General features: G+C 38.8%; 3 protein-coding genes across 7 annotated transcripts; 1 reads left to right on the top strand and 2 right to left on the bottom strand.

Moving 5' to 3' along the window:
• Positions 1-18,178: 18,178 nt before the first annotated feature.
• Positions 18,179-53,261, bottom strand: LOC111151816 (GA binding protein transcription factor alpha subunit). Of its 2 annotated transcripts, none has more exons than XM_022510034.1 (10): positions 53,105-53,261; positions 46,524-46,626; positions 43,931-44,075; positions 40,262-40,346; positions 38,006-38,251; positions 30,962-31,156; positions 27,948-28,001; positions 26,881-27,021; positions 26,448-26,640; positions 18,179-21,760 (listed from the first exon to the last, which is right to left on the bottom strand). In XM_022510034.1, exons 2-10 carry the CDS (start codon positions 46,598-46,600, stop codon positions 21,532-21,534), a joined length of 1,365 nt encoding a protein of 454 aa, XP_022365742.1. In that variant the 5' UTR covers positions 46,601-46,626; positions 53,105-53,261; the 3' UTR covers positions 18,179-21,531. The 2 variants fall into 2 exon arrangements, with proteins under 2 accessions (XP_022365742.1, XP_022365751.1); XM_022510043.1 differs by having other exon boundaries at positions 46,524-46,641; positions 53,105-53,151.
• A 373-nt stretch (positions 53,262-53,634) lies between these two features.
• On the top strand, positions 53,635-61,868 carry LOC111151840 (ATP synthase, H+ transporting, mitochondrial Fo complex subunit F6). 4 transcript variants are annotated; one of them, XM_022510076.1, is made up of 4 exons: positions 53,635-53,695; positions 56,555-56,725; positions 61,019-61,143; positions 61,692-61,868. In XM_022510076.1, the coding sequence occupies exons 2-4, from the start codon at positions 56,562-56,564 to the stop codon at positions 61,727-61,729; spliced, it is 327 nt and encodes a 108-aa protein (XP_022365784.1). In that variant the 5' UTR covers positions 53,635-53,695; positions 56,555-56,561; the 3' UTR covers positions 61,730-61,868. The 4 variants fall into 4 exon arrangements, with proteins under 4 accessions (XP_022365784.1, XP_022365767.1, XP_022365774.1 ...); XM_022510059.1 differs by lacking the exon at positions 53,635-53,695 and adding an exon at positions 53,729-53,745; XM_022510066.1 differs by lacking the exon at positions 53,635-53,695 and adding an exon at positions 53,756-53,840.
• A 7,465-nt stretch (positions 61,869-69,333) lies between these two features.
• Positions 69,334-134,579, bottom strand: LOC111151830 (junctional adhesion molecule 2). Its single transcript, XM_022510055.1, has 10 exons — positions 134,376-134,579; positions 95,990-96,055; positions 89,214-89,321; positions 85,247-85,399; positions 83,344-83,546; positions 81,219-81,318; positions 77,034-77,141; positions 74,991-75,006; positions 71,918-71,960; positions 69,334-70,021 (listed from the first exon to the last, which is right to left on the bottom strand). The coding sequence occupies exons 1-10, from the start codon at positions 134,440-134,442 to the stop codon at positions 69,989-69,991; spliced, it is 897 nt and encodes a 298-aa protein (XP_022365763.1). The 5' UTR covers positions 134,443-134,579; the 3' UTR covers positions 69,334-69,988.
• Positions 134,580-144,179: the final 9,600 nt, after the last annotated feature.

Below are 144,179 nucleotides of genomic sequence, written 5' to 3'. Positions count from 1 at the left end.
AATTATTTAATCTATTTTCTGTTAATAAATTATTTCCTTCATTAAATTATGAGGAGAAACAGAATATGCCACCCCAAAATATGTCACTTTGACATATTGGTTATTTCAAATTAAAGTTACTTGAGAAATAGCCAATTCACAAAGGACATTCTGACCCTTCTTTGTCCTCCCTGAGAGCAGGAAGTAAGTCTCCCATCTGAAAAGTACCCTCCTCATCATACTCAGAGGTATAGACTTTAGGACCAAGAGGTCTGTGTAAGCAAATTTTGTTATTTCTTCATTAATTTACTACTCTAAGCCCAAACCACTTTGTGTTGACAACTCTTCATAAATTTCTTGTTGTTGTTGTTGTTTTGTCTTAAAGGACATCAACTTCTTGCTTTGGTGACTTTTTCAGCCTCATATTTATATGGGGCTCTCATGTATGAAAATTACATTTGTTTTTTTCCTGTTAAGCTCTCTTATGTCAATTTAATGATTAGGCCATCCAAAGAAGTTAGATATGAAGAGAGAAAATAAAATGTTTCCTTCCCTACAATACCATGTATTGGCGTTTTTAAACTCCTGAATTGGCAAAATAAAAAGTCTAAAACCATGTGTCATCCACCTGGGATTATTGGTTTGTGGATTTGTTTTCATTGTTTGCTCTGGACTGAATTGTATCCCCATCCCCAAATTCATATGTTGAAATCTTCATCCCTAGTTCCTCAAAATAACCATATTTGGAAATGAAGCCTTTAAGTATATTATTGAGTTAAAGTAAGGTCATTAAAATGAACCTTAACCCAATATGGCTGGTGTCCTTTTGAAGAGAAGATTAGGGCACAAACATGCATACACATGGAAGAAAGACCATGCAAAGACCCAGACAAGATAGCCATCCATAAGCCAAGGAGAGAGTGTCCTCACAAGAAACCAACCCTGGTGACCTCCTGATCTTAGACTTCCAGCCTCCAGAGCTATAAATTTCTGCTGTTTACACTACCCAATCTATGGTATGTTATTAAGGCAGCCCCAGCAAAATAAGATGTTATTGCTGGTATTGTTTTAGTAATTTTATCCTTCCATGAAATCTCAAATTCTCAGGAATCTTGTTTCAGTTTATTATGGGGCAGTTTTGTCTTGCAAGAGGGTCATAATTGCTTCTTTTATACCTCTCAGCACAATGCAGACATTTAATCAATATTTGTTGAAACCTAGAGATATAGAAGAAATCGTCATAAAGATCACTGGGAAACTCTAGATGAAGAAAATACTTCAACACAGTCTCAACAAATTGGCAACTGTCTGTAAATACTAAAGCCAAACTTAAAAAACAAGATTCATTTTGACAGAATTTGCGTTACGAGGATCATTTTTCTTTGTAGTTTTTACTCTGTGAACAGGGATTGTCATTTCCTTTCTTTTTCCCATTCACCATTTCACCTTGTCATTATTACTGCTCCTCTCCAGGGGATTTTTTCTCTCCACCTCCTCCACACCATGAAGTTACTTCAGGAATACTTTCTAGGAAACAATGGTGTTTTCCTTGGAATCCTACTCAAGTTTCACTTGTTAGAGGAGGCGGTTAGTTAGGTTATAATAGGACATCTAGGGGCCAGCAAAGGGGAGTCAGAGGCCTGTCCTGACAGCACTCCTCCAGAAGCTGATCAAACCAAATGGGCCCAAGATGGCGGTGCCATGACAGTAAACCTCTGAACAAATAAGGAAGAAAAGGCAGGAAACCCTGCTTCCAAGAAATCCCCACCCCAAGTAATAAATATTTCATCGCCTAGTTAACAACTGTTAATAGGAGACAGAAACCCAAACCCCAGGGCGCATAGCTCGCTCATGTTGTTTTAATACCTGTTTTTTAAGTACCTATGAGAGCTTTAAAAGACTGATTTCCTCCCTTTTCTCCATCCTGGGCCTGAGTGCCTTCCACAGAAATCCCTGCCTCTGGCCTCTCCCTGAGTGCCATGACTTGACCAACATAGAATCTCAGCATCCAAAGCTGCAGATGACAAGGAAGAGCCACAGGATCCTGATTTTCTTCAGTAGAATTCCAAATCCATGTTATTCTCCATGATCTTCATGATTACTGATTCATAGATTTAAAACAGGAAAAGCAATTCTTAGTTGATGTGTTTAGTTCTGGCTTCAGCCCCAATGACATCTCACAGTCTTGCCTTGAATTTCCTTCAACTTTGCAAAACACTTTTTCTTAACTGGGGGTGGGCAACCAGTATCTTGACATGGAAAATTGAGTCTTAAACAAGTTAGGTTTCTCAGTTTTCTGTGGAAAGAAAACAAAGCAACCAAAAAATTGAAAAACACCACACACACACAAGAATTCTTTAAAATTCTTTAAAAAAAGGTAAGAGCGACAACGTGGATGGAACTAGAGGGTACCATGCTTAGCGAAATAAGTCAATCGGAGAAAGACAACTATCATATGATCTCACTGATATGAGGAAGTGGAGATGCAACATGGGGAGCTTGTGGGGTAGGAAAAGAATAAATGAAACAAGATGGGACGGGAGGGAGACAAACCACAAGAGACAATCTCACAAAACAAACTGAGGGTTGCTGGGGGGGAGGGGGATAGGGAGAGGGTGGTTGGGTTATGGACATTGGGGAGGGTATGTGCTCTGGTGAGTGCTGTGAAGTGTGTAAACCTGGCGATTCACAGACCTGTACCCCTGGGGCTAATAATATATTATATGTTTATAAAAAAATTTTAAAAATATATTAAAAAAAGAGAGAGCGGTGGAGGACAAAATAAAATAAAATAAAACAAGGTAAGAATGCAACTTGTTATTGTCCTCATTGGAAAAATCACCTTCCACATTAAGTGTGACAACAGGAAATGGTCTAAAATGAGAACCTCCTTGAAAATCACGTCCCCATCAAGGCAAGTTTTTAGAACAGAAGACATTTGTGTAACCTCAGCTCGAGCACCTTCTGCTTGTGAATATCACAGCATGCTCTGTGGGGAGTGTTAATGAATACATCTGTTTGCCTCCCTGCACAGCTGAATGATATCTCAAAACAGATCTGTTTTTTCCATTTCAGAAAAAGACCCAGTGAATGCTCGCTGATGAACAGTGTTGAGTTATATAAGTTCCTTCACCTTGCCTCTTAAACTAACACCGAAAGATTCAGGAGTCACTGAACACCTGCTGGAACTCAAGGACATATTGTTTACTTTGGAGCTATAAAGTGTCCAGGCGGACATTTTTTATCCCAACTTCTGTTCATCTTCAGACACTCAGAATCATTACCACTCCTTTTGATAAACAAGGCTGTCCTTGCTTTGGACTTCCTCAGTTATCTGTCCTGCCTTCCTACGGGGGAGGGAAACACTACTTCCAGCCTCTTGCCAGAAATGTAGCCTTAAGGGGTCCATTTACTTCTTTCTAAAGAGAGTAGAGACGGCAGTAAAGGCTGTAATCTGCTACCTCCATGCCTCACGGCCGTCCCAAGCCAGGGATGATTTACCTGCTATGTCATCGCAAACAGAAGCAGTTTCAGCAGTTTCCAAACTCATTACGGATTTGTTTGTTGCTTGCTGACTCAGATAAGATCAGAAAAATGCATTAACTCAGCCGCTTGGATTCCAAGAACTGAATTCTGATGTTTTGCCCTGTTCCCCATTCTCATTTTAGCAGCACCCCCAAGATAGATGCTTCCTTTTGATTCCCCCGCATTATTAGATTTGTATTCTCTCCTCTCTACTGCTTTTATGCCAGATGTTTGAGATACCTTTGCCATAGTGACATCAACTGGAAATAGTTGGAACTGGAACCTTGAAGCATCACAGAAACACCCAATTTCGTATTTTATTTTGTATTTTTCTACATTACTTAGAGCCACTACTCAAACAATCCCCATATAAGTACCACAAAAATAATCCCAGCTGGATTTGAAAAAAGGACCTTTCAAATGCCAATATAAATAATAAAAATATTTTTATTATTATAAAAACGAGTTAGTCCATATTTTTTGGCCCAACTTTTGGAAAACACACTAGCAGCAGTGAGATGAGAGATTCTTAAGCTGGCCCTCACATTTTGAAAAAACAGAGTTCTGAATAAATGAATCACGAATTAGTAGGCAATTCATACTTCTGGGTAACTTTATTGGAATATGAGGCAAATACATATTTTGAAATAGGTTTATATATAAGGTTATCGACAATGCAAGAGAGATACAAATATGCATGAATCTTGGGTGTTCTCTGTCTTCTGGAAATTTACAACACAAATAGAGAAAGCCATTTACAAAGCAACCGGAGAAAACTCATAAAATATAGGGTGTGTTTGGTGCCATAAAAGAATGTTAAAAGAATTTAAAAGAAGATAATCAGTTAGCATTTTAGTGAAAATTTGAAAACTAACTTTTTTAAAAAATCATACAACCAAGCAATGCTTAACTATGTTTAATTCCTGTAAGTAACCTTAACTGCATCCTGAAATGAGGCTTGATTTGAAGCTTTGTTATCTGGGACCAAGGCAGCCTTGAGTTGCTGGTCTCTGAGAACTCCACTCCATATCTTGTGAGTTACACGAATTCCACCTCTATGGCTGGTGGAGGCACAACCCTCACTGGCCATACCGAGGTCTTTAGATTGTTCTTTGTGCTCCTGGCAGGTGGCTCTGTCCTCAGCCCTGGGGAGTCCCCCACACAGGAGACCAGTGCTCAGCTGAAGAGCCCTGGGGCCCCCTGCAGGTCTCCCATGCTCTGTCTTAGTGCTGCCCTGTTCTCTCTGGGATGGTGCTCTGTCTCAGCTGCCTAGTTGTGTCCCTCGGGTTCCCATCTCCCACCCTGTGTTTCGCGCTGGACTCTCAGCCCAAGCAGGAAACTGGGCACTTCTTCAGGTTACCTCCTTGGTTTCCTCCTCTTAGGATCCTGGTCCTGTGGAGTGCCTGGGTGGCTCAGTTTGGCTCAGGTCATGATCCCAGAGTCCAGAGATCAAGCTCCACGTCGGACTCCAGGAGCCTGCTTCTCCCTCTTGTTCTGCCTCTCCTCTAGCTTGTGCTCTCTCTCTTTCTCTCTCTGTGTCAAATAAATAAATAAATAAATAAAATCTTAAAAAAAAAAATTATCCTGGTCCTGTGCTGCCTCATGTCCAATGTCTGAAAAATGTCTCATATTTTTCCTCCCTGCCTTTTCATTTGTTTAAGGAGGGATGATAAATCCAGTCCCTGTGTCTTAGTCCATTCAGGCTGCTATAAGAACAGACCACAGACTGGGTGGTTTATAAACAACAGAAATTTATTCTTGAAGTTCTGGAGACTGGAAGTCTGAAACCAGAGTGCCAGCATGGTCGGGAGAGGACCCTCTTCCATGTGTCTTCTTCTGGTGGAAGGGGCCCTCAAGCTCTCTCAATCCCAATATGGGCATTAATCTCATTCATGGGGGCTCCTCCCTCATGACCTATTCAACCTTTTAATCTACCATCTCCTACCTTTTAATCTACCAACACATGAATCTGGGGAGGACACAAACATTCAAACCAGAGTACCTCTGACTCCATCTTGACCATGTTTGGAAGTGTGACTAAAGTTATACATTTTTATTGTAGAAAATTTGTGTAGGGGGCGCCTGGGTGCTCAGTGGGTTAAAGCCTCTGCCTTCGGCTCAGGTCATGATCCTGGGTCCTGGGATCAAGCCCAGCATTGGGCTCTCTGCTCTGCAGGGGCCTGCTTCCTCCTCTCTCTTTCTCTCTGTCTCTGCCTGCCTCTCTGCCTACTTGTGATCTCTGTCTGTCAAATAAATAAATAAAATCTTAAAAAAAAAAAAGAAAATTTGTGTAGAAGAATGAAACTCAACCATTCTTTTACACCATACACAAAGATAAACTCGAAATGGATAAAAGACCTCAAAATCCTAGAGGAGAACATAGTAGTAACCTCTTCGAACATAAGCCACAGCAACTTCTTTCAAGATATGTCTCCAAAGGCAAAGGAAACAAAAGCAAAAATGAACTTTTTGGGACTTCATCAAGATCAAAGGCTTCTGCACAGCAAAGGAAACAGTCAACAAAACAAAGAGGCAACCCAAGGAATGGGAGAAGATATTCGCAAATGACACTGCAAACAAAGGGCTGATACCCAAGATCTATAAAGGACTCCTCAAACTCAACACACACAAAACAGATAATCACATCAAAAAATGGGCAGAAGACATGAACAGACACTTCTTCAAAGAAGACATACAAATGGCTAACAGGGGCATAAAAAAATGTTCATCATCATTAGCCATCAAGGAAATTCAAATCAAAGCCACATTGAGATACCACCTTATACCAGTTAGAATGTCCAAAATCAACAAGACAGGAAACAACAAGTGTTGGAGAGGATGTGGAGAAAGGGGAACCCTCTTACATTGTTGGTGGGAAAGCAAGTTGGTACAGCCACTTTGGAAAACAGTGTGGAGATACCTCAAAAAAATAAAAATAGAGCTATCCTATGACCCTGCACGACTGGGTATTTACCCCAAAGATACAGATGTAGTGAAAAGAAGGTCCTTCTGTACCCCAATGTTCATAGCAGCAATGGCCACAATCGCCAAACTGTGGAAAGAGCCAAGATGCCCTTCAACAGACGAATGGATAAAGAAGATGTGGTCTGTATATACAATGGAATATTATGTCTCCATCAGAAAGGATGAATACCCAACTTTTGTATCAACATGGATGGGACTGGAGGAGATGATGCTGAGTGAAATAAGTCAAGTGGAGAAAGTCAATTATCATATGGTTTCACTTACTTGTGGAACATAAGGAATAACATGGAGGACATTAGGAGAAGGAAAGGAAAAGTGAATTGGGGTAAATCGGAGGGGGAGATGAAACATGAGAGACTGTGGACTCTGAGAAACTAACTGAGGGTTTTGGAGGGGAAGGGGATGGTGGGATAGGTTAGCCTGGTGGTGGGTATTAAGGAGGGCACGTATTGCATGGAACACTGGGTGTGGTGCATAAACAATGAATCTTGGAACACTGAAAAAATAAAATTAAATTAAAAAAAGAAAATTTGGAATATACACATTTTTAAAACTCATAATTCTATCACATTGAGATAACAAATGTTTGTATTTTAGTGAATTACTTTCCAGTTCTTCAAAAGTCATCCACAGATACACTTGTATGTATACACACGCAAACCCAATGTTGGGGGGAGGCTTTCCACTCCTGAAGATTCAGGTATGTTTCTCGGTTGGTTGCCTCCAAATACACCTATTCAGTCAGTGCATTTGTCCTTAAAGCAGAGTGTGCAGGTGCACGCAGGGGATAGAGAGGGCTGGATGCTAGAGCAAAGCCAGCATCTTAGAATTGCACATTTGATATTCATCTTGCTAAGAGATTCTGCAACTCACCCTTCACAGACACCATGCTCAGCTTTCCTTTCTTATTTTCTAGGTCAACAACAACAGAATTTTAACTGCTTATACAGAACACTTCCGCTGTCCTCCAAATCCACCTCTAGGCTCTGTTCTAGACTTTCTTTCAAGTGCCCAAAGTCATGAAGATCCGGAAAAGAGTTAAAAGCTCTGATGAGGAATAGCATCCATGTTTCTTAAAAGTTAGCTGTGGTGGGGTTGCCTGGGTGGCTCGGTTGGTGAAGCCCCCACCTCTTGATTTTGGCTTGGGTCATAATCTCAGGATTGCGGGATTGAGCCCCTTGGGCTCCACATTAGCTGTGGTGAAAGATCACACATACAGAAATACACGTGGCTTACCCATATGGCTAACCCTTGAACAACATGGGTTTGAACCTCATGGGTTCACTTATATGTGGACTTATTTTTTTTAGAAATATGATACAGTATTGTAAATATGTTTTCTCTTCCTTATGATTTTCTTAGTAACATCTTTTCCTTAGTTTACTTTATTGTAAGAATACAGTCTATGATACAAATACAAACTATGAGCTAATTGGCTGCTTATTTTATCAATAACACTTCCGGCCGGTAGTAAGCTATTAGTAAATATTTGAGGAGTCAAAAGTTAGACAGGGATTTTCAAATGTGCAGGGGGTTGGCACCCCTAAGCTCTGCATTTTTTAGGGGTCAACTGTATAGATATAGATGTACATATGCCTCAAAGTGAAATATTTGAGTTGTAGGCCATAACCTTTTTTCCCCCCTCAATAAAATGTTCTTTATATGTTCTGTCATTTAATATGCAGTATCACTTATTTAAAAAAAAAATATTTTACTTATTGATGAGAGAGAGAGCGAGTGCATGAGTAAAAGAGTGAGAAAGAGCATAGCAGTGGGGAGGAGCAAAGGGAGAAGCAGGAGGAAGCCCTTCGTGGGGCTTGATCCCAGGGCCATGAGATCAGGATCTGAACTGAAGGCAGACACTTAACAGACTGAGCCACCCAGGCCCCATGTAGCATCATTTAAAAAAAAAAATTTAGGGGCATTTGGGTGGCTCAGTAGATTAAGTGTCCAATGCTTGGTTTCATTATCTTAGAGTCATGAGATCCAGCCCAGCGTCTGGGCTCCATACTCAGTGGGGTGTCTGTTTGGGATTCTGCACCTCCATCGTCCCCACCCCCCGCCTCTCAAATAAACAAAGCTTTAAAAAAATGTTTTAATGAGGTGTAACATTATATTAGTTTCAGGTATACAAGATGATTCAATATTTGCTCAATGATCACAGTAAGTCTAGCCAGCATCTGTCAGCACACATAGTCACCAATTTTTTTACTCTCTTGTGATAAGAACTTTCAAGATCTACTCTGTTAACAACTGTCAGTTATGCAACACAGGATTAACTATAGTTGCTACGCTGTACATTAAATCCCTATGACTTATTTGTTCTATAACTCAAATTTGTACCTTTTGACCCCCTTCACCAATTTGACCACCCCTCACCCTCTCTCTGCCTCTGGCAACCACCAATCTGTATCTATGAGCTTGGATTTTTAGGGGTTTTGTTTTTGTTTTGTTGTTTTTAAAATCTTAAATTTTTTTTATTTTTTCAGATTGCACATAAAAATGAAATCATAGGGTATTTGTCTTCATCGTTTTTAGTATATTGAATTTCTATTGTTTCCATAATAAATGTAAACATCCTTCTGAGAAATGTGGGTTATTTATAACTACCCATAACTATAAATGTACTGTAATAAATATTTGAAATTAAACAACATATTTTAAAACTGCTGAGGGTGTAAAGAAGAAGTCATAAGAGAAGTTAGAATATATTTAAACTGAATTACAATGAAAATATAATGTTCTAAAATTTATGTGATGCAGAGAAAGCTTCTTTAGGAAAACTGAATAGCTTTAAGTATTTAAAGTAAAAAATAATTAGTGTGTAAAAGCAACAGACATAAGCTTCCACTTTAAGAAGCCAAAACATATGATCATATTAAATCCAGACAAGAAGAAAGTAATAAAGAGCATACACCAATATGATAGAAAATAAATAGTACAGAAAATTAATCAAGCTAAAACTTAATTCTTTGACAAGATTAATAAAATTGACAAATCTCTAACAAGACCAATCAAGAAAAAAGAGACAAACCCAGATTATCAATATCAGGAAAGGAAGCACTATAGATTCTATAGACATTCGAAGAAAAATAGCAACTTTATGCCAACAAATTTAACAACTTAAATGAAATGGACAAACTTCTTAAAAAACAAACAAACATAAAAAACAGCTTATCCTAACTGATTCAAGATGAACTTTTAAAAATCTCAATTTTCCTGTGTCTATTTAAGAAAACTGAATTTGCTATCAAAAATGTCTTTTGGGGGGATGCCTGGGTGGCTTAGTCGGTTAAGTCGCTGCTTTCGGCTCAGGTTATGATCCCGGAGTCTTGGGATCGAGTCCCTCATCCGGATCCTTGCTCGGCAGGGAGCCTGCTTCTCTCTCCGCCTCTGCCTACTTGTACTCTTTCTTTCTCTCTCTCTGTCTCTGATAAATAAAATCTTTTTTAAAAAAATGTCTTTTGGGGGCGCCTAGGTGGCTCAGTGGTTTAAAGCCTCTGCCTTGGGCTCAGGTCATGATCCCAGGGTCCTGGGATCGAGCCCCGCATCAGGCTCTCTGCTCAGCGAGGAGCCTGCTTCTGAATCCTCTCTCTCTCTGCCTGCCCCTCTGCCTACTTGTGATCTCTGTCTGTTAAATAAATAAATTAAAAAATCTTTTTAAAAAATATCTTTTTGCTTCACAGAGAGAGTCAATTATCATATGGTTTCACTTGTGGAGTATAAGGAATAACACAGAGGACATTGGGTGAAGGAGAGGAGAAGTGAGTTGGGGGGAATCGGAGGGGGAGAGGAACCATGAAAGACTGTGGACTCTGAGAAACAAACTGAGGGTTCTGGAAGGGAAGGAGCCTGATGGTGGGTAACACGTATTGCATGGAGCACTGGGTGTGGTGCATAAACAATGAATCTTGGAACACTGAAACAATAAAATAAAATTTTTTTTAAAATGTCTTTTTGCTTCAACCATAAAAAAGAATGAAATCTTGCCAGTTACAACAAGAAGGACGGAGCTAGAAAGTAAGTTAAGTGAAATAATTCAGTCAGAGAAAGACAAATACCATATGATTTCACTCATATGTGAAATTTAAGAAACAACAAAGGAAAAGAGAGAGAGAGAGACAAACCAAGGAACCACCTCTTAACTGTAGAGAACAAACTGCCAGGTTGCGTCTGGGGAGGAAGGTGGGGGATGGGTGAAATAGGTGATGGGGCTTAAAGAGCGCACTTCTCGTGACAAACAATGAGTAATGTATAGTATTGTTGAATCACTCCAGCATACACCTAAAACTAACATAACACTGTATGTTAACTCTGCTGGAATTAAAATAAACATAATAAAAAAGTTTTTGAAATGTCTTTTCATAAAGAACGCTGCAAGGCTGGAAGGTTTCACAGGTGAATTCTATCAAATATTTAAGGAAGAAATAACATCAATATTATCCAGAACTTAGGGAAGAAGAAAACACTTCCAACTTCTTTTATGGGGTCACTATAAAACTGATACCAAAGTCTGACAAGAAAATATCCTTGTAATTATAGGCCAAAAAAAAAAAAATCCTCAACAATGTAATAGTAAATTAAATATAGCAATGTATCAAAATAATGAAATACCAGGACCAAGTGGGACTAATTCCGGGAAAGTCAGGTTGGTTTAATATTTAAAAATTACTCAGTATAATTTACCATATTAGAAGAGGCTCTTCCAGAAATCCACATTGAGTGTTATGGGCTTGGACAATGGGGTTGGTAGTAGTGGAGATGCAGGAGAGAGGATGGATTTGTGATAGATATTAGTGATCGACTATTTACTGATAGACTGGATGTAAGGATGAGAAAAATAGAGGAATCAAGGAAAATTTTAAGGCCTTTCTTTTGAGCAATTGGGTGGCTGAGGGGAGCCAGGTACTGGGAAAAGAAAACTGACAAGAGCAGAATTGAGTTGGAATATTAAAGCTATCTTTTTTTTTTTTTTACATATTTAGATTATTTAGATTGAAACGTTCTATTGTACATTCTTATAAGCAGTTGTAGATATTAATTCTTGGATTCTGGGAGAGGTCATGGTGGATATTAAGATGTACTATCACATACATGGCTTGTCAAGTTTTAGTCACCCAGTGCAAGGTTGGAAGAAGGACAAGGATCCAGAACTGAGTCCAGAAAGTAAGCACCAGTCAGGTGGGTGTAATTCCCATGAAAGTGTGTTTGATGAGGAAAAGAATGGTCAGTTTGGGGCAATGAAGAACGATTAAGATTTTTGACAGGCAGATAAGTGGAAGGAAAGGGAAGGAAGGATAAAAAGAAAAAGCGTGGGGGAGGGAAGAAATACAGCCCCTGCCCATGCACCATCCCAAAAGAGTCACTTTTACAGCTTTTGGGGAAAGGAGAAAATATGGGAAGATTTACTCCAGGAAACCAGTATTGTATGTCTGGGGTAAAGCTTTCCAAAGCACAACATTAACTCCTTCAGATTCTAAGATGCTGTTTAATGAGCTGAGATAGATAATCATGGGCTTTCAGGAGTACACCCAGCTTCGACCGTGATTTTCTCTGAATATGTCCCACAGGGTGATGCAAGTTTAGCTACTTCTCATCTAAGAGAGAACACTCAGATCATTCTGTTTCAAAGATATTGCCAATGACTTGAAAGCCAAATAGCCCAAGAACATTCTGATTTCACAGACCACGTGAACATGTAGAAAACAAGCTTACTTTGATTTATCTTTGCAAAGATATGTGGCATTATTTATTTCTCAACAGAGATGAGATGAGCTATTTTTTACACAAGAAGTAAACAGGAGAGAATTTTTTTCCCCAGCAGTATGAAAGTTTCTAAAATACGTATCACGGAATACTTCAGCCCTGAATCTGCGCGGCTGAAAGGTTTCACCTCTGAAAGCTTTCTGACTTCCTGTTTGCTGAATTCTTCTGCAGCTTACGGCTCTTAGAGTTCATTGCTTTGCCTCAGTAGTGAGAATCTGACAAGAACTTGTCATTAGAATTCTGCTTGACAGCTGCTTTTTTCCCCTCAGCTTGTGGAACAAGAAAGTTTAAGATGAATTTTGAGTCCCCGAAATAATATCTTAGCAGGAGGGCAATCTTGCCATTTCTGGAACTCTGCACCAGAAGTCTTGACTTAAAAAAAATACAGTACCACAGATTGTCTAATCTCCTTCAAACCTAAACCGGTAATATCAGTCAGGAGGTTTTCATAAGGAGATACCGGGTCAATGATTGCAACGACCTAAAATTTCTATTTAGGAGAAAATACTTGAGTGAGGAATAGTTTCTTCAAAGTTACTTCTAAGGTTGATTTTTAAAAGCATATAAAAGTCAAATATATTAAAGAAAAAGGATGAATCATTAAAGTGGTGAAATACTGTTTTCCTATGTTTGTTGTTATCCAAATATGAATCCCTTCCCTGAGCATGGTCTACACCTTAGCATGTTTCTAAAAAAAAAAAAAGAAAGAGAGAGAGAAAGAAAGAGAGAAGAAAAGAAAAGAAGGAAGGAAGAAAAAAAGAAAGAAGGAAAGAAAGAAAAATTTCCTCACAAATTTTGTGTCTTATGTCAGAAAGATAAAATATCTTAAATGGATTTTTTTTTCTAGGGTTTTATTTATTTATTCTAGAGAGAGAAGGAGCAGAGGGAGGAGGAGAGGGAGAGGGACAAGAAGACACCTCAATGAGCACAGAGCCCAACACAGGGCTGGGTGACAACCCTGATCAGGATCTGAGCCAAAATCGAGAGTTGGCTGCTGGACTCACTGACTGAGCCAACCAAGGACCCCCCTCTTAAATGGATTTTTAAAATCAACAAGTAGAAATAATTTCCCTATCAAATAGATAAACATGTGATCAGTAAGATTATTTCTGATATTTTTAATTTCTTTTTTTATCTATTTCTTGATGCTGTATTGATGCTATCAAGAGTGAATTTCAGCAGATCCAAGTTTCAAAGGAATATAACCTAAACAACCACAGGAAAAAAAGCAGTTGTCTAGTATAATAATTTTATTTGATCTATAAGTAAAGTAAGTGATATAAGAAGCCATTCACCATGTATTTTGAGGACCAGGGCCTTAAGCAAAGCATTTCTTATACATTGAGGTCTATTTCATACTCTTCTTCTCTCATTTTTACCTGTCCCTATGCCCCCATTTTCCCTTCAGTGAAAGATGAACCTCCCACACATTATTGGCTGTAACTCTCAGTCCCCTTGCTCTCCACCAGCACCAACCCTTTCCCCAACACACAAATACCAGAAGAAGGGAAACCAGAACTTTCTATATCAAATGAAATTTTCCTAGATTAGGAGTCACGAGACCGGGTTCTCACCCTTGCTCTGCCCCCTTGTGTTCAATGTAGCCCTCGTCAAATCACTTAACCTTTCCTGACATTGCTTTCTCCATTTTAAATAAATAGAAATCAAAATAATAAAATATAATTTGTGACCTATTACATTGTAAGGATCTAAGTATCTATTTGTGGTGTGGGACAATGTGTGTAGAAACAGACATTCTCATTCCTTGTTCATGGCGGTATAAATTAATTCAACCCTTTGGTGGGCAATTTTGCAGTAGGTAGGTAGTCAGGGAGGGAAGAAGAAGGGGGCCAAAATCAAGCGTCGGTCACCCACCAAAATGTTTTTAAGTAAATACTAGATAACACATTATTTGATCTCTAAATACTTCAGTATACATTTTTTTTTTAAGATTTTATTTATTTATTTGACAGAGAAAGATCACAAGTAGGCAGAGGGGCAGGCAGAGAGAGGGAGGAGGAAGGCCCCTCGCCAAGCTGAGAGCCCGATGCGGGACTCGATCCCAGGACCCTGAGATCATGACCTGAGCCGAAGGCAGAGGCTCTTAACCCACTGAGCCACCCAGGCGCCCTTCAGTATACATTAAAAAAAAAAAATCCATTCTTCCTTTCTTCCTTCCTTCCTTCCTTCCTTCCTTCCTTCCTTCCTTCCTTTCTTCCTTTTCTCCCTCCCTATAACCACAAAACTATTACCACACCTTAAAGAATTAAAAGCAATTCCATAATATTAAAAATATCCAGTGTTCAAATTTCCCGATTGCCTCAATTTCTTTTACAGTTTATTTGTTGAAATTAGAATCCAAACGAAACCACACGTTTCATTTGGTTGATTTAAAAAAAACTCTTAATATATCTCAGTTATATGTCAATAAAAGAAACTCTTAAATCTCTTTTAATCTATACATTCTCCTTCCCTTTTGTCAAGAACAGTCTTATCAGGGGGTTACATTTTCATGATTCTCTGAATCAGTGTGGTCTGCCCGTGAGTGTCAGCACGTGAACTCTTTGTTCTGTCCACAGGTGGATAAGGACAGACACTGAAACAATTATAACAAGTTGACACAGTAATCTCATGTCTCTGAAGCCCAGTAATTTCCAAAAAGTGGATATGTACTTTAATATTTTTCATTTTATTTTTCTGGTAACTGTTTTTTGTTGCGGTATAATTTACATACCCTCATGCCCCTCCCCATTTTAAGTGTATATTGAAATGAGTTTTGGTAAATTTGTCCACCGAGGTAATCATCGACAAAGCACCCCTCAAAATTTCATTGTTTCCAATACAGAAAATTACCCCCATCCCTAACCCCCGGTGGTCGGCCACTAATCTGCCTTCTGTCCTTACCGCTTAGACACACCTTTTCTGGAGTTGTTGGTGAAGCAGTTGCTCACTTCTTTTCTGTTGCTGAATGGTATTTCCATTGTATGGATATTCCACACTTTATTTATTCAGTCACAAGTTGATGGACATTTGGATTGTTCAGTTTGGGGCCATTTTGAATAAAGCTGCTGTAAACATTAGTGTGTGAGTCCTTCATGGGATGTTCTATGTCTTTTTTTTTTAAATTATCTGTCCAAGAGAGGGGGGGGGCGGGGGGAGAGGAGGGACAAAGGGAGAGGAAGAGAGAGTATCTCAGGCAGACTCTCTGAAGAGCATGAAGCCCCACTCAGGGCTCAATCCCAGGACCCCGGGATCATGACATGAGCCAAAGGCAGCCACTTAACAGATTGAGACACCCAGGCGCCTTCTTACTGTAGCTTTAAATAGCAAATCTTTACATAGTGCAAGTTCCTTAATTTCTTCTTGAAATTGTTTGATTATTCTAGGTCATTTGTATTTACAAGTAGATTTTATTATCATCTTGTTTATAAAAAAGACTCCCAGAATTTTGAGTTGAAATGCACTATTTATAGATCAATTTAGGGACAATTAACACGTACAAATTTAAGACTTCCAATTCACAATCACGGTATACTTCTCCACTCAGATTTTCATTTCTTAGCAATTTCTATGGTTCGTTGGACAAGTCTTTTTTTTTTTTTAAGATTTTATTTATTTATTTGAAAGAGAGAGAATGAGAGAGAGAGCATGAGAAGGGGGAGGGTCAGAGGGAGAAGCAGACTCCTGACAGAGCAGGGAGCCTGATGCAGGACTCAATCCTGGGACTCCAGGATCATCAACTGAGCTGAAGGCAGTGTCTTAACAAACTGAGCCACCCAGGAGCCCCTTGGGTGGACAAGTCTTGCACAAATTTTGATGTATTGGTCCCTAATTATTTCATGTTTTTCAATACTATTGTAAATGGTTACTTCTGAATTTCAATTTTCAATTATTTTTTGGTAGCATGTAGAAATATGAGTTACGTGTATTGACCTTGTACCTTACTTTATTAAACTCATCAATTCTAGTTTTTCTTTTTTTTTTTAAAGGATTTTTATTTATTTGACAGAGAGAGCACGTGCACAAGCAGGGCAAGAGGCAGGCAGAGGGAGAAGCAGACTCCCCACTGAGCAGGGAACCCGATGAGGGGGCTCAGTCCCAGGACCCTGGGATCTTGAACGACCTTGGGATCTTGGCCTGAGCCAAAGGCAGCCAGTTAACTGACTGAGCCACCCAGGGGCTCAATTCTAGTTTAAAAAACAAACAAAAAAACCTATTCTTTCAGATTGAGGTCTTCTGCAGTTTTCTTACAATATGTATGCTAATTTTCTTATTTCACAGGTTAGGATCTTCAATATAGTATTGAATAGAAATGGTGACAGCAGATATCTTTGTCTTTTCCCAAATCCTAGAAGGAAGACAAGACGATTATGTATGATGTTAGCTGCAGGTTTTTCAGATACTCTATCATGTTAAGGAAGTTCCCTTCTAATTCTAGTTTGCCCAACTTTTATCATGAATGGATGTTAAATTTTACTGTATCCTTTTCCTACAGCTATTCAGATGATCAGGTTTGTCTCCCTGTATTGTATAATTTGGCGACTTACATTGTTTTTAAATTCTCCTAGTGACTCATTTTTTTAAGAACATCTAAACTGTGGTAAAGTATGTATAAAATTTACTGTCTTACCCTTGTTTAATCGTGTACAGTTCAATATATTCATTGTTTTGTAATCAATAACCAGAAATTTTTCATCTTGCAAAACTGAAACCCTATGCCTATTAACTCCCCATTTTCCGCCACTGCCCTATTCATTCAGCTGTTTTAGTTTCAGTCTGTGACAAACTGGTAGGAAGAAAGTGGTCCTTCAACATGGGTTTTAAAATCAGTCTAAGTGTTTTAAATCAGTTTACTGGTAGTAAAAGCCTTTTAAACATGTGCTTAGCTTGCAAATTAAGCTTTAAAGTCATATACACAAAAAAATCAGTGTTTTGGGATTATGAATATACCTAATTTTCTGATTATTTTCATTACTCCAAACTACTCAAAAATTGTTTTTAAAATTATAATTATTAAATTATAATTTAAAATTATGTTTTTAAAACCATTTGTTTCATTCAAATCATAATTTTATAAGCATGTCAATCAGAGTTGGATCATTGCTTGACCATAAATAACACAAAGTACCCCAACCACCCCCCCGCCCCAACCCCTTTGATTCCAGAGACTTTGGTCCTGGATGAAGCACCCTGTTGTTATGCAGGAAACATAAACAGGTAATTTTTTTTTTAGGTTGAAAAAGGTTTACTAAGTATTTCTATTTTAACAGCCATTGGCTTGCCTTTTTTTTTTCCGTTAAAGATTTTATTTATTTATTTGACAGACAGAGATCACAGATAGGCAGAGAGAGAGGAGGAAGCAGGCTCCCTGCGGAGCATAGAGCCCGATGTAGGGCTCAATCCCAGGACCCTGGGATCAGGGCCTGAGCCAAAGGCAGAGGCTTTAACCCACTGAGCCACCCAGGCGCCCTGGCTTGCCTTTTGAGAAGTACTCAGTGTTACCATTTCTTCTGATTCTATTCTGAAGGAGTTTAGCTCTGTGGATGGGATTTTATTTTTTTTTAAGAGATGAGAGAGAGAGAGAGAGAGAGAGCCTCAAGTGGACTTCCTGCTGAGTGCAGAGTCCCTGGAGGGAATCAATCCCAAGACTCTTGGGAGATCATGACCAGAGCCAAAATCCAAAGTCTGCTCAACTGAGCCACCCAGAAGCCCCTCATTTATTTTCTTAAAGACTAAATTCTAACATCTAATTTTAGTTGAGCGAAATCTATTCTTCCCAAATTGGTAAGTTTTTAAGTAAAGTATATGGGACAATACAGCAGATGTAGAAATATTTTCATCCAACCCAATATCCCAGGAATTTGAGCCTATTTTTTTATACAGGAAAAAAAACTTCCAAAAACACAGAAATATACTGTATAATAGTTTTATTTTTCTCATTTTACTATTTTTACATTTTATGCACAAATATTTTTTATCTGAGTAAAAATAGAAAATAACTGTTTCATGTAAAATTACAAAAAAAATAAAAACCACAAAGCAATACATAATTGTTATTATGACCGTATAAGTGTCTTTATTTAAAGAGTAAAAATGTATGCAAAAATCCTCCTTCCTTTTACAAAAGACTGAGAATATTTTTTTCTGGCAGAAAGTGAAATATCACTGAAATATCAATATTTTTACACCTTCTAGATGTGAAGACATTAAGTTAGTCACAGGTTGTTTTATAATTATGAGTTTTAAAACATTTTTGTGCTATTTCAAAGATACACTAGTTCTTTTTAAAAGGCAGTAGCATAAAATGATGAACATGGAAAACAGCTGACCTCAGCAGAAATATTTGGAGGCACAACCCTTTAAAGAATTATCACACTTGAGTTTTGCCATTAAACGGGAGAGAAAAACTGAACCATTTCCCTAATTAACTGACATGGATTGATAAAAAAATTAATGTAATGTGATGAGTCGATCCATGCGAAGATCAACCACACACTGCAATTCTGCTTAATACGTCTGATTTTCTGATATCAACACAATTTCCAAGCTTCAAGCTAGATACATATGAAAGCTAGCTCAGTAAGAACCTCATGCAGAAAACAAATTTTAAAACAAAAATGGACATTCCTTATTTTTGTACTTAGAGGCTAAAAGATGACCAACCATTTTATCTTTCTTCTTTTAAATACACTGTAAATTCCCCTATGGAAAATTTATTCATAAAAACAGCAAAGAATGAATAGCATGAATCATATTTTCTTTTACAACACAAGTTCTTTTTCAATAAAAGAAAAGATTGCCTGGCTTTCTAATGATTGTAACCTCAATAAGGACAATGGAAATAGTTTAATATTTAAGTTGAAAAAAAGTAACTGAAGTTTCTTGAACCAATTAGGGAAATCAGTCTCATGATTTCACCTGTGTTCTGGTGCATAAAATGATGGTGATAGATGAAGAAGAAAAAGAAAAATGAAACAGCACCTGGTCCTGTATGAGAATGATCTTTGTTCAAGTTCTAATGGGAAATAAAATAAAAACTGCCGAAGGAAGAAAAATGGAGAGAATATGTTCTTGGAAAAAGGAATCTAAAGAATGCTTAAAGGAGAAGCAGCAATAGTTTGACTCTGGAGATCTAAAAGAAATGTGGGTGTTCCTTGCCTTAAAATATATACATATAGTTGCAACATAGTCTGTCATCTTCGCTAAAACTTTAAAATAATGTCTCCCCAAAAGCATTTTAAATACTAAAGTCAAAAGTTGTAAGCTCTTGGTAACATACCAGAGATGTTTATTATATTTTTTAAAACTATAAGTGACTTGTCAACTCCCCAGACTGACAGATGGTACAAAACCTTCTTTTTTGGTGATATATTTGTTCTGAACTTAAGAGTTTCTATGTATTATTTCATATGCTTATTCTATTCAGATATCCTTGTAGCCAGTGCCCAAATTAAACTAATAGTTTGTCAGTCTATTCCATATGTGTTTATAAAAAAGTAAAAATAGAAGTTACAAGTTTTATTCCTTTTAGGCATCCCCTGCAGGTCTTGAATGACGTAAGCATAAAAATGAACTAACGTTACACATCGCAGTCCTGTAAGCACAGCACTTCAAGCTGCAATTTGAGGTTACCAGAGAAGAAAATCAGAGATCCTTTCTCTCCTGCTTGTTCCTAGGATCTCTGCCTTATGTTCATTCCAGACCACGATCTGGGACCAGTAGAGTGACTGCCAGCAAGGCCTCTTTGACTTAACAACCAAGCTCTTTCCTCCTGGTTAGTCAGAAGCATCAGCTGAGCTCTTATAAAGCTGTTTGGGGGATAGATTTAGAGGAAATGGTGAAGGAGAAGGTGCATAGAGTAATGTATGTCAATCAATCTTCTGCTATAAGAGGATTAAAAGCTGCTGCCAGTATCTCATGATTCATGTGTAATACCTTAAAACAAAACAAACAAACCAACAAAAAAGCAAGCAAAAAAGAAACATTTCTAGCCATTTCTGCTTAGTGTTAGCTGGTGATAAGTAAGGAGTTTCACATATGAGAATCATATAATTAAAACATTTTAAAAATGAGTTATTATGTTTTAATATCTCTTTCCTTTTGAATATCATTATATATAGATATATATATTAAAATGGTCAAGTGAACATGTATACAGATATTTATACTCACACATATATAATATTCAAAAGGAAGAAATTCAGTAAATGGGAAATTTTGTTTGGAGAGAAGACTGTCTAAACTGGAGGTCAGAATTTCTTCTTAGAACTACGGACTAGTAATTTGCTTTTTGTCTTGAAAGGGAAAGTACTGCTGATTGATTAATGTTTTCATTTCATCAGAAACACAATGACTACATAAGCTGCTTTTGCATAACACTCTGGCAGTATAGGGCAATTTTGAAAAAGAAAGCAAGCAAGCCATGCCAAACCAAACTAAATCAAACTTTTATTTTCTGGCTGAGGTATACCTTTTCAGTTTTTTAAATCTCTGACAGGAAAAACAGAGATCATTTCAGAATTTATAGTTGGTTTATTAGAATTAAATGCCTCTCTTAAAATAATTTAAATTCTTGGCCTGACATTGTGAATAATCTATACAGAAAATCCTTAAAATTAGCTTGAGTTAAGCTAGATTTCAACCTGGATCTCCTTCTTCAGCAATGCTCTTCTGCCAGTCGACTTCTTATTGTCCTTTGCTTGCAAATATATAAATTATTTTAATAACTTGATACTCTCAGTTTAGTAATTTATTAATATTATAATTTTATTTGATATGAATATTTTAGCTCTGCTTGATTAGATGAAACAGGCACACATGCTTTAGCTGTGAAAAATTCCATTTTCTGGTTCTATGTAAAGCAACATCTAAAGCAGCAGAGAGGGGAAACAGTTATACTTTCAAAAATAGTTAAGCCAGACTGTTTCCTGGAGATACTTCATTTATTTTTCATCCTCAGATGCTACTGACTATTTTTGGTAGGGCTAGACATTAATACTGACCAGTTTAGCCTTCCTGACTGTTAACAAACTATCCCACAATGAACCTGACTTGGTGCTGAAGACATTGTGGTGACCTTTAACATACACATATTCTAAAATATATGCTCAAAGTAAAAAGATCCAAATTCACAAGAGTATGAAATATTTATAAAAAAATCATGCATCAGATTGTACAGTCTAGAAATAAAAGAAGATTCAAATTCAGTAATAAAGGTGAGAGCAATACTTGCTCTAATATTTAAGAAAGACCTCGGGCTCCCAGAAGGTCCTGGGCTCAATTATCCTTTTCCGTCTGCAGAGAAGCAGTGGCCAGGGCTACTGCTGTGACCGGCTGGGCAATCCCGTGAAGCTGCATCTTTGCAAGTTTCTTCTGTTCACATTCTGTGACCAAACGGTTCAACTCTGCTGCACTGTATCCAATAAGAGTCTTCAAGTCACAGACAAACTTGTACACAAATCTCTTGCCTTGAACTTTACAAATCATGTCCCCATCATAATAATACCTTCAAAAAGAAATACACATTAGGACTACAGGAAAAAAAACAGAATTCAGGCTTGTTACAATAGTTCAGATCCCTCCTTAAGCAGGAGCCTAGTCCTGTATCTACCCGGACAACAACTAACATTGAAGTTACAGAGAAATATTTAATGTTACTATCCAAGGAAACTTCAAAACATTGCTTACTAAAATTCCAATGTTCCGTATTCTAAAACTCTATGTACTAAATCTTCAAACTGTATTTCAACAATTATGATAAAATACTGATTTAAAAATGATCACTATTAAAACAAAACAAAAAACCTTAGGAGTAGTAATAGAACCTAAGAACAAGGGCTTGGAGTCAGAATGTCAAGATTCAAAATACAGTGTCTTGACTTTGTGTGATTTTGTCACCACACAAAAGTCACATTTTCTCTAAGTTTTTATTCCTCGTCTATACAATGAGGTTAAAAACAGCACTTGCCCTCATAGAATTGCTGGGAGTTAAAAGGATTATCTTTGCAAAGTGCTCACTTAAGCACACAATGACTGGCACATAGCCCTCTATAAAACGTAAGCTATGTTAATAATTAAGAACCCACATTAAAGGAGAAATTTGTAATACGCATATTCTATGGACTGTGGGAATGTCCACTTTTCTGTACGGTACAAAATCCCTTAAGTTGCAGCCATGCCTTTGCTGTTACCATTCTAATATGTAAAGGCTCTCCTTTCAGTGAAATTCTCCAAATCCAATAAGGAGCCTCAGAAGTCTAAGTAAAGGGTTAAAAGACAGATAGGATACAGAAAACCAAGGAAGAGGACATCATAAGGAAACACCGGTCCTATACCTACAAAGACAAATCTGGAGGAGTCCCTCTAGAGGCCTAGTTTTCTGCTGCTATGTATGGAAACAGAGCTGGACTTAGATTTACTTTGGAAAAAGTTTATTTACTGTTAATCGCTGTCAATTCCAGTAAAGGGAAAAAGGTAAGTTAAGACTTATATAGGCAGGGAGACTGTTAAGCCTTATATTTTGTTTTATTTTATTATTTTTTCCCCACCTCCGTGAAGCTTTGATTTTAAAATTGTACTGCCCATCTGGACCAGTTTGACAATAAACAGTTATGAAAGGAACGACTATTTGCCAAAGTACCAACATGGTGTAAACTACCATATTTAGCAGGACTTTATTATAAAGTCATTCAACTTAATCAAGAGTCCATTAATGAAAAGATTGATCTATGTGCAGGAAATTAAGTCACTTTTCCTCAATTTCAGAATGGAGAAAGCCTAACAGGCAGTTATGTTCATTTTCTCAGTGAGATACAATACACTGGGCAGAGTTCTTGTGTTTCCTTTTGTATCAATTACATTCAGACATAATTTAGATCTTAGCCCACAAACCATCGTCTGTCATCTAATTTAAAATGAGACTGGTATTTTAATTTCTTAAGAAGATTTCTTCACAATATGTAAGGTTATAGCAAACAGACACTTGAGAAAAAAGTAAGATGAAGGAAGAAAGTGGTTTTATATTTCAAGGAGGAAAATGGAGTTGGTATAACCTTATGTCTCTTGGTAAAAGGTGATAAAAGAGTACAAACACTAAGTTCTAATTTTACATAGTATGTCCTTCCATCTACTAGATGCTGTCATACAACCACTATATATAATAGCATTCACCACATTTGTACCCTCCATAAAATGAAGAAAGTAGAAAGGTACATGATACCTGTGTTTTCATGGATTTGATTTTGCCCTCTTTTTTTTTTTTAACTTGTATTTTTTTTAGCCTTTATATTGTGAAATAGATTTCCCTAGAATCCCTCCAAGGTCCCTCCCAATCACTACCCCTGCCTTGCTCTAAAAGGTAAAAACAATCTTGTTCCACGATGGTAATTCACCGCTTGTCACCCAAACATGTATCCCTAAACTTCTCCTGTTTCTTGAACTTTATACTATAAATACACTCATACAACATGTACTCTTTCGGGTCTGATTCCTTTGCTGAACATTACGTTTGTGAGGTTCATCTGGATCAGTGCTTGCAGCCCCGGTTCATTTCCATGGACACACAGTCCACTCTTGTTTACCACAATTCATTTACTCACTCCCCTGCTAACAGGTATTTGGTTTCTGGCTCTGGGATATTATAAACAGTGCTGCTGTGAGCATGTGTGCAGACACACGCGTGCAGTTCTGGTTGGCAGGTATTTAGGAGAGAAACTGCCGGGATACAGGCTACATTCCTATCAGAAGTGTAGAGGCATTCCCGCCGCTCCACATCCTCAACTCCTGGTACTGGCAAGCATTTAAATGTAGGTCACCCTGAGACATGCTCTGTGCCATTTTATCATCGTTTCCAACCGCGTTTCCCTGATTACGAGAGGCTGTGCCCTGCGGCATACGGTCATCGGCCGCGCGGATAATCACCAGTCCAGTGTCTATTCGTGTCTCTTGCCTATTTTTCCTATTTCTCCTACTGATTTGTAAGAGTTCTTAAGTTACTTCAGACATGACTTTTACGTCAGATTTGTGGCTTGCCTTTCACTCTCCCGACGATGGCTTCTGTGGACCAAAATGTAATTATAATCTAATTTAAATGTAGTCCCAATTTCTTTTCTCCATCAGGGTCAGTGCTGTCAATTCTGTTTGACGTCTTTTCTCACCTACCGACATCATGGAGGTATTTCTAGATGCTTTCCTATTTTACTTTCCATATTTAGAGCTACAAGCTACATGGAACAAATTTCTGGTATGGTATGAGGAAGAAGTTGAGTTTCACTTTTTTCCCATATGGATAGTCAACCGTCCCAGCTCTATCAATTGAAAAGCAGGTCTTTCCTCATGTCTTTTCTCCATACCGTCTTTAAGTCAAATACTCTTATATTCTTGGCTCTGCTTGGGCTCTCCGCTGTAATCTGTTGTCTATTTGTCTCTCCTAAGCAAACAACACATTGTCTCATTGTTCCAGCTACAGCCAGTTTCCATGTCCTGGAGAGCAAGTCTTCCCACTCCATGTTAATCTTCTTCAGGTATCCTAACTACTGCGGCACTTTATATTCCCACATAAATTTTACAATCACCATGTTAAGGTCTACAAAGAAACTTTCTGCATTGAAACTTTTATCAGAGGAGACCTGACATCTTAAAGATTAATTCTAATAATTTATCTGTCATTTTGAAGGGACTTGTATATATACAATTATATCAACTGCCAAAAATGACGGCCTTAATTCTCATATGGAAAGGATCTTTAGATAGTTGGCAAAGTACGTGAGACTAAGTAAGTGATAAACACATCGAAAATAAGGCATTTTAAGGGTGCCTGCGTGGCTCAGTCGGTTTAAGTCTGCCTTCAGCTCAGGTCATGACCTTAGGGCTCTGGGACTGAGCCCCACATCAGGCTCTGCCTCTCCCTCTCCCTCTGCTCCCACCCTGCCTCCCATTTGTGCGCTCTCTCTCACCTGCTCCCTCTCTCAAATAAATAAATAAAATAAAAAAGGAAGAAAAGACAGCATTTTAGTTACTTTGAATGCTAAGGAAAACAGTTATTTTGGAAAAGAAAAATGATCATGCTAAAATATGTAGCAGTATTTACATGATCATGACCCTAACAATGAATGCTGATATAACCGCAATTTCCATATAATTATGTAATTACATTAAGATGAAGGGAGAAAGAGTATGTAAATATGTGTAGTGGAGAGGTGAATCATAATCTCGCAGTGTGAAATTCACAATGTCCAAACGAAACATGAAGTAGCAGTAAAAGCATATTATTTAGAAATAAAGATAAATTGCAGAGCTATTTTACACTATATTCACTCTTTCAAAAAAAGACATTAGTTCCATATTTCCATATATCCTGCTTTTTTACTTAAATGCACATACTAATTTCCATTCCTGTGGAAAGCATAATTTCTGAGAGTAACTGTCTCAAAAAAATTCATGCTACTTATAGGAAGTTACAAATAATTTTATTTTATTCCAATTCAATCCATGTAAAGGTTGGATATTCAGATTTAGGGCGAAGGTGAAGAGAGAACAGAGAAATGGGTCGACATTATGCACCTCATTATAAAAAGAGAAAATATCTGCATTTTTGCTAAAATTTATACTCAATTCACCTATGCAAATGATAGCATCTTAATCTTTTATGTAAATGACAGAAAGCTCAGAGATTAAAATATAAGTTTTAAACAGAGTAATATATGCTTTTCAACCAGATAAGAACAAATAATCTTGGAATCATCTAAAAAAAAAATACATGCCTCAAAATCATTACTAAATATCTTTGTAAAAAGTCATTTTTGGGGTGCCCGAGTGGCACAGTTGATTAAGTGTCTGACTCTTGGTTTCATCTCAGGTTGTGACCTCAGGATCAGGGGATGGAGCCCCCCACTGGGCTCTGCACTGAGCACAGCATCTGGTCAAGTCTCTCTCTCCCTTTACCTCTGCCCCCTTCCTCCCCACCCCCCCACCCCCACATGCTCAAGCACACACAAACTCTCTCTAAAATAAATAAATCTTTTTTAAAAAGTCACTTTTAACAACAGTATGAAACTATTAGCTTTTTAATTAAATAAACATAAACAAGTCTTTTAATGTTACATAACAATGTTAAACCTAGAATAAGAAATAATTTTTTAGAAAGGCTCGATAATAAAAAGAAATAATAAACAATAATAATGATAAATACTTACCTTAATGCACGACTGAGTTTCTCATAGTTCATTGTAGGCTTATTTTTACGTTGTCCCCACTTTTGTGCAACTAGTTCAGGCTGATTTAGCTTAAACTCGCCTTCATCACCAACCCAAGAAATGCAGTCTCGAGCATCCTTGTCAGTAAGAAGTTCTAGCAAAAACTGCCATAGTTGGATTTGACCATTGTTTCCTAAATTGAGAAGGACAAGCATTGACCACAGTGCTATGGATCAGTAGCAGGCAAAAGGCACCACACAGGTTCTTCTCTGGGTCATCCCCCAGCCATGCTAAACACAATTTTTTTTTTAAACAAATGCTGTTTAAATACTGCCAGAGAAATAATCTATATTCATATTTTCATACAGTGAAAAAAAACCAAAATACATGATTTGACAAATTTTATAAATACCATAAGATAATGCAAAAATACCTGTTCTGTTCCCAGGTGAACTTCTATCTTCTCCTGAAATCCTTGGAGCTCTTTGTACTTTAGCTGCCTTTGCGCTACTATTTATAACTTTAATAGTAGTTGGTGTAGCAGACTGTACTGATGCTGGAATAATCTGCACAGCTGCAAAGAAAAATGGAAAAAAAATTTTTTCCTTCTAATACAAGCTGTAAAAAATCTACTAAGATATAAAATGCTATTAGTTTTACTGATGCGCCTCTAATCAGCTCAAAAAAAAAAGGGGGCCTCATTTTTAAAAAGCCTTAATCCACAGAAGTTTTGAACAAAATTACCAAAGAAGTCCTGAGGATAAGGTATGATGTTTGCATTATGGGTTGTGAATCTTAACTTGGGGAATAAGAGCAGGTCTTATTTTCAATTAACTTAGTGGTATATACACATTAAACAAGAAATTATAAAAACATATGTTTTAAGAATATTTCTTCATTAAAAGTAGTTTATCAAATGTTGGGAAAAAAATATGGACAAATGAGAACTCACACGCACTGGTGAGAACACCCACATCTACCCGCACTTGGTGAAAAGCTATGGTAATCCCTAGTCAGGGTGGAAGGAACCCCTGTGATAAACCAGAGAATCTCCCCCACATTCTTACAAACACTCATTCCATCATACTCACAGACTTTTAAAATGAACAGACAGCAGTGAAAATGAATGAAATCACACTGCAAGTATCATCAAAAGTCTCATAACTGTTACACAAAAAGCAAGTTATAAAAGGATATATACAGTTTATTATCATTTTACCCAGAAAGTTTAAACACAGGTAAAACAATGCTATAAAGTGTGGTTGCCTAGTTGGTAAAAATATAAAATATGCACAGAATAATAAACATCAATTCAAGATAGTCATTTAAAATGAGATCTACAACAGGCAAAGTTGATACATAAAGTTTTAATTCTTATGGTGTACATAGATGTTAGTTACTATACTTTATTTCTTGGTGTATCTAAAATATTTCATAAAAAGTTAAAAATTAATTTTATTACCTTGCAGTGCTAAATTAAAAGAAAGCATGAATACTCACGCTGATCAATTGTAACTATCTCATTCATCTGTTGTTCTTGGCTTGCCAACACATCTGAAGAACACACATAAAAATTTTTGTTTACATTTACCCCAGAAATATAAACTCAAGTCAGTAAAACTCAATTCAACTGACCAACCAGATAAACTAAAAAGCAAAACATTCAACAAAACTTAATGGCACAATAACCTAAAGAAATACTTGATATTCACTTTGCAAGAAAAAGATATTTTTAAGAGAAGTAACAGATGGAGAGCTCTAATTCTTTTAACATTAAGAAATGTTAGAAAAATGGAGTTACTTTTCACAATTCATAGTATAAAACAGCAGTTCAGATTCTGAGCTGGATAGTCCCATAACACAAATATCTATATCTAAATCTATTTATCTGTATAAAACCATTTAAAACATGGAAACCTTTAAAATCAAATCAAAGATGAGAATGTACACCACACTGAAATTACTTAGCATTTGTTAGATATACATTCTCAGTCAAGGTGAGATCTTCAGAACTTACTAATCTGTTCTAACAGATTGAATAAAACTGCTTTAACTTTTTTTTATAAGATTTTATTTATTTGAGAGAGGGGGGGAGGAGCAGCAGAGGGAGAGAGAATCTCAAGCAGACTCTGTGCGGAGCAGGGATCCCCACAATCTCATGACCCTGAATCATCACCCGAGCTGAAATCAAGAGTCGGATGCTGAACTGACTGAGCCACCAGGCGTTCCAAAAGGGCTTTAACTTTATAATGCTCCTTAAAGATAGTTAAATTTTCAACTAAACTGTAGTGGTCCTACAAGTCACAAGTGAATGAAATAATATAAGGATGGCGACAAAGACAGCTCTCAACATGAGTTACACTGTAAAAGGTCCTAATACAACCACTAAGAGAGCCACTCTTAACTCGTCTGTTGCTATCCCCTACCCAAATTCTAGTCTTTATTTCTTTAACGAAAGTTCCTATTTCCCAGTCTCTAATATTTCAGCCGATTTATTTAGTGCCCATCATAGATTAGATGCCTTTCTCCTGAAGCTGTACCCACCAGCAATCATCTGCGTACTGGGTGAGTACCAGCCTGGGCACCGAACACAATTCTACTTAGGGTGCCATGCCAAGATCCAGTTCTAGGCACACAGAGCTGGAAAGGACTGAGAAACTAAAAAGAGATCTAAAGCCTACCTGTCAGATAAGGGGTTTCTTTTGGGGTTTATATAATTATACGGGACTAGCCTCAGATCTTGGTTCTGATCTTAGCACTCACTTATTGGCTGTGTGCCTTTGATAAATTGTTCAACCAACTTAAGCATTAATTTCCTCATGTTTAAATGAGCTATCCCACCTACCACCTCATGAGGCTGTCACAGGATTAAAGGAAAAATTTATTTTTTAAAATAGATTCTCATTTATTTGACAGAGAGATCGAGTGCACACACAAGCAGGGGAGCAGCAAGCAGAGGGAGAGGGAGAAGCAGCTCCCCGCAGAGTAGGGAGCCCGACATGGGGCTCGATCCCAGAACCCTGGGATCATGAGCCAAGCCAAAGGCAGACGCTCAACTGACTAAGCCACCCAGGCACCCCAAGGAAAATGTTTTCTAAAAGCACAATACTTGAAACATAGCTTAACTTTTCAGTAAACTGGAGATGTTATTGCTTCATCCAGATTCCTAGTTCTGAGCATTCTCCCCGCTTCAAAGAAATGAACAGATACACAAGATTCCTGTGAAGTCTCTGAATGAGCTTTAAAGACTGAGAAGCACTAGGAGAACCAGAGACAAGCACAACAGAGTGCCGCCATGGGGGAGACAGCAAAACCCACCAATTTCAAACTGTAGTCTAAACACCGTCTTCGTCCTAACCTTGACAATTCCTATAAGGATACATTTCAGTAAACATGACTCACATGTTAAAAACCTGAAACAATTCAAGAGTTTTCCTTATTTACCTGAAAAGCTGCGTAGAGGGGGAAAAAAAAACCCCAAACCACTGTGAAATCAAGAACAAAACTTCAACCAGAACATTTAACTTACTTATCTAATAAGAAAAACTGGAAATAAACCCTATAAATGTAATGAATGCAGTAAGACTTTCGGTGTCAATAGATACTTCCCCCTCTAGTATTAAGAAATTCCATGAAAGAGAGAAACTCTAACCAATGAAGGAAAGCCTCTCTCTAGAGCTCATTTTTTATTTAGCAGCAGACAAAGCACCCCAGATGAAAACCCTAAGCCTTCGAATACCTGTGGAAAATCCCTCCAACCAGAGCTGTTCCTTTACTGGGCGGTAACAGAACAAACCCTACCAGTTACCTTTTTATCCATAACCATTACACAAACAAAGTCAGAGTTTGTCTTATTCACACATTCTGAAAAGTATGTGGGTCTGGCTAGCATTTCTGGCCTGCTGTAGAATGATGTTAGGGAACAGGGTACTGCTAATATTTTCACAGACAGTCACTGAAATATAAGATGGATTAAAATTCAAACAAAATAATTTACATTTATTTGAGCTTTTTGTTGGTCAGCCAAGTAGTTTCTAATTTCTGTATAGAGTCACTTAATCATAATAATAATATCTGTGGAGCCAACATGGAAACACTTATAAATAGCAGACTTCAAAATGAAAGAAATGACTGATGAAACAGAAGTCAACGGATGGAATTTATGAAGAGAGCTAAGTGTAGGGCACAGAATCTTAAGAGCTTGGATTCTGGCATTCTTTAGTGTGGTTTTGGATCTTGGCTCTGCCATTCCCTAGCCCTGTACCCTTGTGGGGCTGGTTCTTTAAGCCATGGTATCCTATCTTAAAAATAAGGAAAGTAATGATTTGTGGCATCAGTTAGAGGGATTAAATTAGATAATACATATAAAGCTCCCAGCACAGCTTATACAATTAGTAGGTGTTAATTATTATTGCTATTATCAAAGATCACAACAAACAATGAAGACAAAGTTATACAGAAATAAAGTTAAACTCAAGTTACAGTGCAAACAGGTAATAATTCAAATTTTATACATTTTCGAAGAAGTTCCAGATGACTCCACAGAATTTCTCCCCGAGGCACTCGCTGAAAAAAATCTTCTTGGTTGAGACTGCATAATTCTCTTCCAGAAATGTTGAGTGTGGTCAGGTCTATATCAGTCATGCTGAACTCCTTCATTACCCAAACCACCCAGTGCAGGACTTGGTCTGTAGACCACTGTATAGGATCTAAAGAGAAAAATATTACCATTAGCTTAGTCCTATCTTAGATATTATATAAATTCACAGTTAATTTGTCAATACACACACACACACATATATGTGTGTATATATATATATATATATAGAGAGAGAGAGAGAGAGAGAGAGAGAGAGAGAAATCTGGAAAGGATCTTTCCCCAAGTTAAGAGAAGTAAATAAACTCAAATAAATAAAAAGGTTTTTAACACTACATTTTCTCCTCAGCTCCTTTTCAATTTCTCAATCTAAACTTTTAATGAATTCACCTGATTTACATCAGTTAGTCTGAAATTTTATCAAGAAAAAATAACATAAAATTGCTCTTCAATGGGTCAACCGAAAGAATAAAAAGTGGGATTTCTCTAGAGAGAATGGCATAAATCATCCAAGTTTTAAACATTACTTTGCAGCATTATATAATTTGGTGCACTGGGGGGAAAAAAAAAAAGAAAACTATTAAGGGGTTTCTGAAGAGCTAGACTCACTCTCCAAAATGTGCAAAACATAATCTTTCCTCCCTTTCGCTTCTTGTAAAAAGCTGGTGTTCCTATATTCACCCTTTAGTGGCATTTATAATACAACATGCAAATTGCATGTTTTCTCAGCTGTCTTTCCCTGTAATACATTAAGGTCTGAAATATAAGGACTGTGTTTTATAAACCACTGTTTATCTTCGGAGTTTACCGCAATGCCTTATGCATGGCCTAATTTGTTAAATCTATGGAAAGTAAATCTAAATAGTCATTTTCCTCATCATTTTTTTACTATCTAATTGAGTTCACAAATGAAAAAGATGGCCAACATGTATAAATATTTCATCGCTGTATCCCTGGCACCCAAAAGAGTATTCTACCCATGTAAGTTCAATAAAAACTGGCTGAATTAATTTCGGTTTAGGTATTTTTGCATGGAGAAGATGATCTATCTAAACAGTATTGGTTACATGCCCCTAAGATGGAGTAAGTGGGGAAAAACACATTTAGGTACTTATCAAGAGCCAATTTATAATAAAAGATGAATCAAACATAATACAGGATTGACAGCCACAGAACTGATTTTTTATTTGATCTTTTCATAAAGACAAAAGGGAGAAGGATTTTGAGAAGATGGCAGAAAGTTTTTTAATGTCTTTGAATGCACACATTAAAAAAACACCACTAAAAGCAAAAGACAGCAAAACCAAAAATCCATGTATATTTACAATAAAACCAGGTGAACAAGGTATCTATACGGAAGCCCAAAATACACAGATGAAGACAAAGCAATAACATTCAGAGACCTTCATGGTATCAGTATCTGTTTAGGAGACTAAGGGGGAAACAAAGGAAAATCTGACCCATTTTCATTCTGAGCACAGGAGAACTTCAACACAGCCAAGAAGTTTTCACTGAGCGCAACAGGCCAAGCTCAAAGGAGTAGCTCAAACAGTTTTGCCCGATCGAGTGCAAAGGTCCATGGTAAGATTTAAGGGGCTGGAATAGTGTAGCACCTTTGGGTTTTTCAAACTGAGCCATGGATCACGTCCAGGAGAGTGGAACACAATGAGAAACTACAGGGAATGGAATCTAAACCAAGCGGCACAGAAACACCAAAGAAAAAGAGGAGGTCCATATAAGAGTGGATTAAGGGTACAGACAGCAACTGAGAAAGCCAGTGGCAATGTTTTTGTTTTTGTTTTTAAACAAACACCCAACATGGGGCTTAAACCACAACCTGGAGATCACAGTCATGTGCTCTTCTGACTGAGCTAGCCAAGTGCCTCTACTGGATCTATTTTTTAATACTACTTGAAAATAAAAGAGGAAAGAATTATAGAAAGCTAGAAAAGCTATCCTGAACTACACTTCCCATTATAAGTTCAAGTAACCTCATTTTACATAAACATGAGCCAAAAAAAAGTATCATGATCGAAAAAGTTGGGGCAAATGTAATCAGTCTGATTTGTTTTCTTAAATAATATCAGGACTTCTGGTGTAACATAACTAATTGTGCATATTCTCCCTGTTTATTCTCTAAGACCCTAGTAAAATGACAGTAAAGGAATTTTTAAAAGAAGCAAACTCATAGGAACATAAGTGAAAATGCAAACAGATGGGAGACTTTCAACTAATTTTTGAAGACAGTCAGCAGAGTGAAAATCAAGTGAAGTAGAAGCTATGACCTAAAATATCTATCCAGGAGGGTACAGTAACAAGTAAGTGTTTCCTGACTACAGAATCCCTCTACTGGCTCAGGTTGTGGTGGTTTCAGGTAGCAGAAGTGTAAGTGGAAAATGAGGGGACTGATTTAAAGTGTATGGTGTTGTTAGAACCTCTAGGGCCTCTCCTTCATTCTCAAGAGCCAACTGAAAACCATCCCCAAGACATGTCCATATCCCGACCCCCGCCACTACCCCATCCCCGGAACTTCTGGGACAGACATGAAATGTACATTGATCCCAGTAATAAAAGTCTACAAACTGAAGAGTGGGACCCTCTGCACTTCCCTTTCCATTTCTAGAATGCAGCATTCACATATACATCAACCCTAAATCCTCACCTGAACTTTCTACTCCTATCAGGTATTTGGCCAATTCTCCAGAGAAGTTAAAGATACCCAGGAAAAACATCTATATACATATTGACACCTGGGAATCTTTATGAAATGACCAATATCCCATTTTACCAGAGTATGGTCAAGAACTCCCTTCCAGAGCTTCAAACTAATTAGCTTTAAAGTAACTCACTTTTAACTATGAACAGATGAGTAGGAACAGATATTTGAGAGACTCAAAGCATTAAACAAAAATAAACAGAAAACTAGAATCCAGAAGCAGAAATAATGCAATAACAAAATGAAAAAAAAACAAAAAACAAAAAACAACAAAAAAAAAACACGTGATCAGAATGCTAAAAGGAAAAACAAAAATGAAAAGCCCTTGTAAAGTGAAAATAACTATCAGGATAGTTTGTTATATAAAGACAAGAAATTTGGCAGAAAGTTGTTCATATAGATACAAAAATGACAAACGAAAGAAAAAAAGATACAGAGGATCAGCCCAAGAGATTCAGCAAGAGTCTCAGGAAAAAAGAAAAACACTGAAAGTCATTACAAAATAATAATGCAGGAAAATTTCCCAGAACTGAAGGCTACAATTGTCTAGATCAGCAGCTGTCCAAGAGAAATATATTGCAGGCCACCAGGTAATTTTAAAAAGTTTTCTCACAGCTATATTAAAAAAAAAAATAGGTGAAATTTATTGTAATAATAATTTCATGTAATGTTTCCAAATGTTATTTCAACATGTAATCAACCACAAAAATTTTAAAAGATTTTACATTCTTCTCTGTTTGTACCAAGTATATGACACTCACAGCACAGCTCAGGTCAGACCAGGCACATGTGAAGTGCTCACGTGGGACTAGTGGCTACTGCACTAGGCAGTGCCGGGCTGTGCAATACTTCCCCATAATCCATAAATTTACAGCACATGAAATAGATGCACAATGCCACTAAACCAGGTTAAAGACCAGAGATAAAAAGGAAATCAAAACAGCTTCCAGAGAGAAAAATAAAAAGGATATAAAAAGGAACCAGAATCAGAATGCCCCCTGAACATCCCACACTATAATGAAACAGAACAGGGCCATATAAATTTTGAGGAAAAATAGTATTTCAACTTAATATTCTATACCCAAGCTTTCAATCAGAGAGAGCAGAATAAAGAATAAAGACATTTTCGGATATGTAAAGTCTCCCCCACCAATAAAACAAACAAACAAAAAAACACCCTGCCAAACCAAAAACAAAAGCAACTTTTTTTTTTTAAGATTTTATTTATTCATTTGATAGAGATCACGAGTAGGCTGAGAGGCAGGCAGAGAGAGAGGGGAAGCAGGCTCCCCGCTGAGCAGAGAGCCCAATGCAGGGTTCGATCCCAGGATCAGAGATCATGACCTGAGCCAAAGGCAGAAGTTTAATCCACTGAGCCACCCAGGCACCCCCAAAAGCAACTTTTATTTCCTAGGTGTCCTTTCTAAGGAAACCTATACCGAGGAATGAGAGAATAATGAGTAAATGGTAGAATAAAACGAAGAAAAAGGAAAATATAAGATCCTGAAAAATGGATCCAGCAATGCAGGCCAAGTCAAGGATGTCCAAGGATGACAGCACTATGGCAGATCTACAAAAGAACCAATCTAAAGATAATTCAGAATTTGGGAAAAATTCTGGCACAAAACAGAGTGATGGAAATGGGAGAAAGTCAGTCTTGGTATATACAGAAATCTACAAACTAAAAATTAAGTCAACTTAGGGGCGCCTGGGTGGCTCAGTGGGTTAAGTCTCTGTCTTCGGCTCAGATCATGATCCCAGTGTCCTGGGACTGAGCCCCACATTGGGACTGAGCCCCACATCGGGCTCTCTGCTCAGCAGGGAGCCTGCTTTTTCCTTTCTCTCTGCCTGTCTCTCTGCCTACTTGTGATCTCTCTCTCTGACAAATACATAAATTTTTTAAAAATCTTAAAAAAAAAAAAGAGCTTTATTCTAAAGTAAATGATACCCCTAGGTAGGTACTCCTGAGTCAGAGTTTATAATCTTGCTCTCTCTATAATTCATTATTATATACTACTCTCCATAAAAGATCCTACTACTGAAGGGTTCTTGTTGGAAGTCTAGTAAACTACGTAAAATATTATTTTAAGTGTTTTTATGCTCTCTTCCTTCCTTTTCAGCATTTCCTCTCTCAGAGGTGACTGCAAACTCACTAACAACAAGGTCAAGCATGATGTCTATGCTAGCTTTTACAAGTCAAAAATAAATAACAATATTGTCAACCACGTATCTGAAGAACGGCTCTAACTGGGCTTACCTTCTCAGGTTCCAATTAAAAGCCCCTCTCCTCATCTATCCTTCTCCTGCTCGTGCCTCACTATTTTATCTACAAATACTAAGGTTACTAACAACTCATGAACCTTCAATAATATTTATTTATCCCTCCAACACTCTTCCCATTTGCCCACCAAAGGTTAATGCTGTCTTCTCCACTTCTATGTCTATTTTTTCCTGTAATTCAGCTTTTTCTAACTCTAGTTACTTTTTTTCTAAATCTACCAATGAACCTCTGATTACCAAATTTAATAGATACTACTCAGTTGGCGTTTTTTTTTTTTTAAAGATTTAATTTATTTGACACACAGAGAGAGAGAGAGACAGAGAACAACCAGAGGGAGCAGCAGGCAGAGGGAGAGGGAGAAGTAGGCTCTCTACTGAGTAAGGAGCCCAATGTGGGGCTCGATCACAGGACTCTGGGATCATGACCTGAGCCCAAGGCAGATGCTTAATCAACTGAGCCACCTAGGTGCCCCTCACTTGGCATTTTTTTTTTTCATTTTGTCAGCAATGTGGCCACTCCTGACCATCTAAAACTCTTTTTCAATTTCAGAGACACTATATACAGCTCTTATTTTCCTTCTATCTCCTCAGCTATTCCATGTCTCCATTCCTTTTCCGCAACCTGAAATGCCAACAAGGCCCAGCCTTTAACGTTGTGTTCCTTTCCATTTTCTCTCTCTCCATCAGAGACTGTATATACTTGTATAGCTTCTAGACAAACTCAACAGAGCTAAGTCCCAGGAAACATTTTCATCTCCAGTCCAAATCTTGTGTACCTGAAAATACTTTCTGGCCACCTTCAGCTGTAATATGTGCAACACTTTCCCTAGACAAATCTTTCCAATACCAGACTTCCCCATGTCCCCCACTTAAGCTCTGGAGGGCTTGGCCTATCTGTCTCATGTGCCATTCAAAGTCCAGCATTTAACATGATGGCTGGCATATGTTGTTCACTAAATTCGTAATAAAGATGTAACCAGGTCGCATCAGTATGATCGCTGCCCTAGTCACCCAAGCTTGAGAAGCTGTATCAGTACTTGAATCTCTCATCTCTACCCTCACACAATCCACCAGTCAGTTGCTCAGCCCTATCACTAGTTTCATTCATCTCTTCCCACATAAATTATCGAGTCTAGGCTAACCTAGACATTATCACCTAGTGACAGGTCAACTACAACATGTTCCTGTTTTCCCTTCATTCAGTTTCTACTGCTCCAACGTATGTCATGCACTGCTGCCACATTCATCTACCATGGTCACATCCATCAATCAAAAGCAGTTCTATAATGCAAAAGAGTAACTCCATCAAATCTTCTCGCTACTCACTGCTGTGTCTAACTTTTGCACACACATTTTCTGTCTGGACTGTCTTCTCCCAATAGTTTTTCTAAAACAAATCTTTCCCCCAAAGTTCCCCAGACCACTGTGATCCCTTTGAGATTCTTTCTCTCTCTCTCTCTTTTTAAAGATTTATTTATTTTAGTGGGGGAGGGGCAGAGAGGGAGAGGGAGAGAAGCAGACTCCATGCCTAAGGCTAAGCATGGAGTCTGACTTGGGCCTTGATCCCAGGTACCTTAGACCATGACCTGAGACAAGGTCAAAAGTCAGACACTCAACTGACTGAGCAACCCAGGTGCCCCGATCTCTTTAAGATCCTAATAGCATATTCCCTTTATACAAGTTACTGACAGCTTAAAAACATGCTACTTTTTATGGTAACTTCTTTTCATTTATCTTCTCTCTCTTCAACTCCACAGTGATACCCTAAAGAGAGAATTTTTTTTTTAAATTTCTTTGTATTCTTAGCACCCAGGACAATATTTGTCCAAAGGGGATAAAAAGAGAGATCCAGAAAATCAATTTAAAATTTTACATTTAAAATAGACCAACTTACTCACCCTAGCGTCCTCTACGTCAAGGTTAATTCTTATTGTTCTACTAATATGTAATTAAGTATTTTATTACCATAAGGTATCCCAAGGCGTTCTTGCTCTTTCCTATAACCTTCCAGAGCGGCAGCCCATCTTGTCACTTGTTCTGAGGTTTCATCTGAAATAGTTGTAATGTGTTTTGTGCCATCAAGAGTTATAACTTGAGCTTCCTCAACAAGATGTGCTTCTGCTTCAGCATGGTGGGCATCTGGATCAATAACTACTTCAACTGTTTCCGCAGGTTTAACAATTTCAAGGATGTTTAGCTTAGGTTCAATTCCTAAGGAGTAAAAAAAAAAAAAAAGGTAATCTAAATGAAAACACGAAAGTCACTAAAAAAATAAAATTCTGCTTAGATTCTATGTTCTCAAATGGTAGAGCAAATGCTCTCTTTTAGACACAAATAAAATTATTCACTAGAACTTTGGTAGATCAGATAACAGTAATGTGTTAATATTAATTTCCTGATTTTGATAATTGTAATGTAGTCATATAAAAGAAAACCTTGTTTTTAGAAAACACATATACTGATGCATTTAGGGATAGAAGGAAATCATGTCTGCAACTTATTCTTAAACTGGGCAAAAAAGGTAATGTGGGACAGGTGGATGGAGAATAAAGCAAATGTAATAAAAGTTAACATTTAGAGAATCTGGGTAAAGGACATCCCAGAATTCTTTCACTACTCTTGCAACTATTCTGCAAGTGTAAAAGGACATAAAAACACCACCACCAACATCACACACACAGCTACATAGAAACATTTATTAGGAAAAAAGTACCAATACGGATTAGAAAATAAAAACCAGACTAGGGAAAAGTATAAGTGAGTAGTAGTTACCCACCTGTAGAATTTTTAAGAGTCCTTCTAAGCAAATTAAAGTTATTTACTGACTGCTTTTCTTTTCAAAAGTCAAAGTTCATATTTAAAAATGAAAAGGCACTGAGTTTGTTAAATTAAATTCACATTATTACCTTCTGATTTCCATTTTCAATTGAATGAAAAAAAAACCCTCCAAATTCTTAAAATATTCAAAACAAAATAAATTAGCCCTTTATAAAATCATCTCAGATACTTCAGTTACAAGACAGATCTAAAAAACTATCATTATTGCTTAACAACTACTGTCTGGTCATTGATTCTGTTACATTCTACATCAAATTTAATCAAAGTGTATTTGAAAGATTAAAATTCAATTTCAATCCTCCCTGAAAACAAACTCTATAATAAAATATGTTGGTATCACTCATGATATGGTATAAAGGTAAGTCACTTTTTTCAAATATACATAAGAAAAATAACTGTAACTTAAAAAAAATATTTTTCTAAGATTTATTCCCTAATCTGTCACTCAAATTTCATCAAGTCAGCTCTTCCCAAATCCACTTACATTGAGAGGTGACTAGGCTTTTAAAGAGAAAACAAAGAATTTCCTTCTTATTGTCAATGACAGTACTGGGGAAATTGTAGACCGGAAGGGATAACTACCATTTTTATAGTCTGAGAACACTATGATTTGTGGAATGCCAGTGTAAGCAATCCAGTATGTTCCAATATTAAAATTAGTCTAAAACTCCGGTCAGAACTTCTAACAAGCCACGTTTTTAAAAATTTTAGTTTTTAAACTAAAATGGTTTCCTAATTTTCTAACTTCTGTACTTACACAAGATTAGTAAAATACTGTGGTGGATATGAGTAACTGAGTTACTCAACATCTTTTGCCAATTCCTCTCTCTATGCTAAACTGTAGGGAAAAGATTTCCTGGTGGCGAGGGGTCCAGTCGTGATTCTGGCTCTAGAAACACTGGCATAAGCCTTCTATCTGGAAACAAGAAGGGACAAGTAGGTACATGGAACCCATTTTTTGGCTAGTGTGGATCCATGTGATGGCAGAGTGCTTCTAGGTTGACAGTTATAATGGTGGCTTTCAGATCTGGCATTTTCCAGATCACGGCAGGGCAACAGCTTCTTTGGCAATCCAGTTCTGCAGTTCTAAGAAAGTCAACCAGGACCTGTTCTTCCAGCTTTCTCTACCTTACGATGTAACTTTCCCTGAAAAAACTAGTTAGAATTTGTTATATTAAAAAAAAAAGAAAAAAGAATACATTATACTATCTGCTTCACCCTGACAGATCTAATAATGAAACCAAAAGCATGAGTGTCTGGCTATAATATTACATTAAGTAATTTAGACAACCACCTAAAACACCCCAAACTTATAAAAACTGAGCTCCTCCATATTTTAAAAAACATGAGCTAAACTTTTAAAAAACCATAAAAGTAGCTTACCTTGGTAAGAAATTACCTGTACACTAAGTTGTACAGTTCCATCTGTTTTTACTCCTTGGTCAAATAAACTTCGTTCCGGATCCAGCTAAACATGAGAAAATGATTAAGATTACTTTGATTTAGTCATCAGGTTTAATACAAATGTATGTATCAAATAGGACTTAATTACTGAGGCATACGAATGAAATTATAAGAACACATCTAATTATCCAAGTTGTCATACCTTGTAATTCTTTGCCAAATTTAAACATATTTTAACCATTGTGGTAGTAATTAAGGACAACATAAATTAACCAAATTTATTTGACATGGTGGTTTTCTCTAGCTCTGGAGTCTAATTTAGGATTTTAAATAATGTCAAAAGGTGACTGTTTATTCTGTAAATATATTTTAAGCAGAAGATAATGCAATTTATCTGTCATGAATAAGCAAGGGTGCTTAATTAGTGGGGTGACTTATATAAATCTATTAACATATTTTTTGCCATGTCCCCCTTATAATGAATGCCACACATTTAAGATCAAGGTTAACTCTAAATCTCTTGCAATGAAGTTAATAAAGTTAAGGGATTTATGACCTTATTACTTAACCTAGCTTTGATATCTTCAATCAAAATTCTGTATCTTTTCAGTACTAGTGTTTTTATCCTCCATGTCTCCCTCCATGTGTGAATGCATTTCACACAACAGCAACCTGATGACAAAAAGTAATTCTGACTTTCAGATGTTGTCTGTCACCATTTTAAAGGCAGACCTGCATTGCAATGATCTTGAATAATGTATATTCCTGTGCCTGCATTTCATGCAGCTAGAGGTACAAAGCTCCTATGACTCCCATTCCGAAGAATTCAGTCGATACTATAGTCATGGTACAAACATGTTTTCTAATATTAAAAATGTCATATAAAACCTAAAATCTTAAGTGACTTTAGGTCTAACAACAGGGATAACACAAACTATGTAACCATGCAGAAAGATAGGTCAAATACGGTAGTTTCACTCCTTAGAAGTGTGCCTGATGCTTTGTTACAAACTCCCCTAATCTCAAGATTTCTCCTCTCTGGAGACACAGGTATGATTTACTAGAAGCTACAGCATATGGAACTATGGAAGTAAACTCCCAGGTAGTACTGAATATACCACAACTAGTACACATACTCCTCAAATTAGCACAACCCCACTACTTTCCACTGGCTTTCAAGTCAGCACTCATCTGAAAATAAAAAAGCATCACCACAAGCAGCAAGCATTCTGATTCCAAGTGGATGTGGTTAACTGATGTGAAGAAGAGAAGTTGTTAATCTCACATTTTTTTTTTTGAGGAGAGGAAGGGAGACAGGGAGGACTGCAAAATGATTTAGCTCCTAGGCTAGCTTGGAATTCTGTGATACAATCAGTTATGCGTATTTCCATTTATTCAACTAATATTTTCTGAGAACTTGTGATGTGCTGGGTATTTCACAAGTGATATTTTCATTTTGGGTAGTTCAGGTATGCTAAGAAAGCATGTTAGAACAACAAATGTTATAGCTGAAAGGCAAGTAAGAGGTCAAGTCCAGATTTCACTTCACTTTACGTATGAGAAAATCAGGTTAAGTCCAGTGATGCTGAGATGACTCTCTTAAAAGTCTGCCTCAAATAACTAAAGAAAGAGTTTTGGAGTCACACAGGCCTGGGTTCAAATTCTACTGTACCTCTTTGTAACTATGCATTGGCAAATTGTTGATCTTTAAATCTCAGTTTCTACATCTGCAGAATGTAATTAAGAATATGCTGATTTCGGGGCGCCTGGGTGGCTCAGTGGGTTAAGCCGCTGCCTTCGGCTCAGGTCATGATCTCAGAGTCCTGGGATCGAGCCCCGCATCGGGCTCTCTGCTCAGCAGGGAGCCTGCTTCCTCCTCTCTCTCTGCCTGCCTCTCTGCCTACTTGTGATCTCTCTGTCAAATAAATAAATAAAATCTTTAAAAAAAAAAAAAAAGAATATGCTGATTTCAAAGACTAATGTGAATTTAAAATGAGATAATGCAGCAGTGTTCTGCAAATATTTTTTCATTCAAGGTACACTGCCCATATAGCTCTAGTTCACCAATCTGTCATGGCTGCCTTGTACACCAATCTACAGAAGTTATTTCTCTCCTTCTGTGTTTTTGGAACATTTGAGTTATTTTCACTTTCTGCACAACCAAACAATGAACAGCTCATATGTACAACTTTGCTCACTTAGGTGAGGATTTCTCTAAGAACAATTTATTGAGGTGAACTACTAGATATTTCACATTTAACATTAATAGACATTAAATACCAGATTACCTTCCAAAAAGATTGTGCTAGTTTATTCTCTCCGAGAGAAGAAAAACTTTAAATCCTAAAATTATTAATATCAGACCCACATACATTCTCTAATTCTAGAAGAACAATATCCTTCCTTTCCCACCCCTCCGCAACATTTACTAGACTTACTGAAAGGAAAAGATAAAAGTATGGTTGAGTGGAAACTGAAAGGCATGAATTTCATTAAAACATTTCAAGTTATTCTACACCAAAATCTTATTTTAAAATAATACATATATGATGATTTGAATTTTTAAAAAACTAAGGCAAAATTCCTGTAACATGGAATAGCTATAACACAAGGCAGATAAAGGAGAGAAGGAAAGAGCAAGACAAACCAAACAATCCAAAAGAAGACACAATATGTATTTGTATAAATTACGATGAAAACCAATATAAACTCTAGTACTTACTCATATGTTCAAGGAAGGTCTAGAGAAACTCTTCTGAGCAATTCTATCTAAGCTACTTTTTGTACATGAATATATTACCTTTCTTGAGCGAATACTATAAAACATGACTATGAATATGCTGTAAACGTATTATTAAAATATGACTGCAGGTAAAATCCTATTGCAATAAACTCCAAAAATACATACACTGGTGTTTAAATTCTTATCCAAAATTCACTGGAATAAAATTTGCTGGAACAAATAAAAATGGAAGGGAAGGTAAAAATCACTTACTCCAGTTTTCTCTTTTTAAAGATGAGGAAACTAATGCGCAAAGAAGCTAAAACCTAGTTACAAAGTGTTAGGACACACTTCAAGTTCCAAGGTCAATGTGTTTCTCACTACTTTACGTTTAGGCTCTGATTCACATTTATTTAAGTTCATTTCATATTTGTGAAAGTAAAAACCAAGTATTTGATTCAGTACTCAAGATTTTTATTTCCTAAGTAAGCTACACACACAGCGTGGAGCCTGATGCAGGGCATGAACTCGTGACCCTGAAATCAAGACCTAAGCTGAGATTAAGAGTCGGACACTTAACCCACCGAGCTACCCAGTTACTGCTAGTACTCAATCTTTTAGATACAATTTTAAATGGAGGGAATTTTGCTGGAAGAACTTTTATTTTAAATGTGTAAATTTTGCAATATTGGCCAAATTTTGTTATAAAGACTATAGCTATAGAGATAAAAGGCTAACAAAAAAAATATTTCTGGGTGCCTGGCTGGCTCAGTAGGTAGAGCATGTGACTCTTAGGCCCTGGGGGTCAAAGTTCAAGTCCCACGTTAGGTGTAAAGATTACTTAAAAATAAAATCTTTAAAAAAAAAAAATTTCTAATGCAGACTTAAATGCTAAAATATAAATCTCAAAAGAAAAAAAAAATTACCTGGATATCTTGCAGGCAAATTTCATGAGCATCCAAAGAACACTGCAGTCTTGGTTCTAGCAATTTCTTTAAATTGCCTATTGGCTCATTGATGTCTATAGCCTGGCTTACACATTCAGCTGGCGTGTAGGTTTGTTCCACAATACTAAATATTAAAGGATATAATGGTTAACAATTATTTCTAAAGTCTGGTTTTTGAAACTCATTTCTGCATAGACACTATTCGTAGTGGTAGGCTTTTCACCAACTAGCACTGCCAAACTGGATACTAAATTGCAGAGAAATGCTAACACAAAATTTAAAGCAACCGTGCAAATGTATCTCCTTAGGAGTATGTGTATGTGTTTGTGTGTGTGTGTGTGTGTGTATAAATAAATATAAATACTGCATATACCATATTCATAGGGAAATATAAATACTACATTTTCAACTTATTTTGGATAATTTTAGGCCCAAAATGGAAAATAAAGAGTCCCGTCAAAATCTGTATGCCATTTCTACTACTCAATTTCCTTTCCCAACATAAATGTACATAATAAGGTATGAAAATATAAATTATATAAAATACTTTCCATTTAATTTAATCTGAGAACTACTGGTTATAATCAGTGCAATTCCACATTTAAAAAAAATATACTCCTGCTTTAAAACTCTGAAGCTCTTCTATACTGTTATTTCATACTTTGAATTCTACGAAATCTTAAGTGCCCTGGGGTAAAATCTTTGGCAAATAATTTTACATACTTTTTTCAAAATCCTTATATGGACTCAAAGAGAAAGCAGACATCAAATAATATCTACTAGATTGGTGAGCTGGAAGTCAATGAAGTTTCACAGCATGTTTACTTTTAATATGATTTAATTCTCACTGTAGTTGTCAAAGACAGCACCATGTATTTAAAAATTTGTCCGTGTGCTATGGATTAGTGCTGTGAAATGTGTAAGCCTGATGATTCACAGACCTATACCCCTGAGGCAAATATAAAAATTAAAAGAAATAAAAAATTTGTCAAGTTCCATTTTCACATAAATTCCAAGTGTAATGCGATATATGTATCATATTCAATAAAAGTACACAGCCTAAATTTTTCTAATACTTCAAAAGTTATAGTAGACCGCTCATGATTAAAAATGAAAATTATTTTTAAATGGTAGTAAACTATTATAACTATTATTTTTGTTAAGGTAAATTAATTGGGTCTTTTGGCTAAGTATTTCTACCAAATTCTTTAGTGATAGCACAATAGGCTATAATTTTCTTTTTAACAACCATTCTTTAGAAGAAATGCCACTTTAAGATAGATTTAGAGAAAAAAAAGATAGATTTACAACCTATTTTATTTGAGCTCAACATTTAAAAAATGTTTAAATATTTTGTTGCCACCATTTAAACCTTGGGAAACTTCATGCAAAAATCTGAATTTCTCCTGAAAAACTGGATGATCTCACATCACTGGACCTAAATTCTTGCACAACTACTGTATACTACAGCTTCACAGCAGCAATTCCTTAATGGCTACTTCCCAGGTTAACACAGTAATTATCAATTTCTTACATGAGACATCTGCAAAGATTTTCTGTAAAGGGCCAAATAGTAAACACTTTGGGATATGTGTGCCATTTGTGTGTATACATAAAAATAAATATATCCACCTATGTATGTATAAACACATACACACACATGCATATATGTATCTGATGACTGAGAGATTTAGCACACTCAAACACACTGAAAATCTCTATTAAAAATTTAAGGTTTTAAATCTCAGCTCAACTCTCAACACTCAGCATCCCTATCAACCTTGGTGATTTGGTCCATTCAACACAGAGTTATTCTAAACCTTCATTTATTCCGCAGAAGTCCTCTATTATCTATTACTCTTTAGTTACTTTTACTTTCAACATACTATCTCATCTTCTGCTTTATAGAGAAACATAGGGACCATTAGCCATCATCTTCCTCAAACTTCTTGATTCTCAAATCTCTATTTTTACCCAGACTGAGTCCCTGGATTCTGAACTCGTTACCACTGCTCTCCCTCTTTAATGGAGTAATCTTCCATTACTATCCCCAAAACTGACACCTTTCACTGCACTATATACTTGGTACTGGGCACATAACTACCCCTATACCTGTATGCCTCCTCAAACACAATGCGGCCTCTCTAAGAGCAGGTTACTGTCTCACTTATTCACATATTCCTCAGGGTTACCAGTTTATAGCAGTTACTTACAGATATTTGTTAAATTATTTCAGGTTGTGAATTAACCTCTTTCTGAAATAAAAGTAACCAGCACGGAGGAAAGGAAAAGAATCAAACAGTGCCCTAGGGGCAGAACTACTGCAATCAACTGCTTCATCATTATCAGCTATATTTATTACTACCTTTAGTTTAAAACTGTCTTTCCCTCCCAGATACAAAGCAATTAAGTCAAAGGTAAAAAAGCCAATACGTTATCCTGCAAAATGCTGAGGTCAGTTTAAAAAAAAAAAAAAAAACAAAAACAACTCCCCCAAACTATGGCTTGATTCTTAATTTTAAGTAGCTATGCTGATAATTATAAAAAGTGGTAAATGCAGAAAAAAACCAACCTTTCTTCTGTGCACTCTGGTTTCTCTGTCCCATCAATCTCAATTTCTATCAGCTCCTCTGCTTCTCTTTTAGTCATGGTTGGAGTATTTCAAAAGCTCAGTCCTGCAAGAGTTAAAACTTAGGACATTTTGAAGTTATCTGCATAAACAGAAATGCTACCAAAAAGCAGAAATCCAATTTAAAAAAAAGGAGAGGGTAAGCAGAAGAGGAAGTAATCTTCATATATGAAAGAAAATCCACAAACAATATTTTTATTAACCTAACATGACTTTTTCATCATTTCATTGTATTTACTGGGACATTTTTGCCCAAACTGAGTCAATATATTAATTCAAGTTACTTCAAAATCAAGCGAAAGGTATGTCAATTCTATTACAGCATTACAATCTTAAAAATGGATTCAAATTAAATATTAACATGGTGATGAATTATAGTTGTTCAGCTAAAAGCTGTACTTTAGTAGCAAAATTTACCACAAAGCATTGTAATGATAGAGTGACATACAGTTAATCAGGGCTAGTATTTGTGTTACAAATTACATCTTATAAAGGCCATTACAATATTCTAAAACAGCAAAATAAAGTAACAAATCATTACAGACATACCTATTATTGCCCTGATTACACATCAGAATTTTTTATTTTTTAGATGTGGTTTTATATCTTTTAAACCATTAATTTCAGTTTTTGATTCTCTCATGTAAAATTACCTGCTGCTTTAAACTACCACTGATACAAAATCATAATTTAAGAAATGCTAAGTAATGCAAAAAATAGCTATGTATATTGGTATTTCTTTGCGACCCTTTCTGAGGTATTAATGCTGTTGAGTTCTAGGTTGCTCTTTCTCACTGTTGGTCAATTTGTCTTTGGACTCCATACATAGTCTCAGTCCAGAGTAGAGTTTTCTAAGTACCTCTGACTCTTTGACTTATACTTGGTATTCTATTATTTGCAAAGGAGTCTCCCACTTACAGGTATGACAAAATGAAGACTTCCAATATTCATACCTGATAATAATAATAAAACTATTTACCTAGCACCAGGCACAAGCATTTAAATGCTTTATAATCTTTAAAACAGAACAACCTTATTCTGAGTCCACCCTCACGTGACAACTGTCCAGAGGCTAGTGAGGCTCAGCTGCATGTGGTTCCAGGTCACACCTCAGGTGCAACAACCAAACTACACATCATTCTAGGTGAGGCCGAACCATGGTTTCTTCAAAGACAGGCTCTATTTTGCGAACGTACACTAGTGCAAGAACCACCACCATCTCTAACCTGGAATACTGCCACAGCCTCCGCTAACAGGTTTTCCTATTTCTATGCCCTCATCTCCACTACAGTCCATTCTCAGTCAACACAACAGCCAGTGCAATCGATCCTTTTTAAAACTGAAGTTATAGCATAGTGCTCCTTTGATTTATATCAGTCACGGTGAAATCTAAAGACTTTACAGTGGCCATTAAGGCCCTGTAAGATCTACCCCTACCGCATTACTGCTCTGACTCCCACTCCTACGCCAGCCTCCTTGCTAGTCCTTGCACCTTCCTACCCTGCAGGCCTTGCTCCTCCTGATCATCTGCCTGGCACCTACTTTCCTCAGCTGTCCTCTTGGCTAGATCCCTCACCTCTTTGATGTCTGCTCAAATCTCCTTTTCCCAGTGAGGTATACCCTGACCACCCCCATTTAATTCTGTAACTGGCCTCCTCTTTACCCCTTTATTGTTGTCCACAGCACCTGTCCCTCTAACATACTTAATCATTAATATCTGCATTCATTATCTTTCTTCCTCCAGTCTACCATCATCAAAGCACAAGACCCAAATTGTCCAAGAGTGACTTTAGGAACTTAAATCGGCTTGTCAAATTAGGGACTTTGCCAGTTTCCTGACATAAGAGGAGTTCTGCAGGTCTCAATTTCTCAAAGGACCAAAGTCTCTGGGAGGCACAATAACCCCAAACTTGTGAATATAATAAGTTACATGGCAGAGGGGAATTAGGGTTACTAATCAGCTGATCTTAAAATAGAGATTATCCAGGATTATCTAGTTGCACCCACCAAAATCACAAAACTCCTTAAAAATGGAAGAGGGAATCTGAAGAGATCCAGAGTGATTCAAAGCTAGAAAGACTCAACTGGCTGTGACTGGCTTTGAAGATGGAGAGAAGGAGCCACAAGCCAAGAACACAGGCAGCCTCTAGAAGGTGAAAAAAAGAAACAAATTCTCTCCTAGAATCTTGAGAAGAAACACAGTTCTGTTAATATCTGATTTTGGCCCAGAAAGACCCATTTCAGACTTAATTTCCAGAATTGTATATAATTAATTGATGGTATATTTAAGCCACTAAATGTATAGTAATTTGTTATACAGTAGTACTGGAAAACTATCTTCTTTCCCATGTTAGAAGGGCTGTAACTCTCCTTAGGTCCCACCATCTCCAGCAGCTGAGGAGTGGGTTTTCTTACAAGTTAGTCTCTAAATAGCTGGCACTTAAATCTAGACTGTCTGGTATAAAGTGGTCTGATTTTCCCCCACATTATCAAGGCTGCTCTCACAGCTGCTGTATAAAAAGAAAAAACAATAAGGCGATGGGGTTCTCCGTGTGGATACACAACATGCACACCCAGCAGACTGCCTAGGCCCCTAGACTTTTGTTTTGGATGATGAAAGGATTAAGGACTTTTCTTGTTGACTCTGGACTAATTGAATCTTCCCTTTCCCCAGTAAAGCCCATCCCTTAACTGATGCCCTGTATAAAACTGTGGAATTCACACTGAGCACCATAGCAAAACAACTGATGACCCAGTAGGGACCTACATTACAGGACAACTTAAGGATATTTGTTTATAGATGTATACAAAGTACCTGGAATGGTACCTTACCCTTAGTCGGAATTCCTTTAATATGTAATGAAAAAATAAAAGCTGTAAGTGCTAGTACACATCAGATAAAATTGGCTCCAGATGCCTTTAAGGCTTAAGCATGAAAGGTAAAACTATAAAGCTAATAGAAGAAAATGGTGGGGATTTTTTTGCAGCTTAAGGATAGAAAAGGATTTTTTTAAATTAATTAATTAATTAATTTGTCAAAGAGAGAGAGAGAGCATGCACAAGCAGGCAGAGGCAGAGAGAGAAGGCTCCCTGCCAAGCAAGGAGCCCGATTCGGGATTTGATCTCAGGACCCTGGGATTGTGACCTGAGCAGAAGACAGTGGCTTAACCGAATGAGCCACCCAGGCGTCCCTAGAAAAGGATTTCTTGAATAAAATTCCAAATATATAAACTCTAAGGACAAAAACTGGCGGATTTCATTACATAAAAATTAAGATTTATGTTTAATAGGCCACAGAGTGAAAAAACATATTTCCAATATTCAAAAGTGACAAGGGACTAATAATTTGAATATTAGAGAACAAATTTCTACAAGTTGATAACAACCTCAAAAAAGTCAGGACAAATTAGAAAAGTTAAGGCATAGGAAAAGAAAATTCACATGAAAGAAAAACAAAACAGCCACAGATATGAAGAAATGCACGAATTCAAATCATCCCCTAAAACGCAATTTAAAACAAAGAACTCTATACTGTGTGTATTGGTGTGTATGTGGCAAAAATTAGAAATTTGAACACAGAAGAATTAGTAGGGAAGTGAGGATGTAAGGTGAGTTTGTAAAAATCCTCTGCCGCTAGTGATGGGGTACAGACAAGTGTACAATTTTGGAAAAAAAATCTAGCAGCACTTGCTCAACTCGAGTATGCCTGTATTTATTACCCAGCAAAACTGCCCTTAGATAAGCATTACAGACATTCTCACACTGATTGATAACAGGATGTTCAGGACAGCTTTGTTGGTGATAGCTGGAAGCTGAAGCCAGTATCAGTATCCATAGTTTTTAAGAAAGGAGCACACGCTAGGAAACTTTATTAAGTAGAAACAAGAAAGTAATTTATACACACGCATCATAAAAATTGTTCCCTGTAGGAAAAGGGAGAAACAGAATAAGGTTTATAGCAGAAAAACACTTAAAAAGATTACTTATGGGGAATCTGGATGGCTCAGTTGGTTGGGTGGCCAACTACTGGTTTCCACTCAGATCATGATCTCAGGGTCCTGGGATGGAGCCCCACAGTAGGCTCTAGCTCAGTAAAAAGTCTATTTGTGGATTCTCTCCCTCTCTGTGCCTGATCACTCCCCCTCCACCATCTCTCTCTCAAATGAACAAATAAATCTTAAGGAAAAAAAAAAAACCACTTATGTTTTATTTTCAGGGCTTACACTCATCATCCACTCTTACCTCTATTACTTATTTATTTATTTTTTATTATTTAATTAAGTAGGCTCCATGCCCAACCTGGGGGCTTGAACTCATGACCCTCAGGTCAAGAGTCACACTCTCTACCTATTGAGCCAGCCAGGTGCCCCTCCATAGCCAATTTTAAAAAAGAAAAATTAGAAAACAAGTGAAATTTCTGGGAACTATGGAAAAATAGAAAGAGGAAGTAACCAGAAGCTGAGAAATGGCCTCACAGACTTCTCAGCAGGGATAACTGTAGTTGGACTTAATACAAGCACTAAAACAGGGAGCTGTTTAAAAGAAATTTATCCTGCAATCTTCCAAAAAACCCAAAGATTATTTGCCCACAAGGTGCCAAATGAAGCAAAAAATGAGCTTTACACAGTTTTGGGGGAAAAAAATCACCCTACTCGTGATCTCTGAATTGATCTCTTTCTCATTCTAAGTCTAGTGGGGAGAAGCAGTGGAAGAGGTTTGGGAAGTTATCCAAATCTTTGGTATCAGTGCTTGAGTGGGTCTTAGCTATTTTTCTGGAACCAATTTTCCAGAATTCTATGTCAATACTTATGAAAATAGAGACAAGAACATTATGTGGAACCTCTTCACCTAAGAGCTGCCTCTTGATGCCCTGGTTTTTCTTAGATTAAATCTAACCTGGGGTTCAGAACACTTCACAAAAACCATACGAATTAAGTAAAAATTCCTAGAAAGGCTAGTTTTCTTAAAATACAGTTATGTTTATAACATTCTCTTTTGGAGCCACAAATTTAAAGATTGTATTTCCTCATTGGGATGCATTATTAGTTTACAGAATTTAGGACAACTTTGCCCACTGAAGGAAAATAAAGAATTCCTAAATATTAATATGAGAGTACCTGCAGGATTGAGAGCACATTTTCCCAAGCTAACAGATACTTTTAAAATCATAAGAAATTAAAAGACATTTAAAAAAAATAAAATCAACAATTTAAGAAAAAATAAAGCACAAACATCTGTGTGTGTAGAGAGTGAGAATGAAAGTGTGAAAAAAGGTTAACACTTGGTGACCACCTCCCCCACCCCGACCAGGGAGGTTTTCTCTGTATAATTTGTTTTCCAGGAATGTAGATTTGAAGTTTTATAAATAAAGGTTGGAGAGAGATTTAACTCAACTGTTTTAATTTAGTATCCAGCCTCCCCATGGCCTCATAACTCACCTCAACTTAACATCTAGCTCCTTATTTTGATACTTCAAAACTATATATCCCTCATGACATGCATATATGCAATTCAGGTAAAACTGCCTTATGTCCAGCTTATGTCAGAATATGTCTTTAAAACAAAACAAAACAAAAAAAAAAAAAAAAACAAGAAAAACCTTGGAAAACCTGGATCAAAACCCTGAGACAGACAGGTTAATCCCCTAAAGTTGCTTCTAAAGAGCCGGCCAATTTCTTCTTGAGCTTAAGATAACACAGTACCTAAGAATGTTATCACTGCCCAGCTCTTTGCTCCCGGGAACCGGGAATCTTTGCTCCTCCCACGCGCCAGACCTGGAATTCCTGCTAGTGGAATTCGTTAGTGGAAAACTATTCATGAAGTGGACACTATTTCTACATCATTACTCATCTTGCAGGACAATATTAGGCACTGTTATTAACACTGCTATTAATCTAGTCAAACTAGGATCCCTAAATACACTGCAGACACGCACAAACGGCTTATCTTCCAGGACACAAAATACTAGAGATGTTGGCAAGCTACATAAACCCATCATTTTCCCCTTCTCTTACTTCCTCGTTTGTAAAATAAACCCCTATGGACACCCCATACATTAATAAACGGCTTTGATGCAACTGTGGGGCAGTTCTAAAAGACAGCTGGAAGTGAAGTGAGCGCGCAACGCTGAGTTCTCGAGGAGACTGGTTCTGCACCTTCCTCTGAAATACTGGGGGCGTCAGGATCTCATCCCGACCGCGGACCGCCGCGGACGGCGCACAGTCGAGGAGGGGACAGCAAGGAAAGGGAGCAGCGAAAGGTGACACGGGAGGCCCGGGGGCGCGCGGCTTCCCAGGGCCCCGCGCCGCGCGCCCCTCCCCTCCGCTCCCCGCACTGCCTCACCCGCCCCTCCCCACCCGGCTCCCTCAAGTCTCCACGAACGGAAATGGGAGTCACAGCGCCGGGGACCAGCGGAAACAAAACACAGAGGCGGCCGCGGGGGGGCCGCTGTGGGTGAGAAGGCCCCGGAACGAGGCCGGCCCGCGCGGGCCCGCGCTCCCTTCCTCCCCCGCGGCCGCACTCACCCGCTCCGGAATCGGCCCCGTCGCCCCCACCCGCGCTCCAGAGCCGGCTGAGAACAGCAGGGGCGCGGGCTCCACGTGCAGCGTCTCTCACAGTAAGACCCGCAGCTCCCGCGACTCGAAGTGTGAGGCCCCTGGGCCTTTCCCGCGGAATCGGCGCTGAGAAACTCCAACCCCCCCCTCCTCCCAGGCACCCCCGGGTCCGGGACTACAACTCCCAGCAGGTTGCGCGAAACGAACGCCCGAGGCAACGGAGGCTCGCGAGGTACACTGGAGCCCAACGCCCCAATCCAGCTTTGTTTTACACTCTAACTTTCCGGGCTTAATCATACACCTCAACAACCCCAAAGAACAGGATGCTGACTTGGGTCCGGCAGGACTGAACTAGGTAAAAGGCCAGTCAAAGTGCGCATGCGTAAACAAGCAGGCTTCCAGGAGGTAAAAAGACAGCAGGTCAAGTTGTGCGAAGGAAAGATGGCGGAGGTCTCGCCAAGAGACCCGGAAGCACTTACCCTCCACTTCCTCCTCCTGTTCGGCTTCTGTCTCACCTAGAGCCGTCCGGTCGCAGACCGCCTCCGAGACGTTTCCTGTCCGGTGAGTGTCGACCGACTGAAACGGCGGCCCATAATGCATTGCGATGGCGGGTAGGCGGGTGGGGGCGGAGCCAGGGCCGGAAGTAGAACGGTGGCGGCCGCGGAGGCCCTGGCAGCTCCGGACTGAGTGCAAGGTGACTCGGAAGGTAGCTAGACTAGCTTGGCCTCTTGGGAGTCAGATTCCGGGTTTCTTATGAGGCCTGGGCTGCCTGTTACTTCTGTTCTTCAGGAGTATAAAGCAGCCCTTTGTCCCGGGCACCTTCACCGCCTGGCCCAGGGTCACTTTTGATCTCGCCGCTTTTAGGCCTTGAAGTTGGGGGTAGACTCGGTATTCAGGCCTGGTAATACTTGCTCTGAGGCAACCCTGGGTGGTACGGGAGGCAGGGAGGCCAGGGATTCCTGGGCACCCGGCCCAGCTGGGGCAGCCCAAGGTCATTCCCTCAGGGCCGGTCTGCAGCCAGGCCTGCCCTGCTGGGGAGTGCGGGAAATTTTGCCCCACTATGTAAAGCGGAATGCGCACCGCGAGAGGAAAATGGGTGATAGTCATCTTTAAAAGTTTGCATCCTGCCTGAAAATACTGATTGTGCAGCTTTGTTTTGCGCTCTCGCTTTCCAGCACAATCCTACACCTCAACGCCGAGAAACAGGATGCTGACTGGGGATCAAGGGGGTGCTTGAACTAGGGGTGAGGCCGAAGTTCGCGACGGGACAAAACAGGGTTTCCAGCAAGGAGGAAGAGAACGGGTCGGGTTAGGCGGGTTGTGGATTGACCTTAGGAATATGCACGGAAGAGGCGGTGAAAGGACTAACCTATGGCTGGCTAGTCAGTCATCTCTGTCAACTGGAGAACCGTGCGCTTTCACCACAGGTTCTCTGCGCATGTGTACCCTTTTTTGCTGTTGCCTTCTCCGGTCTTTCTATGTCAAATCCGTGTCACCGGTTCTCGTGGTATCCCATAGTGCTTGAATAGAGAACTTAGGCCAGTTTGTATCTCACACCTAGTTGTGTAATAACGTGTTTTCTGCACGACAGTGGACTGATGGTGGACACTCCTACGTTAATCAGCGAAAAAAATATCAAAGGGAATAAAAAAGGAACAAGTTTTGATAGTGAGATTATTTATTAAATTTTTTTTTAAAGATTTTACTTATTTATTCGACAGACAGAGATCACAAGTAGGCAGAGAGGCAGGCAGAGAGAGAGGAGGAAGCAGGCTCCCCACTGAGCAGAGAGCCCGATGTGCGGCTGGATCCCAGGACCCTGAGATCATGAGCTGAGCCAAAGACAGAGGCTTTAACCCACTGAGCCACCCAGGTGTCCCTATTTATTAACTTTTTAGACAAGATGAATTTGAGGATTTATGAAGGGAAGAGACCTGTTGGATGTATGGATTCGCGGTTCAGGAAAAAGGCCAAGATGAGAGTTGTGATTTGGGAACCATTACTACTTAGATGGTGATAGAAGGGTGCCTGGCTAGTTCAGTCGGTGGAGCATGCAACTCTTCATCTCCTGGTGTGGCGTTCAGGCCACACGTTGGGTATAGAATTTACTTTAAAAAAAAATAGTAGATGATGGAAATTGAAAAAATGAAAATGGATTTTACCTAGTAGGAATGACACAATTTTTGCAAGAGTCAGAGCAAATTAACTGTGGGAAAATGGGCAATGTAATCATTTTTCTTAGACATAGTTTTATTATCTGTAAAGGAGATTAGACCACTTTCCTCTAGTCCTTAACAGTATCACCCAACGGTACAAGGAGAGAATATATATGGAAGTACTCCACAAAGTATTTTGGGCTGAAGTGACCTTACTGATGACTGTTAGTATGTCCATAAGTTTCCAGAGGGGAAAATATACCCTGAAGCACAATTTTTAAAATAGGTCTGTGTCCAGTCAGATTCTACCATGTAACCTTGTGCCACATACTTAATCTCTAAGCCTTAGTTTCTATGTATGTAAAATGGAAATGATAATAAGTAGCACTTTAAGGTTATTTGTTGTTTGCTTGGAGTCTTAAGTATTTTTCTTTGATGAGGTGTAAGTGATATATGGTGAATTCTTTAATTTCTTCAGATACTTTGCTTTCATCCTGATAGGTGAAGGATATTTTGTTTACTATGGGAGTTCTTTTGGTAGTCTTTTTTTCCCCCAAATTTTTATTTAAATTCTGGTTAACATACAGTTCAATAGTGGTTTCAGTGATTTATCACTTACATACAACCCATTACTCATTGTAACAAGTGCCCTCCATATTACCCAGCACCCATCTAGCCTGTTCCCGCCACCCAACAACCTCCATCAACCCTCAGTTTGTTGCCTTCTTTACCTAGTAGGGGCCAGCAACACCCAAGTCAGGACAACCAAAACTCAAATATCTCTTGCAGGATACTGCCACCCCTACTCAAGAATGACTGTGTTACTGTACTGTCTTCTTAATGCTTCTTAAACTCTTAGTGGTAGAGGATCATTTTTTCCCCCAACCCTTGCAGCTACTTTGGAAAAATAAAGTAAAAATGAGTTACTGAAAAAATGAGGTGAAAGACAGTAGGGCGAAGACACACAGAATACCAATCGATTTATTATTCAGCAAATATATATTACTATGTCAAATTGCTCTGTAAGTTTCCGTAATAATTCTTATACTACTGCTGGTCCACAGATTTGAGCACTTAGCATTCAGTGAGTTCTGGTATGATTTATGATTGAGTTCTGTAGCAGTTAATGGAGTTAGATTCCCACTATATGATATTTTTAGAGGTGTTTTTATTTTATATATATATATATGCATGCACACATATATATATAAAGTATGTGTATTTTAAACTATATTAACGTTCTGGTGCTTGTTTTCAATAACAGAATCACCATGATTCTTCAAAGGCTCTTCAGGTTCTCCTCTCTCATTCGGTCTGCGGTCTCAGTTCATTTGAGGAGGAACATTGGTGTTACAGCAGTGGCATTTAATAAGGAACTTGATCCTGTACAGAAACTGTTCGTGGACAAGATTAGGGAATACAGAACTAAACGACAGTAAGTGGGTAGATAATTACTCATGGTGTAAATAAAATTTTCAAAGTATGTAAGTTTTGAGATGGGGAAAAAAATTACTTGGTGTTTAAAAGTGTCTAAGATCTTCACTGAGCTGATCTGTGACATAAAAGTTCACTAGGTGCTCTTAAAGAAGATAAAAATCTTAATTTTTAAGTCCCAAATTTTATTTTCTTTATATGGGTCCCAAGGGACCCATATAATCTATTGTCATTTTAACCATATCATTATTATAATGTCATTTATTATAAACTGGAGTCAATGCTTAGACGTACATGAGATCTTGGAAATCATTTAGGAATCGTATTTCAGAAAACTAAGTCCCTTAGACATTAATTAGCCTAAGGTCATAAAAACTTACAGGAAGAAAAACATATTATCGAAATATTCTAACTCTCGATTTAGTGGTCTTTCTGTGACATCATGATTTGGGGGGAATGTATGAACACAGCATTTTTCTCTTTAATGCTGTATCTCTGGGAAGGTCAAAGGACAAAAGACTCTGAAATGGCTTAAAGCAAGTCCAGGATAAACACAGTTATATCACACAGTTTTGGAGACAAAAGATGACCTTAGCCATCAAATTCAACCCCCCAAGTGTTAGGAAAAGTGACATACATCCGTTCAGTGTTCTGTTTTACTTAGTTGTCTAGCATGTGCAAAGCACTGAGCTATTAATGGCCAGGGCAGGGGGCGGGGCACAGAAAGAAGCCATATTGCATTTTCATATATTCTTGAAGTTTGATAGGTGTAGAAAGCTTATAGGCATATATAAATTAATATATAAGGTAAAATGGATTAGATCTAAGGTAGTGACACAGTCTGTGTTTGGGGAGTTCACAAGAAGGAATGCTCCTTTATAGCTAGAGGCATTCTGCAAGGTAGGTTGCAAGAGTGATTGTTTTATCTTAACTTTGAAAGCTCTGTTGGGGATCCTTTTTCCTTTTTGAGAATATGGATAACTATGGATCATCATCTCAGTTTAAAAAAAGTGAAGAATTTACTCACATGATTCTGCTCATAGCTTGAAAGTGTTCTCAAACCCATGGAAGTTATGGTAAATATCCATAACTTAGGGTCTCATCCAGCTTATGAACGATTGGTGTGAAGGTCGGACAGATAAATGGGAGTTGGAGGAGGATCTTTTAGGAGGAAAGAGTGGTGAGCTAAGGCATGAAAACTTGAAACCACAAAGTATATTGGGAAAATTGCATCATGCTATTTCCCAGGACTGTAGAGTGTATGAGGAGTGTAGGGAGCAGAAAGAAGAGGAATGGGATCAAAATGAGGGGATTTTGAGAGGCCTTGATTGTAGATGGGCAATTAAGGTAGTATATGATAGGCATTTATGAGCAATTAAAGGTTTTTGAGTGGAATGATGGGATAGAACTCTATCAGGATGGCAATTTCAATCACAGTGTTAGAACAATTGAATAGAAAAGGAAGACAGGCATGGTAGGAAAATGTAATAATTCAAGCATTAGTTGATGAGAATTTTATTTTCATTGCAGTGGAAATATAAAAGTGACAGTCAAGACATTGAGAGACTGAGAACTGGTCTTTAGTACCTAGTGGAGAGACAGGAGGGATCAGTTAAAGAACTCTGAGATTTTGAGACAGGGCAACTAACAAAAAGGTTTTGTCCTTAGCAGAATGAAGGAGGGAGAGAGCAAAGGGATTAAAATGAAATTCTGACAACAATCTTACAGATCTTATCCCCATCTTATATTTGAGAAAAGCAAGGTGAAAAGTTTAGAATTTGTCTAAAATCACACTGTTCAGTAAGCAGATTTGCAGGGCTGGTTGGGGAATGTGGCTCCCATTAAGGTATTTTAATGTCTTAGTATAGGTGCTGTGTGTACTTAAGCTATCCAATAAGTCAGTCATAAGGTGGACTCTCTTTATTTTATTTCTTTCAAAGTAAGCTTTATGTCCAACATCGGGCTCAAACTCAGGGCCCTCAAGAGTTTCATGCTCTAGTCATTGAGTCAGCCAGGTACCCCTGAGGTGTACTCTTAATCTAAGGAGCCTATAATTCATTCATTTGTGCCTATGGTGTGGAGAAATGTTGCTCATAGAGTCTTGCCTGGAATGCAGCTCTGACACTTTCTAGCTCTGTGATCTTTGGCAGGTTTATTTAACCTCTGTACTTTATTCATATGTAAATTGGGGATGATGATAACAGTACTATTTCGTAAGATGTTACAAAAATTTAGTGACTCAATAAATTAGCCTAGTATATTTTAAGTGAAATAAACAAGTATCCTTTGAGTGTCTACTTTGTCCTGGTCACTATGCTAGGTTCTGGGGCTGTAATAAGGTGGTGTAGGAGACATACTCCATGGAGGAGGTAGGTGATATCTGGGTGATACCTGTCTTCCTTATCATAAGAGTACATATTGAAGTTAAAATAGCCATCATCTGTCAGTAACCAGTATATTGATGAGACTGGCTGGATTCTCTTAAAACAGTTTCTTTTTTTTCTTTTTCTTTTTTTTTTTTTTTCCTTAAGGCAGTTTCTAAACTTGTAGCTCCCGGAGCTGGAAGACAATCATTAAAAGTATCTGGTTGAAGGCTCTATCTAGACCTCTTATCTATTTCATTAGCCACTATTCACATGTGACTATTGAAATCTAATTAAGTATAAATAAAAATTCAGTTCCTCAGTCACTTTAGTCACATTTCTAGTGCTCACTAGCCAGATTTTGTTAGTAGCTACCTTATGAGACAGCATAGATACAGAGCATTTCTGTCATTATAGAAAGTTCTGTTGCATCTGCTGATCTAGAAGAAAATGAGGTCCATGACAACCAACATCATTAACAAGTTCTTAAATTAGAGCTATCTCTATGTTTTTGTGGAAATTCTGTAACATAGGTAAGGCCCTATACTTTTATCATAGTCATGTGAAAATATTATTACCCTTAATAATTTCACTTGTAAAGTTTTGTTTATTGTTCATTGGTAGGTGGCAGTAACATGACAAACACAGAATTAATGCAAAGAATTATTAGATCTGATTAGTCCCACTGCTGGTCCATGATGCTATATTTATCTTCCCAAAGCACAACTCTAATATAATTTTATTGCCTAGTAAATAAAATACAAAGTCCCAGACTTAACATTCCAGGCCTCTCGTGACCTGGGTCCTGCTGGCTTTTTCATCTAGATGACTTATGTTCTCCATATACAGCTAGTTCTTTATTACCTCCGTATATTTGCTTTTTCAGTCTTAGAATGTATGAAATTAAAATCTGACTCAAATGCATGATTTGTCACAAATGCCACCTTTTTAAAATGAAATTTTTCCTAATTAGCAAAAGTGCGCTGTCCTCAACTTGAGTAGCTGTTTGATAAACTGTGTCTTTGAAGCTTATCAATAACTCTTGTAGCACAAATGTTTGCATAAACATTTTTTTTTTTTCTAAATAGCAAAGTCTCTGAGGGTAGGAAATTTCTGCTTCTTTGTTAGTCCCATGGTATAGAGACTTAAAGTTACTAAGATCTTTTAGAAGCCATTTAGTGGTGGCTGATTTTTTTTTTTTTTTAAGATTTTATTTATTTATTTGACACAGAAATCACAAGTAGGCAGAGAGGCAGGCAGAGAGGGGGGGTAAGCAGGTTCTCTGCCTAGCAGAGCGCCCAAAGCGGGACTCGATCCCAGGACCCTGAGATCATGACCTGAGCTGAAGGCAGAGGCTTAACCCACTGAGCCACCCAGGGGCCCAGTGGTGGCTGATTTAAATCAGGTTATAAAAATAGATAACACTTATTGACCACTATGTCACCTCTCTGCATGCCAGGTACTATGTTGAGTGGTACATGTGCATTATCTCTATAATTCTCATAACCCCACCATTAGGTAGGACCTTTAGTTTTAGATGTGGAAACTAAATTTCAGGGTGCTTCATGCCTTGCTCGGGTTTATGCAGTTTTAATACATTGTAGAGCTGACATTCAAGCAGAAGCAGTCATTGACTCCAAGAGCCCATGGATTTAGCCATCATATCTTCCTGAAGTTTAGACGTCAAGAGAGTCTGACTTAATAAACATCATTGATACTCCAGACCTTGCATGTTAGAAGTTTGAAGTTGCCTCATTTATGTGAAACATAAAAAAAGTTTGAGTTGAAATTCAAATGGATACACTTTTTTTCAGAAAGAGTATTTTTCCCATGTGATACTTTTGAAAAGATATATTGAAACTTGATGGTGAAAAGTAATTTTGTTTTTGTAAACTAGTGCATGGGTTTTTACCTGCTCTTTTACACAACAGGGCATCTGGAGGACCGGTTGATACTGGCCCAGAATACCAGCAAGACCTAGAGAGGGAACTTTTTAAGCTTAAGCAGATGTATGGTAAAGCAGACATGAATACATTCCCGGACTTCAAATTTGAAGGTAAGTGTCTTTAATCATGAATTCAGTGAGAGATTATTTTAAGTTGAGCATATTTCTACTTTATACTTACTTGGATTGTTCAGATGATTAAATGATAATCACACATAAATTTATTGGGACAGTGATATTTGCATGAGAAGCTCTGGTGTAAATGTTTGCCATTGGTGTAGGAGATCATATAACAGGTTAGTGGTGGGGATCTGAAATCAAACTCCCTGATCTTGAGTCTTAGTTAACAAGATCATCTATGAGGTGTGTGATCTTGGATAGTTAACTGGTGACTGTTCTCACCTGATACTTAGGGAGAATTATATCTTCTTTGTGGTTGTAATTAAATGACATAATGTATGTGAAATCAGTTAATAGAGAGCCTGGTTTATAGTAAGTGCTGAATAAACCTTTAGCAATTGTTATGTTTCCATGTAGGTGTTTAAAAACAGTATTCACTAAAAAAAAAGAAAAATCAGAAGATTGATGAATTAAAGATTTCTAGATAATGCATTTTATTGCAATATGGCTAAGCTTGAACCTTCTTTTTTTTTTCTTAGATCCTAAATTTGAAGTCATTGAAAAACCCCAGTCTTGAAGAAATAATGTAAAATTTATTCAATAATTTGTTCTAGATTAGTTGTACAACTGTATCAAAATAAACATACATTTCTCAACTGTCAAATGTTCTTTTAATTCTGATTCCAAATAAATTATTTGGTGATGTTGGGTGTGCAGTTGAGTATATTGAATTCTGTGTCTCTGCATCATTGTTAAGTCCTCCCATTGGTTATCATGAATCAGATGGAGACCTTGGATAAACCGGCTAGAACTTGCCCATAACCCACCAGACTCTTCTCAGTGTGCAGGGCTACCTTTTTAGTCCTGGAAACTTACTGCCTGAGACGAGACACCCTGAGCTAAGGAATGTTTGCTGCAGAAGGATGTTATATCCGCTCCCAGAATATAAAGAAACGGCTTATAAATCTTTATCATAGCTTTTCCAGGAAACTTAAGTCTGAATACACATGGGAACATCCCTTGTGCTCTAACTACCATCTCATCAAATGCTAACAGCTTTCATCCGAACAGCCCAGGTCCCTCCTCTTCCCTCGCAGTTTATGATCAGAGGCTACTACTGTGCTCTCCAGACAGAGGAAGGAAGGTTGAGACAGGGTGGGTGTTCTACAAAGGAACCTCCTTTGAAAGATGAAGCCATATGGTGTGATTTTACCCAGGTGATGGAAGAGCCAGCAAATAATGTACCAGATAGGTGCCGGAGCAGGCACATCAAAATTTTGGTTACTAGAGATAGCTCTTAAGGAGATTATTTTTCTTAAGAAGGAAACTGCTCTGCCTTTTCATATCTGACAAACTGACTTCTATCAATAAGTATGGGTGTTACTAAACCTTTACAGATTTTTTTTTTTAATGAAGTCCTAAAACAGCTTTCTTAATGCATTTTAGCTCACTTCAAAAGAGGAATAGATTTTTACTGTGGTGTGCCATTCTAACTGAAATCAAACCCACTTACAAATACCTTTCCCAAAGTCTTCTATAACCATTTCCTAATGATACAGCTGTGATTATATGAGTAAGATGTGCAGAGTTGGAATTGGGAAGGTAAAGCAGTAGGAAGAAACGGCCCAGTTTCTTCAAATGATTGTAAGCAATGACTGGTCCCTTGAACTACTTTTATTTAACTATTAACTAGTTGTAGACATTGAAATAGTGTTTGGTTATGGTATTATTTAAAAGTAATTGAGGAAGTCTAGTTGCTCAGGTCCTTTCTCTAACCTCCCCTGAAGCAACTCCCATCCACCTGTGGCAGGCTAGCTGCCTTGGGGTCCACAGTGCAATTGCTGGTCTAGAGAAGGACCTGACCCTTGTCAGCACAGCCTTCCCCTCCCTTCTTATTCCCTTATTTCCCCCACTCAGTTTAGTTGAATTGGACCTTTTATAATTTCACATCTACTGTCTCATAACACTTTAAAAAAATCTGTCTTGCAACTATTTGGAGTTTGCTGGAACATCCCAATCTTCATTCATTCTGTAAACAATAAGGATTGTGTTTATGACTGATTACAAGAACACTGTGTTAAGTACTTTACTCCCATGCCCTACATCTCTGGGCATTTATTACTAACTTTTGACCAGGGAAGTGATCTTTTTTTCAGCTGGATGTTAAAGCCCTCATCTTCTGCAGAGCCCTTTCCTCTTTCTGATGAGGCTGCCCCAACTGTGCAACTCCAGCCTTTCTCTGCCTTTTCAGTCTGCCAGTGCACTTTTTATCCTGAACTTAACACCTTAGATGTTTGTTAAAAACGACCTCAACCTTCTACGTTTTCATATTGAAAATGGTTTTTTTCTCCTATGCCTGGTGTTACGGGTTGAACTGCGTTTCCCTAAAATTCATTTGTGGAAATCCTAACCCCCAGAACTTTACAATGTGGGTGTATTTGGGGACAGAACTTTTAACAGGGAATAAGTTAAAATTGGGTCTTTGGGGTGGGCCTGAATCCAATCTGGCCAGTATCCTTATAAGAGGAGGAAACTGAGTTGAAAGGTACAGAGAGCTGGAAAGGGTCATAATGTCTGTTACATTCAATAATAATAACCAAAGAGGGCTTCTGTTTCAGGCGATTTTTATTTAAATCATTTAGTGTAGGATTTTTTGGTTTTGGCAATTACTAGTTCTCCTTTGCTGCCCTTGCTGTCGTAGGCCTATAAATGTTAGGTGCTGTGTGTATAAGTTCTTGGGGGGCTCTGTGTGCTAGGAGGTCTTCCCATTGCACAGATTACCCTAAGTGGGAGGTCTGCTCCAACTACTCCTTCCCTTCCAAACTCCTTTCTGTTCCATCCGAGTCCAACTTGTTTCAGATGTTTTATCTCAGTAAGACACTGGCAAGAGGCTCAAGGCCTGCTACTTTCAATGATGCCCAGACGACCATGGGAAATTCATATATCTTTGCCCTAAGAAATCATGGGAAAATAGGTGCTTCACCGTTCCCCTTTCTATCTTAATGTCTTTTTCCAACTCTTTCTCCCTGCACAAATAGCTATTTCCTTCTTGGCAACTGCCTTCAGTTTTTCTAAGCGATTCTCTTTAAAATTCCCCATACTTGGGGATGAGTTGGCTAATAAAATGCATAACTTGGACAAATTCATTTTGTCTCACAGTTTGGACAATTCAGTCTCTCTCAGTTCCTCCCCACCCTCAATCCGTCCATTCGAGCTTGTGTGCTAGGGTAAAAGGGAGAGGACTGGGGTAATGATTTCAGGGTAGCACCGTTATCTTCATGAACATCCAAGGGGGTATCTGTACCTAAGTTGTTTATGGTTTAGGAGATACTTATTTTCAGCCTTGGGGCAACAGAAGATGGCCTAATCAACATTCTGTTAACACAAATGTATCCTATCTTTATGTATAATGCCTTTTCTCATGCTCTTTGCTATATGTTATCCTAAAATACAAGAAAAACAATTTTCTTGACATATAGTAACTTTAGCATAATTTTTGTTAGTTAAGTATTTGGAAAGAAATTGAGTTTGAGAATTGAAAGTCACGTGGCAAGGTCAGAAATCCAACCACATACCTTAGGAAGCTTCAGTTTTTACACTATCTTTAGTAAGCACTTGTAAGTAACACATTCAGTGTTAAAAACAGGATGAAGTGGACCTTTAAATCAATCTGCCCTCCGTCTTAGAGAACTTACACAGGTCCTTTGTTGACACAACTATTCACTTATTTTGAGAGCATTTTGTTAATAGAAAGCATAAAGACATTTTTATACTTTCGTATGTCTTAGTACTTTTTTTTTAAACTTGGGCAAATAAAAATACGGCTTATTTTAAAAAATCATAAACAAGAGTGATTAGAAAGTGTTAAATGAAATTCAACTGAGGAAGTCTTATGAGTCAGGGAGCAGTCAGTCTAACATATAGAAAGGTGCCCTGAAGAGCTACACGAAATGGCTTTTATAGGCAGAAAGGGGTGGGACAGGGAAGTTACAAGCAGAGTGGATTGGCTGTGGCAAGGTCACCTTCCTTTAGAGGACTGGAGGGGTCTATGGGGCAGATTACCTCACTAGCTTGACCAGGCAATTCCAGGTTGACGTTTTAGATTCTACCCCTAGGATAAGTTGAAACTAAGTTTGGTATTAAAGTTTTGGTTTAACAATTTGGACTTAGTACAAGCGTCTCCATTTTAGAGTATGTAGTCTCTTTTTTAACAGTATCCACAGTTTACCTTGAATTTCCTGACCAGGTATTACTACTAAAAGTGTCCCAAACCCTTATAGAACAAAGTAAGGAAAATTAAGGATGGAAAACCGGAAATAAGAAACATAGAATGGAAAAATAAATTTTAAAACTTGAAAGTTGGAAAAATACCTTAAGATCTTTTCCAGAACTGTGTGGAAATGGATGCCTAATAACAAAGGAGTGGGAAAAGAGGGAAATAATTTCTGTCCAGCTTTAATTCATGGAGTAATAATTTGTGTCACTTTGCATAATAAATGAACTAGATGATAATAACATTGCAGAATACAATATTTTATTAATAATCTAAGCCTGTGGAGAAATTTTATCAATTTTTTTAGTTGCCCTTTCACAAGTGCTTTGTTTTTAAAAATTCATTCAGCATTTATTAGATACCAACCCCACATCAGATACTGTTTAATACATGTACAAGTGTATTATGAACTAAAAACCAACAATTGCCATTAAAAAAAATCAACCAAGTGCTATGGAGACTCAGAGAAGAAAGAAACTTCTTCCAGGAGGGGGAATGAGGGAAAGCCTCACAGAGAAGGTGAAATTTGAGCTGTCCCTTAAAGGGTAAATAGAATTTACCTGTTCTGTTGATGGGGAGAATCAGCATTCCAGGGGGAAAACATTGCATTTTTTAAATAAAATGACCCTAGTTCAGTTTGATGGGTGCAGAAGGCAACCAAAGTAGAACAGTGGAACATTTGGCTAGATAGGTTGTGACAGTATGACAAAACGTGTATGTGAGGGCGAGGGGGGAAGCCTTGAACCCCTGGGTAAGGAATTCAGCCCTTGGTAATGAGCTCCGTAAAGGAAAAGAGTGGAAGATTTTTAGCAAGGGGAAGGGAGAAAAGGAAGTGAACTGGCATTGCTTAAGAGTGTAATCTGGTAGTCCTTGAGATAGAAGTCCGACTAAGGGAGAGAGTATTTGAGGGAGGAAGGTCCCAGAAGACAAAACTTGAAAGCAAAAAAAAGATAAAACTTGAGATAGGAACAAAGGTCTGAGGTGAAAAGGATGAAAGCAGTGACAATCCGGAATGAGCCAGTGCAGGGTGGAGTGGATGAGTAAGGAGAGGTGGAGGATGGGCAGATGTAGAGATAGGAAGGGTAGGACTGCTGGAATTTAAAGGTCATCCTGGTTAGCTTCAAGATTAAACAACAACAACAACAACAACAAAACAAAAGATTAGAGATTTTGGCATTTGTGGTGAGGGAAGAGTGGATGAGAACGGAAGGGCCCACCACAGCACTGAGACTGGGTTGTGGGGACAGGGAAGATAGAACAATGTTGCAAGCTGTGAGCCTAGGGAGGGGTCAACTTGCCAGAGGTTACTAAGGGTGAAGGGAAGGTGTGGGACAAGAGGGAAACAAGAATTTGAAGGGAATGTTTGTTGGGGGTAAGAAATAAACCACCTTGCGTGAAACATCCAGGAGCAGGTGGACCTGGGTCTTGTAAACCATGAGTCCTCACTTACTTCTGCGAACTTGGTGGACTGACTCTGAGTCTCAGATTCCTTGTCTGCCAATGATGACGTGACCAACTTTGTTTTTTAAAAAAAATATTTATTTATTTAGGAGAGGGGCAGAGGGAGAGAGAGAATCTCAAGCAGCCTCCACGGGGCTACACCTCATGACCCTGAGATCACAACCTGAGCTGAAATCAAGAGTCGGACCCTTAACTGACCGAGCCACCCAGGCGCCTCATGATAGGTAATACCGTTGAGATGAATGAGATTGTATACAGGGGATGGAGGTGAGGACTGACCTCCATCTACCCCTGCCTGACATATATAAAATGTTCAATAGTTTTGACTTTTTATTTGCAGAGGCTTTTTGTCAGCATTTGAGAGGTTGGCAGGCAGCCAGATGAAAGATGATGAGGTTCTAATCTTAAGCAGCTAAAGAACTCGCCTTGTAGCCACAGATGGTGAGAGGGTGTAGTTTCCCGGGTTTTACTGACAATAGGTGGATGACTCTTGCCCTGCTCCGGTTAAATGGACCTAAAAAGTTAAACAAGTTCAGCTATTTTTATTAATGTAGATTTTCATCAAACAAAGCCACTCATGAGTTGAGGGAAGGTCTTTGCAAAGTTGTACTAAAAAACAATCAATTGTTCCAGATTTAGTAAGGTTAAACCTACAACTAAAAATAAATCTAGTTATAGGAACAACAATGATAATTAAAACAAAGCAAAACTTTCTATTAGAGATTTCAGAGTCCTAATCCTTATACAATTTTACTGCAGGAAAACAAAATGCTCTATGAGATAGGGTTTTACCAATTGTTAATATTCAAGTCCCTCTAAAGCAAATGGAAGCACAAGTCCAGACACAAGTCGATATACTTTCAATAAATGGAAAATGAGTGCTTAATAGTATATCCTTTGTGTGGGAGAAAGCATTCTCCACACAATGACATCTACTTAGCTACATATAATATGGTAAGATAATGTTTAATATATATTTGGCTCAAAGAAAGTGTTGTATGTTAATACTTTATAAGATGAATCCTCTAGCCAAATAGCTCAGAAGCTTTCATCTGTTAGTAAAGCTAAGGCACTATGTATTTTCCTCCACAACATGGATTTGTGTCATTTAAGTGGAAGAAATTAATCTTATGTGATGTAGGTATGCCTGGGGAGCCATCTTTTTTTTTTTTTTTTTTTTTTTTTAAGTAGGCTTCAAGCCCAGCGTGGAACCCAATGCGGGGTTTGAATTTATAACCTTGATATCAAGAAGACCTGAGCTGAGATCAAGAATCAGACACTTAACCAACTGAGCCACCCAGACGCCCCCTGAAGGGCCACCTTGGAGACTCACATATACTCTTGACACTTGGCAATGCAAGAAGAAAGCATTCCTCATACCAAAGCAAATCAAAGCATGGGCAACATTTAGCTTAATTTCTGCAAAAGTTTATAGACAGGTATTTTTCTCATGCTTCACCACCAGGAGTTGGGAAACCATGTATAAGGAGCCAAATCCTGTCTGCGCCTGCCATTTTTATAAATAAAGTTTTATTGGAACACAAATGTGCTATTTGTTATTATTGTCTATGGCCGCTTTTGTGCTACAAAGGCAGAGTTGAGTAATTGTAACAGGCCAGTATGGTTTAAAATATTTACTGTCTGGCCCTTTATATAGAAAATGTTGGAAGGAGTCTGGTGAGAAGCACCCAGTGCCACAGACAAGTGGGGGGCAAGGTATGGTCTGACAAGAGGCATCTTCCCAGTGGCCTGGTGTGGTGTCCAGGTACATGCTAACGCTTAAACCATTTGTCCAGATAATCCTGGGATTTGCTTTGTCTAATGGGAAAAATGAATAGATTCCTTTAAAAGCAGCTTAACCATGTTCAAAGTTGACAAAGTTCATGACAAAGTTTCATCCAGATTTTCCCAGAATGAGAAATGCCCCATCCATATTTTATTACCCATATTTTATATGAATTGAATAATCATAATAAGTTATAGAAGATTATGCTTTTTTGACACAGTCTAATTGTTCTTACTGTTAGTTGGACGCCTTACAATTAATTAGGGGAGAAACCAGATGATGAGACTGATTTTTCACTTTGGCCACCGTTTCTCCTGTGTCTTTTATGTATCAAGTAGGGCAACAAGTGTGGAGAGCCACAGTGAGCTCTTTTGTTTCGCTCGTCAGATAGCCCCTTCTCTTTACATCCCTGGCTCTGCAGTTATCAGGATTGGCTAGCAAGGGACTCGGCCCAGCTCAGAATTTCACTGCGTGGTTTTCAGAGAAAATCATATGAAAATCAGTATGACGTCACCATCACGCAGAGAAAGGTGTCTGCAAGGTTACGCGTGTAGGTGCAGTGCTGAGTTCTGAGGTCAAGGCTGCCGATCCTCTTCAAAATAGTCTTAGAGGAAGGAAAGACCAACAAACAACTCAAGTGAAATAACACACTTGGGTTTGTGTTTGACTCTCAAAATTATGTTTAATGAAGAAATCAATGACACACACTGGGGGAGTGGGCTCTGGTCATTAGGTATTTTTTTTTCATGTTGCTTTTGGTTCCCAGAAATAAAAATAAACACAAAGCACAGATCCTTGAAAATAAAACCCAGTACTCCTACCTCCCTTCTGTGAATAGATTAGTGATAAAGGAGCAGCAGAATAAGGATTGTATTAAGGGAGAAAAGAGGATTCTGGTAGAAATGAGACCAGAGGTTCCTTTTGTGTCTGTCAGTATTTTCTTAACCTTCTAAATCAGACTGCTGCACAGAAGGTGAGCACAGTATATATTTTCATGCTCTGTGGATTAATTTCACAATCAATATCATATATTTTAGTAAGTTCCTCTAGAAGTTAGGACATTTAACATTTCGTAAGAGTTTTGTGATTCTTTTAACTTAGTCCAGACGCAAGAAATCAGACTGGGTTTTATTTAGGTGCTGACAGAACTATTTGTTTAACAATTTCAAGTAATTTAACGATCATAAAAATTATTGTGAAATACCAACTTCATCTCATGTACCTCTTTGCAAATGTAAGACAAAGCAGAGTTTTACAATCTTTTAATAACTTGTGTAACAACTGTGGTTTTGGCGTATCTCAAAGGTGGACTTCTTTTAAATTATAAAGGATTTTGTATGCTTGAAATCCTAAGAAAAGGGGAAAAAACAAGTTTAAGTACAATGTATTAATTCATAATTAAAGAAATATATAAATTTTATCAGTATAAGGCTACATGCACTATGAGACTCTCATAGGTACAAACCAGCATAGAGTGAACTAAATCTGTTTTATGGGGAATTAAAGAAATACTAGGAAACAAGGTCTTTGAGACTTTGCCTAAAGAGTAAAGAAGTCAGAATGGGAGTTAGGGCAGGAGAAATCTTATCTGCTTGGGGTATGTTCCTGACATCTAGAGGGTAGAGGCTGGGGTGCTGCTAAGCATCTTATCACACATGGTACAGCGTCCCCCGCCCCAGAGAATATGCAAAATTGTATGAACTCATTATATCAGAATTTACATAAGAAATTACAATATAAGAATGATGAGAAATCATCAATAATGCCAAGACTGAGAAATCGGCTTTATGGCAAAACCAGAATGGGGGGCTCAACCTCTCAGTGGAATGAGGGCAACCAGGAAAAAGACAATGACAAAAAAAAAAAAAAAAAAGTTTTTGCTCTTCTGACAGCCACAAAGTGTCTCCTACTGTTTGGAAGGATAAGATTACTTCATTCCACATTTAAGGAGTGTTTTCTATAAATTCTAGGAACAAATGATGGAGTTATGTATTGCTTATCTGCTAATGAAAGAATAATATGATTGTGGCGTGGTAAAGTACAAAATAAAGTGACTTCTGTGAGAGATTCTGGAGTAGACAATTTTTAAAAAATCAGATTTTGACAGAAAAAAATATGGAACAATAAGTGGATTGTAAATTAGTGTCCCTTAAAATCACTCAAGCGTTTAAAATACTGGTATCCACAAAACATAAAAGACTCTTAATCTCACAAAACAAACTGAGGGTTGCCCAGGGGGCGGGGGGGGGTGTAGGGAGAGGGTGGTGGGGTTATGGACATTGGGGAAGGTATGTGCTTTGGTGAGTGCTGTGAAGTGTGTAAACCTGGCGATTCACAGACCTGTACCCCTGGGACTAAAAATACATTATGTGTTAATAAAAAATTTTTTTAAAAATACTGGTTTCCACTGGCTACCCCTAGCTTTATGTGTAGGAAATCTAAGAGAATCCCTGCCACTGAGTGCCAAGGAATTCAGAGAACCAGTGTTCCATTTCTCAAGAAAGGGGTTAGACCTCTAAAAACACTGGAAACCTTCCTCCCTTACCTCCCATATTCCTGAAAAAAAAAAAGAAATCCAGACAGTTGAATACTCACCCAAAGAGCTACAAAATCTGAGCAACGATGTTATTTACTGCTTCACTATAGTGTTTACAGAAGCATCAGTACACAAGGGTCCAACTTATGTTGCCTAAACCACCTGAATTAGATAATTATTGTATCCCTTCAGGGATTTCTGAAATATTCCTTTCAGAAATAGCAGAGGATAGTCCATATTCCTAAATTTTCCGGGTTGTCTGAATAACCAAAGGAGAGTCTTACAGTCACGGATCTAGGGGAAGCCATCTGCTTGGGTAAGCTGACAAGAATCTAGGTACCTGGATCCAGCCCCACCACTGGGATCTGTGAGAACTTGGGTCTTAATTTTCTTATCTGTGAAATGGAGCTGATAATATCAGACCGAATGATGCTACTAAGGAGGCTACTGATAGCAAACATGAGAAAAAGGATGAACGGTATGGCAAAGCCCCACTGATCTACAAATGCAGGGTAACTTCATCCTACCATCCCAGACACAGAATGGAAGCTGACATTCACTCAGCTCCTTCTAAAGACCAATCATAGACCCGAGAAGACAAAAATATATTAAAAGTGACAATCTATCACTTCTGTACAATTATTTCATTTCTCTGCCCTATTTCCTAAACACATCTGATCTATAAATAAAATGTTTTTAAAATACTCACATTTTCACTTATTGTGGTGGCTTTAGATGCAGAACTACTCTTCCTGTTTGTGGAATATAACAGAAAATATTAAAAATGCCAGCATTCTTAACTGAATTTCTTATATTTATAGGCAATATTCATAGAGAAAGCCATATAACAAAGTATCAGCCTGTGAAGCCCTATGTATCTTTGTAGCCTAGGGCTAAAAATTTCTCTGGAATGTGCAGAGACTTATTCACTCTTAACTTAGCAACTTTTTAACATTTAGCACTTTGAAATCTTGAACATTATAATCAAAATTTATTTTTCCCCCTGTATGGAAAGAAAGTTTTACAAGGTAACTAGGGTTCTAGTCATCTGTTATAGGCTGAACTGCCTTCCTCAAAAATTCATGCTAAAGTTCCAACCATCAATACCTCAAAATGTGACCATATTTGGAGATAGGGTCTTTACAAAGGTAATTAAAATAAAATGAGGTCATTAGGGTGGACCCCATCCAAAATGACCGCTGTGCTTACAGGAAGAGTAAATGTAGAGAAAAACACAGGCAGAAGGAAGACAATATGAAGACAGAAGACCATGTATAATCCAAGGAGAGAGAGAGGCTTGGAACAGATCTTCCCTCACCGTCCTCAGAAGGAACCAACCCTGTTGTCACCTTGATCTGGACTTGTAGCCTCCAGAAGCGTAAGAAAAGGAATTTCTGTTTAAGCTACTTATCTGTGGCACTTTGTGACAGCGGTCCTAGCAAATTAATATAACATCCAATTCATTAGCCAACAAATTTTAAGGGTCATGGATTTGACAAATGGCAGGAGATATGTCTAGGAGTAAAGATACTGCCTCCAGATTCTTCCCTGGGTTATTAAGAGACATTGTGGTTGAAGAGAAGAATAAACTTCTTCACAGTAGCAATGCCGACCTTTCTCCTTATGTAAGATGATTGATTCTCTCTTCTGCTCAAAACCCTCTAATTACTTTCCATCTTCCTCAATAAAAGTAGCAGTCCTCACAGTTGCCTGGGGTGGGTTGTGGGAGGCTATAACATCAGGCACCCCTGTTCTCTGAAATCTTCCCCTTTACGACTGCTAGTCCTGATAACTTGGAACTCATCCTGGACTTGTACTGGGATAGGATTAGACTGAGCAACCAGGGTTGAGCAGGAAGTCTGGAAACAGGAGATCAATGGCAGCTAAATCTTCAAAAAGACTTAAAGATTATGACATATCTGGAGCCATGGCAGCTGAGAGTAGATGGGAATGCCCATTGCCCGACGTTGGGTCTGCCATTTCCATGTACTCCCAAAGGATGGTCACAAATGAAGCACAAATAAACTTTGTCATCTCAGGGTGCCTGGGTGGCTCAGTCGGTTAAGCATCTGCCTTCAGCTCAGGACATGATCCCAGAGTCCTGGGATCGGGCCCTTGAGTTGGGCTCCCTGCTTCTCCCTCTCCCTCTGCTCTTCTACCTGCTTGTGCTTACTCTCTTCTCTCTCTCTCTCATATAAATAAATAAATACTATTAAAAAAAAAAAACCTTTGTCATCTCATACACCAATTATTTTTAAATTGCTAATCCTAGTTATTTCCACAAACTCCAGGTTTATATATCCTGTTATTTACTAATTATCTCTACTAGGAAGCTGATTGGCATCTTAAATATTAAAATTCCCAAACATTCCAGACCTTCCCACCTAATGCCCCCAAACCTGCTCCTCCTGAAATCTTGCACAGTTCGGTAAATGGTAACATCATTCTTCTCATAGCCATGGAACTATCTTTGATTTTTCTCTTTTTCTCTCACATCGACATCCAACCAATCAGTAAATTGTTCAAATGTATCCAGAATCCTATCGCTTCACATAACCAGCCACCATTTTCTTTTGGCTGGATAATTACTCAGTAATTTCCTAACTTCCTCCACTCTTCGCTACATTATAGTTGATTCTTTTTTTTTTTTAAGATTTTATTTATTTATTTGACAGACAGACAGAGATCACAAGTAGGCAGAGAGGCAGGCAGAGACAGAGGAGGAAGCAGGCTCCCTGCCGAGCAGAGAGCCCGATGCGGGACTCCATCCCAGGACCCTGAGATCTTGACCCGAGCCGAAGGCAGAGGCTTTAACCCACTGAGCCACCCACGTGCCCCTCTTATAGTTGATTCTTAACTGAGCAGTGAATGTGAGCTTCTAAAAATTAAGTAACAGGATACTACTCCCTGACTCAAAGCCTTTCAATGACTTCCCATCTGACTCAGAATCAAGGTCAGACTCCTCACAAGTGCCCTGAAGGGGCTCCGTGTCATCTGGCCTCCACTATGTTTGCACACTCATCCCTTCCCTCTACTGTCCTCACTCAGTTTCAGCCACACCAGTCCCCTCAATGTGCCTCAGATACTCCAGGTGGGCCTGGCCTCTAGACCTTTCCATCTATACTTTCTCCTCTGCTTGAACGCTCTTCTCATGGGTATCTGCATAATTTGCTCTTTCTGCTCCTTTAGGACCTTCTCAAACATCACTTCATCAGTGAGTGAACCACCTAACCACCGTAAAGGACAATCTCCTCTCCTACCCCATGTATTCTCTATTCCCTTATCCACTTTAGCTGACTCTGTAACACTTACCACAGTCTGACATACTGTAGAGTTTACATGTGTGTTTACTTTCCACCTTTTTCTATGTAAGCTCCATGAGGCAGGGAGTAGTGTAGCCTGTTTTGTTCACTGCTGTGTGGCCACTCCCTAGGACAGAGCTGGGCACCAAATAAATATCCAATTCAATGTGAAAATGGCTGTTTAGTAAAATTTTATTTGAAAATTTTAAAGTTATCAAAATACAGAAAATATATTTTTTAAAGAGTACTATGGAAATGCCTACAGAGTCGAATTAGTGACTACATGTCTTCTCTAGCTAATTAAACAGCATTGACAGGTAGGTATGAGGTGGGATATATTTCTTGATGAATTTGAGTCACTTCCCTTAGGATAAAACCTTCACAAATAACCCAACTTTCCATGTTTGACTTAAAACAGATGATTAGCCAAAAATTAGCTGGTGTGGGCAGAAAGGCATGCATTTAAGAAAGTATACTTACTGGAACGAGGTCTCTTCTACAAAAGAATAAGGATATATCATTAATGCAAGAGTAATATGGTATGATACATATTCATATAAAAGCAAGTTTAGGCTTAATTTCTTTTTCTCAATCTTGATTCTCTCTTGGTGACATCTGTACTTTCTAAATCAAGGGTTGGCAAACTTTTTTCTGTCAAGGGCCACAGGGCAAATCTTTAGGTTTTGTGGGCCAAGAGGTAGAATTGAGGATATTAAGTAGGCACTTACATAATAAGAGAGACCAAGTTTCCAAAAATTTTTATTAATAAAATTCAAAAATAAAATAATAATAATCGAAGTCTTTTGTATAGGTCTATTAATTGGAAAAATAGAATTCTTTCATTGACAAGTATAACATTTCTGCTAACTGGGATTCAAAGTTAGTATTCCTTCTTATCAAACAGATTGTAAATATTCATTTGTAAAAACCATTCTTAGCTTGTGAGCCACAGAAAACCAGGTGGCAGCTGGATTTGGTCCACCAGTCATAGCCTGCCAACTCCTGTCTGAGATCAAGTTCAAGGAAATGATCCTCTTGGATAGATTTTCTTTTTTTTTTTTTTTTAAAGATTTTATTTGTTTATTTGACAGAGAGAGATCACAAGTAGACAGAGAGGCAGGCAGAGAGAGAGAGGGAAGCAGGCTCCCTGCTGAGCAGAGAGCCCGATGCGGGACTCGATCCCAGAACCCTGAGATCATGACCTGAGCTGAAGGCAGCGGCTTAACCCACTGAGCCACCCAGGCGCCCTTGGATAGATTTTCTATCAGCTGAGAATGGGAATAATATTCTTCACTAATGAATTCCTAACACCCAAGTCAAATCTTTGATTAATTCATCATTTTAAGAAAAATGTAGTTACCAAGTTTCCAATAAAGATATACTTTATTTTGCAACTATGGATAAACAGGACAAGAATTTTGTCTGAATCATCTTATCTGTCTGTACTTTCACCGGTGACCAGCAGGGGGCCTCAGATGGATTCCATTCATAAATTACATTTACACTAGACTAAGATTGGAGCACCAAGGAAAGGAGCTATTAATTCACAAAGCAGCTATTCTTAATTATAGGGAATATGCTTGAAACAATGCCATGGAAACATTTTATGATACTGAATATCTATTTATAGGTTAATTTTTATGTTAATATGTTTTTTAAACCTAAGTTCTAAAATTAATGTTCACTATAAAACAGTGGGTCTAAAACTGCTTATGCTATAAATTAATTTACTATTCTATGAAAAAAAAATCCTGCTTTGTACACTCTTTCCAACAGACTTGATGGAGTTCTGCAGCTTTTTGAGCTCTCAGATAATTTTAAAAATCCCCTAATTTTAAATAAAGATGGGGAGTAAAAAAATACTTTAAAAGAATAATACATTATTTTCAAATCTCATTCATATTAAACCCATTTTATCATAAAATGGGTGTTTGGAGTTATAAGAGGTCTAAACCTAAGAATTAAAAACTTTGTCCAGAAGCAACTGTAATACTACAGGTTTCTAGTTTTTATTGAACAAGTTTTATATATCTATATCTCTCTCTATATATATAGATATAGTTATTCTAAGTTGACATTCAACATTCTGGTATTCAAAACTGAAAAATATTTCACTGATTTATTTCAATGAAGCTTCTTATGATAAAACTGGAAATCCATTTACATCTTGAGATACATAATTCCTAACTTAAGGGTCTCTTAAATACATGCCAATATACTATAAATATCCATGTGCTTTGGCTCTCTGTCAGTATCACCCCATTAAGCCACCCCACTGTGCCTCTCACATAGTCTGTGGTGTTTCCTGAATGTTGTGATGAGGAAGCTCTGCCTTTTCTCCCTCTGTTTGCCAAGGTCCTTCATAATTCACCCACCTGTCACCTGGGACATTTTCTGCTGCAGAAAAACCAAGGAAAAATACCCACTAGAATTTGTTAGAACTAATTGACAGAAACAAGGTCTTGTAAGAAAACTCTATATCCACAGGAAGTTATCTAGCAAAGAAGGGTGAGATTCACTTACTTGAAAAGTAGCCTTTCCTCTGAGCATAGCATACGCCAAGGCCACAAACAGAAATCACTAAGGCCACGACTACTACAGCTGCTATGATGCCACTTATGTTGAGATCATCTGGAATGCAAAACAAGCCATGCATGAATTCGGGTCAAATATATGGACAGGTGCAGTTATTAAATTGAGAAAATTCAAGTAAGCTCCCCATTTGTTGCTATACTATAAACATAGGTGGTTCCATGCTGCTGAAGCCTGTTCCGTTGAGTCCCTTCCAGGACAAGGTTCAAAACTGACTAAAAATATTAATAGAATTAAGTTTTGCAAGAATCTTAAATTGAAAGAAGTTCCATGATTCAGAAATAACATGTATGGTATTCTCTTGCATTCATTTGGGGGAAATAGTACTTCAAAGGATTAAATATCAGATTGGAAGTGATCTTCAAGGTTCAGTGAGGTCAAGTATTAAACCACCACACAACCCCAATTCTACTCAGAATTCTCCCACACCATCATCTGGGTCAATTTTATCAATAATGGAAAACTCATTCAGCCCCCAAGAAAGCCATGTGACTGTTGTTCTATAAAATAAGAGTTGGAAACATGTTTCTTGAATTTAATTGGGCTTGTGTTTGGGTACATATAGACACATACACACCCACAACATATATGCCATTAAATTATCATCCCATTAAGTTTAAAATGAACTACACTCTCCAAGACATTTTCCTGTTGCTATTAAGTGATCTTTCCTCTAACCTGATACAACTGGATTTTTTGGACCCAACTTTGAAATCACTACCATGTTACTAACCTGCGAGGTTCTTTTCAGATACTGATTCTGTTGTCCAAGGATTAGATTATGAACCTTCCAAGATTAATATTTATGCAATTGGGAACAGCAGCAAAAACATCCCCATTCAGATCACTAATAAAATGATGACTATGACTTTGTTAGGCAAAGAACTATAGAAGAGGCTATTACATACCTCCCTTCATATAATGGAATTTATTATACCCTCTGGGTATGGGCTCCAACTGTGTGAATACATCTAAATATTTAACCTGGGTCACATTTCTCCAGCTTGTCCATCAGGATTTCATGAGCCACACCTTTCTGTCATTTGGATACTTCCTATGTATTGATTAATATATAAATTACCTATACTTTTTAAAGGAACAATTCCTCAAAGGGTTCTTGTTTTTAAAAGCAAGTATTAATTAATATGTGATTAAGTAATTTGGAGAAAATATAGGTAGCATTTTCTCAACAGTAATTGTAGATATTTAAAAGCACTGCACATTTTGGGAAAGATTTTTTTAAGAAATATTATTTAAGTGAGTATCCTTATCATAAAACTTTTTGGTCTCAAAAATTTTTTTCTAACATCAAGGGTTATTAATTTTCTCATATATCTGAAATATTAACTGATTTTTTAAGAAAAAAACTGAATACATATTTTGGAAGGCTGAGCAATTTACTGGAGTACAAAACATTAATTATTGCTTGGTGTAAAGTCAGTTCATTTTTAGGGGCACCTGTCTGGCTCAATTAGTAGAGCATGTGATACTTGATCTCAAGGTTGTAAGTTCAGGCCCCACATTGGGTACAGATTTTACTATAAACTAAAATCTTAAAAAGCAAACAAACAAACAAACAAAAAACTCAGTTCATTTTGCTTGAGCATTGAGAGGTCAGTAAGACCCAGCTATTTATTTACTTAAAAAAGTAGCAGACAGAGAAAAACATTCCACAATATTAATAACTTAAGGCAAAATGAAATCAATAAGGAAAAAATCTACAATAATTATAATAAGGCAAAATTAAGTTAATAACTACAGAACCAAACTGTACCTACTATTTTCTTTGTAGCAGTCAACGAATGTGACGTCTGCAAAGGTTTCAATCTCAGGGCTATTATCAGACAAATATCCGTTCTATAGTTTGTCAATGAACTTGACATCTATGAAGGATTCAACCTAAAGGCAGATTCTAACAACAACAACAACAAAAACCTGTCTTACCCTGTAAGTTATGGTATAAATTTTACTTTACTTCTCTCAGTGAAATGGAAGAAGACTTGTAAGTTAGAGATGAGTTAGTAACAACACGTACAAAAATATTTTGTTTTTTCTTTGAATAAAAAAAAAAAAAGCCACTACAAAAGGAAGGCATCATCATTCTAACCAAAACAAAAGGAACCAAACTGTTAAGATGCTAAGTGTGAGTGGGGTCTCCTGGGAGTTTTACAAGGGGCAGCTTGGGCATAATCATCAGATCCATGATTTACTTTCTTTTTATACTTCAAAAAGAGCTTCCTTAGAATAGATTCTGGTTTGGGGCGTAAGTTATTACAGATAACCCATGAACGAAACTTGATTTCCATGAAGGAAACATGATTTCACAAATTTTTATGTATCAAAAGATATTCAATTTCAACCCAAGGTCATGAAACATCTAGGATCGATGGATGAGCATTAAATGAACAAATTTTAACTTCTAAGCTGACTTACACTGAAAAGAGTAGATATGGGAAAATCATGGTCAAATTAAACTGGTAAGAATAGTGCAACGCAAACTACTAAATTTCAGCTGTTTCGCATTTTAAATAAACATGCATGCTTGGAATAATGTATTCCAAATAAAACTGCATGATTGGAAAATGTAATTCGTATGTTAAGGCCATGACATCAAAGGTATTATTTCTTGAGATGAGGCTAAATTAGGCATTGAAATTAAACAGGACCACTTAAAGAAAGAAAAAATAGTGCAGGTGGCATAAGGTCACAGTAAGAAAAATGAGGGTAATATGTGAATAAATGCAGTTAGGAAAACACCGTATTCATGCATTAACTTTAAATATGTTCTGATGATTTTTTGAATGGTAACTCCAGCACTAAGATGGATACTTCTGATATTTTAAGCAAATGTTTATGTTTGACTATAAATGTCAACACTTGAGTGACTTGGATGGATAATATGTAACCCTGAATTTTAAAAAGACACTTGTGGAAACTAGAATACACTCCTGAGTATCTTATCCTTTATGGCATTCTAAGGTCTAATAAGATTATATTTTCTTTAAAAAACAATCCCAAGAGTTTAATCGTACATAAACACCACAAATTAGTGTGCATAGATCTGTATATCTCTGAGCACATTGAAAACATGAATTTCTGACCTCACAGAGATGAGGACAAACTCCTGAACCAAGGGGACCTGTGGGTATTCTGTTTTGGGGTGCAGCCCTCCGTAATGACCTTTAACCCCACAAGAGCAATCTCTAGCTGCCCTATGACATAATCTTTTTCAAAACACAGGACTTTCACAAAGGGAGAATTGAATCAAATTATTAGAAATAAAATGAAAAAAAAAAAGTTTGCTCTGAAACTCATATAATCTGAAAAGATTCCCGAGTACTAATTTTATTGTACTAATTTTATTGACTTCTAAGAAGCTTATTTTGTGAAATATATGGCAGATATGTTTTATAGCAAATAGAGATTCATAACTACATTCAACATGTCTTTCTTGAGAGCCCGCTCAGGGATAAGTAGAGCACTGTATTTTAGGGGATTGAAAAAATTATCCACCACTAAGACGGCCAACTCCTGACAGTGCTGGCAATATGCCACAGTGCTATTCTAACCCTTTCAAATATCGATTATTTTTTTCTTTTTGTTAAGTAAGATGTACTCCCAATGTGGAACTTGAACTCATGACTCTGAGATCAACAGTCACATGCTCTACCGATGGAACCATAACACAATGGAGACAGCATATTATTACCTCTACTTTGGGGAGACTGAGGTTAAATAATTCACCCAAGAATACGTAGCTAGTAAGTGACAGAGCTGGAAACTGAACTCCTCAATCCTTGACCCTGAGCCCTTTACAAGACTCTCAGCTTTTGTTTGAAAGAAGACCACCCGGACAAAAATATTTTTTTAAAAAATGATTTGAAAAATCCAAAAACTTGAAAAGTAGAGTGCTAAATATTCTTGGCTTGTTTGGGAGATGGACTAAGAACAGCATGTTTGCTTTTTGCAACACATTATGTCAAGCTAATTTTAAATACTCCCTCTGGTTATTCTTCTAGCCAGTCAGGCACGGTCCCACCCCTGGCTCCTTCCCATCCCCAAGTCCACGTGTGCTCTGACTGCAGACCATCGTTCCTCCCAGTACCGCAGGCTTACCTACTTGCATTCGTTTCCCCGGACACCTGCGATGTCCAACAGAATTACGGGCTTCACAGGAATACTCTCCACTGTCTAGTTTTGAAACAGTGTTAAATTGCTATTTGTGGAAGGAAAATAAATATATATTTTAAGCCATGAATCCGTAAGAAGACTTCTCAAGTAACCATGTCTCTTGAATTTTAGCATGAAGTTGGTCTTTCCTTTGTCATGAGTTAGGACTTGATGTCTTTACCGTGAATTCAAAACTCAGCCATGCCTTCAAGGGGTAAGTAGCTGGGCTTCCTGTTTTTTTTGATAGAGAAAGTCTTAAATATATATGGGGAAGTGTCTTTGTTTCGTGATACCGTGGAAGTGGTATGGTTAGGAAGGCAATGGGCATTTTTTAAAGTTTATAGCACATGGTAGTTTAAAGTTTGGTGGTATTTCTAATTCCCAGGAAACACCATTTGTAAAGAAAGGCCTCCTTGGCCTGAAAGGGCTAAGGCAGTTTCCTCAGCCACAAGTGAGTTCACTACAGCAGTAAGTAATGAGCACTTCCTCTAAAGGGCCAGAACTTCTACCAGGAAGTAGTATAGGGTCTAGGAAAATCTTAATCAGTGTGATTTATAGGATTACAAATTCTATCAGTTGTGGCATCTTTGAAAATTCTGAAAGGATAATGCTCTAACCTTCGCTCCTTCTACTCTCTGCCAAAACAACTGAAAGGTAAGACTTTGGTATAATAGGCTTTATAACTGCTATTAGTGGATTGATCCCCTTGGTGAATTTCTGGAGGGGAGGGGAGGGAAGAGAAGAGAAAGGAAGGAAAGGGAAAGAGGAAGGAAGAAAGGAAGAAAAGATGGATGGATATATGGAGGGGTGGCAGGGGGAGGGAAGAAAAAGGAAGGCAAGGGAAAACAGAAGGAAGAAAGGAAGGGAGAAAGGGAGGAAGGAAGGAAGCAAAGATGGATGGATAGATGACAAGAAGGAAGCAAAGGGAGGGAGGGAGGAAGTTAGGAGAGAGTCAGGGAGGAAGGGAACACAGTAGGTCCTGAACACCTTAAAGGATCCTTCCAGGACCAGCACAGAGGGTGAGAAGGATGCCCAGATGCTCCTGTCACACCCTCAATACCGCCGTGGTCACCGTTGACCACAGCCACGATAGCCATGAGTCTCTAAGGAGCACCTCCTCATTGGCTTGGATCCTCATGCAATACATGCTCCTAAAAGCAGCCAGGTTTTTGATCTACGAATCCCTTTTTCTCTCTTACTTGTCATTCCCCACTACTTACATCCCCCTTCTTTTTGTATACTTCAACATGATGGGACAGAAAGTTTCCCCTTGTGTGTTTCACCTTATGAAATCCTCTCTCGGTGTGCCAAAAGCCAGACTATAAAAACACTCACCAGCAATGCAAGGGCAAGGGTAAGTCATTAATGATAAGTTAGACTAAAACCATAAATGACCTACTAGCACATAACTGGTAATTGAAAGAAGGTCATTGTCATTCATACACTGGAGTCTTTTGTTGCCTATATCTCAGGAAAGAACCCACCCTTGTTCTGACCTGGTGCATCCCTTTGACATCACAAGATATTTCAAGGGTTGAGGCTAAGTGGGGGAAGTGAACCTGTCTCAAACCTGCCTTGGGGCTTTTATCACCTGCTCGGAGAAAAAATAAATTTGAAAAGTAAATATAGCAATGTGTGACGGCAGTTTTTCTGCCCAACTTCTCAGTGTAAAATCTGTCGGACCTGCTGACTGAGCCTGCTGGAGCTGCGAGAGCGGGACCATGGTCTTCCTCAAGGAGCCACATCCATCGATATGCTTTATTATTTAGCCACTTTATTAAATATGCTTTATTATTTACCAGAGGATCTACTTTTTAAATGTTATTATGTACTAGTAGAGTGAAAGAATGAAACTTTCAAAATTTGTTAAAATTATTATTATTAGTTCTCTATATAGTCTGCTCATCTCTGGTAGTGCCTTTTCCATCACTTCCCTGGGCGTGCACCGCCATCTTTCCTGCTGCCCCTTAAGCAATGGTATCAGCCCTCTGTTCTCCATCAGTTTAGTTCTAATAATTTTTCCTCTCCAAATACAAGACGGCTATGAGGCCGGTGCTTGAAATGACCTTACCAGAGTTCCAGATTTTGTATTCACTGTATAGGAGCTGTTGGTGCTTTGGGAGCCAAGTTTTGTATTCTCTGACAAAGGGATGCCATCTTTAAACCAGGTGTACTCAGGGGGGGGATTCCCTTCTTTGTCTTGACATCGAAGCTCTACCACCGTTCCACTCAGAGCAGAACTGGGTACTTCACAGGTTGGAACTGCTGGAGCCACTAAAGGGGGAAGTCAAATGGCACTGGTTATTCATAAGTTAAACAAGGATTTTAACAGCCAGGTCAAGATGGGCTTATTAGACACCTGTGAGAGAGACCGGCTACTTGCTCAAGAGATCCATTTCCTTTCTTCATGGGCACACAGCCAGACCACATTTGCCAGCATGAGTTCTGGCCAATGGCATGTGGGAAAAGTCGATATGCCATTTCCAGGCCTTACCTATAAACACGAATCTAGGTACTACTTTGAAGAGATTTTGGAGATGTAACTAAGGTCCCAAATCTATTGTCTTTTAAGATAGGGAGATTACATAGATGGGTCTGACCTAATCCCATGGCCCCTTGAAAACTTGTTTTCTCTGGGTGGTCACAGATGGGAAAGTCAGAAATTCAGAGCACAGGAAGGACTCAACATGCTTCTGTTGGGCTGTAGATGGAGAGGGCCGTGTGGTGGGGAATATGGTGCCCCCAGGAGCCGAGTGTGACCCCCAGCTCACAGCCAGCATGGAACTGAATCTTTAGCTGTACAGACAGCCAAAGGATTGAAATCTGCCAACAAAGAGAGCAACCTTTCCCCAGAACCTCCAGACCAGAACCCAGCCCACTGACTCCCTGATTTCAGTTTTAAAATACCCTGGGCAGCAAGCCCTGCCTTGCCAAGCTGAACTTCTGATCTACACAACTGTGAGCCAATACATGGGTGGTGTTTTAAGTTGCCAGGTTTTGATCATCTGTTATGTAGCAAAAGAAGACTAATACACCAGTGGAATCTCCTGCAAAATTTTCTGAGTTAAATTTCTTCTCTACTAGTGCATCACTAGTATTTTAGAAAGACCCTGGGTTATATAGAAAAAGGAAGAGGAGCTATTTTAGTCTCTATGATCAGCAGTTTATACTAACATCTACAGAGAAGACAAGAAGATGTTCCTCCACCAATTGTCATCACGAGCTGTTAATATCTATCAGTGTTTCTCATAGTAGCTAAATATATTGGCCTTGGAGTTAGTCCCACCAGGATCCAAATCCTGGTCCAGACACTTATTAGCTGTGTAGACTTGGGAAAATCATTTAGCTTCTATTTTCTCATCTATAAAAATGAAGTTGTCAGTGAAAAATTAAGTAAAATTACATATGTTAAAGAGCCTAACATACACTAGTTGCACAATACATGCTAATTTCCCTTCTTTACTAAATAACTTCTTCCTCTCCTCTCCCCTCTTCTTTTTTTTCTCTTCTCCCCTTCTTTTCCCTTCCCTTCCCTTCTCTTCTCTTCTCTTTTCTTCTCTTCTCTTCTCTTCTCTACTCTTCTCTTCTCTTCTCTTCTCTTCTCTTGTCTTCTCCCAAATAACTTCTAATACTTTACCTGCCCTACTTTTTTGTTTTATTGCTCTTATGTCATCTCATGTGTTAAGATTTTATATGGTAAGAGATAGTCCACATATACTGAAAGGTATTGAAAAATAAATTCTTCAGGGAAATGTTCCTATGTACAAGATAGGCCCATTAAGATTTACCTTAATCTGAAATGAAAAGAGATTTTGTTACAACAAATTTATAAGAGTAAAATTTCAGCAGTGAATGAGGTGAAAAGGGGCTATAGCCAAGATTTTACAGGGAAGGTGGTGCTGCTGATTTCTAGAACCTTCCAGATGGAAAAGAGGGTGGGGAACAGTAATCCCACAGATACAAGCACATCACACCTAGGACTTCTAGAGTGACCGTATCTTCTTCCAGGTTCTGGCCTTGCTCAGATGGGGCACTAACTTCACAGCGATATTTCCCAGCATCAGTTCTTGTAACATTTTTGATCCGTATACTGAAATCTATCATCTCGGCTCGATCTTTAAAATCACCTTTTAGAAAAAGAAGACAATGATGTTAATAAGAATGCAAATAACGTTCTACATACTACCTTTCTCGAGTCACTTCATTCAGTGACCAAAGGATTTATTTTCCTATTAGTAAACTCAGTTTAAAAACTCAAAAAGGACTCTTAAGTATAGGAAACAAACAGAGGGCTGCTGGAGGGGAGGTGGGTGGGGGGATGGGATAACTGGGTGACGGGCATTAAGAAGGGCACGTGATGTGATGAGCACTGGGTGTTATATAAGACTGATGAATTATTGACCTCTACATCTGAAACTAATAATGTGCTATACGTTGGCTAATTGAATTTAAATTAAAAAAATAAAAACTCAAAACACTGTATGCAAATGTGACTATTTTCAAATTTCCTTTTTTTTAGAATGACATACAGTTCACAAAAGAATATTCAGTTCAGTATTCTCGTATTTTAGAGGATTCAATTCTCATCCCTCCCTCAGGCCCTTTCTAATATGCTTATACAAACATTCCCACCTTCAGAAGACACTGCAGACTCAGTTCAATTACCTAGAACAGTAAATTACGTGCAGTGGCCCACATCAGACTGCCACAAAGACAAGGTGAAGGAGTCTTAAAAACACTCTTTTGATTAGTTTTTTGGTGCAGAATGAAGATAGTGTTTTGTATAACATTCAGGTGCTAGACTGGCAATGGTAGAAAATTCAAGCGAAGACATCCCTAAGGATCGCAGCAGTTCTATCTTGACAGATGAGAACAAGGGGGGTATTTTAAATTCTTTATGGACTTTGAACATTTGTTCACATGTTTAATTCTTTAAAATTAAAGTAATGCATAGCATCCTAAAATAATAACATGCTTCTTACACTTGTTAAATTATATTCCCAACTTTTAAAATGTTTATAATGGAAAATTTCAAGTGCACAAAAAATTACGGAGTATTTTAAAATAAATCTCATCACCCAGTGACAACAGTAATCCATACACAGCCTTCCTATTCTGTCTACACCTCTAAACACTGAATTATTTGGAGGCAAATCCCAGATATCATAGCATTTTATCCATTCTCATAAGTACTTTAAAAGCTCATTATATATCCAACAAGAAAAATAGCAAGTGGAAAGAAATGTATGACAAATAATTAAAATAAAGCATTGTTAACAATAGTTGTATTTACCTTCCCCGCCATAAGTCTAAGTCTTAACTCCATAGGCTTCTTAGTGATGGCCTAGCTTTCTAGATGGTGATGTGGAGATATGGTAAAATTATTATCACCGAGCAGTGACCCTCCATCTCACTTCCACATCAGCCTTCTCTCAAGACTCTCAAAAGTCTAATCTACTGGGCCAGCAAAAAGCAGTCCATTTTACATCTTTCAGGGCTGAGCTGAGATAAGAAGGGTCCAGGGTCTCCATGGAGTTCACCTTCTTCTGTTCTCTGTTCTGTTTTCACAGTGATTGTGTTCTAGGGTTCAGTCATTCTTGATTTCATCTCACACTTAAAAACACTTTCTCTTTCACCATACACAAAAATAAACTCAAAATGGATTAAAGGTCTAAATATGAGACCTGAAACCATAAAAATCCTTGAAGAGAGCTGAGGTTCTCTCTGACATTGGTTGTAACAAGTTTTCTAGATAAGCCTTTTTTTTCTTCCAATGTTCTAAGATTCATTGTTTTTGCACCACATCCAGTGCTCCATACAATACGTGTCCTCCTTAATACCCGCCACCAGGCTCACCCATCCCCCCGTTCCCCTCCCCTCTAAAACCTTGTTTGTTTTTCAAAGTCCACAGTCTCTCATGGTTCATCTCCCCCTCCGATTTCCCCCAATTCACTTTTCTTTTCCTTCCCATAATGTCCTCCATGTTATTCCTTATGCTCCACAAGTAAGTGAAACCATATGATAATTGACTCTCTCTTATTTCACTCAGCATAATATTCTCCAGTCCCATTCATGTTGATATAAAAGTTGGGTATTCACCCTTTCTGATGGAGGCATAATATTGCATGGTATATATGGACCACATCTTCTTTATCCATTCGTCTGTTGAAGGGCATCTTGGCTCTTCCCACAGCTTGTGATTGTGGCCATTGATGCTATGAACATTGGGGTACATATGTCCCTTCTTTTCACTACATCTGTATCTTTGGGGTAAATACCCAGTAGTGCAATTTCAGGGTCATAGGGAAGCTCTATTTTTAATTTTTTGAGGAATCTCCGCACTGTTTTCCAAAGTGGCTGCACCAACTTGCATTCCCACCAACATTGTATGAGGGTTCCCCTTTCTCCATATCCTCTCCAACATTCGTTGTTTCCTATCTTGTTGATCTTTGCCATTCTAACTGGTGTAAGGTGGTATCTCAATGTGACTTTGATTTGAATTTCCTTGATGGCTAATGATGATGTATGTCTTCATTGGAGAAGTGTCTCCAATGTCTTCTGTCCATCTTTTGACATGATTATCTGTTTTTTGGGTATTGAGTTTGAGGAGTTCTTTATAGATCTTGGATATCAGCCCTTTGTCTGTAGTGTCATTTGCGAATATCTTCTCCCATTCTGTGCTTTGCTTCTTTGTTTTGTTGACTGTTTCCTTTGCTGTGCAGAAGCTTTTGATCTTGAAGAAGTCCCAAAGGTTCATTTTCACTTTTGTTTCCTTTGCCTTTGGAGACATGTCTTGAATAGATAGGTCTTCTGAGGCAAGGGAAATAAAAGCAAAAATAAACTACTGGGACTACACCAAAATAAAAAGTTTCTGCACAGTGAAGGAAACAATGAAAACTAAAAGGCAACCTATGGAATGCAAGAAGATATTTGCAAATGATACATCTGATAAAGGGTTAGTATTCAAAATATATAAAGAACTGAATCAACTCAATATGCAAAAAACAAGTAGTCCAGTTAAAAAATGGGGAGAAGACACGAACAGATATTTCTCCAAAGAAGACAGAAAAATATCCAACAGACACATGAAAAGATGCTCAACATCACTCATCATCAGGGACATACAAATCAAAACTACAGTGAGATATCATCTCACACCTGTCAGAATGGCTAACATCAAAAACATAAGAAACAACAGGTACTAGTGAGGATGAAGAGAAAAAAGAACCCTTGTGCACTGTGGGAATGTAAAGTGGTACAGCTACTATGGAAAACTGTATGGAATTTCCTCAAAAAATTAAAAACAGAACTATCTATAATCCAGGAATTGCACAACTGGGTACTCACCCAAAAGATATAAAAACACTAATTCGAAGAGATACATGCACCCCTATGTTTATTGCAGCATTATTTACAATAGCTAAATTATGAGAGCAGCCCAGTGTCCATTGGTAGATGAATGGCTAAAGAAGATGTGGTAGATCTATATATAATGGAACGTTACTCAGCTATAAAAAGTATGAAATCTTGCCATTTGCAACAACATGGATAGAGCTAGAGGGTATTATACTAAGCAAAATAAGTCAGTCAGAGAAAGAAAAATACCATATGATCTCACTCATATGTGGAATTTAAGAAGCAAAACAAGTGAGCAAAGGGGAAATGAGAGAGAGAGAGAGAGAGAGAGAAACCAGGAAGTAGACTCTTAATACAGAGAACAAACTGATGGTTACCAGAGGGAAGATGGGTAGGGGGATGGGGGATATAGGGGATGGGGATTAAGAGTACACTTATCATGATGAAAATAAAACAAAACAAAATGATTTAAAAACCCAATATTCTCAATAATTAGTCCGGTCCTGTTCTCATCTGTAAACTAAAGAACTCAGGCTATACTTGGTGTTCTCCTGTTCTCACCTCATCAAGTCTATAGCTTCTTACCTTGAAGAGCCTGTTGGTAGTAGACAAAGGAGACACTCCGGCCCAGTTTCTTCCACTCCAATCTGGAGGAAATGGTCTTCTTTGGGGATTTACAGGCTAAAATAACCTCTAGGAACAACAACAAAAATACTTGTTTTCTAATTGTCCCTATGAATTTATATTTTACTTAAGTAAATTTTTAAATAGCGTTTAGGTATTCCTTTATAATTTAATTCATTCATTCATTCATTCACTCATAAATTACTTCAATGGGCACCATGATGGCTTAGCCCAAAGATGAACCAAAAGCATTAGAGCTCTTCTCCATAACAACTGCATGACACTAGGGTACTGACCATAGTTCGTGAGCCTCAGTTACCATCTGTGAAATAAGATAGTATGTCACAGAGTTGTAGTGAGTCTTCAAATACAGTAATACATGCAGAGTGCACATGCCTGGACATGGTAAGTAATTGAAAAGTGGCAGTTATGATAATTATTTATCATTTATCTTACTATTCCCAGCCTCAGTCGTCAGGGAGTTTATAGCCTAAGAGAAGAGACAAATAAGATAATGTCATTTTATTCCATTGTGATAAGTGCCATGAGTGCCATGGAGGTAAACAGAGAAAGGCACTCGGTGCAGCCTGTGGGATCCACAAACATGCCATCAACATGCTGTGTCCTCACTCAGACCCATTCTTTGATAATCCTTTCTGTGGATATATTGATACAAACCTGATATGATCTCCTATTAAATCATGAATTTCTATTTCTTATCTCTATCCAGATAAATTTTGAGAAGATTTAATCTTGGCATCACATTTAACTGCCTCACTGTAACTCATTTAAATCACTTTATTGCAGGAAATTTACTATACTTACGTCATTAAAAATTCCTGGAACCTCCGAAGGAACCCCTCTTTTAACTGTCCAAACAAGATGACTAGCCATGGTGGGGGTGGGGGTGGGCGGGGGAGCCCAGCACTTACCTACCAGCTGCTTTGAGTTGACAAAAGGAAACCTCTGGTTGTAAATATTTTTAAAGTACATTTCAGTCACGCTTCCTAGAATGTCACCTTCATAGTTCTGAGACTTTTTTTCCTCACAATGCATACAGTTGTTTTTTTTTTTAATGCATACAGTTTGACCCCAAAAGCACACATCTTTGACTAGAGGAGAAATTATGTTCAAATCCTTTCCATACCTCTGGTTTTGATGTAGCAGATTTAATGCCATTAAAAAAAATTCAGGATATTACATGATATGGTAGATTAGAAAGCAATACTTTTATTATCCCAGGTTTTATTAATATACACATAGATGTGGACAGAAAGCTTATAGAAATGTGTACGAAAATATGAACCCAGTGATGATTTCTATGTGATAGAATTATGGTGTTCCTTTTTATTATATATAGTTTCTAATTTTCCTTTTAGTTCCACACATATTGCTAGAAATAGAGAAATAGAATACAAGGTAATGGAAAACAGAAAATAGGACAGAGAAAAGAAAGGCAAGGGAAAGAAAAAAATCCACAAAATTGTTTTCAAGGGTGCCTAAAGTTTTTAGAGCAGGTTTTACATGACAAAGAGACATCATTTTACAGACATGTTTACAATTATGCTACAAAGACAAATGTGTGCTGAGGGACTTGTCTGAGGAAACACGGTTCTGTTCTGTTGATTAAGGAGAATGGGTGGTGACTTTCCGGAGTCTTGAGTTTGAGATAGGTTTCCTTCCCGTATTTTGTTGAGTTTCCAACAATTAAACACACACCCACACTCATTTTTAGCCCAAACGCTCTAGTCTTAGAAATAAATTTGTATTCAGTCACATTGTTTCTTATATTTAACTACATACACAGACACACACATACACACACACACACACACACACACACACATACACACACAGACACACACACACACATGGCCTTTTTCACCAGGAAGATATGACTTTTGTCCTCATTGCTCTCTGGAAAACCTCTGCACAAATTATATCAAAAACAAAACCGATGGTTTTCCTAAATGCAATGACGCCACTCCTGCCTCACTCACAATGACCATGGAAGATGTGAAGTGATGGTATAGGTCATCCTCAGATGTTGAGTACGTGTGTCCAGCCTTGTTCCTGAGCTATTATCAGGGAGCAAAACAAAGATCCCCGTTCTTTCAGCTCTCACACTTTGCAGGGGGAGTAAGGCACACAAAAATATCATAGGGGTGCCTGGGTGGCTCAGTGGGTTAAGCCTCTGCCTTAGGCTCAGGTCACGATCTCAGAGTCCTGGGATCAAGCCCTGTGTAGGGCTCTCTGCTCAGCGGGGAGCCTGCGTTTCCACTCCTCTGCCAACCCTGCCTCTGCCTGCCTCTCTGCCTACTGGTGTTCTCTCTCTGTGTGTCAAATAAATAAATAAAATCTTAAAAAAAACTGTTTAAAAGAAAAATCATAAAGTGAATTAAATGCTACATCGGGAGGTAATGAGTGCTGTACTCTACTCTGCTTAGTAGAACAGGGGTGTTAGTGTGCAATTACAAAACACCTGAGTGGTCAGACTTCAACTCATTTAGAGAGTGATCCATTTGACTAAAGACTGAAAAAAATAATTAGGATTCCTTAGAATGTAAGAACATATTTCCTAGAATTCGAAGTTGGAATTCACCATGTGTTTCTTTGGGACACTCCAAGCAAAACCATAGTCAGTGCCTCGATCTGAAGGTGCCAACACTGTGACCCCCATAACTGGGGGTCAGTAAGTCAGCTGAAATCATGGGGTCAACATCCGAGGATAAAGAACCAGATGAACTGAGAAGTTGGCTACCATGGACTCTCCTCTCTATTTTCAGTGAAAATGCATGACCAGCATAATCTTGTATGCAGCCCTTAGGATTATTATACCATAAGGTAGTAGTTTCAGGCATTGCCTTTTGGAGTCAGACCTCCGCCATACACTATGTGTGTGCTGTTGGGAAAATTACTGTTTTTGAACATTATACTCACATTTGTTTGTTTGTTTTTAAAGATTTTATTTATTTTGATAGAGATGGGGGAAAGAGAGAGAGAGAGAGCACAAACAGGGTGAGGGGCAAGGGAGAAGCAGGCTCTCCGCTGAGCAAGGAGCCCGATGAGGGGGGCTCAATCCCAGGATGCCGGGATCATGACCTGAGCCGAGGTCAAATGCTTAACCGACTGAGCCACCCAGGCATCCATATCCTCACATTTGTAAAAAGAAAGAAAATAACAGTACTCATCTCATGAAGCCATTGTGAGATTAAGTGAGGGAATACATTATTGATACACTTGGGTGTCTGTGGTACTTCGTACATAGTGTGTGCCATCAATGGTTATTATTGCTTTCACCCCTGAGAAACTTCTTTTAGTTGTAGTTGTAAGTACGCCTTGACATGATAGAAATCCTTGCTTTCTACAACCCAAATTTACCTAAGAATCACTCAAATTTGAGCTAAAACCTGTACCTTTGAGACAGCAGGATAGGATACAGACATAACTCCTATTTTCGCAAAACAAGGCATACTAAAGCATAAAAATGCTTCAAGTTCTTTTGTTAAGATGATCATTTCATTCCCAAAAATATGTTTCCTTCGGGTCGAGGAAGGATGTTTCTTTCATTTAGAAAAAGCATATAAGCAATAATATTTTCATGTAGCAAAACAGTCATTTTAGGAATCACATCGCTAGAAATCACTGTGAATTTTAATTTTTCTAGGATTCTGTACTGCTAATTATCTTCTGATTTTATTCTCTGTGCTCAAGTTAAAAATCATCAAAATCTTATGTAATACAAAAATAGAATTGCTACAACCAACACAGTTCTGAAAAATTACCAAGAAATTACTTCTGTGAAGAAAAGCATGCTATTAAACTGATTCATAGCTCGCAGTGTTGGACATTCTGCCTAGAGGCTGCTCATATAATTTATAAGCCTAGCAAAGCTGCTCTCACTTCGGTCTCGTTCTGTTCTTGGCACCACTATGGGAAGTGATACAAAACAGCAGTACTGCAAAGAAGGAATTAATTCATGATTTGTTGACATCAGAGAGACAAGAGACAAAAAAAAAAAAAAAAAAGGAAAAGAAATGAATGAGGTGGAACATACCTACACATATACACAAATCACAAGATATTTTAGACTTTAACTAAAATCAAGCCACTGCATGAAATATGTTACTACTAAAAATGTGGAAGAAGATAGAAATTTATTTTTGCTTTAAGGAGAGCCAAGTTGGAACAACTGGGGCACATATAAAATAGAATCAGAATATACATCTTTTTCTTTCAAAATTTTTTTATTCTATTTGAGAGAGAGAAAGAGACAGAGAGAGAGAGCATGTGAGTGGGGGAAGGGGCAGACAGACAGAAGCAGACTCCAGCTGAGGGCAGGACCCCTCCCCCCACCAACGGCCCCACAATGTGGGGCTCTATCTCAGGAACCTGAAATCCTGATCTGAGCTGAAACCAAGAGTCAGATGCTCAACCAACTGAGCCACCCAGGTGTCCCTATAATTCTTAATTAAAAAGAACAGAGGAGAAACAAACAAACAAAAAATAAAAAATCGGGCGCCTGGATGGCTCAGTGGGTTGGTTAAGCCTCTGCCTTCGGCTCAGGTCATGATCTCAGGGTCCTCAGATCGAGTTCCGCATCAGGGTCTCTGCTCAGTGGGGAGCCTGCTTCCCCCCCCTCTCTGTACCTGCCTCTCTGCCTACTTGTGATGTCTCTCTGTGTGTCAAATAAATAAATAAAATCTTTTAAAAAATAAATAAAAATAAAAAATACCTATTCAGGAGTAAGACAAACATTTGGCTGCAATAAATTAAAGAAGGATTTTTTAGTATTAAAAAGAAAACACTCATTAGAAAATAATGTAAATGGCACACGATTTTAGTTTGGAGTGATGGAAATTTTTGGAACTAGACAGAGGTGGGAGTTACACAACATTGTAAATGTACTAAAAGCCACTGAACCATTCACTTGAATGTGCTGATTTTATGTTATGTGAATTTCACCTCACTACTTATTTTTTTTTTTTTTTAAGTAATGTAAGACTGTAGAGTATAACTTTGGCATCCTAACTGAGATAAAATGCCATAGGACTTGGGTGGTGGTGGAGGGGTAGGGATGTATATTCATAGTACCAGTTGGGCCCTACAGTGAGAACCTTCAGGAAAGTACAGAGTAGGACAATTCACTTCTTTTGTCCTTACAGAGTCCTGGCCCATCTTTCCCTCTCACTGCATGGTCCTTCTTTTGGCCTTTCTGGTCTCCTTTTCAACACCATGTCCAGCCCTGTCCATCCTCTCCACAAGTGCTTCATAGACCTACATCACTCCCAATCATTAATTTGTTCTTCCCATGTCTTTACACTTAAAACTAATTCATGATAAAGAGCGAGTGTTTTTGAGCTTTATCATGTAATAGATTAGGACTTCATTAATTGAAATAGTTGTTCCAGTAATTTGTTATCAAGTGATGTGTTACTTGTGAATGGCAGGCTAATTCTTATTGTAGCATATTTTTACTGATGAAGCACTTGTAATACAGTGGGCTGGGCACTATTATAAGTCCTAGCTAAATACTAATTTACTTAGTTTCTTCCTACCCACAGTTCTCTTCTTTATCTTTGTCTCTTTCCTTCAAACCTATCTCTTCCAACTCCAGGAACCTAAGATGTGCCTGAAGACAAGAGCTCAGACACATTTGACACTTGTTTCTTAAATGTTTACAATCTCCGGCTCAAACGAGCATCACACTTAGGATATGGTAAATCTTCCAGTTGCCTAGTATTACTGTGTTCTGGGTAAAAGAGATTTCATAACAGTAGTAGGTGGTCAATATTTGAAGCAAACTTATAAAAGCCCTTATAAAGTTTTCCTTGGGTATTAGAGGCTTTAAATTTTTTTTTTTTTAAATTGTGGTTAAATATATGTATCTTAACATTTACCATCTTAACACTTTTTAACTTTTTACCATCTTCATGATTTTTAATAATTTAGTGTTACGTATATTCACATTGTTAGGCAACCAATCTCTAGAACTTTTTCATCTTGCAGAAGTGAAATGTTATACCCATTAAACAACAACTCCCTACTGTAAATATATTTAAAAAGTTAAATATATAACAAGATGGCACCCCCAAATAGGCTATATTAATGTCATCTTAAAAACATGAAGTAGAGGGGTGCCTGGGTGGCTCAGTCAGTTAAGCGTCTGCCTTTGGCTCAGGGCATGATCCCAGGGTCCTGGGATGGAGACCCGCAGCAGGGTCCTGGGATCGAGACCCGCAGCAAGCTCCTTTCTCAGCGGGGAGCCTGCTTCTCCCTCTCCCACTCCCCTGCTTGTGTTCTGTCTCTCTCTCTATCTCTGTCAAATAAATAAATAAAATCTTAAAAAAAAAAAAAGAAAGAGACTCACCCCCCCCCAAAAAAAACAAAAACAAAAATCATGAAGTAGAGTGGGGTTTGCAGCATTAATTTCCATTTACCATATCCAGCTGGCTGGAAACTTTGCAGGACCTCCATTTACCAGTTTCACAAATTAGATCTGCTTTGCTGCAGATAATATACGCAATTAGAGGCCTTCTTTGTACATCGGGTCTTTCATCGAATGTCCAAAATTTCCACTGAGGCGGTGGAGAAAGTTCTCCAGCACAGAGCAACACTTCGGAAGGAAGAATTAGTGTGAGGGAAGGCGGATAGTCCAACAAATAGATAACATCACACACGTCATACTTGTGAGTCATTTGAACAACACAGTCCGTGAGAAGCATAAGTTACTCTACCTTGATATTCTATTGCTGTGACCACTTGATGGTCTTTTGGGGCAGAGAATCCATAGGCCTTATGATCTGAAAGATTAAAACAGATAGAATAATTAAAATAGCACCAAAGACCACTTGCAAATGTTTGAATGGAATGCAACATTAAGGAAAACTGGCCTAAAGTTTGCTGACTGTTTCACACATGCATAACCCATAAGTTTTAAAGTATCAAAATAAGAAAAACCAAGTCAAACTATCTACGTCTCTTCCATTTTCTGTATTGTGGTTTTCTGCCCTCCTTTCCCAAAGCAAAACCCATGGATCTGTCAGGGCCCCAGGACAGACAACACAATCTGACAAGCCTGACTGTGGAAGGCTTTTTTTTTTTTTTTAAAGATATATTTATTTACTTTAGAGAAAGTATGAGCAGAGGGAGGGGCAGAGGGAGAGGCAGAGAAGCAGACTCCCCGCTGAGTGCAGAGCCTGAGTCTGGGCTAGATACCAGGACCCCGAGATCATGACCTGAGCTGAAACCAAGAGTCCAACAATATGCAATGGACTGAGCCCCTCAGGAGCCCCAGGCGGCTTTGTCCTTAATTTAGCCCAATATGCTCTAGCGCTTAAGGTATATCCCCTTTAAGATAAAGGCTAATTATTTAAGGGTTTAAGTTGCTTTACAAACTTATCCCTGATTACGCCTACATCATATAGAAATGGGTCATTTAACGTATTTTTGACTAGGAAAGGTACATATAACATATATTGTATATAAACCTTGGATATACACATATGATGAAAAATGCAAGCAGAACATCTTTATTTTTCTCCCAAACATTTCAATGATTTTTCCAGGAATGGTCTATAGGATTGAAATGACTGACCAATTATGGTGGCTAATGTGATCTGAAAATAATATGACAACGACGATGAGATCATCATCACTTTCATAAAGTTAAATAGAAAATTTCATTTTTTTAAAAGATTTATTTATTTATTTCGGGGTGGTGGAGTGTGCAGAGGGAGACAGAGAATCTTAAGCAAGCTCCACGATGGATGTGGGGCCGATCTAACAACCCTGGGATCATGACCCCGAGAGCATAACCTGAGCTGAAACCAAAAGTCAGACCCTTAACTGACTGAGCCAACCAGGGACCCCAACAACAGTTAACATTTATTAAACACTTCGGTGTTAGGCAACACTCCCAGTGCTTTGCAAACATTAACTCATTGAACACTCACAACAATTCTCTGTGGTCTCTGTGGTCCAGTACCATTATTTATCCATCTGTTTTGCAGGTGGGGAAACACCCAGAAAGGGTAAGAAATTTTGGTCAAGGTTATACAAGTAGTAAGTGGTGGACCTGGGATTTGAGCTCATCCAGTAGCCCAAGTAGTTTATTACTGTAGGACTACACCAGCCCCTACATCGTGCTTCCCCCCAAGCTGACCTATGAGGAAGCACTGCAGATTAGCAAGGATGCCAGGTGGAAAGGTCCACTGATCTAATGAAGATGGGATATGGTGAGAAATTGGTGGTTATAATGAAGGCTAAGGACTGGCTCTGAAGCACAATGGGAAGATGGAAGCTGGGCGGTGGTAACTGGAGAAGTTGCACGTCATGGTAATCTCCTCAGGGAGGCTGTAGTTGAGGTTCCTCCATCTTGACACTATTAACAGTTAGAACCAGCTCATTCTTTATTGTGGGGGGCTGTCCGGGGTACGGCAGGACGTTTTGTTGTATCCCTGGCTTCCGCCCACTACGTGCCCATAGAACCTCCATCTCCCCTATGGCAAACCCAAGTCATGACAACCAAAAATGTTTCCAGACCTTCCCAAACGCCCCCAGGGGGTGGGGGTGGAGAAATCACACTTGGTGGAAAACCACTGCTTTATACTTAACAGTGAGGCTGCTTTGAAGAACCAGGAATAGAAATAAAGAGACTAAAGAAGGACCAAAAAACCATGAGTTCAAAAAAAAGTTCCTGTGAGATCAGAATTTCTTGGGTATAAAATAATGTATTACACTTCTGGGAAGGAGAGAAAAGTGTTTCACATAGCACGCCATCTTTGATTTATTCGTCTGTAGGGACACTGACATGTAAATTATGACACTGTGCTAAGACTTCATTGGTCCTTAGGAATACATGCTATTTGGGATAACTTTTCTTCTCTTTTTCTCTCCCTTAGAAGCCTGGACAGCAAATATAGTTGTGAATGAAATGAAAGCTCTTAGAAACCTAAAGGCCTTAAGTGTCTAGTTCTCCCGTCTAACACTGTTCAACTATTCAGGTTCTATATCTCTAAATTGCAAACCTCTTCACTAGACAAATCAGTGAAGCTGGTGTCTATTGCGAAGAATGTAGAACTGGGCTGATTGCTTTTATTGACAACTGTAAATCTGTGCGTATAAAAAAGGGACCTACGTGGCCCAGTCTTAGATGTCAGGTCACCAAAGAGTGATTTCAAAATACAACTTTTGCTTGTGTATTAAAAAAAAAAAAAATTATGAATGGGTCCAAGCCAACTTTTTAAGTATCCGCCTTTTCCCTTTTCCATATACTCTGCCACATACCAGACTATGTCCCATAATCCTCTGAACCCCACCCTCACCCCATATGCCTTTCTTTTCCAGTTCCTCCTCTCCTTCCCTAGTTTTATTTTGTAGAGCGTAAAGAGGTCCAGATCTTCAGAGAGCCAGAGGGAGGGAAGACACTAAGCTTGCCAAGCCAGGAAAGCCAGGACCTCCTGCGTTCATTCTGTGTTACACCTACATTTAAATGACACGATCGCGGAACGTTTATCCGATGATTCCAATTCCAAATCATTATTCTGTGAAACTTTCAAAGCACACTTTGAAAAAGCCTCTTTTCTCCTTTAGCAATGTGTAAATTAGTGCCCTCAGAGAAGTTCTGATTGTGACAGGCATTTCTTGTGATTTTTGAACTCTTTTCGTTGATTTTTTTAGACAGAACAATGAAGACTCATATTCCCTAGAAACCAGTTGAGGGGAAAATCTGGGCAAAATAGAAAAAGATAATCTTTGTTCCCTCCACATCATCATATCTTTGAACTTTTCAAACCCTGCATTGCCTACTGAGAGTGTTTATTTTCTTCGGCCGGCTTGGGTCGTCTTTCATTTGAGGCGAATGTTAGTCCAACCTGACATTGGAGGATTTAGGACTGGGTCCAAATATTTTCCCCTTTTCTCAGTTCCAGTTTCTTACTTGCTAAAACACCCTTAAAGAAAAATTTCTTAAATTTTCAAAAATCACTTTAAAAGTTCTATGTAAAAAATGGCTGTTAACTCAGGGATTTTATTAATTTCTTCAGAACTTTCATATGTATATGTTTGAATAGAAAAAAAAAAAGTCCCAAACACCAAAAAAGAGGATTCGCTGAATTGACAAAACTATAAACGCAAAGCAATTATAAAGAGGATTGGTTTTAGTAAATTAATAAATAGGTACTATTTCTTGGTACCTGAATATTTATTTCTGTGATTTTAAGTGTTTTCTAGCTATGCTGCTTCCTCTGGTTCTATTTACTTCAAGGTTTGCTTTTTAATCAAGTAAAACCACTTAAAATGTGTGGTCACCTATGATGAACTTATTTAAACAGAAAGTTCTGAATCTTAAAAAAATAATTATACATTATAAGATTTCTTTCTTGTTTTTAGCCTTTCTGGTCTTAGAATTCAGTTGTGTGTGTGTGTGTGTGTATTTTTTTAACTTGAACCCAATGACTTTATGAAACAAAATGTTGGATTTTGTACCAACATTTCACTAGCAGATGTTGGGAAGAGTCTCTGCTGGCTCCTTTCTTGACTGATTTTTATTTTTTGTTCACCTTTCCAGAGTGAGTTAAAAAAGAAAACAAACAAAAAATCGTCATGGAGGCCTGCTAGTTGAGGTCAACAATTGTCTTAAAGTTAGCTACAAAACATCTTTAATAGTTTTGGGTGTGTTCCAAAATCATGGGCAGAAGTTCATAAAATGAGGTTAAGAGATGATAATTTCCATAACTGCTAACAACTCCAAGTCAAGTAATCCTAACCAAACAAAATCTTTTGTGTTTCTTTACCTTCAACTCTAAGAATAAAATTTCTTATGTTGTCTATCAATCATCTAAAATATTCTCGTGTGACTAAGAATCATTTAGTATGACTAAGAATAAATATTTATATTTATACCACAATTTTTAAATCTACTATAAGAGTAGTATTTAAAGTAACACTTTTAATTGGAAACATGATGAGGGAAAATTGATGTGTTACAGAGGAGCACATTACAGAGTACCATGATAAAAGCAAGTTATAAAAACCATGGATATGAGTTATTTTGTAAGTTTTCAAAAATGAAAATTAATAGCCATGTGGTTTTGACCATCACTAATAAATAATTATTGTATTAACAAATATAGAAAAGATGCACAGGGCTAGTAGTAACAGATAAAATAATATTACCCAGTATTTATTTTTTTTTAAAGGAGACTTTTTATTTTTATTTATTTTTACATTTTTTTTAAAAGGAAGCTTTTTTTATATTTGCATTTTTTAAATTTAAATTCAATTAATTAACCTACAATGTACTATTAGTTTCTGATGTAGAGTACTTTAAGTATTTAGTATGGATAAATATTTATAGGGTAAAATGTATCACAATGAAGTAGGAATCAGGAGTTAGGTTAATATACTCATCTATCTCACTATGATTCGACCATAGTAGGTCTAGAGAGTAGGGAGAGGGGGAGAGGATAGAGGGAAGGAGAGAGAAGGAGATAGGAGGAATGGAGGGGGAAGGAGAGGGAGAAGAAGACAGAAAGAAACAGAGACCTGTCCTTCTAGCCTCTCACACTGGACATTCTGGCCCTTTTTTTTTTTTTTTTTTTTAAGATTTATTTCTTTATTTGAGAGAGAGAGAGAGAGCGTATGTGAGCAGGGGGAGAGGGAGAGAAGCAGACTCCCCGCTGAGCGCAGAGCAGGACTAGATCCCACAAACCTGGGATCATGATCTGAGTCAAAACCAAGAGTCAGTTGCCAAACCAACTGAGCCACCCAGGCAATCCTTCAGGCCCTTTCAATGAGAGAAAGGGAAACCATACCGAAATGCAAGGAAAAATAAAAAATGTGCTTGGCTTTGGAGCTACCCGTTGCTGGTGTTCTGGTGAGTTAATGATGACCTAAAGAATTAAAGAGTGATTTTGACTATGAATAAATTTTCCCCTTAAGAACCTAGTATCTAAGTAAGATGTGACTCCTCTGTGTTAAAATCCTCACTGGACAGGTGTGACGACTGGGAGAGGTCCTTGCTCAGGGTCACAACGCTAGAATGCAGAGAAGCAAAGATACACATTTACATCTAGTTACTCTGGTTCCACAGACCTTCCCCCCTCCCCCCCATTCTCAGATTGGCACAAGGCATTGCGGAGAAAGACATACCAAACACGACTCTGTCAGACGCTCTGAAGATGGCTTCACACCCTTTTCAATCTTTAGGGTAAAGATATTGTGTAGAGAGTATATAATGAATTGTCATTTTAACAGAAAACTGTTAATGGGCAAATATTTATGGAGACTGGACAAGTAATTTGAATAACACTTGTATATTTATTAAATACTGAACAAAAATGGTATGTCTCCTCCTCTTTTCTGTTTTTTTGTTTGTTTGTTTGTTTGTTTTTAAGTCATTTGAGTTCTAAAAGAACGGTATTTCAGAATTGCATCCACAGTTGTTTTCATATAAGTTATATGCTTTAGTAAATTTAGGAAAACTTACAAGGCATTCTGTTACCCAAACAGCTGAATGATTAAATTTGGGAGGTGATATTAGATAGAAATGAAATAAGGGAACTAAATTCTTACAGTAAAATAAATTCTCAAAAATTTTTTTAAAGTGTTCTTCAAGCACATCTTCGAATTTAACAGTGTCCTGTGGTATCAGAAAGCCATTAACAGCTCAATTTCTCACCAGGTACTCCCCACGAGGACATGAAACAAGCAATTTTAGGATTCTGAGATCTTTCTTTAATATTCCCCAAGTGACAATCTCAGCCACACACAATTTGTTCACCACTGGCGTTAACTATAGATTTTAGATAGATGACAACAGTCAACTCAAATCGAGTAGATTCTCAAGACAGGATGCAGGAATGTCATCTTCCAAAACTGATGCTAACAAAAATCACACACTCAATGGAAGACAGGGATGGTGACCATTGGATGTTCTGACTGGTTCTCCCTAAGATTAAGATGCCAAGAAGCAATGGCCCCAAAACTTTATTAGTGTAAAACAAGAAATCAGTACTAAAGTAGTCAGATATCAAAATAGACACATGGTGTTCAGGTAAAGAATACTAAAATGGAAAACATAAAGATAATAAACCTGAGTGTCTCTCCTCACTAATTGACTCATGTGGTCTGGACTGTGTCTTGGCACATCCTTTTTTTTTTTTTTTTTTTTAAGAATTTTTGTTTATTTGACAGAGAGAGGGAGATCACAAGCAGGCAGAGAGATTGGTAGAGAGGGGGAAGCAGGATCTCCGCTGAGCAGAGAGCCCGATGCGGGCGGGGCTCAATCCCAGGACCCTGAGATCATGACCTGAGCCAAAGGCAGAGGCTTAACCCACTGAGCCACCCAGGTGCCCCGGCACATCCTTTTACTACAGATGGCACATCAGGCTTTGATAGCTCAGTGACATTTTAATTTAAGATTATTCCCTGCCTTTTAATCTGACATTGCAGAGACTAACTCCTAAATCTCAGTATGGTTTTTCAAGATAGAAAGTCCAGAACCATCGCCAGTATTTGACAATTATATTTCTAAGTAGAAATGAACAAACCAGTATAATTGTCAAATAAATAATTTTTTTTAAGATTTTATTTATATGACAGACAGAGATCACAAGTAGGCAGAGAGGCAGGCAGAGAGAAAGAGGGGAGAAGTAGGATCCCCGCTGAGCAGGGAGCCTGATGTGGGGCCCGATCCCAGGACCCTGAGATCATGAGCTGAAGGCAGAGGCTTTAACCCACTGAGCCACCCAGGTGCCCCTCAAATAAATAATTTTTGAGAGCAGGTATTAAAGATCATTTCTCCAGAGTTTTGATCAGCTCTGGACAGAGAGTTCAAAGCAGGTTTCTGAATCTGCGCTCTGAACCCTGGTTCTGAATCACCAAGGTAGGCGAGTCTGGGAATCCCTGCGCAAAACAGCCTGACAGCTGATACACACAGCTGTGTGTTTCAGGGATAGTGAAATGGTGATTTTGCAGTCATCTGATACGTATAAATCCACTTAAGTAACATATGTCAGTAGAACTCTACCATCTACCAAGCTCTTTCCACACTGAGCCTACATAGATGTTTATTTTAAGCTCTTGGTACTTCCAGTGTCTTATTTTTCTGCTTTACTGAATGAATTTGGGGAACCACTTTGATGCATCCCATGTTTTCATTTTTGAAAGCACAAACATGCAGTAATGGATACAAATTGAGTTTTACAGGGATCAGCACAAAATGTCAAACATATTCTCTAATATTCCTAACCCGTCAAATTTATAATCTGCAAATGAAGTTATCTTTGCATTTCTCAGAGGAATATAGAGCACTGCTAATGTCTTAAATCTTTTTTTGAATCGGAAGATTTATAAAATGTAATGAATAAACACATAAAGGAAGGAGGACTGACCGTGAATTTAATGAGGCGTAAGTTTTGGGACTCTCCCTTGCATGAGCACTTCCAGAGGCCTTGGTGGTGAAGTGGGAGGGCCTAGCAATGGGTGCACATTTTGTAAAACTTGCAAGAATAAGGGGTGCCTGGGTGGCTCATTCGGTTAAGCATCCGATGCTTGATTTCAGCTCGGGTCATGATCTCAGGATTGTGAGATCAAGCCCCGCATCGGGCTCTGCATTTGGCATGAGTAAACTTGAGATTCTCTCTCTCTGCCCCTCCCCAACCCAGCGTGCCTGCACACTCTCCCTCTCTAAAAAAACAAAAAACAAAAAACTTTCAAGATCAGATTTTTTGGGATACAATTTTTCTTTTTCTTTTTTTTAATTTTTAATTTTAAATATTTTATTTATTTATTTGACACAGACAGAGAGAGATCACAAGTAGGCAGAGAGGCAGGCAGAGAGAGAGGGGGAAGCAGGTTCCCTGCTGAGCAGAGAGCCCAATGTAGGGCTCTATCCGAGCGCCCTGAGATCATGACCTGAGCTGAAGGCAGAGGCCCAACCCACTGGGCCAACCAGGCATCCCAAGATACAATCTTTCTTAGTGAGGGCTCTAGTTATCTTTGCACAAAATGATGGGCTTCTTCTTATTAATGAGTTTATTTAGCTTTCTGGACTTGACCACTTATAGTAAAGAAAGTGATCTCCAGAGTTCACTGCCTAATAGTTCAACCTTCAAAATACTAAGGATTTTATATGACCAACAACTTAGCACTTCCCTCCCTCTTAAACTTCACTCTTAAAATATGGTGGTTGTATGAATTTATTTTTTCAACTCTCCTGCTGGAGGATGGTTCATAAAAGCTTTTGCCCTTCCAGTTCATACCTATGTTACTAATTAAATTATATTACCATAAATGGTTCCAGAAGGTATTTGAAACCTAAGGGAAACCCTCCCAGCTTATTGTTGCTTCACGTTTCCTTTGATTAGTCTTCAGGAAGCCAAAGGAACAAGAACGATTTATTTTGAAATGCCGACCATAGAAACAATGGTTTGGCAGTGCTTAGCTGTCATATTTTACAACTGTCAGGTAAGAGTCCTCAGAATTAATTACCCTGATTTCTCAGGTGCTTTACAAGCAGGAACTATAATTTCCCCCTCTCTTTCCATAAAGACAGTTTCTTGACTCACTCTTCTTATTTCAAAACTGGTTCTACACATTCAACACCAAAACCAACTCGTCAGGGTCAATCACCTAGACCAGTAAAAGAAATGGTTTAATGAAAATCTGTGTTATGGGTTGAATGTTTGTGTTCCTCCCCTCAAATCCGTGTGTTGAAATCCTAATGGCCAGTATGTTGAGATTAGGAGGTGGGGACCTTTGGGAGATGATGAGGTAGGTCATGGATGGAGCCTTCAAGAATGGGAATATCGCTCTTATGAAAGAGACTCCAGAGATCCCCATCTCAGCCACCGGAGGACACAACAAGAGAGCGGCGGCTGGTAAGCAGGAAGCAGGCTCTCACCAGACACGGAATCTGCCAGCACCTTGTCTTGGAATTTCTAGCCTCTAGCCTCCAGAACTGCGAGAAATAGATACTTGTTTCTGAGCCACCCAGCCTATGGTATTTTCGCTCTAGCAAACTAAAACAATCTGCCTACATTCCAATCTGAGCTGCATCCTGAGCAGGTCAGGAAATGAGCACGTGCCAGGAGAGACCCAATTTTTGAAACTTTTTCAGATGAAGCATTTACAAAATGGACAAAGATAACTGTGTCCAAATATGGTGTCTAAAAGTGTAACTGGCACCAAAAAATCAAGTGAAATTGTTGTCGGATGTCCCAGGTCACATGAGGAGGACTGCATTGGTCACAAAATCCACCAGATATTTTGAAATGCTGTAGAGGTAACCCTAGCACATCCTACTTTGCTGAGGTGGTGTCAGACCTGGCTTCTCACCCAATGGGAGAAAGCACTCAACAGCATTGCACCACCACCAGCAGCACCATTTTCAACAGCTTGGCTTTTTGATTAAATATCTGAAATCAAACAAAAAGCAACATGAAAGTCCAGATGGGTGAAGAAAGGGTTATCTCTTATAAAGGTGGCCCAAGGCTTCATCACAGCTGGGGACAGAATCGTTCCTTGTCTTCAGGAAGTTACAGCTGACAGAGATGAAAGGAGACTCCCCAGCTTTGAATATCCGGTGCGGGTGCTGCGAATCACTGGTCACATCGTCTGGGGCAAGCTACAGCCTTAAGCTTCCAAACCTCAGTTTCCACTGAAGTAAAATGAACCTACCAGCGCCTTCCCTAATGGGTTACAAGATTAAATAAAGCATGTAATTGCTTGGCCTACTTCCTGGCATGCAGTAGATTCTCTACAAATACTCGCCTCTCAGCTCTCAGCTCTCCCCTCTCACCTGACAGCGCTTTTTATCCAACAGCGCTTTTTATCCAATGGGACGATGCAAGCGTAGTGTTTTACCAACGATTCCGCAATAATCATGTATTCGGATGGATAGCAAACATAGAGAATGCGTTGCCAGGGTTCTGTATTTTTCTCCTTTCTTTAAATGATTAACATGATGTCTTCATTACAGCGGCTGCTCAGAGTGGCAAGTCCTGGGTTTAAATTCGACCTCCGCTGTATCTTTGCTGTGACACATTAGGGTCAGCTACAGACTCTTTGGGCTCTGCCTCGTCATCTGTAAAACACGATAAACGATGGTGACGCCTTCCCTAACTACTTTTATTGACACAATTCACCCGCCCTTCACCCTGAGGGCACCTTCTACACTTAGCATCCAGGACCACACACTTCCTAGCTTTCCTTCCCACAGGTCTGACCTTGGTCACCTCCTCTTCTCTGCCTAGGCTTCCTCCATTAATGTGGTCATCCAGACTCACGGCATTGAACACCCCCAGATACTAACAATTCCCAAATATATATCTCCGGTCGAGGCGTCTCTGTTGAACTCTGGACTCAGATTCAAATGCCTATTTAACTCTGTCGCTTAAAGGTTTAACAGACATTTCAAACACTATGTCCAAACCTCATCTTTCTTTCTGTATCTGCCCCACTTACCCCAACTCAGATGATGGCAACTCTGTTCTTTCAGTGGTTCCGGCCAAAAAGTTTGCACTTATCCTTAATGATTCCAGTCACCATTGCCTGTATCCAATTCATCAGCAAATCCTATTAGCTCTACCTTCAAAATGCATCCAGAACTATCTCTTACTATGTCCACTGCCACCACTTGGAACGCCATCATCTCTGCCTGGATCCTTGCAACAGACTCCTGACTGGCCTTCTACTCTACCCTGTCCCTCTAAAATCTAATTTCAATGCATTCTAGAGAGATCCATTAAAATACTAAATTGGATCATGGCACTTTTGCTCAAAACCTTCGATCAGTTATCCATTTTCCCCAATGTAGACACCCTTATATTGGCCTGGAAGTCGTATGCAATCTGGCCTTGCTTCCTTTCCACCTCCTTTCCTCAATTCCTCCCTCTCTGGTCCAGGGACACTGGCCTCCTTGCTTATCCTCAAAATAGGCCAAGTTTGACTGTTCCTTCTGCCTGAAAGACTCTTCCTTCAGATGTCTATGAACTCTCTTACTTCAAGTTTTTGCTCAGAGGACAAACACCTCCTTAATGAAGTCTACTCTGGCCACCCTCTTCCATATTGCAACCCTACCTCCATCTGAACTTTTTCCTTCCAAACTCCCTGATTTCCTTAATCCTGATTTTTCTTTTTTCCATGGAACCCATCACCTTCTAACACACTATATGATGTACTTATGCACTGAAAGCAGGGAGCTTTATTTTCTTATCTATACCCCCAGGGCCAAGAATTACTTGATTTGTAGTAGATAATAGCAACTATTTGCCAAATGAATGGAAACAAAGTTAATTATGGAGAAAATGGAAACAGAATATAAAGAGCTATGCTTAATTTTTTGAATTAAGGGACAAGTTGCACAAAATTAATCAGTGAAAGATTCTGAAGCAGCTAATTTTGAAGTCAAAAACACTTCATCACAACATCACTGTGCAGAATTAATTTTCATATTGTGCTGCAGCAAAAAAGTACATAGTAGTAGCAGTATGTAGTATGTGGAAGAGTTACCTAAAATGTGATTTTTAAAGCCATAAATCACTGTTCCTATTTTTTAAAATATCCATTTTAAAAATTCTAATTTTAATAACACAAGGTGAGAAGTTTTTTTTTTTTTTTAAGATTTTATTTATTTATTTGACAGAGACACAGTATGAGAGGGAACACAAGTGGGGTGGGGGGTGGGGGGAGAGGGAGAAGCAGGCTTCCTGCCGAGCAGGGAGCACGATGAAGGGCTCCATCTCAGGACCCTGGGATCATGACCTGAGTCAAAGGCAGCCACTTAACAACTGAGCCACTCAGCACCCCACGGTGAGAGGTTTTATTTTTTAAAGTAAAACTACTTGTTTTAAAAGTTTTAATATATAATTTAAAATAGCGTTGTGGTTAATTCTGTGTCCTCTTGGATGGGCCAGAATGTCCAGATACGGGGTCAAACATTATTCTGGATGTTCCTGTGAAGGTGTTTTTGGATGAAGTTAACATTTAAGTGGCTAGACTTTGAGTAAAGCAGATTGCCCTTCATAACATGGGTGGGCTTCATCCCATAAGGCAAAGGCCTGAACAGAACAAGAGAATGACCTCCCCTGAGCAAGAGGGAAATCTGTCAGCAGACAGCCATTGGCCTTGAACTGCAGCACTGACTCTTCCTGGGTCTCCAATCTGCTGGCCCAACCTGCTGGCCCACACCTCTCTGATCCCATGAGCCAAGTCCTCAAAATAAGTCTTTTTATTTAAAGCCACTCCCTATTGGTTCTGTTTCTCTGGAGAACTCCAATACAAGCATCATATTGAATTACAGTAATAAATTAATTTGGGGGTGTCTAATACAAGGGTGCTTGGTATCTTAGTTCTTTTTGGAGGTTCAGCAATACACTGTCATTTTTTAAAATGCTCACAGTCATTTATATCCCAAGAATAGTGACCTAGAACAACCTTGTGTAGTCAGTCGCTCCCCTTTAAACCTTAACAAACACCCTCTTCTGAGCCACAACTATATCCTCAAGGACAACGGATAGTCTTCCTTATCCTTTTCACACAGCCTTCACTTGGAGGGGAGGTGTGCACAGGAGTGAAGGCTCCGTCTCCTCTCCATTAAAATTCTATCCAATCTTTAAGGCCTCTCCTAGGTCTCACCACTTCTAGAAAGTTCTCCTGTCAGAGCACCAGGGCAAGGGCTCCTTGCTCAGTAGGGAGCCTACTTCTCCCTCTTCCTCTTGTCCTCCTGCTTGTCCTCACTCTCTCTTCTCTCTCGCAGTCAAATAAATAAATAGATAACGACTTAAAAAAAAAGTTCTCCTATCAAAACTCTAAGTAACATCTTGACAAAATCCACTTTGATAAAATTAAATAGCCTTCTATGATTTGTCACATTTGATAGTTTTTGCAACAACATCCTCTCCCAGTTCTCATCTCTGATGCTACTTTCCTGTCTCCTCTCCCTGAGACTGGCCTCTGACTTTTAGTGTCTTATAGAAAGATGAGGGTTCCATGGCCATAAAGGTTTGGGAAACATCCAGTTAGTAAGTTAAGCGGGGGTGCTTGACTGGCTCAGTTGGTAGAACATGTAACTTTTTTTTTTTTTTATTTATTGGGGCGCCTGGGTGGCTCAGTGGGTTAGGCCTCTGCCTTTGGCTCGGGTCATGGTCCCAGGGTCCTGGGATCGAGCCCCACATCGGGCTCTCTGCTTGGCAGGGAGCCTGCTTCTTCCTCCCTCTCTGCTTGCCTCTCTGCCTACTTGTGATCTCTCTCCCTCTGTCAAATAAATAAATAAAATCTTAAAAAAAAAGATTTTATTTATTTATTTGACTGAGAGAGAGAGAGAGAGTACAAGCAGGGAAAGTAGCAAGCAGAAAGAGAGGGAGAAGCAGACTTCATCTTCAGGCAGGGAGCCTGATGCTGGGCTCCATCCCAGGAAGCGAGATCATGACCTGAACCAAAGGCAGATGCTTAATTGACTGAGCCACCCAGGTGCCCCAGAACAGGCAACTCTTGATCTCGAGGTTGTAAGTTCGAGTCCCATGTTGGGTGTAGATATTACTTAAAAATAAAATCCTTGGAAAAAAAAGAGTTAAAATTCTCTAATATAGGGGTTATTAGAGCCTTTGGCATGCTAAGGAGCACTGTGACTCTCCAAAGAGAACTATAACTTAGAGCATGAACAGTGGAGTAGAGTTAGAGAGGATAAAGCCCAAGGGAAACTTCTGTAGAAGACTGAGAAGAGGTAATCAGAGAAACTAGGGCAGAATGATGTCATGGAAGTCAGGGGTGGGCAGACTTTCAAGGAGGGAGCGTCAACAATATTGGATGTTCCAGAGAGGTCAAGTAAGGTTTTAACTGAAAGTAAGCTGTGAATTTAGAGGCTAGTAAATCACTGGTGATGCAATGATAGCAGTGTAGTGGCAGATATTGGCATGGGAAGGGAGCTCTCTGCAGTGGGCTGAGTGGTCATTACAAAAATGGAGATAAATACAGATCACCGATTCAAGAACTTCATTACAGGATCATGGTGAGCTCTTTCCCACGGCAACTGTAGAGGCTTGAACATGTTTGCAGCCCATGATTGGGAGCTGGCAATGAAGATAAGTGAACATGGAACAAAGGACCCAAGGAGACTGGAGGAGTATCATCCTGAGCACGGGGAAGAAACTAGCTTTCGGGGGCAGAGGGAAATTTTGGTTCAGGAGGGAAATTGCTAAAGATGGACACAAATGTGCACAAGTATCAATTCATCTGCTTCTCTCCTTCATGAGGTACCTTCTCAGAATATAATCTGGTTATTTATTCATTTTTAAGATTTTATTTATTTATTTGAAAGAGACAGAGTGGCAGAGGAAGAAACAGACTCCCCACTGAGCAAGGAGTCTGATGTGGGGCTCGGTCCCAGGGCCCTGGGATCATGACCTAAGCCAAAGGCAGACGCTTAACCGACTGAGCCACCCAAGCGCCCACAACCTGATCATACTGAGCTTCCTTCAGAGGCTTCCCCCTTGCCTTCAGGATGAATGCCAAATTCCTTCAAATAGCCTTTCAGAACTGGCTTGTCTTTCCAGCCTCCCCCTCAATCACTGACCCCCACAGACTCTGTGTTCAAGTCCTCCCCCACCCCCAGAGGGCTCCCACTGCTCTTTGAACACTTCATGTCTTTCCATCCTCCACTGTCCCTGGAATCCCCTCCTTCCAACCCTCGCCTGACAAATGGGGAACTTCCATAGATAATCCAGTGCCCCCTCAAACATCATGAAAGGCAAAGCCTTCCCCAGTCCCTTCTATCATTCTGTACATAGACCTTCTCTATCTGATGCAGCACGTTTTAGAAGCCTTTATTATTTTTTATTATAAACTATCTTTGGCATATCTGTGTCTTCCATTGAATAGCATTAGAAACCTGACACTGTTAGGAACTGTGTGACACATTTGTACCTACATCATGCTTCACACACAATTAGAGATAATTAAATGTCTGTTCCAAACAAAACTGAACAGGTCTTGTCTTCAAATACGATGTATAAACTTTTTTAGTATATATTATAAATACTATAAACTATATTTACATAGAGCATGAAATATATTTTAAAGATGGAAAAAAAAAGATGGTATAAACTACGTATCTTTGTAATTTAGCACACTGCTCAGCACACTAGACCCACAAATACTAGGTGAACTAAAATACAATACTAAGCTTTAGTGATACTTTAATAACTCTTTGATAATATTAAAGTTTATAGCGTCTTTGCATGAAAATCTAAAAGTAACTTTCACATTGCAGGACTCTAAACTACCCTCACTCTAACTACACATAAAAGGAAAAAAATGACATATTTGAGTGAAACATGGGTGCATATGAACAGTTATTCTTCAGTGCATTCTATAGAGTCATTATTTTAATATTTTTCTCCCATTTAATTTTTTCTCTTGTATCAGCTAAAAATGAACCCTGGAAAGGGAAAAACTGCTTCCCTAAAAATAGAATATATAAGTTTCCTGTCCTCCACAAACTGAAGAATTTACTGCAGTAATGAAATACATGTAATTTGCATCCATTTATTTTAATTGGTTGGTTTTCAGCACTACCAGAATCTCTTTTTCTTTCTTTCTTTAAAGCTTTTATTTATTTGAGAGTGAGAGAGCGTGACAGAGAGCGAGCAAGAGAGCGCCTATGCGCGTGCGCGAGCAGGAGGGATGGGGGAGGGGCAGAGGGAAAGGGAGAAGCAGACTCCCTGCTGAGGAGGGAGCCCAGGATCCTCACTCAGATCATGACCTGAGCCACAGGCAGACACGTCACCAACTGAGGCACCCACTCACCCCAGACCTCTTTTTCTAATAAATTTTTCATGCCCCTTTACTATCCTGAAATAAAATTTATGGGTAATATAACATTTTCTATGTGTATATGTGTATATATGCATACATATAAATATATATAAACATGTATAAAATTTGGAAAACTAAATATAGTGTTCAATATCAAAGAGAAATGAAAAGAAAGCAATATATAGTAAAATATTATATATTTTGATTTATAAATGTTTATACATGAGTCCGTTAGAATACACAATATTGAAGAATTCAGGTATTAGTCTATACTTACAATGTTAAACTGGATTTAAGAGAAAAAGACCTGAAGCCATTCCAAATGGTACAGGAAAATAAAAAAACAGGCTCACTGTGGATATTTACTTATGCATTAAGGCTGTGCAAAAAAAAAAAAAAAGAAAAATTTTGTTTACAGCTAAATTGGTGTAAGTCATAGGCTCAGATAATTATAAAGATTTCACTTATTTGAACATGCTGTGGGACTTGGTTGCAGGATGAAGGATGAAGTGTGAGGGACACAGGGAAGTTCTTCATTTTACAATACTGTCTGGCACAGAGATATTTATCAGCTCTGGTCCCTGCCCAGCAGTGTAGAGCACCCACTATCACTGTGATAATCAAATGGGTCCCCAGAACTCCATAACACTCCCTGGGGCAGTAACACCCATTGGTAGCTCCCCATCGAATTCCTTGAACACAGACTCAGCTAATAGAAACCTGAAAGCTTTCGTGGAAACCATTACAAAGTGAATATTCTCCACTTACACAGCTGATGTCACATGGCCTATAAATTTAATTTTTTAAGGGTAAACCTATGATCGCCCATGTTCCACTGGTGGTAATTGTTCTCACAAGAAAACTACGAAGGAGATATTGGAGAGGACACAGGATTTATTGAGGCCGTTTTGGTACAGTTTGCTGGCTTTTCAATTCCGTAATTTTCTCTTACCTCTTGATTTTTTAATTACTCCCTGCTCCAAGTCTAAGCCCAATATAATTCTGCCTACTCACAATATGCTGTATTCCAAAGGATAACACGTTCAGCTAGAAACGTTTAACCAATTTTGATGATCTAACTGGGATAATTGGTCTCTTAAGTATTCTTAACTGTCAAGAATAGTATGCCTAAAGATATTTCTTTTTTTTTCGCTCCAGGCACGTTCTGCCACATACTTAAATGATTTTAAAGCTCTCTGATCCAAATCTTTAATAAAAATCTTTGAAAAGACAAACATATCATGAAATCTTAACCCAGTCTGCGTTACCTTCAAAGATATAACACAGACACTCATATTAATTAAGCTGCAAGTGCCTGAAGCCTAATTAGGAATCTTGGACTCAACATTCTGAAAGAGTCCCAAATATTTTCTGACTGATCCTGTTTCCATGGAAACTAAACTTGGGAAGTAGTAAAAGACAGCAGAAATGACAAAATGGTACCACAGAAATTAGCTAAAAGAGTTATTTTTCATTTCAAAATAGAGGGGAAAAAATCCTCGTGTCCTACTATCAGATAGCACCTAGCAACTTAAAAGTCAATACCTATAAAAAATTTAGGAAGTGTGTGATATATGAAAATATTTATTTTTGCTTATGACAATATTCATGTTTTTCTTTTGATATTAACTTCTAGGAAAAAAGCCAGAAAATTATGGGGACTTTTTCTATTTCCCTTTTAAATGATCTATGATGCTAGAGTATGACTAAATTTGATAATAAATCCTTCAACAGTATTGGATGAGCTCATGTTTGGATATTTTTCCCATTTAGTTAAACAATATTTTCAGATCATGAAATACTTATTATTTCGGGCTAATGGCTTACCCCTCAGGTTAATATTGGTTTGAATTCAATTTGAGTTGTGAACAGAAGGCATGTATATGTTAAGAGAAAACCGCACTACAAATACACCGAATGTCAGAAAGCATTTTAATAACATATTAAGATATTTAAGCCATCACCCACACTCTAAATGGAATACTCAAATTATTTTCTTGTTATGCCAGAAAAAAATTAGTCATCCTTCAGTGCCCCTGCAGGATACTGTGTGCTGATTCTAAATCCATACATGGTACGACAGAGGCTCCCCTCTCTTCTCCCTGTGCCTTTATAGTGCCAGAGTGAACACCAGAATAGAGCACCTTCTATTTCCCCTAAAAATCTCCTCAGCCTTCTCTCTTTCCTTATAGTTCCCAGTAGCCTCATCTCCCACATAGAAAAAAAAAAAAATGGGATCTGGAGTCAACAGTTCTAACTTATTTAAGACCTGCTTCTGTGTCTCCCTAAACATGTTCCGAACCTCTGCTTCTCCTTTATGAAACCTTGATAAAAATAGTTCCGGGTACCTCACAGGTATGTTAACAGGAGAATTAAGTAATATAATTTGTGTGAAGTGTTTTGTCAATCCTAAAGTTCCATTCAAATGCTAATTCTGTCTTCTTTTTTTTAATTAAAAAAATTTTTAATCATTTTTTTATTAATCATTTTTTAATTTATTTTCAGCATTACAGTATTCATTGTTTTTGTACCACACCCAGTGCTCCATGCAGTCCATGCCCTCTCTAATACCCACCACCTGGTTCCCCCAACCTCCCACCCCCCCACCTCTTCAAACCCTTCAGATTGTTTTTCAGAGTCCATAGTCTCTCATTGTTCACCTCCCCTTCCAATTTCCCCCAAATGCCTTCTCCAAAACAGATAATCATATCAAAAAATGGGCAGAAGATATGAACAGACACTTCTCCAATGAAGACATACAAATGGCTATCAGACACATGAAAAAATGTTCATCATCACTAGCCATCAGGGAGATTCAAATTAAAACCACACTGAGATATCACCTTACACCAGTTAGAATGGCTAAAATTAGCAAGACAGGAAACAACATGTGTTGGAGGGGATGTGGAGAAAGGGGAACCCTCTTACACTGTTGGTGGGAATGCAAGTTGGTGCAGCCTCTTTGGAGAACAGTGTGGAGATTCCTCAAGAAATTAAAAATAGAACTTCCCTATGACCCTGCAATTGCACTACTGGGTATTTACCCCAAAGATACAGATGTAGTGAAAAGAAGGACCATCTGTACCCCAATGTTTATAGCAGCAATGGCCACGGTCGCCAAACTGTGGAAAGAACCAAGATGCCCTTCAACGGACGAATGGATAAGGAGGATGTGGTCCATATACACTATGGAGTATTATGCCTCCATCAGAAAGGATGAATACCCAACTTTTGTAGCAACATGGACGGAACTGGAAGAGATTATGCTGAGTGAAATAAGTCAAGCAGAGAGAGTCAATTATCTGTCTTCTTTTTAATCCTTCAGGTCAGCCATAGCTTTGCTCTGATCTCCCTTGGTTCTTCTGGCCTCCAGATAACTGACTTGGCAAAATTCCTCCCTGCTTTGTGCACCATTTCCCTGGGCACTTTTTCTTCATTGTCTCTGATCTTTTATATTCTGTAGCTGATCACCTTCTCCAGACTTCTGTCCTTTGCCCCTACTAATCAACCTCTATATTTTCCCCAAGAATGTCTTCTCCCAGAGTGAATCTCCCTATTTTTGTTTACCAGGTAAGTACAGGGGATAGGTACAAGAGGATTTACGCCTTTATCCTCTTTTCAACGCTCTATAGACACATTTTTTTTTTAAAGATTTTATTTATTTGACAGAGAGAGAGATCACAGAGAGAGAGAGAGGAGGAAGCAGGCTCCCTGCCTAGCAGAGAGCCCGATGTGGGACTCGATCCCAGAACCCCGAGATCAGGACCTGAGCTGAAGGCAGAGGCTTAACCCACTGAGCCACCCAGGCAGCCCCTATAGACACATTTTTAGTTGGATATTTTGTTGCCTCTTGATATGTACAAAGTAATCATTCCTTCTCAATGTAAACACTATGATTTCTCTGGTTCTTCAAATTTACAAACTTGAAATTACTGTTTTGATGTCTTTGATGGTCCCCCATATTTAATCAACCATTAAATCTTACCAATTTCTATTTTCAATGTCTTTTGGATTTAACTGTTCTTAAACAATTTTGGCAGCTGTTACCTTAATCATGTACCCTTTTACCTAATACTCAAGGTATAGTCACCTCTTTTCTTCTAAGTCTATTCAGTATGTAAGGCTCAAAATTATTGTTTACCCTAAATACCAGCTTTTGGTATACTGCTTCACTCTTCAAAACTTCCAGCAACTTCCTGATGGCCCACTGCATCAGAAACTTTATACATAATATACAATCAACTCCATGAATATCAAACCATTTCTTGCCCCTTTTCAAAACAAGCTCTGTGTTCTAACCAATAAGAACTCTGAAAGGGGTAGTTTAGAACACCATACAAAATAATTTTAGCATCTAAGTATGGTACATTTTTTTCCCCATTTGAAAACAAAACGTTAAATTATGAAGAAATCTAATCATCATTAAATAAACCCCTTCATTGGGGCGCCTGGGTAGCTCAGTGGGTTAAAGCCTCTGCCTTTGGCTCGGGTCATGATCTCAGGGTCCTGGGATCGAGCCCCACATCGGGCTCTCTGCTCAGCGGGGAGCCTGCTTCCTCCTCTCTCTCTGCCTGCCTCTCTGCCTACTTGTGATCTCTGTCTGTCAAATAAATAAATAAAAATATTAAGAAAATAAATAAATAAACCCCTTCATTTTACAAATAAGGAAAATGAGATCCAAATACAATAGTTTTCTAAAGCCTTACAAAAAACTAAGAGCGAACTAATACAATCTTAGTTCTTTGCATCCCAAGCTCCATTTTATATACGCGATAATTTTTGTTTCCTTGTAAACAAGTGACATTTATGGTTGGAGGTATAAGGAGGTCTTCTGACCCTCCAGTACAGATGTTTTCACCTGGACGTATAACTTATGAATCCAATAACATACCCCTGCCAAATAGACTGAGAACTCTAATTTATAAAATTAATCAACTTGAAAAATGAACATGATTCTGCCCACCATTCCAGTCAGTGTGAACGTGCCCCTGAGTTACTCCATCATGGAAAATGTAACTGAGGGGTGCCTGGGTGGCTCAGTGGGTTAAGCCTCTGCCTTCGGCTCAGGTCATGATCTCAGGGTCCTGGGATCGAGCCCTACATCGGGCTCTCTGCTCAGCAGGGAGCCTGCTTCCTCCTCTCTCTCTGCCTGCCTCTCTGCCTACTTGTGATCTCTATAAAATAAATAGTAAATAAAATCTTAAAAAAAAAAAGAAAATGTAACTGATACTCTTTCAGGTAAAAGATGAGAATCCATCATCCTCTGAGGGGGGGAATATGTACACATATATATATTCAACACACTCATTGGTGAGATAACTTTGCTCTTCAAAAGAGGTATTTCTAGGGTACCTGGGTGACCCAGTGGATTAAGCCTCTGCCTTTGGCTCAGGTCATGATCTCAGGGTTTTGGGATCGAGTCCCGCATCAGGCTCTCTGTTTGGCGGGGAACCTGCTTCCTCCTCTTTCTCTCTCTGCCTGCCTCTCTGCCTACTTGTGATTTCTCTCTGTCAAATAAATAAAATCTTTAAAAAAAAAGAGGTATTTCTATAATTGATTTCCAAAATTATGTGTCTTTTTATTTTTCTAATAATAAGAAATCAATTTCCTCAAGTGTTCCAGCCCATGTAATGAAAAAGGCTTGTCTCAAATGATCTCATCATCACTCGGCAGATTTGGTATCTCACCCACAAAGACAAATAGTTGAATATGTGGAATAATGCAGGCAAGAGGGACATGGCTTGCTTGTTCAGGACTCTAAATAGAAATTCTCTGTGGGGAATATGATGCGGTCTGGTTTCCACTCTAAGAGGTAACAGGATGGGAGGTGAAGTGAACTCGGGCTTCTATTAATGCCTACATTCTCTTGCTCATGATTTCATGGTGTATTTGGGGAACGGGTTATCCCGCATAGAAATCACTTCTGACATGAAGGGCTACAATGAGAGTGTGCATAAGCTGCTGGCACAGCTCTGGGTGACTTCTAAATGACCCTAATTTTTTCATTCTTCTCCCACAACCAGAGTCTTCTCCAGAGAATCCTCAGAACTTTGGGGTCTTCAAGGTTAAAGGAACTATGGAAAATTAAACCATATAAAGAACTCATTTGGAACTTGATATTAAGTTTTAATGACATGGATTTGAGCATTAAATAAATATTTTAGGAAGTGTGAGCAATTCTGAAATGTGCTTGAGTTGCTATGTTAAACACTGGAGATGCCCTTACCCTATTAAAAAAAAAAAAAAAAGCTGCAGTGGTCTCTTCTGTTATTTGGAAGAGCCAGAGGGTAGACGAAAGAGGTTTGATCAGACTGGCCTCCATTTAATAAATGTAAGAGAAAAACTTGACATTTTTAGGAATTTAATCAATTCTCTTCCTTATGTTCACCTTTCCTTGTCATCAGTCTATGACTTTGCCATGCACTTATCTAATGGGTACTTCTAGATTTTAGGGAATAAAATATTTAAGTCCCTTTCAAAGGAAATGAACTGAAAGGCCCACACTACATTACGAAGAAAAACGTCACTATTACATGCAGATTTACTAACAGACTTTGCTGTATAATCCAGGATTTTGGAGTTTGGTTAATAACAGGGTGTTTGGTTTGTTGTCAGGCATTTTATTTTTCTGTTAGTGTGACACAGACTAGCTAGATTAAAAAAGGGGCCATTCCGACAGAATTCAGGTTTCTTATATTGGTTAAGTAAGGTGTAGAATTTAGGAGAGCGGATATTTCAAGTAGACTCACTTTGGTCTATTATTTTCCCTTTAACCAGGAGACTCTAAGGCGGCTTGTCCAATAAAACACAGAGGGGCAAAGAAAAGAAATACTGGAATTTTTATATATTTATCACATTGGTTTTTTTTATAGGTTTAGTTTTTTTATCATGACAAATTTTCCTTTCCTTTTTTTTTTTTTAGAGATTTACTTATTTATGTAATCTCTACACCCAACATGGGGCTTGAACTCACAACACCGAGATCAAGAAATGTATACTGTAGTGACTGAGCACGCCAGGTGCTCCTACGACAAATTTTCAAATACACACCAAAGCAGAGAGAAAAGAACAATAGACTCCATATACTCGTTATTTGAATTCGACAGTTATAACGACAGCCATGTTTACTTCATCTATCCTTTTTGTTGTTGAGAAATTTTAAAGCCAATCATATAGATCAATCATTTTCTTTATTATTTTAGGAGGTATCAATGCAAATTAAAGACATCTGGCTATAATGACATTAAAATAACAAATTATAATTCATTTCTTAGTATAATCTAATGCCCTGCCTTAGTCAAATTCGTGTAACATCTTTTTTGAACCGGGATCCGCATTTTAGCATTACACTTGCTTCTTAGGATTTTTTGTTTTGTTTTGTTTTTAATCGAGAGCTAACCTGACCTATTCTCCCATCCATTGACTTATTATGGAAATCTAGCTATTTATTCTGTAGAACAGCCCACTTTCTAAGTTTGTCTGTGTCTTTAATCTGTGCATCTACTCTCCTGTAAAGAGAAGGTAGCTTGCTAGTGGCTTGATTCAAATAAAGGTCAATTATTATTATTATTTTCTTGAGGGATGAGCACAAACACTACGTAGGGAATGCCATGTGCTTCCTGCTGTATCACACAATGATTGTCCTACTTTTAAGGATGCTAAGATTAATCCGTGGTTTTAGGTGATAACAGATTGCTCCTTCCATTTTAAAGGTCCCTATCACATTTTGCCTAATTTTGAATAATCATATCCTGAACGAATGACATGTTGCAAGATGATGATGATTAGATTCTTTTGTTTTCCCTATTATCTTTGCACATTTACTAGCTTGACTTCCATAAAGAAGAATTTTCCCTATCCGTTAAGGCTATATGTTATATAGACAAACAGTAAAGGAAAGAAGATGAAGGCTTACTTCTTTATTTTAATTGTTAAAAATCAGGGTAGACTTTTACTGGTTTAAAAACATAATACTTGTATCTCTTTTTTTCCTTCACTGAAAATCTTGATATCTATACTATTATAATTATTAATTTGCATTATCCTGTAGTTGGCTCTAATGATGACCAAAGTGTAATGATTTTTTTAAATTTTATCAACTCTCTTTTTAATGTCTGTCATGAATACACTTAAAAATATGTTTGGCATCTTTAAATCAATTGCCTTTTTTTTTTTTTTTCCACTTTTGGTTCTCGAATTGCCTCTAATTTGGCCACAGTGAGTCTTTTCATGTCGCATCCTGTGTCCTTTAGACACGACCCCATTAACTCTGAGAGTTTTCTTGCTTTCTGGCACAACAAAATAAATGTTTCCGGGGTTATATATGTCCAACCCTAAATATGGAATCAGATGTTCCTCCAAAGGTTCCCCGGTCACTGCTAGGAATGGTATTCAGAGATCACAATGTGTATGCTGACTTTTATAGTGTTGTAGGATAGATTTTATTCCTATTCCCAACTACTCTATTTCCCTCCCCACTTATTATCACGTGATATCCAGGGCATCCTGGCTGGTAGGATGCACTTCCCCAGCCCACTTGCAGTTTTGACCATGGGATAGCTTTCACCAACAAACATACGTTCTGGTAAGTGGAAGCTTTAAGAACAAACACATAGTTTAGTCCGTCTTTTGCTTTTCCCGTGGCCACAACGACTGTCTGTCCCAAACAGGGTCGGCTCCTTCAGCCTGGGGCCTGGAATGAGAACGAGACATGCAGAGCCCAGACTCTGCAGCTGACATGGGGCCCCAAAAGGGTAAGTAGGCAAAAGTTCTGTGTATGGTGGCAAACTACTGAGATTTCTTAGGTTATTTGTCACTTGATTAAAATGAACTGATACAGGTTGTGATTTCATCTAGGCTTTTTTAGTGGACAGAGATAGGAAACACGCAGTTTAGGAACAAGAAAGCATTAGGCGTTCATGCTGACATTTTCTTTTCTTTTTTTTTTTTTTTTTTAAGATTTTATTTATTTATTTGACAGACAGAGATTACAAGTAGGCAGAGAGGCAGGCAGAGAGAGGAGGAAGCAGGCTCTCCGCTGAGCAGAGAGCCTGATGCAGGGCTCGATCCCAGGACCCTGGGATCATGACCTGAGCTGAAGGCAGAGGCTTTAACCCACTGAGCCAGCCAGGCGCCCCCATGCTGACATTTTCAATTCAAATATACATAATAGGACTTTTACGGTTTTAAAAACATAATACTTGTATCTCTTTTTTTCCTTCACTGAAAATCTTGATATCTATACTATTATAATTGTTGATTTGCATTATCCTGTAGTATAATTTCAACATAACACCACTGTTGTCAATTATTTTCATTGAAAATGTATTTGCAGCTGTATTTATTTATTATTATTTTTTTTTTTTTGCAGCTTTATCCTTAAAATGAGTTCTACTACTCAGTGGCATATTATATTCTAAACTCAGACTGGAAAAACTCTTTCCTCTGCATGGTTACATCATTGGTTTGGTACACAGTAGGTTCATTTCTGTTCGTTTTCAATTTTTTAAAAAAAGATTTTATTTATTTATTTGACAGAGATTACAAGTAGGCAGAGAGGCAGGCAGAGAGAGAGGAGGAAGCAGGCTCCCCGCTGAGCAGAGAGCCCGATGCGGGGCTCAATCCCAGGATCCTGGGACCATGACCTGAGCCATAGGCAGAGGCCCCAACCCACTGAGCCACCCAGGTGCCCCTGTTTTCAATTTTTAAGATGGCCATGTTAGTGAATTTTTCTTTGAAACAGAACATTTAAGTTTTCACAACCAAATCTATGTAATAAGTTATTAAGAGAAACAAGTTCCATTTCTGCCCCTTTCTACCCATTGTGAGTGGTTTTCATTTAACCTTCCAGTATTTCTTCCTTATACAAAATATAGCATGCTACATTATACTGTTCTGCACCTGGCTTTTTTCCTTTGTTATACTAACACACGGAGATCACCCTTGATCCCTTTTATGGCTACGTGGCATGCCACTCTGTTCTTTGTTCAGCCAATCTCTTCTTGATGGGCGTTTGATTGTTTTCAAACTTCTTTATAATAAATAATTTTGAAGTAAATAATACCATGCATCAATCATGTCCTATGTTTTGCAAATACAGCTTTGGAATAGGCTCCCGATGGTGAAGTTGATGAGTCAGAGTAGACATACAATGTTCTTACATATTGCTGAATTCTTCTCCATAGCAGATCACTACACAGCCCCTCAGCAGTCAGAGTGTCTGTTTGCTCACAGCTTCAATAACAGAAGATGCAGATGAGTTATGTGTTTTTGCTAATCTGGCAAGGAAGAGATATTATCTTTGTGACAGTTTAATTTGCATTTAAGTGATGTTGAGCGCAGTGTCATATCCAAAAGAACTATTAAAATTTTTCTCTGGGAACTCGGGTTTGTGTTGTATGTGAGCCATTTTTCTATTTTGTTCTTTATATTTTTATTTTCTTTCCATTTTTTCAGGGCTTGTTGCATGTCAGTGACAATACTCTTTGGCTGAGACTTATGAGACTGAGAACCTTCTGGTTGAGATTTGGAGTGCAGATGTCTTCTTCCCAATTAGTCATTTGTCTTTTGATTTTTGTATGGTATTTTATTATTTTTTTTGAGCAGATGCTCTTTTGATATATAGTTTAAATTTTTAAATTTTTAATTTGTTAAGGATTTTATTATTTATTGATTTGAGAGAGAGAGAGAATGAAGGAGAAGAGCACAAGCAGGGGTAGCAGCAGAGGGAGAGGGAGAAGCAGACTCCCTGCCATGCAGGGAGACTGATGTGGGACTTGATCCCAGGACCCTGGGATCATGACCTGAGCCAAAGGCAGACGCTTAACCATCTGAGCCACCCAGGTGTCCTTCATATATAGTTTTTAAAAGAATGCATCCATGCTTTTGTTATTTTGGGAGGGTGAATTTATTACTTGTTGACATTTAGATCTTTGATTCATTGGGAGTTTATCCTCATGTACACTGTCAGGATCCTATCATTTTCCCTCAAATAGCTACCCAATTGTAACCATATCTATTAATCATTCTATATGGTTTAAGATGCTCCTATTTTATACAGAGATAAATGGAAAGACACATCTCACATCTATACTAAATTTCCAAATGAATTAGGGCCAATTCCTGGACTTTATATTCTGTTCCATTGGTCTGTCATTCTATTCCTATACCAGTCTCAGAGTATTTTATTTATTTATTTTTTTTTAAAGATTTTATTTATTTATTTGACAGAGAGAGATCACAAGCAGGCAGAGAGGCAGGCAGAGAGAGAGGAGGAAGCAGGCTCCCTGCTGAGCAGAGAGCCCGATGTGGGGCTCGATCCCAGGACTCTGAGATCATGACCTGAGCCGAAGGCAGCGGCTTAACCCACTGAGCCACCCAGGCGCCCCCTCAGAGTATTTTAATGATAGAGGTTTTATCAAGTGCTATAATCTAGGGCAACCATCACCTCATTTCCACCCAAGGGCACTACTGCTGATTTATTTTTCATTACCTCATTTGTCTGATACTTATTTTATATATATCTTATAATTAACATAATATATTGATGCAGAAATACATGCATATCTTTCAATACCAAAAACGTATGTTGGGGCATATGCTCTTTTTAAGAGAAGTAGGACATGGAATAAAAAAAAAAAAAGCGCTCCAGGCAGGTGTTTTTTGAACATTTCAGCATCCTCATTCAGATTTTCTGGGATAGTGGCACAGTAGGGCTGAAAATCTTAGGATGCCTCTAGATGTTGGCATTTGCAATGGAAGAATACCCTTGGACCTAGCTGATGAGTCACCTGATCCAGAAGAAAGTTTTTCACTGCTAATGAGCAGGTGTCAAGATCCTACAAGAAGATATGATTACTAGACAAGAATGTCTAAGAAAACTATCTTTGGTTTGGAAATAAAGATCAGTTTATCAGGCCCTCCCTTCTCTTTTAGCAAACTTTTACCTACTGTGAGGCATGGATTGCTATGGTACCAATTGAGTGGCAAAGAGATTGGACCATGAGGGCCAAGTCTGGAATCCCCTGCTCCAGGCAGTACTTGCACAACTCTACCATTCTGTGCTATAGTTTATCTCAGGCAGCTTGCGAAGAGGTATTGTTTGATTCATCTGAACCTTTAATCAGTGCTTACTAATTCAAGAGGAGGTTACATTAGTTTTTTTGTGTGTGTTTTGTTTTGTTTACAATACAAGAAGGCATCAAGCAATCAGCAAAACTTCTTAAAACTCTATAGGGCAGTCTCTATATTACCTTGTCAGTCTAAACTCTAGGGACGCCGTAGTTCACGAGGAAGGAGGAAGTTCTAAGAGCAGTCAAATTATGCATTCATTACGGAATATTCACCCTACACATGTCCTTGGATCCTTAGTATTAAAATGTCATTTTATGAAGCTAAGAAGCAAATAAACATTAAACTCCAGGTTACTTACCTCTATTCAATTAAGTATTAGAGAATCGTCATGTGCCAGGCAGGATTCTAGGTGCTAGAGACACAAAGATGTATTTTCTCTGTCCTTGACAAATTCACAATCCAGAGAGAAACACATGTAAACATGGTGACAAAAGAAAACGGATGAACAAAAAAACATGGTGACAGTATAGCCCAGTAAGTACAAAAGAGAACCAGGAACATACCAAGAACACCAGGAGTATAATATATGTGGGTAGAGTTCAGCTTTGAGGAATGGATGAGCTGGAGAGGATTCAAGAGAAAGAAGGGGTTTAGGCCTTCAGGGAGTAATTGCATTTGCCACAGAGAGAAAACTGGGACAATAACAACACAAGAGAAGAGAAGATGGCTGGGAAGGAGAAACATTGTATCTAAAATGGCAGAGTTGTTCACTCCTTTACACACACCCACACAGGCAGAACACAAAGCACCTGACTTGTTCTGGGAACAAAAGCACTGTATGGGGCCAAAGTCCAATGATCCACAGCTCCAATCACCTTATGTGGAATTTTTATCCTATTTTTTAATGACCTAGCCTACTGCTGTGTTTAGATTACTAAACAAATAGACCCTTGGGTTACTGTTTATTCTATGGTGGGCATTCAACTTCTGATCAGAATCCATTCCTATTTTAAAGTGCCTCTAGAGCAATTTTAAAGACATTAGCACAATCCTCCGCTTTCAAATTTAGCACTTTCCCAGTAGTTCAACATGTTCCCTTTTTATCTGAGGTCATTACTTCTTTGGTCTCCTTTAAAAATAGTAACAGTTTGCACTTGTCTGTAAGTCTTAGCTGGTGTTGGTGTTGGTCTTCTCTGGGCGTTGGCCCTTATCCTCTACTCCGGACTTTTTTCATAGCATCGGAGTTGGAATTTTTCCCTTTCTAGAAAAGGTTTGGGAGTTTATTTCCCCTCTATTTTGTTATATTCATTTTGTTTCACTACTTACTTTTGTTGGTTTTAATTAGACGGTAACCCCTGCTGCACTTCAGCTTAAGGATTTTAAAGGCCTCTGCAAGGTGTTATCATGGTCCTATTTGTGAGATAGCTTTGGGTTGTGGCTTAATTACTAGTAAAAATAAATTTTTGGGGGTGCCTGGGTGGCTCAGTGGGTTAAGGCCTCTGCCTTCGGCTCAGGTCATGATCCCAGGGTCCTGGGATCAAGACCCTCATCGGGCTCTCTGCTCAGCAGAGAGCCTGCTTTCTCCTCTCTCTCTGCCTGCCTCTCTGCCTACTTGTGATCTTTGTCTGTCAAATAAAATAAATAAAATCTTTAAAATAAATAAATAAATAAATAAATAAATTTTTGCATGGGGAGCCTGAGTGGCTCAGTGTGTTAAGCTTCCAACTCTTGGTTTAGCTGAGGTCAAGATCTCATGAGTTGTGGGATCAAACAAACCCCAACATACCAACCCTCTGTGCTCAGCAGGGAGTCTGTGAGTCTGCTTGGGGTTCTCTCCCTCTGCTCCTCCCCTCACTTACATGTACACTCTACCTCCCTCTAAAATAAATCTTTAAAAAACTAAAAAATAAAGTTTTGCAGAAAGGCATAGAATATCATATATAATATGATTTGATTTGTTGGAAGGTGAAAACAGTAAGCGTAGTAAATTTTTATTTTTATTATTTTATTTTTTTTAAGATTTTATTTATTTATTTGGAAAAGAGACACAGAGCAAGAGAGGGAACACAAGCAGGGGGAGTGTGAGAGGGAGAAGCAGGTTCCCCGCAGAGCAGGGAGCCCAATGTGGGGCTGGATCCCAGAACCCTGGGATCAATACCTGAGCTGAAGGCAGACACTTAACAACTGAGCCACCCAGGCACCCCTGATTTTTATTTTTAAAGAAGCTATACAAGTATGCTCATATATACTGGAACTGTATTTTCCCCCCAATTTTTCTGGAATTATATTCAAAAAGTTTAAGAGTAGGCTATCTGTAAGGAGCGGAATAGAAGTCAGGGGAGCTAGAAAGGAGAGTTATTTTTCATTTCTGTACTGTTTGAATTTACCATATACATAACTTTTTTAAAGTAAAATGTGTAAGTAAATGCATTCAGCAACGATCTATTCTTTGTCTTGAATTATGCCCATAAATAAAGTATTTAGCAAGTTTTTACAGTGTGAGCAAAGCTAAAACTAAAAACAGCAGGTGACTGCTTTGACAAAAGGAGAGTGAGTGATCTAGAAACACCTAGAATGAAGGAGAAAGACCAAATTGGGCTTTTTTACTCCTTACCAGAATAAAAACAACTCAGTCCCAAACTGCCCCTGTGAAAAATTTTGAAAGCTAAAACAAAACAGAAAATCTAGCAGAACAAATAAAAAATGCCAATGACATAGGAAGAGAAAGAAAGGCAAAATTCTTCAGTGAAGAACTAAAACTTCCATCTGTTAAAATCATAAGCATTCTTGGGGCACCTGGGTGGCTCAGATGGTTAAGCATCTACTCTTGATTTTGGCTCAGCTCATGATCTCTGGGCCCTAGGATCAAGCCCTGCTTTGGGCTCTGTGCTCAGTGGAGAGTCTGCTTGGTGTTGGGGATCCTCTCTCTCCCTCTAAATAAAAAAAAAAAAAAAAGAAGAAGAAGAAGATGAAGAAGATCACAAGAATTCTTGCTCAGGACTGTTTGAGCCAAGACAGTGGAGAGCTAAGAGTATAGCTTTTGAAACGCCTTCATAGGACTGGTCCAGTAGTTCTTTGCTTTTCTGTTCATAAAATGTGGGAACAATTTAAACTGTAAACATTTCCAAACCCTTCACCAGCCTGAGGATTCCAAGAGTAGGATCCTACGGGTCCTGTTAGCAGGCATTCATTTGAGCACACACATTCTCTCTTTCGCTCCCCTGCTCTCTCTCTCCTCCCCCTCTCTCCACCTCTACCCCTCTATCTCTCTATCTCTCTCTGTGTCTCCATCTCTCTCATACAGGCGTACCCTCACATGCTTAGTTAACACAGAAGGCCACCCTTCTCCCCAACAAATCTACTCCAATCACCCTCCTAAGGATGGCAAATTGGGAATAAGGTAAAACAAAGCTAAAGGAAGACAACACCCAGGGCGGGAGGGTGTTAGAGAATAATATTGAAAGACAATAACTAGTAGCCCCAAAAGCTAGTTTCATTTTTAGATGTTGAGAGCTGAAGAGAGAATTGGAAAAATGTGTAGCATACACCATTTAAATTCCTTAAAAACCAAAGAGATGTTTTCCTCAAATCCTGATAAAATTTAATTAACTATATTTCAGATTTAAAACAACTTTCTGTGGGTGAATGTAAATGTCTAATTATATATGTACATGTACATGTTTTCAATAAGCCATATAAAAGAAATACTTAGGAAGTAATAGCCTGGACCACTCCAATGACGTCTAACGGGGCTCCCCACTTCCACGTCCCACCCACCCATCCTGCCCATTCTCCACATTCCATCCAATGTGTTCTCTTTGAAAGGCAAATCTAACTGATACTCAGTGTTTAAAAGCCTTCAATGGCTTCTCCTAGTCTTTAGGATAAATCCAAAATCCTAAATATGTCCCACAAGGCCCTCTTACCACCTGGCTGCTGTCTTTTGTCTTCCCCTGTCCTCCATGCTCTGGCTATAGGGAACTTCTTCTGCTTCCTAATTGCTTTTGCTCAAGTACCTCTCTACAGCACTGTTCCTCTGTATCTGGGATGGTCTGCGCTCTCCTTCAGTTGCCTGGCATATTCTTTTCATGTAGATAGACAGGTGTCTCTCTATATATGTGAGTATTCTGTAATAATACAGATATATCTGTGTATTTTGTAATAAAACTTTAAAAAACACATTTTAAAATAAATTCTTTAAATAATAAAAGTGAATAAAACAAACTGTTTATATTATATAATATATTATGTAATATATTATATTATTATTATATAATTATTATATATTTAAATATATATTATATAATATATATTTTATATATATTTATATACATTTATTTATTTATATTAATTATAATAAATATAATTTATAAATATTAAATATTTATATATTTATATATATAAATATATTATTATATATTTACATAATATTATATAATATATATATATCATAAGTATAATACTTATGAAACAGACTATTATTTGTGTTTGGATAGGACTCTCAGAAATGTAGGAAATCTATTATAAATGATAATATGAATGTTTAGCTCCACTGACCCCAAATATTATCAATAATAACAAGACCAGTTTTCTAAGTGCTATGTATGCTATAAATGTGTACATACTTAATTCACCCTACACCTCTATGAAGTAAGTCTATTATTGGGATTATCACTATTACAGATTGGTAAACCGACACACAGAGAAATCAAATAGCTTGTACCAGATCATACAGTTAGCTAGTAAATTAACACAGAATTCAGCATCAGAGTACATGTTCTTTACTGCTACACTACATGATTTGAAATAGATCTCAAAAACTACAGTTCTACATCACTATAAATTATAATTTAAAGGTAAAAGTTATGGTTGCTCCAAGCGATCTAGAATATTCTTGGCTACAATGCTGATTACACTGTTACTGTGTACATCCTAATTTTGGCTGGTGTCATGGTTTCCCAGAGATGTCCACATCCTAATCCCAGGAGCCTAAAACATGGTACCTTACATGGTAAATGGGAATTAAGGTTGTAGGTAGAATTAAAGTTGCTAACCAGCTAACTTTGGGATGGATAGATTAATCTGGATTACCTAGGTGGGTCCAATGGGTCCAATGTAAGTGTAAGGGTCCTTTTAAGTGGAAGAGGGAGGTATATGAGAGAAAACAGATTTATGGAAGCCTAGCATTGCTGGCTTCAAAGCTGGAGGAATGGGGCTACCAGTCAGTGGCCTTTGGAAGCTGATTCTCCATTCAACTCTCCAGAAGATAGCTGCCCTTCCCATACTTTGATTTTAGCCCAGTGAGACCTATTTCAGATTTCTAGCCTCTAGAACTTTAAGATAATAAATCTGTGTTATATTAAATTTATGGTGATTGTTTCTCAATAGAAAAATAATACAGTTGGGTTGTTTTTCTGAGTTCTGGTCATGTTAATAGTAACACCTCCCAAGAAAACAGTACCCAGTTTTAAGTTTTCTTTCTCTGCTTTTGCCAAAGGAAGCCCTTGACCTAGATTCTGATTCCCCCTTTTCTATACTGACCTTTATCTTCCTCAAGGCATCAATCTGGCAATCCAGGTATACTGGAGTACTGACTCAGCGGTGCCATGGCATGAGAAGGTCATTTTAAAAAAATGGCCTGTACAGATTTCTTCTGGTCCCACTTCAACAAATACAGCAGCTCTAGCTTCCCTAGTTCAAAACATCTTCTCTACCAACAAGGCCTACCGGAGGAAACCAATGTGATAGAAACCATGGGTAGAGAAAACATGTGTAAATGCACATGCGCTCCTCTCATTAAACTGCTCTGGTGGAAGGAAAATGAGTTTCATCAGCTTTAGGGAATTAACTGTTCTCTTTATGCTGACTTTTTGTTTTAGACGTCTTCCTTTGGGTTTTATTTTGTTTTGTTTTTGGGGGGGGGGTTAGACTTCTTCCTTTTGAATGTCATCTCTGTCTCAGTTTTAAGACCGTTATCAGGTGTACCAGCAAGCCCAATCTGACCTATATGTTCATCAGATAATTAAGACCATGCCAGGATGGAACCAGTCTTCCTCTGCAGATTGATGATGATGCTTTGTTCTTAACAATGTTTACAGAGGGCAGACTTTTCCTGGCACTGGTTCCCTGGAGTGCTCTTTTGGGTCAGTTCCGCCACCAGGGCAGAACTTTGGGATTTTGCAGAAAATCCAGACCTCTCCCTGCTCCACAGTCCTTATCAGCTAATGAGAGATTACTGACTCAGGCTAAGTAAGCCTGGCTTGGGTTCCAGTCCAAAATTGAGGACCAACTAACTGTTACCAGTACGCGGCTCCCAGTTACATTCAACTTTGTTTGATGTAATGCTTTGCTTAAATGTCACCTCAGAGAAATCAGACACCTCACCTACCTAGGATTAGTTACAGCTTCATGATTTATACTGCAATCATTAATTCCATCCATCCATTTCTCCACGTCCTCCACTCATGCCCTTCCTATCTGATCAACAGATGTCTATTTACACCTCCTACTAACCAGGTGCTTTGCTTAGCATTGTGCATAGAGTGGTGAGCAAACATGAAAAAACTCCTTCCCTCATGGAGCTCCCACTTTCATGGTAAAGAAAAATACAGTTTCATAAACACACACGTAAATGTCCATATATCAACAGGTACATTGAACGAGTAGTCCAATTAACAGTAGCAGCAGCAACAACCAAAGTCTTCCAGGCGACTAAGAAAGAAATAAGAATACAGACAAATGGAAATAAAAGAATGGAATAAGCATGATATTAAATATAATAGGACTGGGACAAAAGGGTGGTACAGTTATATTGGGGATGGATATTAAGAAGTATGTAATTAAAGAATAAAAATCCACAAGGTCTTTTTTTTTTTTTTTTTTGAATGAAGACAGTGAAAGGAGTTAACTGCTCAGAGAGAAAAAGGAGAGAAGTCCTATTATCTGTGGAACAAATTCTTAGATCTTCAAATCCCAGTTCCATTTCTTTCTAGCCTACATGAATGAGCTTTCTTTGAGCCTTGGGGGACATTATCTGTAATCTGAAGATTTGCTGTGTTTCATGCATTTTCTGAGAACTTAAAAAGAGAGACTATTCAAAAAAGTCCTTAGAACAGTATCTGATATATACAAAGTTTTTAATATACAGTTTTAGGATCTGGACATGAAACCTGAGTGGATAAATCACAAATAGGATTTGTGATTAGCCCTGAAAAACATTCTTGTTTTTCAACAACACTCTGATAGCAATGAGTGTACCCAATGCCTGTTTCTTGGTTTCTCTCATCCAAGATCATACTCAATGCCTACATCTTGGTTTCTCCCATCCAAGTACTAATGAGGGCCAACCCTGCTTATCTTCTGAGATGAGATGAAATCAGGTGTATTCAGGGTGGTATGCGGTAGACTCACATCTTGGTTTCTAATACCATTCTCCAATAAAAGGAACCAGCACTCTCTGGAGAAATGGCTGATTCTAGGACTGGAGCAGGGAACATAAAAGATCAGCCTGAAGCACTTTGTGTTGCCAAAAAGAAAGGAATTGCTAAGCAAAACAAACAGAAATGCACACACACACACACACATATATGTGTGTGTGTGTATATATATATCCTCTGACATACCCCATCATTATATATATAATAATGGGGTGTATTAGAGGATACAGAAACCACTAGAAGAACTCCTAGTGGCCAAAGCTGGAAGAACTTTAGTACTAAAATAAATAAAATAAAATCATATTTGACAATAATCCAAAGTATAAAATAAATATTCATAAGCCCATACTGATATAGAAGTCATGAGAAAACATCAGAAAAACACCAATTACAGGACATTCTACAAAATACTTCACATGTACTCCTCAAACTTGTCAAGGTAATAAAAACCAAGGGAGTCTGAGGAACTGTCACAGCGAAGAGGAGCCTAAGGAGACAGAACTACTAAATAGAATATAGTATTCTGAATGAGATCCTGAAATAAAAAAGGACATTAGGAAAAAATGAAGGAAATCTGAATAAAGTCTGGACTTTAGTTAATAATAATGTGCAAAAATGGTTTCATTAATTATGACATGTTTCATACTAATATAAAATATAATTAAAAAGGAAAGTTGGATGTGGTATATATGGAACTCTCCATACTATCTTCACACTATTTCTTTAAATGTACTGTTATAAAATAACTGAGCTTATTTTAAAAAAAAGAAAGAAAGAAAGAAAACATTCTTGCAATGCCAGACCTTTTAGCATCCTGGGAATAACATAGAAAAGATCCACACATACTCCCAAATTATTCCCCCACAGGAGTCAGGGTTAGAAGGACCAATGGTGGGGCACCTGGGTGGCTCAGTGGGTTAAGCCTCTGCCTTCGGCTCAGGTCATGATCTCAGGGTCCTGGGATGGAGCCCTGCATCCCCCTCTCTCTCTGCCTGCCTCTTTGCCTACTTGTGATTTCTCTCTGTCAGGTAAATAAATAAAATCTTTAAAAAAAAAAAAAAAAAAAGAAGGACCAATGGTTAGAGGCTCCTGGGTGGCTAAGATGGTTAAGCATCTGCCTTTGGTTCATATCATGATCCAAGGGTCCTGGGATTGAGGCCCACATCAATTTCCCTGTTCAGTGGGGAGCCTGCTTCTCCCTCTCCCACTCCCCCTGCCTGTGCTTTCTCTGTATTAAGTAAATAAAATCCTTAAAAAAAAAAAAAAGGTGTAGAGCCAGTGGTTCGATTTACCCAAAGTCTGAAGAAGAGGTTATTCTGCTCATTCATCTAAGCCTGTGTTTACCTCTTGGTTATTTCTTGGCTACACTTTCAAACTTATTGTTTGAAATTGTATTATTGTTTGTATTGTTTCTATTTTGATCACTGAATAAGAATAGAAGAGTAAAACCATTTTCTCTGTTTTTAATTAGTGGCAATTGTAAAATCAGTCTTTTTTAATTTGAAATTTAGGATCATCAACAAAATATATATATAACTTTCCTGGCAGTTTTGTGACAATTCCTCTAGCCTGTCTGTTGCCCTTTACCATTCCTGCATTTTTTCTTTGTGCGTCCAATACGATACCAATTTCAAAACTGCATAATGGCTTTATCGTGAAGACTTGCCTTCTTGGTTTGATTTTCTATAATATAGGTCAGCACATGTCCCTTCACTGAGACAACTCGCACCTTCCTCCCCCACTAAGGAACAAAGCTCACATCGCGTTGATTTCAGCAATACTCACTTTGGCAATAAAAGCGTGAGAAAAAGTCATTGTATTATGGTATTAGACACTCATCCGGCGGGTTATTTTAAATATTACCAGAACTTGAATAGCAACAATAATAACCCATTCTATTGGGGGGGGGGGGGAGAAGGGAAAAAAGAGAAAGAAAAACGAAAAAAAATAGAAAAAGGATTTCATTGCTGAAGTGCTTAAGATCTATTTCGATTTCCTCTATTTTCCTAAAAAGTTAACGCGAAGAAAACAAAATAATAGGATACATTCCCAGGATTTTAAATCTCAGGAGCCCAGAATCCGTGAAAATCCTGTTTAGAACCACCCCGTGAAATGGGCCTTGGGACGTCCCCCCCATACCCGTTTCATTCAGCTTCTGCCTCTTTCTAACAACCATTCCGTTGGACGTCCCCGGAGGACACAGCAGCTGGCTGGAGTCCCCAGACCAGACATCCCTAACTGAATATAGATGTGCAGGTGGAAAGGATAAAAGTAATTGTGGCTCAGCAGCCGCGAATTCCCCTCATCCCCCAGCCCCACAAGGACACTGCCTTTCATCGCTACAGTCGGAAGCCTCAGAATCAAGGCAACTCGAACACCATCCCCTTCTCGGGCACTTCACGTGGGGCGGGCGCCTGCCTCCCTCCGATGCCATCTTGAGATCCCAGCATCTTACAAGGAGTGAGTTTTGCATTCTGTGCGCGTCCCTGCCTCTTTGAAAACTTACCCCAACTTTGGAAGAAGGTGAGAACCTGCGGGTGTGGACTCTTAATTTTCTCCACCCAGAACGGACAAAATCAGATGCTATTTGCAATAAACCGCAGACCCCCGCGCCGCCCCGCGCCTGCCTGCACCCCCACTCCGTCTCGCTGGGTGCCAAGTCCGACGCCCCGCGGCGCACCCGCAGTCCAGGGCCCCAGAGACAGCGGTCAGCGAGCGCCGCGTCCAGGGGCTGGAGGTCTGCGGGGCCGGTCCCAGCGCGCGTGGGTGGGAGGGCGGAGGTACCCCAGCGACTTACAGCCCAGCGCGACCACCAGGTAGCGCAGCAGCAGCAGGAGGAGGCGGTGGCGGCTCCTCCTCGCCATCTTCCCGGGGTCCGAGCTGGCTGCTCCTCGGAGGCCGAGGGTCCCGGCGGCCGGAGCGCGGGAGGCCGGGCGCGGGGCCCCTGAACTTCTGGGGCAGGCGAGGAGGAGAGACTCGCTCCGCGGAGAGGAGGGGAGCGGTGGGCGGACCCTGATGGATGTCAGTTTCCCCCTGCCGGGGGCGCCTTCTCAGCTGGCCGCCTAGGGGCAGGTCTGGCCCGTCGCGGGCTGGGGGGGGCCTGGGCTGTTCCTTTTGTGCGGTGAGGGGTGGGAGGGGGGGGGGCCGTGGACGCCGGACGAGGTGTGGGCTGGGTCCTAATGAGGGGGCCGGAGGCGGCGAGGAGCGGAAGGGAAGCCCTGGCGGGCGTCCCCCCGCCCCCGCGCCACCGGGATTGATCGGCTTTGTGTCTGGTCCGGCGCGGGGCTGCCAGCTGTCCCCGGGGCGAGGAGCCCGGGGCGGGAGGCGCGGGCCGCGGGGGCTGGGGCGCGGCGGCTGTGGAGGGCAACTCTGCGTGCCTCGCTCCAACTCCTGTCTTTCTTCTCCGTGGCACAAAACTTTTTGGGTTTTTCAGCCTAGATGTGGAGATTTGGGGAAAAATTCTGGCCAACGGGAGAAGCTGCGGGGGAGGCGCTCGGGGGAGATGGGGCTCGCGGACTCCTCCTTGGACGCCAGAGGGGGGGAAAAAAAAGCAATCAAGACTCGTGCTAGAAGCCAGGGCTCCGATTTTAGCAATAGCCTTGGCCCCTTCTCAGTCTAAGCTTTTTTGCTCTTTGGAGAGTTGAGCTGTGTTTTGTGTTCTTTGCTTTTCACGTGTCAGAGTTGGAAGTTCATCTAACGGTGTAAAATATTTATCATGTTTCTTTCCAGTTACATAACTGCTGCCTGTGGAGTTTTCCACATGTTAAAACTCTACAGCTGCCCTTTGTCAGGTTTATTTTTGGTCTACTGTGCTTTTAAAAGGGAAACCCATTATGAATGCTCTGTTGCCTTCTTTAAAATTGACCCGCACTTATACTGCACACACTCCAAGGGCTAAACAGACAATTTTTGTATTTACTCCCAGGGACCAAAAATGTCTGGTGCATTCAAGAATAGTGACAGGTCTGGAAAAAAGACCATTCCCAAGAGAAAAAAAAAAATGTTATGCATCGTTTTTTTTTTTTTTTTTTTTTTTTAAGGTAGAATAATGGATAAAGTACTGAATAAAAGACAGTTGATTTAGTGGGGTGCACATGAAGAATTTAGCTCACTGGACAAAGGCGACCAGAGTTGAGATATGCAGAACTGTGAGGAATGAGCCATCCCTGCTGTTTCCTTGGTGACGGTGATGGAAGCTTAATACCCAAGGCAGGGTGGGACAGAGGACCCAGATAGTCAAAATGGCCAAAACATTAGAGCTATACTCCAGTCAAGCAAGGAGAGAGAGACAAGACAAGTCAAGAGAGAGACAAGAGAGCAAGACACAGATTTAACAACAGGCTTAGGCCAGTTTTTCTAGGCGGCAACCAGAAAAATGTAATGCTTTACAAGAGCTTTACAAGAGAAGTTGATGGCGTTCTCTTTTCTCATTCTTGCCACTGTATATCTCTTTGACTCCTCTCTAACGATACTCACAAAAAGACATACTTTTTTAAAATTAGTATTCTGTGGCATCCTATGTGAATAATTGATTCACCCATTATTTGTCATCCAGTTAAAGCATTTGCCAAATAGCTACATTGTGTTGGATGCTGGTGTATAATGATGAGCTAGATTGAGTCTTTGCTGCTCATGAGCTCATAGTCTTGAGACAGAGAGAGTCTCCTCTGGAAAGACCTCTAATATCACATGATAAGTGTTGTGGGAGAACAGAAAAAAGTAACGCAGTTCTTATTGAGTGCTCTCTCAGTGGTGGAGTCTGGATAGCCTTAATCTAATCCCCCAACAATGGTGTATGGCCAAAAATATTATCACTTCCACTTTGCAGATGAGAAAACTGGGCTGAGAGATTCTACTGGCTTATTCAAGGTCAAGGATAAGGGGATGTCTCTCTGTTGGAGGGTGTGTGCATGTCTTTATGAGGCATGGAAAGTCACAGATTTTGAAAGGAATAAAATAAGCAAAGGGCACGCTAGGTAGAGGAAAGAGCAGGATTGAAAGCTGGAAGATCTAAAAATTATGGCTTGTTTAGGTGAAGCAATGTTTGACAGAGCTAGATGATATGTGGGATTGGTACAGAGGAGGCACGGGTGGCAAGAACTGAAAAGAGACTGGATTATGAGAGTCATTCAGTGTCATACTATAAACTCTAGACCTTATCCTATAGTTACAGAACTTTTAAAAACACCACGGTAGGATATAAAAAAAAAAAATCCATGTTTTAGAACTGTGCCGTTTAATATGGTAGCCTCTAGATCCACGAGGCTGTGTAGATTTGAATTCAATTAAATCTAAAATTCAGTTCTTCAGTCACACGAGCCATATTTGATGGTTTCAATAGCAACATAGGAGGTAATGGCTACCCTATTGGCTAGTGAAGATATAGAGCATTTCCATCATTTCAGAAAGTTCTACAAGACTTTGCTGCCTTAACATGATGACTCATATGGAAATATAGACTGGATTAGGGATAAGAGAATTAGAATGTTAGGCAAGTCTGAAAACTATTGCAATATTCTGGGAAAGAGATGAGGCATGAAGTAAATGGCCACAGTGGGATAAGTAAAGAAGCAGGTAGATTCAGATGGTATTTCGTAAACCTGGGTAACAGGATTAGGTCAGTAATTAGGTATAGAGGTGAGGAAGGGGAGAAGGTACCTGAGATTTTTAGCCTGGATGGAATGATGTGGTGGTTATAAATTAACTGAGTAAGAAACATAGGGAGCATACCTAGTTCCAGCAGTTTTGGAATGAGTTGACTCATTTGCTAGAATAGCTCACAGAATTCAGGGAAGTGTTTTGATTTACTATTACCTGTTTATAAAGAGGATACAACTGAACAGCCAGATGAAGAGATACATAAGGTGAGGGCTGGGAGAGTCCTGAGCACAAGAGCTTTTGCCCCAAGGAGTTGGGGTGTGCCATCCTCTTGGCATATGGATACATTCACCAACCTGGAAGATCTCTGATCCCTGTGGTTAGAGGTTTTTATGGCAGTTTCATTAGGCAGGTGTGACTGATGAAATCATTGGCCATTGGCAATTAACTCAATTTCCAGCCCCTCTCCCCTCTCTGGAGGTGTGGCGTGGGGCTGAAAGTTCTAACCCTCTAATCATGCCTTGGTCTTTCTAGTGAGCAGCCCCCAATCTGAAGCTATCTAGGGGCCCCCAGCCACTAGACATCTCATTAGCATTCAAAAGACATTCATCATTCTGGAGATACCAAGTGTCTTAAAAGCTTTTGTGTTAGGAAACAGGGACTAAGGTCAAATATTATAACAAAAGATGCTCCTATCACCCCATCACTCAGGAAATTATAAGGATATTAGAAACTCTGTACAAGAAGCCAGGGATGAAGACCAAATATATATTTCTTATTATATCACAATATCACACTATACACTCCAGCAATCATGCTTCTTGGTATTTATCCAAAGGAGTCAAGAATTTATGTCTACACAAAAACCTGCTCATGGATGTTTGGAACAACTTTATTCATAATTGTCAATCAAGATGTTCTTCAGCAGGCGAATGGAAAAATAAGCTGTGGTACATGCAGACAGTGCAATGATATTCACAGCTAAAAAGAAACAAATCGATGAAAAACCTGGAGGAACCTTAAATGCGTATTATTAAGTGAAAGAAGCCACATCTGAAATGACTACATATTGTTTGATTCTGACTATATGACATTCTGGAAATTCAAAGCTATGGAGGCAGCAAAAAGATCGATGGTTTCCAGGGATTGGGGAGAGACAGAGGGGTGGAATACAGAGGATTTTTAGGGTAGTGAAACTACTCTGTATAATACTACAGTGGTGAATACATGTCAATATATATTTGTCCAAACCCACAGTATATGCAACACCAGGAATGAACCCTAGTGTAATCTGTGGACTCTGGGTGCTTATAATGTGTCAATGTAGGTTTACAAATTTAGCAAACATACCATTCTGGATGGATGTTAATAATGGGGGAAGGTACATGGGAAATCTCTGTAACCTTCTCCTTCATTTTGCTGTGAAACTAAAACTGCTCTAAAAAAAAAAAAAAAAAATGCAAACTCAGGGCGCCTGGGTGGTTTAGTGGGTTAAGTGTCTGCCTTCGGCTCAACTTATGATCCCAGGGTCCTGGGATGGAACCCCACATCAGGCTCTCTGCTCAGCCAGGAGTCTGCTTCTCCCTCTCCCTCAGCCCTCCCCCCCACCCCAGCCTGAGCAAGCTTTCTCTCTCTCTCTCTCTCTCTCTCACTCTCACTCTGGCTCAAATAGATAGATAAAATCTTTAAAAAAAAATTAAAAATGCAAAATCTAGCAACAAAGTTAAACAAAAGAAGACCTAGGGCAAGATCACAGAAAAGAGCAGTCAGAAAGTGTGAGAGAAACCGGAAGAGAAATAGGAGCAAAGATGGAGGTGTTTACAGTATCACATGCCAAAAAAGGGATTGAGAATTTCTCCTGCAGTTAGCAATTACGAAGGCATTGACCCCTTGCATGACAGAGAAAGCAAGCCCCTGAAAATCTTGTAGAAAAAACTTGGAGGCTTGTGTTCTATACTTAATACTAGGTATAAAACTAGTGCATAAGATAAAAACAAAAAACAAAAAACAGTGGCATGCTTACAAACAGCAACCGGATGATGAAAGAAATAGCAATATTGCTTCATCAATGAGTGGTTGGGAGTTGGTTTCATTATCGTTCTGTTTGTAAGAATCCCTGCCCTAGGGAGCTTGGGGTAGCTTGTTGGGAGGAATGGAGAGGAAATACAGAGAGTCCCTCAAACTTGCTTTTGCTCTCCATGATCATATTGGGCTCCCTGCTCCCCAAGTGTCGTAATCACTCTGACACTATAAACAGTTTTGTCAGGTTAACATAAATGGGGACTTGGTGCTTTTGGACATTGTACCATTTTTTATTCTTTCTACCCACTTTTATTCTGAATTCAAGGTAACGTTGAGGAGGGTGTCAAGACACGTTTCCTAAAACAGGCAACGGAGAGAATGGCTGGGTTTAAATTGAGGGACTTCTCATAACACCTCAGATCTGGTATTTCTGTGTTGGATGGGTTATTTTTCTTCATGGGTGTGGAGAAGGTGCTGGAAAGTGTGTCTGCACTCTGCAATTTAGAAAAAAGAAAAAAAAAAAGTCTTTCATTTCCAGAACCACACAAATTCTCAAATGCCTCCCCCATAATTTTAAGCTACAGATACAATTTAAGGTCTTTAACTAATGGGATCCTCATTACTTATCCCTCATTATTATCTCCTCAGATCATTTTCTGGAATAATCCTCATTTCAGCATTTCATTCTGATATGCCCACAAGCACATTCATGGCTCATGCTCAAACCACACCCCTTTCCAGCCAAATAAGCCTATTCAGAGAAAAACCACAGTGTCTCCAGCATGTACCCTACATCTCTCTCCCAAAGTGACATCGTTCTTCAGGTACATTATAACCAAACTTCCTTCCAAGAAAAACAAACAAACGAGAAAACCCTCCCTAGACCCTGGTTCTAATTACGACAAGCAAGAATATCTTTCTTTCCCATTCTTTTCTCTAAATGACTTAACATCACTAAGGTGGTTCTACATGCCAGTTAAGTGAACTTCACCAGCGATCAGTAAATTATTAATCCTTTCTTTCTTTTTAAAAAGCACATTTATTGCCAACTCAATGGTTGGCTTCTTTTTTGAGTGATAATGAGCAATTAGATAAGATGAAAGATATTATGAATTAGATAATATGAGATTAGATAATATGAATTAGATAATATGAAGATGATTTTTTTTGGTACACGAATTTCCTTCAGGGAGGAGCTAGCAACTAACAAACATTTGTTAGGGTCAATGAAGACTGGACAGGCACCAATTAGTCCATAAGCATGGAACCATAACAACTAAAACTTGGGGAGAACTTAGAGATAATTCGCAACTCCGTTCCTCCCTCCACTTCTCCCCTTTCTCTTGTCACAGTTAAAGATGATAGATAGGGTGCCTGGGTGGCTCAGTGGGTTAAGAGTCTGACTTTGGCTCAGGTCATGGTCTCAGGATCCAGGGATCGAGCCCCATATCGAGCCCCATATTGAGGTTTCCATTCAGCATGGAGTCTTCCCCCACTCACTCTGCCCCTCCTCCTGCTTATTCTCTCTCTCAAGTAGGTAAATAAGTAAATCTTTTCCTTTTTTTAAAGATTTTATTTACTTATTTGAGAAAGAGAGAGAGCGTGAGCAGGGTGAGGGACAGAGGGAGGAGCAGGTTCTCTGCAGAGCAGGGAGCCCAATGTGGGACTTGATCCCGGGACTCTGGGATCACGACCCAAGCTGAAGGCAGACGTTCAACCGACTGAGCCACGCCGCCACCCTTAAAAAAGTAAATCTTAAAAAAAAAATAAATAAAAAGATAGATAATGAGACCCAAAGGGTGACATGCTACTCAAGATCACATGGCAAGATAAGAGACAGCTAGGCCTGGAATGATCACTCATGACCTTTCTCCTAAAACAGCATGGATTCCTCTGCATCACCTGGGAACAGGTTTGCCTTTCTGTATATACCTTGATCCAAGTTATTATCTGACTTCCCCCCAGCAACCCCTTGCCTGGGATGAGCACACTTCATATATGTCCTTAATTAAAGAGTGAGTGGAGACAGTAAGAACTCTCCTTTGAGTTGAAGGGAGCTCTGACTTCTAACTCAACATCTTGGATCTGGGGCAATACAGCCCAGATGAGAGGATGCTGGAAGAGTCTGGGCAAGATTCAGTGATTCTTCCATTTGGTTACTGCTCTCCAGAACACTCCTAAAGATAATGATAATGAATAAATGTTAACATTTATTAAGTACTTCTTATGCCTGGCACTGTGCAAAGCACTTCTTAGGTGTTATCTAATAAACAACTTTGTGAAGGGGTGCTGTTATTATTATCTTACAGAGGAGAAGAAAGACTAAAAAAAATTAAGTCCCTGACTCAGGAGTGGGCAACTAGGAAATCACTGAGCCCGATTTAAGCACAGGTTTGTTGGACTGCCAAGACATATGCTAACTGCTAACATATCTGAAAAGATGGACTCCATTGGAATGCATTTCTCTCTTCCCCTAGGAAGAAGAAAAAGACATCATGAATATTGTCACTTGGTCTCTGTCATGATAATGACATCTTCATTTGTCTGACTTCTTTTGAGATTTTGAAAGTCTTTTCATATGCATTTTCTCTTTGGATCTCTGCATAACCCAGTGAGGGAGCTGGGGAAAGGTAAAATGATTCGTATTTTAACAACCCCACCTATAACTGACAGATATCAGTCCATACTTGAGAAACTCCAGTACAAGCCAATAGGAGAATCTCGTTTCTGTATAATCATACATATTATTCAGGGTACTCTGAGTGACTGGCCGTGTATGAGGCAGCCTAGACATATGGGAAGCATGCTGTTTGGATATGTGGTTAGCTGTGATAGGGTACTATCCTTCTCTGGTTCTTAAAGGAGACCTAGGGACTTAGCAACCTGCCCACATTCATGTAGGTAGTGACCCTAAACCATCTGTCTCCAGAGGCCCTGCTATTCCCCATTCCCTTGCTTGGGTTTTCTCCCTAACAACTCCTTAGTGGACATGTATATTTCTTGCTTAGATCTCAAACTCCAGATCACTCTTCTCTCTTTTAAGAACATCTTACATAGATGGGCCACTCAAAATCAATTTGACTTAAAAATCTTATTATTTTTAAAATATGTTATTTGTTTATTTGTCAGAGAGAGAGAGCGCGTGCACAAGCAGGGGGAGTGGCAGGCAAAGGGAGAAGCAGGCTCCCTGCCAAGCAAGGAGCCTGACGTGGGACTCAGTCCCAGGACCCTGGGATCATGACCCCAGTTGAAGGTAGATGCTTAACCGACTGAGCCACCCAGGCATCCCTGATTTTAAAATTTTAAAATTCAGTCTAAAATTGAGTTGATTTTATCACTTCTTCACCCTACCTCATTTTTTCACCACTTTTTTTTTAAACCTTCCTCCTTCTCTTTCAACATTTATCTTCCATTACCTAATATGAAATATGAAATAGAAGCCAACCACTGTGTGAATGTTTGGGGACACAATGAAGCATGTTAACAGACAGTGTCTCATCTCTGGAGTTGTACATGAGGGAGGTAGACCTCAATCAGGCAAATCAAGCTTGCACTCTAGAATAGCTGTTAATAAGGTTTTGCCTGGGGGTGCCTGGGTGGCTCAGTGGGTTAAAGCCTCTGCCTTCGACTCGGGTCATGATCCCAGGGTCCTGGGATCGGGCCCCACATCTGGCTCTCTGCTCAGCCGGGAGCCTGCTTCCTCCTCTCTCTCTCTGCCTGCCTCTCTGCCTACTTGTGATCTCTGTCTGTCAAATAAATAAATTAAAAAAAAAAAATAAGGTTTTGCCTGGTTGGGACTTCAGGGAAGTCTTCTCTGAAGGACTGACACAGTCCAAAATCTGAAGGAGGTAGGAGAAGACAGGTAGAAAGAACAGTCTATGATGAGGAAACATCATGTGTGAATGCCTTGTGACAAGTGCTAGAGAATGAGAGTTGGCAGGTGGGCCTGTAGCACCAAGGTTGAGAGGGAGAATGATGAACGCCACGGAATGCCCACTGCTTAAATCAATGGGGTCCAGGAGCTTCAGATTGACCAAAATAGCTTCTTTCCCTTTTTGTCATCATGTGCCCACAGAGCCTTTGCATACCCTGTTCCCCCTTTGCACTTGGATCTTCATTCTTTTCTCCACCCCCTCCCTTTGGTGTTATCTAGCATTTATTAAATATTTTCCAAGTAGTAGGCACCATGCTAAGCTCTTTTCATTTTGTCAATTTTAACTATCATGACAATCATGTTAAATAAGGAAAGCTATTATGTCCGTTTCACAGGTGAGGTCATTGGGACAGAGAGAATGAGCCACAGACCAGAATCACAATAGCCTGTGGGTGGCAGAGGGAGGTTTGGAATAGTACCTAGCTCACTACAGACTCAATGGGCTTAACCATTTACAAGTGCACTGCTTCCCATATACCTCCTTCTCCTCTGGTCAAGGCCTCTTCATCCTTCTGTCTCTGCTAAACTGCAGTTTCCTTAGGAAATTTCCCTACCCTTCCTGATTGAGTCAAATCCCACTATCGCAAGCTCTCATTACCTCCTTCCTCTCTGGCATCACAGCTGGGATTTTAAACTCAGGTGGTCACACTCAGTCATCAGTAATGGACTGGACCCCACGAAGGCAGAGTTCATCTGATTTTCATTTCATTATTATAGCCTCTTTTCGTAACACGGCCTCGTTATTAAATGCTCACTAAATATTTGGTTACTAGATGAATCTACAGATCCCTATTATCTTTGACTTGACAAGAATGTGATGGGACCAGAAGTTGCTGTATTTTTTAACCTAATAACTTGGTCTCTTTAGGCTGCTGTAATAAAGTATCAGATACAAGGTTGCTTTTAAATGACAGAAGTTTATTTATCACAGTCTGGAGGCCAGAAGTCTTAAGATCAGGATGCCAGAATGATCAGGTTTTAGCAAGGGTCCTCCTTGGGTTTGCAGATCGACATCTTGTCATTGTACCCTCACAGGACAGAATGAAA

The sequence above is a fragment of the Enhydra lutris genome, unplaced genomic scaffold, assembly GCF_002288905.1.
Source record: "Enhydra lutris kenyoni isolate GAN:26980312 unplaced genomic scaffold, ASM228890v2 scaffoldscaffold2, whole genome shotgun sequence".
Taxonomy (NCBI): domain Eukaryota; kingdom Metazoa; phylum Chordata; class Mammalia; order Carnivora; family Mustelidae; genus Enhydra; species Enhydra lutris.
The sequence above is the reverse complement of the archived record's forward strand: the minus strand, read 5'-3'. Positions and strand labels throughout refer to the sequence as shown.

Coding starts and splice junctions, on each gene's coding strand:
- LOC111151840 (XM_022510059.1), top strand. Junction 56,726..61,018: donor GAATACAGAACTAAACGACA/GTAAGTGGGTAG, acceptor TTTACACAACAG/GGCATCTGGAGGACCGGTTG. Junction 61,144..61,691: donor CCCGGACTTCAAATTTGAAG/GTAAGTGTCTTT, acceptor TTTTTTTCTTAG/ATCCTAAATTTGAAGTCATT.
- LOC111151830 (XM_022510055.1), bottom strand. CDS start 134,442: ATGGCGAGGAGGAGCCGCCACCGCCTCCTCCTGCTGCTGCTGCGCTAC. Junction 96,056..134,375: donor CCTGGTGGTCGCGCTGGGCT/GTAAGTCGCTGG, acceptor TTAATCTTTCAG/ATCATAAGGCCTATGGATTC. Junction 77,142..81,218: donor GGGGAAACGAATGCAAGTAG/GTAAGCCTGCGG, acceptor TTTGCATTCCAG/ATGATCTCAACATAAGTGGC.
- LOC111151816 (XM_022510034.1), bottom strand. CDS start 46,600: ATGACTAAAAGAGAAGCAGAGGAGCTGATAGAAATTGAGATTGATGGG. Junction 28,002..30,961: donor TCTGGAACTTCTTCGAAAAT/GTATAAAATTTG, acceptor TGTGTTCTTCAG/ATGTGTTGGCAAGCCAAGAA. Junction 26,641..26,880: donor TTCACCTGGGAACAGAACAG/GTATTTTTGCAT, acceptor TTCTCAATTTAG/GAAACAATGGTCAAATCCAA.